This window comes from Anastrepha ludens, chromosome 3 (assembly GCF_028408465.1).
Source record: "Anastrepha ludens isolate Willacy chromosome 3, idAnaLude1.1, whole genome shotgun sequence".
Taxonomy (NCBI): Eukaryota; Metazoa; Arthropoda; class Insecta; order Diptera; family Tephritidae; genus Anastrepha; species Anastrepha ludens.
Genome location: NC_071499.1, coordinates 29,249,054 through 29,373,021, shown reverse-complemented (window position 1 = coordinate 29,373,021; position 123,968 = coordinate 29,249,054). Strand labels below are relative to the sequence as shown.

The 123,968-nt window shown below is 34.6% G+C and overlaps 1 protein-coding gene and 1 long non-coding RNA gene across 4 annotated transcripts; one reads left to right on the top strand and one right to left on the bottom strand.

Moving 5' to 3' along the window:
• Window positions 1–20,519: 20,519 nt before the first annotated feature.
• Window positions 20,520–116,961, bottom strand: LOC128857278 (midnolin homolog). Of its 3 annotated transcripts, none has more exons than XM_054092965.1 (5): window positions 116,826–116,961; window positions 115,411–116,240; window positions 66,415–66,502; window positions 22,185–24,143; window positions 20,520–21,417 (listed from the first exon to the last, which is right to left on the bottom strand). In XM_054092965.1, exons 2-5 carry the CDS (start codon window positions 116,082–116,084, stop codon window positions 20,806–20,808), a joined length of 3,333 nt encoding a protein of 1,110 aa, XP_053948940.1. In that variant the 5' UTR covers window positions 116,085–116,240; window positions 116,826–116,961; the 3' UTR covers window positions 20,520–20,805. The 3 variants fall into 3 exon arrangements, with proteins under 3 accessions (XP_053948940.1, XP_053948938.1, XP_053948939.1); XM_054092963.1 differs by lacking the exon at window positions 116,826–116,961 and adding an exon at window positions 116,546–116,647; XM_054092964.1 differs by lacking the exon at window positions 116,826–116,961 and adding an exon at window positions 116,508–116,596.
• A 119-nt stretch (window positions 116,962–117,080) lies between these two features.
• On the top strand, window positions 117,081–118,278 carry LOC128857279 (uncharacterized). Its single transcript, XR_008453915.1, has 3 exons — window positions 117,081–117,390; window positions 117,732–117,819; window positions 117,887–118,278. It is a non-coding gene; the product is annotated as an uncharacterized LOC128857279 (long non-coding RNA).
• The last annotated feature ends 5,690 nt before the right edge of the window (window positions 118,279–123,968 follow it).

The following is a 123,968-nucleotide window of genomic DNA, read 5'->3' as shown; positions in this document are numbered from 1 at the left end:
TTGTTATACAGGGCCGTGGAGAGAGTTTTCGGGCCCCGGGGGAAACTTGAGATGCGGGCCCCTTCAAAATTTTTTTATTTATCAAAATGCGTATTATGTTATAGTGATATAACATTCAAACATTGAAAAACTCATTGATAAAATTTTTGATAGAATTAATTATAAAATATTGATTAAAATGAATTTTAGAGAACTCTTCAGCAGATCTGAAATAAAAAACGCAGCTGAAAAAAGTTAAAATTTTTTATTCATTTTGTGAGCCTTACAAATATTTGAAAATGACTGCACGATGCTTAGAATTTTGCTTTTCTTGCTTTAGCTGAGGCAAAAGCTCTTATAATATCATCGAAGTCGAGTTTCCTTGCTAACTCAGATTCCAAATACAAAGTTGCCAATCCTGTTACTCGACTCTGAATTGAACAAGAACGATGGTAGTCTTTGATCCTTGATAAAGCGCTGAACGATCTTTCGGCGCCGGCAACCGATACTGGCAGGGTGCAGAATATTCGCAAAGCAATGCAGATGTACGGGAACAGAGTATCCAAGTTTTTAGCTGTGATGGCATTCAACAAGTCGAACGGAGGCATATAACATTCCGAATTTCCAGTAAAATTCGCCTTGTGCACACTCTTTAAGTGACACATCTCAATTGAGATTTCTTCCGACACATCAGAAGGGTATTTTTATCAACGTAAGGACAAATTGCTTTAAAGAATAACTACGTTTCAAAATTGGTCTTCATTTAAAATACAACTATCTAAATTTAATCTAATCATCACTATAATTATAATTACCTTATAAATCAGTAGCATAAAATGTTCCATTTTAATAAGAGCTCAATAATATACACTTTTGTATCACCATATTATATTTATTCTTCGTAATCGTGATCATAACATTCGATATGATGACACCAAAAAAAGTCGGCGGAACTCTGGTAGAAGTAATAATACTCTATTTTTTCAAGCAGGAAATTTCTTGGAATTACCCTCGAGTCCGGGCCCCTCTGAAAGCTCCGGGCCCGGGGGAAAAATATCCGAAACCCTCCCTCTTGTCGGGCCTGTTGTTATAAGAAGAAGTACCGGTATGACAGGGCCAAATAGGACTACAACCTTTTTACTTTTTTTAAAGTTTCTTTCATAGTCAGTTTCGAGGTCGACCCGGTGAATCGATTCAGATGCTGGCTTCTTTAAGGGGTTAAGGGTAGTCAGAATTTTCAAAAAATTGGATTTTTTGTTGAATTTACTTAAAGTATAATATTTTTAAAAATTTCAAAAATTGGGGCCAAATGAGACCTACTAATGTTAAGCACAAATAACTTTTTTGTTTTTTGACATATTTACTTTTCTCTTTTTGTAGGTTATAATTGAATTGTTGGAAATTTATTATGGAAGGGCAACACACCAACATCAGTTGCCCCCATCTAAATGTACTGTTTGGTGCGGTGTTATGGCCGCTAGAGTTATCGGTCCATATTTCTTCGAAAACGAGAATGAAATGCCGGAATCGATTTTAGAAGCTGCTTACAGGACATTGATTGAAAACTTTTTGCGGCCAATGGCGAACCAGTATCCTAATTTGTGGTTTCAACAAGATGGAGCAACTGCGCATACAGCTAGGCAAACTATGACTTGCTGCGGGAAATTTTTGGCGAACGTCTGATTTCCAAAAATTCAGATTTCTCTTGGCCACCTCGTTCGCCAGATTTGACTGCGCCCGACTTCTTTTTATGGGGATATTTAAAATGTCAAAATCTATAACCAAAAATTGAAAATTTAAAGAATATATAGGGGTAAGGCTTTCTCAAGTGGGCATCTGTTTAAGCACAAATATAAAGACGTGTGTTCTCTTCGAAGTTGTACAAGCAATGAACGTTATTGAGCGTCTCATTTTTAAGTACAAAGGAAAATAACTGTTTAAAGCTAACTGTGCATAAATACCATATGTATGTATGTATAGATGAATTCGAAGAAATAATACCAATAATGCTATAAATTAAGGTGGTGCCAGATTGGACGAATTCTGAACAGCATCAAAATTACCAAAGTGAATATTTTGCGATGAAATTCGGCCAGGACTGAGTTCTAGCATCCAGAAGCACACTCAGAAAATTTTGTTGTAAAATTCTAAATAGTTTTTTTTTTATTAACTATCGAAGTTTTTTGCAGCGCTTGAATAATTATCACATTTCTCGTAAAGTAAGTATCCGATTACGATTTTTCAACTGCAGACTGATAAAGGATGATATTTTCCAAAAACGTTATTTTTGTTCCGAAACTTGATGTCTTTTTGTTGTAAATAATTTTTTTTAATAAAGAATTAAAAATTTAACTAATTTCTGCGCCTCTGGGATGAAACTTTTTTAAGGATATTAACGTAATAAACATCTGTGCATTTATGTATGGAAAAAAATGCGTGCAATTCGAAAAGGATTAATTACAATTAATTTTTTTGTGCCAGAATGCGCGCTTCGACTTACGCGGACGCGCACGAACACACAAACGGCGACTCGCGGGCGGCTTGCGAAAAACCGTGTTTCGGACACGTCTCAACCCGATGCTTCCGTAAGATCAGTTTTGCCGACATTGTCATTAGTTGTGTCTAGTCTCCTTCCGACTGCTGTGGTGATGTGTTTCGGTGATAATAAAAACTGTGATATTATATAAATCGCGTACGTTAATGTGTACAAAACTAAGTATAGACTAATATAATGCCACATGCAAATGGTTGTTGCAACCCTTTCGGAAAACAAAACCATAGTCTTGTTTACACAAATCTAATCCGAATAAGTGACCAAAATGCGAAATTTAGTGTCGTGTTCAAAATTCTGTGCAATCAGAATACTGGAACACAACGCAGGCAACAATACATCCTTACGTTGTGCATTACAAAGAAAACTGCGTAGAACAGCATAAGAATTTTGTGATAATTTCTGAAGCATTGGAACATGACAGTTCCGCAGTCAATTTGTTCAATTCTAAATTGATTCATTATTTGATTAAACAGTTTGGTAAACGAAATGTGAAAAAATCTATTATTTTTCCGACGGGGCGGCCTCACAGTACAAAAACAAGTACAATTTTATAAATTTACTATTTCACAAAAAGGATTTTGGCATCGATGCCGAGTGGCACTTTTTTGCCTCTGCACGTGGAAAAGGTACCTGCGATGGTATTGGTGGTGCTATAAAGAGAGATGCTTACCATGAAAGCTTGCGAGATAAAATCCCGGTGAAAATTACGGGACCGAAACAGTTGTATGATTGGGCAAAAGTCAATTCTTAGAAAATAAATTTTGATTACTGTCATAAACAAGAACATGAAAATCACTCTAGTAAGTTGAAAAAGCGCTATTCCAAAGCGCAAACTTTGAAAAATATGAGTCAGTTCCATTCTTTTATTCCAAAAGATAAAATTCCATCGAATGCAAAATATTTTTAGCCCACGATCAATCTAAAAGTATACCCATTAAGTAAAAACAAACTACATGAAAAGTGTAAAAAGCGTGAATGATTTTCATTTTTTCTCGAAATAACAAATGAATATGCGATATCTGTATAATTTTCTATATCTGTTTCACTTTTTGTGTTTTAAGGGCATTTGCTGACTGAACTTACAATGTATAGATCTGATATGTAAACATAAACGTTAGTAATAAAGAAGTATACATATATGAAACCTTGCATGACGGCTTATACATTCCTTTGAATAAATTTGATTTAATTATCATTAAGCATTTCCGCGACAGTCAAAGTGCAAATTCTGTTACACGTAAATTATTTATATGGCCAATCTTTAAAAACAAGTAAACACCAGTAATGGAAAAGTCGACAAAACTGATCTTACGGAAGCATATCGCGTTGAGACGTGTCCGAAACACGGTTTTTCACAAACCGCCCGCGAGTCGCCGTTTGTGTGTTCGTGCGCGTCCGCGTAAGTCGAAGCGCGCATTCTGGCACAAAAAAATTAATTGTAATTAATCCTTTTCGAATTGCACGCATTTTTTTCCATACATAAATGCACAGATGTTTATTACGTTAATATCCTTAAAAAAGTTTCATCCCAGAGGCGCAGAAATTAGTTAAATTTTTAATTCTTTATTAAAAAAAATTATTTGCAACAAAAAGACATCAAGTTTCGGAACAAAAATAACGTTTTTGGAAAATATCATCCTTTATCAGTCTGCAGTTGAAAAATCGTAATCGGATACTTACTTTACGAGAAATGTGATAATTATTCAAGCGCTGCAAAAAACTTCGATAGTTAATAAAAAAAAAACTATTTAGAATTTTACAACAAAATTTTCTGAGTGTGCTTCTGGATGCTAGAACTCAGTCCTGGCTGAATTTCATCGCAAAATATTCACTTTGGTAATTTTGATGCCCACTTGAGAAAGCCTTACCCATAGAGAAAAAAACAACAGCTGCTCTGCTTTGACTCCAATAAAAAAGTTACCTGACAATAAGTCAGAAATTTATGGCGCGTTATTTTGAAAGGTGCTTCCTGACAAATAAAATGTGCAGAGACTCTGTGATATGGGGCAATTTCATCGTTGCAATAAAAGGCGAAATTTATAAATGCGAGAGAAATTAGTTAGTGACCTATATTTTTTTATTAAGCGCGCCAAAAATGCGCTAAAAGAAAAAGTGTTTTTTGAAGGGATAACAATAGAAATAAATATAAAAAAATTGTGTGCATTTTTTATTAGTACTTAAACTTTATGAAACAATTTATTTTAATTTTTCTTTACGAAAATTAGTAACATATATAAAAAAATCACGTGAACAATGAACAACCAAAGAACAATGAAAAATAAGTTGCTCTACGGCCTGCATAATTTCTCCTTGAAATGTTGATGGATTTGTAAAAAGTAAAAAGATGCTTGGAAAATAAAGTTTTAGTTATAGTCTGTTGAGCCGAATTTTTTAATTTCGAAACATTTTGTAATTTACGGCATTTTAAAAAAAGGATGCGTATTACGTCATACCAAATGTTACACTTTAATTATATTTATACAATTTTTAATAAAAATATTAGAAATCCTGCTCGACAGACTATAGATAAAATACCTTCGAATATTTAAAAAACACCACATCAAAAAATATTAAAAACCTTAGGAGTTATAATACAGACCGTGCCGGAAAAAGTACAGGGCCCGCCATCTATCGTTACGGATTTGAACTAGGTATTATTTGAAGAATGCTAACACTTAGCTGTCATCTGATTTTACAGAAAATTAGTTTTATTCTTCCGCTGAACGAAAATGGTTGTGTATACGCTCAAAGAACGCTGGGCAACCTGACCGCCCAATGCGTTTTCGCTTCGCTTCATGGGCTTGGGATCGACTTGAAGAAGATGAAGACTTTTACCGAAAAATCATCTTTTCGGATGAAGCTCATTTCCATCTCGGTGGGTATGTTAACAAGCCAAATTGCCGCATTTGGGGCTCAGAAAACCCGCACGCACTCGAAGAAAAGCCGATGCAATCACAACGCGTCACTGTTTGGTGCGGATTTTGGTCGAGAGGCATCTTTGGTACATTTTTCTTCGAAAATGAGCGAGGAGTGGACGTAACCGTCAATGGAGAGCGTTACCGGGCCATGTTGAACGAATTTTTGTTCCGAGAAATTGAAGAGGAAGATATTGGTGGCATTTGGTTACAACAAGATGGCGCTACTTGCCACACAGCGAATGCTACGATCAGTCTTTTGCGCACTGTCTTCGAAGATCGCATTATCAGCCGAAATTCTGATATCGTTTGGCCGCCTTGGATCTGCGATTTGACGCCGTTGGATTATTATCTTTGGGGTGCCGTCAAAGACCAGTGTTATGCCAACAAACCAGCAACAATTGATGCACTGAAGACCAACATACGCGATGTCATAGCTGTATATAATCGAAAATGTGTTGAAAAATTGGACCGATCGTATGGGATGGTGCATGGCTAGCCGAGGCAGCCATATGAATGAAATTGTGTTCCATCATCAACCGGAAGGATTGTACTTCAAAATAAAAAAAACAGTTTGGAAAAATATTGAGTAGTTTCTTTTTTATACAATAGCATTTTCAATTCCGTAAAGTTATATGGCGGACCCTATAGTTTCGAGAAAAACGAGTTTAAACTTTCAAGTGTCAAACGAAGGACAGCTACCTGTGCACATCAAACTCTCGTCGGGCAGTTACATTTTCTAGCATAACTTTGTATCTGTGGGGACTTTTTACAATCGACTTCCACAGAAATACGCCTAAAACTATAAAAAAAATAATCTGTAAAACAAAGAAAAAACGATTTTTTGAAAATTCTGGACGTAGTAACCCCTTAAGTTTTTATTGCGGCTAGTTATATAATATTTAGAACTAACGAGCAATTTGTAGTGATTTTGTATAAAACAAATTAGTGGTGGAGTACTCTACTTAAAAATTATGGAAATAAATAAGCGAGTTTGGTTTGTGGCTTTAGCGCTTATGTCTTCTTCTCCATTTATTTGAGTCAGCAGAGATGGAGGCCTCTGTGTTTCAGTGTTTATTCAGTCTCTCTTTATGAGAATTGGCGGTCTTCTTTACTGTGTCTGGAACTGAATCAAGAGCAGTGTCACGTTCGAGATCAGAGCTGCGAAAGTACCAAGAAGTACTAACGGCACATTTTAGCACTTCATTTTGGAAACTTTGATTTATGTAGTTGAATATTGTTTTGGCTGGAACCTCATAAGTCCACACAGGCTTAAGTATTTGCTTGTACAAAATTATAGAGGTTATTGTGATTGCTTACGCATAATACGCCGATTATTTACATAAGTGACCTAAATGTATGAGAAAAGGTTAGTCATCCACGACGGTCGATTGTACGTAACCGGAACGACTTGGATTTATATCCGACTAAGGATTGTCACTCCTCGTACATGTATGGGGAATATTTATGTTGCTACAACAACAACAACAGGAAAGGGTAGGCTAGGTAGGGAAATCACTTGAGGGCTTAGAGGTAGCCAGAGGCCCGAAAAAATTATGATTTTCAATCTTTTTTTTTGTTTGCTAGTCAATTGCGTTATTTTACAAAAACAAAAACATTGCATTAATAAATCAGGTTTCGACTTGACTTCAGCAAAATTAAAAAACAAATTAATAATTGTAAAAGTTATCGCTGTTTGTGTGGAGCCCATACCTATCCTTGCGGTCATCAAAACAAGTCCTTGGAGATTCATCTTAAATCAATCGGACAAGAGAAATTAGTTTTATTAATAGATAATCTTGTGCCTGATCGAAGTTTGTTTTCAAAATTAACAATATGGCGGTCTCAGGAAATATTTTTCAGATTTTCGAGAAAAAACCGACAATTGTTAAAAAAAAATTTTGAAAAAAAAATTCCTTCGATCAACGAATTTTTTATGCTTTTCAAAAGCAGTATAAGGCTATGTTCAGAAACGCATTATAATGCGCAATACTTGCAGCGCTGGCAGCACTGTCAATGTGACAATTCATGCAACTGATAGATTTGTTGAAAAATTGCAAATGGATTTGTTGCATTTATGAACGCGCTGTGCAGTAAAATGGAATTGTTAGTAAGTTTGGTCACGATGTATGTGAGGAAAAACCCGATAGTCTTTTATTAAATTTAAGAAAAAAAACCGTGTAAAGCTAAAAAGAAGATCACATATAGTAAGATGTTCATTAAAACGAAAAATTCCCAAAAATAAATTTTTTTTTTCCTAGCCGCTAATGCTTTTCAATTTATTGTCATTGTAATTCATTGCTTTTCCAATTTTCAAAAAAAAAAAAAAAAAAAAAAAATCTTTTTTTGAAACAATTAGAAAATTTTCGTTGCCCGATTTGCCCGTCTATTTTCAAATCTTTATTCACTTTTTTTATTTCTTCCGCGACCTTATTCCACAAAACACTCTTTTTCCTCCTCCCTGAAGCAAATTCACTTTCCATGCTCAGTCGGACTCTGAGAAGCAACTTTACTTCCGATGTACTTAGATAATCGCGAAAATCAAGAAAAATGTGATAAAATATTGTTTTAATAACGTATATTTAATATATCTTTGCATTAAAAGCTAAAAAAAAAACACTTTTCATCAGACATCATATTAGCGTAATCAGCGGCAGTATTAAAATTTTTCCTGCAAATAATGCGTGACGTTTGATACAAAAATGGCGTTTTGAAACGCGATGCATTTGCAGTACTGCCATATTTGCATTTCTGAACGCATTGCCAACACTTCAAAAGTACGTTGCGCATTATAATGCGTTTCTGAATATACCCTATAATAAAATAAAGTTTAAATATCGTATTTTTCATCAATTTTTGTATTAAAAGCTAAAATAAATAATTAAATACCCACTTTTCATCAGACATTGTACTGCGTATTTATTGGCAGTGTGAAAATTTTTGCTGCAAATAATGCACGACTTTTGATACAAAAATGACGTTTAATAACGCGTTGCATTTGCAGTACTGCCATATTTGCATGTTTGAACGCACTGCTCACTCTGAAATGGTATGCTGCGCATTATAATGCATTGTTGAACATACCCTAAGTTTTGAGGAAATCTGCCAAGCGGTTTTTCAGTTACAGTGATCGCCACTTCAAAAAAAAAAATAGTGTTGAGAAAAACGCATTTAAAGTTTTGGTATCGAGTATTGTGTCATCTATTTCTGGGCCATATAATAGTTCTTCAGCCGTCATAGCAGCTTCCAAAATATCGATTTGCTGTTGCCTACCTTCTTGAGTGTTATCGTTCTTGCGCTTATCTGCCACTTTCATCCATTTTTTCAGCATACGAACGCTCCGGAGTGCCCGAGTAGTCGAGCGCCCTTTGTTAATTGTTGAATAACTCGAAAAGTGTTTGTCGGATTCACTTTAAATTTTCACACAATAATTTTAAGATATTATAGTTTAGGAAAATGCAAAAAATCCAATTTTTTGAAAATTACGAAATTAATACGATACGAGTATATCCCATTACATGGTCACCGGTTTCTTGTATACCATTAAATAAAAGAAAACAAATTTAGTTGTACATGCAATTTCATTTATTTGTTGATTAGTTATGTATAATCTGCGAAATATATGTAACTATTTTTTGTTTTGTTTTTGTTTTTAAATATCTGTAATGCATATTAGCCAGGTGTGACATTCGGAAATGAGTGGCCTTTATTATACTTACGATTATACAACTAAGAGGTAATTTACATATTTTAATGATTTCTCATACATGCGTATTTATTTGCCTGTATGTGTGGGTATATATGGCGCACATTCGCATCAGTTTGTTTCAGAATATATGTATGCACGTATGTATGTATGTTTGTGTAATTATTAAATTAATTTACTTTAAATTTTTCTAATTGTGTTTATACAGTTTTCCCCTCGGAGCGCTTAAAGCAGAATAATTATACGGAAAATTACATACATAAATTTAGTAAGAACTGGATAAACCTTATCCCTTTGTACGAGTATGTGTGTATGTATGCCTGTGTTCTCGTGTAGACAATAGTAGTTGCCTGGTTAATTGTGATTTTCATTATTAACATTTTTTTCGCGCATAGTGCATCTTTATGAGAATTCAATTTTAAGACATGATTTCTTATTATTAATATATATGTATGTATGGTTTTCTACACCCATTAGGGTGTGCCATTATTAGTTAGAAAATATTTTTATTTCTTAACAGAATCGACTTACACCGCCGTCAAACACTTTGTACATTATTTACATCTGTATATGTATGGGTACGTATATTTATTTAATTTATATTTTTTATAGTATTTTGTTCTTACATGGGTAGGAAAAACAGTAACGTACTCAGATGCATTTATATGTAGTAGGTGCACGTGTATAGTGAACCAAAAAGAAACTGGGATGCCAATATTCAAAAAATTTAAATTTATATAAAAAAATAAATTATTCACAGATTTTTATTCCGTTGAATATGTCTCATTTTTAAGTATTAAATATGCATAATTGTTGTTTTAATATTAACGGTAACTCCGTTCATTTAAGTAATAGCGGCAATAACATATTTTTTAAAAGTCAAACAAAAGGTGGGACACCCTAATTTTTAAAAATATCTTAGTAAACTATGTGTATTCCGTAATTTTTTTCATAACTGAGCTGCAAAGGTTAGTTTTATTTCTCACAATTTGCCACTGACATTGCAGGTTTTTAAGAGTGAAGAGGAATAAGCAAACAAACAACGAGTAATTTAAGAGGTTAGGGGTAGTTAGAATTTTCAAAAAATTTATTTTTTTGCATTTTCTTAATTTCTAATTTTCTAATATCTTAAAAATATTGTGTGAAAATTTGAAGTGAATCCGGCAAATACTTTTCAAGTTATTCAACAATTAACAAAGGGCACTCGAGCAATCGGGCGCTCTGGAGCGTTCGTATGCTGAAAAAATGGATGAAAGTGGCAGATAAGCGCAAGAACGATAACACTCAAGAAGGTAGGCAACAGCAAATCGATATTTTGGAAGCTGCTATGACGGCTGAAGAACTATTATATGGCAAAGGAATAGATGACACAATACTGGATACCAAAACTTTAAATACGTTTTTCTCAACACTATTTTTTTGAAGTGGTGATCACTGTAACTGAAAAACCGCTTGGCAGATTTCCTCAAAACTTATACTGCTTTTGAAAAGCATAAAAAATTCGTTGATCGAAGGAATTTATTTTTTTCAAAAATTTCGATTTTTTTAACAATTAATTGTCGGTTTTTTTGTCGAAAATCTGAAAAATATTTCCTGAGGCCGCCTTATTGTTAATTTTGAAAATAAAATAATTTCTCTTGTCCGTTTGATTTTAGATGAATCTCGAAGGACTTGTGATGATTACCGCAAGGGACTTCTGGAGAAACGGGCTCCACACAAGCAGCGATAACTTTTACAATTATTAATTTTTTTTTTTTAATTTTGCTAAAGTCAAGTCGAAACATAATGTATTAATTCTATGTTTTTTATTTTTGTAAAATAAAGCAATTGACCAGCAAAAAAAAAATTATTGAAAATCATATTTCATATCATTCGGGCCTTTGACTACCTCTAACCCCTTAAACAATCTGCAAAAAATGTTTTTTCAACGAAATCAAAATAATGAGAATTGTGAAGGTACTTCCAAATCAGTCTGGTTCACACATATGTAAATCTTAATATTTTCCCGATTTTTTTTTTTTGTGGAAGTCTTAACTCTTTACCTCATATAAGTCCATATATGGTATTGCAGTTTTGATTCAATTTTATTTCTAAATTAAGTATTACAATTTAATTCAAATTATTTGAATCCATCAAATATAAATTTAGCGATAATAAAACGTAAAAAAATTATGTATGCTTTTATAACAATTCGACATAACCTCACTTTTGTGCAAGTGGGTGAAAAATTAGAATTGAAGTGCGAGTGATTCATATTCAAAAAACGATAATAGCATAAAACGTTAGTGCTTTTTGACACAAACAAAAATATTTTCATGCAGTTGATATACTCAATTTTTTCGACGGATAATAACTTTGACGCTTTTCAACTGTTTTCTATACTTTACAATAAGTTTTTATATATGGTTCGAAAAAACAAATACATATATATAAAAATTCTTGATTATTTTTCTTTTAATGTCTTTTTGATAATTAATTAAAGCTTTTTCCACCGCGAAACAATTTTTTTCCAACGCTTTAAAAATTCAGGCAGTAAAGGGTTAAAATATATTTCCTTTTTTTAATTCCGATGGAAAAGCGATTATCGATATCTTTTATATGAACAGTGTTGCACCCCCAATGCATATATATGTATGTATGTGTATACGGACGTGTAATATTACCTAGTCAACTATGAATGGTGCGGAATAGTTAAAAATTGCAAAATTTTACTAAAACCAAAATGTAAATGTACTTAAAAATCAATTCAACTACATATGAATCTAGATCCAATTTGTATTCACTAAACCTGTAAATATTTTGTATATACTCAATATTCAACACTAAAAAATTTCCTATAAAGTCCATTGCAAGTGTGTTGACGTATTTGTGGTATGAACTGTTGGTCTGAAGCTATCGATGGCTTATCGTGTCGATCGTTGCTTTTGAATATCACGAAGCCATAGACAGTTTTCAATACTAGTTTTTGTGTCCTGCAATAAGGATAGAACCACGTCGTGATTTGGTTTATAGAGCGCGCGGTCGACGATCCGTTGCTTTGGCAGGCCTTTAAACTGTGCAGCTCCGTGTGGCAAGTCAAAGGTGGCTATTGTGAAAAAAATACATGCTTATATAACTAAATAAAAAAATAATAGAAAAAAAATTAAAAATTAAATATGGCAATAAATAAAATAAATAAATAAAAAATAAAAATAAATAAAAAAAATTAAAAAATTTAAATATGTATTAAATAAATTAATAAATAAGTAAATACAAATTAAATAAATAAAAGATGATAATACAAAATATTAAATAAATAATAAAATGAAAATAAAGAATAATTAAAAAATAATAATAATAACAAAAAATTAAAAAAAAGTTTTATGTGTAAATAAAAAGAATAAAAATAAAATAAAAAAATAAATATGTAAATAAAAAAAAATATTCTAACAAATATTAAAAACTAAAATAAAAAGTAAAAAAGAAAATCAATTAAAGTAAACAAAAAAAAAATGGAAAGAAAAATAACAATAAATAAATATACAAAAAATAAATAAAAAAATTAAATGTGTACTTAACTAAAATAAAAATTATGCTAAAAAAATAAAAAGTAAAAAGAAAAGAAAAAAACAATTAAATTAAAATAAAAACAAAAATGAAAGAATTAAAAAGTAAAAAAAAAAAAAGAAAAAATAAATAAATGAAAGAAAATAAAAAGAAATATACAAAAATAAATAAATAATAATTAACTATATACTATAAGTCAATCAAAAAAAGTATACCAACAAAAATAAAAAAAAAAATAAATAAAAAGTTAAAAGAAAGAAAAAAAACTTAATTAAAAGAATTAAAAAAAAAAAAGAAAATAAAAAATAAATGAATAAATAAAAGGAAAAAATAAGTAAAAAAAAAATAAATATGTTAATAAAAAAAAAAGAATATTAACAAAAAAGAAAAAAAATAAAAATAAAAAAAATTTAATTAAAAAAAAATTTAAAGAAAAAAAGAACGATTTTACAGTCTTGCCCAGCGTTAACAAGTGGCGAATAGGTGAAGAAACGGGTAAGTAAACATATCGCACCCGAAATACAAAAGGGGCACAACTCAAAATTTTCCACACTCGAGCTTGACTTGTTTACAGTAGCCCGGAAAACAAACTATGTGACATATCACGCTGAAATTTGCCATGTAAGCTTATAACAGTCCTACCAAAAAACAAAAAATTTATTTTTGCCATATGTCATCCGCGGACCGTTTAATTGATACGTCTCGCTCATATTTGAGCAGAAGGTACATTTTGAGTTGTGACCCTTTTGTATTTAGGGTGCGATATATTGGCAACGCGGGAATAGAGCTGCCTTAAATTACATGCGCTTGTAAGGTTGTGAGTTGTACCAGTTTAGTGAGGTAGGTATAATCATACTCGCTTGCGGCGAATCTTGCTCGACAACCTTGCTGTTGCTGTCACAAGCAAATTTTTCGTCAAGTGAGCCGAGCAGAGATATAGCGAACAGAGAATTGGCGAATAGAAGAGGTCTTATATCAACGCTGAAGCATAAAAATATGATTATCGGGCGGATTCGGTAATTCACCTTCGAGTGAATTTCAATGCAATGGGCAAAAAATTTCGATGAAAATCGCTGTGAAATGTGACTGTTCGGAGCTGCTTTACGGGTTCCGTTAAAGATTCCGAAAAGCAGATATATGCAGGTTAGCTGCTTTTAGAGCTCTCGATTTTGTTCGCACATTTTCGAACAGACCGGCAAATGAGCAAAGAAGGCTCGCAAAATTATTCGATGCTGCAGCATTTGGAGCTCTATTGTATATCCTTCAATGCACTTTGCCCATTTAATTGCAATAATTGATGCACCTAAACCGAAGGCGAAATTTTCTTTGCAGCCAAAATAGTGAACGAGTGATTTTAATATCAGAAATACTTTCGAATGCTCAATGCTTAACGAATATCCCTTGGTTGACCCCGGACTCGAAATCCATTGTGAGAAATGAGACAATAATTGATGAAAACGGTTTCTTGTAATAGCTATAGCAAACTTCCGAGTGCAGGTCTGTCATGTGGGACATTATCAAGGAGCACAACTCACATTGAAAAAGCCTGACCAAACACCCAACAAATAATCTAAGCGCCAATATAGTCATTCTACAATAAAAACTATAAGTTTCAAACTTTGCGCAAATTGAAAAAAAATCAATAAATTTTCGTAAAAATTTCAAACGTTTTAATCAGAATTTTTAATAAAATTTCGAGTATGCAGTTTTATAGCCCATTGAATTTTGGTGAAAGTTAGATGTGGCTAAAAAGTCGCTTCAATTTTTAAAATTTTGCTTTCCGTCGGCGTTGGGTATCAAACGTACGTTATATGGAGAAAATGCACTAGGCTTATAGTTCGGTGATTGCACATTTTTTTTTTAAATGCGTATAAATTTGCCCATTTAAATATTTATTTCCGTTGATACTGTAGCTAATGTAATTAGCCTAAAAGTATGCCCAAGCTATTGAAGTATTTTTGTAAGAGAGCAACTTGAGTTCGCGAATGCATCACCATCAAGCAAAAATATACTTGTATAGGGGTTTTCAACAGGCAACATCAAATTCTAATTATTACTTGCGACATATAAATCAATAAAGACAAGCCCAAGCACCTTTAATGCTACTTAATTCTCAATGTTTGTGGTATTTAGGACCTGTCATTTAAACTAGGAAAGGTACACATTTCAATAGCATTTAATAACAATTCAGATAATTATCCAGGTAAAGTTTCGTATGCACGTGAATCTATAGATTTTATTCGGTAATGCCACATACTCAGTTTTTAATTTTTTCATTTTTTCATCAGTTCAAGTTTTGAACGGCTTTAAAGGTACAAAGGACGAAATTAAAAAAAAAAATTATAATTTTAAATACTTTTGCCCACTCTATGATTTTAATATAGATATCAAGCGAAAGAGGATGTGTTGAGCTATTGAAAATACTTTCTCGTGTACTTTTCTTTAGTACAAACATAGAGCAAAAAAAAAAAAACAAAAATATATATCCTTAAAAGTCATTGAAATTTCCTAATGAATTACCTTGGACATGGTAAAGGTAAATACGCATACATACGTCGTAATTTTTTTTCCTTGTTCACTCCTCTCGGGAGCACAGGGCCTCGACAAGACTCAGTCTTGCGTTGGTTTCGTTAATCTATTTTGATTTCTGACAGGGTAGGTGATTAGCCTGCCGTTACCAGTTCTAAGTAGTAGGAATGCCCACCTGTCGTTGCTTAGGAATAACGCCATCATACTGCATGGAGCGCCATCTGTGTTTCATATTTTTCTGGCAGAAGGATCGCACAGATGGTTGAGGACTTCGCTAAATTTCGTGTGTCTGCGCTTGCTCTTGCTGGCGCCACTGATGCAATGTGTAACTTTGTGTTTTTGCTTGTTTTAGCAGCCAGAATGCAAATAATGCGCTGACTATTGTGCGGGCCTAAGGATGGAACGTCGTAATACATACCCCAAACTTCGTTTTTCTTGTTGTTGTACAACATTTTTTTTTTTGTTTTCGCGCTTTTATTTAAATGGCGGGATGAAAATCCACAAAACGCCAGCGTATTCCACCATCTCTGAGATCAAACTGTATTTTGACGTAAAACTGTACTTGTCTGTACCGTTATTACGGTAGTTTCTTATTTTCTATGATTTCTATCGGTCTTACATTTTTAAATTATGTTGAATCCTTTTTGTCTTGAATCAGCATCACCGTTCTTTCGTCTCCGTTGCGGAGCATAAGGCCAAAGTCGTCGCCAAGAGCCCCCACAGCAATAATACTCCCCATTCACAAGAAAGGCGATAAATTAAACTGCAAAAACTATCGCGGGATTTCCCTACTCAACACAACGTATAAAATCTTTGCAAGAATTGATAACAAAAGACTTATAGGCCACTCGAAAAGAGTACTTCCAGAGTATCAATGCGGATTTCGACCTGGAAGGTCAACAATAGACCACATTCTTTCTCTCAAACAGTTCATGGAGAAATGATTTGAGCATAACATTGGGCTGCACATGCTGTTTGTTGATTTCAAGCAAGCTTTCGATAGCATTAATAGGGCTATCCCCACAATATTTCATAAATGCAAAATCCCAGACAAACTAATCAGAATAGTGATGATGACTCTGAAAGAAACGGTATTCAAAGTAATAATACAAGATAAAAAATCCGACCCCTTCAGAATTAAAACTGGAGTAAAGCAAGGGGATACGCTCTCATCAACAATCTTCAACCTTATGCTATGCTGTGCCATCGATAAAGTAAGTGACGCAAAAAGGACTGGACATATTTTAAACAGAACTACCCAATTATTCCCATACGCAGATGACATAGTCATTGTCAGCAAAAATATCAACGCCCTAACCAAAACCTTCGCTGATGTTGAAATTGCTGCTAGTAAAATTAGACGAAGATAAGACGAAATATATGATGATGCCCAGACAAAATCAACCAAAGCCTGATGGCAAACTGAAAATAGGCGATTTTTCTTTTGAAATCGTTGAATCCTTTACCTATTTAGGCTTCAAACTGAGTAGAGACAATCCAATGAGCCTCACCATCGATGAGAGAATTCTAGCAGCGAACAGGTCGTATGTGACGTTAACGAAACTCTTCAAATCAAAACTACTAAACAGACAATGCAAATTGATTCTGTATAAAATCATCATTAGACCAGTATTATGCTATGCAGCTGAATCGTGGACGCTAATTGAAGCAGATAAAACAAAACTGCAAGCCTTCGAACGGAAAGTACTCAGACCAATTTTCGGAGCAGTCAAAGTTCACGGCGAGTGGCGGATAAGATGGAACGACGAGCTAGATCAACTGATAAAAAGGGCGAAAATGTTATACGTTTCATCAAAGCGCAGCGGTTAAGATGGATGGGTCACATTACAAGAATGGACGGTACGAGGGCGCAGAAGAAAATCGTAAAAGCCAGAGCGTTCAACACTAGAGCAAGAGGAAGGCCGAGAACAAGATGGACCGACGAACTAGAGGACGACATCAAGAAACTTAGGACAACGAACTAGAAAAAAGTCGCAAGCGTTCGCGACGTATGGAGGTCCGACGTGTAGCAGGCCAAAGCTCACAAAGAGCTGTAGAGCCAAAAGATGATGATGAACCCTTATTTTTCTTTAAGTATTGAACATAAATTGATGAGTCCAGCTTGAAATTCGACATTTTTTTTATTGATGCTGTAATCGTCTGCGCGTTTCTTTTCGCAATATAATACGAAAATGTACTGCAATATTGCCATAAAAAATTCTCACAGAAATTCGCACTATTAAGGGGACAATCGCATATTATTTTTAAATAAAACTAGTTTGCTTTCTTTTTTCTTCAAACTAAATATACCATTTCACTAAGTTTTATTTTTAATTACATAAATTTTAGTTTAGCATACACACATTTATACTTTACTAACGAAAATTTAACATAAATTGCAAATTAAATTAACTAAATTGCAATTCAAAGCCAATGATTTGCAATGGAAAGGCGGCAAAGGTAGGTAGCAAATATACACAAACACATAGAATAAAGATGTGACAAAACAAAAAAATACAAAATAATTGTCCAGATTACTCCACTAATATATAAACTTTGACACATAGCGATTGATTTTCTTTTTTTTTTTTGTTTTTTCTTTTTTTCTAGCTGTAATAGCAAAACGAATAATGTTAGAAATATAACAGGTAGGTTTAACAATAAAAGTAGTGGCTAGAGAACATTAAAAAACTATATATATATACATATATGTATTTATGTGTATGCACGTGTGTAATTTTTAAAATATAATAATTGGTCTTCAAAAAAAGCCCACTCTACTAATATAATCAAACAGTTTTAAGCGCAACATATTCATGTATTAATATGCAAAATATAATTAAGCATTATTTGTAAGACGAATAAGTAGTTAGTTATCGACACTTTGATTATTTTAGTTTTTCTTTAACATAAAATTCATTATGAATTAGTAAGTGTACATACTAAGTTGTATACTAAAACAAAAATATAATTAAAATAACTGATATACCACATTTTCCAAAATTGGCTTGACAGGGAAATGATGAAGAAGAAGTAACTAACATTTTTTTTACTTGTGCAAAAAAAAACAAAAAACACACACAAATTAAGCATAAACGAACAGTTGTTGTACACAGATACGGCAATGATGGCGCGCAATCGTCATTAAGAGGGGCCTCTTATCAGTCGGCTTCAAAAAATCGATTTTTGTTTTTTGACTGCAATCGATAGATATACATATTATAGGAGAATATGCCCACAAAATTTTATAGCGGAATTCAAAGTGATTTCGGAGTTACAGGCCTGTGTACCGTCCCTCGTGTGAGTATACTGTCTACCTTCGGAAAACTTTGAAACACGTTTTCTCAAAACCATGTTTTTGAAAATGGCGTGTAAGATTAAAAAAAAAAAACAACAACGAAAGTTATCGCTTCAAACCGATAATCTATATAAAGGTAATTAAAATGCGCAATTAATTAACTAAAAAATCATATTTTAAAGTTATTTAACACCTTTTAAAAAAAAAAAAAAATAGCGAAAAAAGCACTGTTTTTTAAATATAATTTCATTTTTTCAAATTTTTTATACAAGCGTAGTCTATTATATGCGGGAAAGCCTTCTGACTAAGACAATATTTTTCTTTTGTGTTTCAAGTGAAAACTACGACCGCAATCTTACACGCCGTTTTACTAGCGCGCAACGAAAAGCCGTGCGAGATTCCTCATATGTCCGCCATTTTGTTTTTTTATTTATGTTAAAAAATTGTTTATTACTCTTCAATCATGCCTTCAAATAAATGTAAAAGATTATTCCTCTGTGTCGCTGTTTTCGCCTCAAAAAAAAAAAAATTTAGAAAAAACACCTTCTTTTGAAGCCACTGATAAGAGGTCCCCCTTAAATACCAAGCGCTAATTTAGTTGTATGTATGTATCAATATGTAATTTGTGAGCACATTCAACTCAAACACAGATTTTTCAGAAGCTGGAATAGTTCCGAAACAACTACAGTTTTGTTAAATTTTTTGTTTAGTTCAGAGTTCACTTACGCAAATAAGACACCGCGCGCGCACAAAACTCTGAGCGTCTTAATACGAATTACAAAAATCAAAACGCGATTGGCACAAAGCAAAATTTGTTACGTTTACAATTTTTCCTATTACTACTTTTCCAGTGGATTTTACAAAAACAATATTTAGCGTTGGCCAGATTTTTGGTCCATTGCGGAAAACACAAAATTTCTTGCGCCGCATAGCAAATAGTTTGCGCTTTTGCACGAAAAACCAACAAATATTTCAGATAAAAGTGCAGAAAATGCGGTGACTCCGTTTGGCGACGTGGTTTTTTCTTTTGTTTTTCGTTTTTGTAAATATAAAATTGTATTGAATGCAAGTGGGATAAGTTACGTAAGTAGGGAAACAATTTATTTATTTATTTTTGCAAGCCAAAGTGTAAATTTTTCTTTTACGTTATTGCGTCTAAGCCAGGAAGAAAATTGATGGCGCAGCCAAAAACTTAGTTTGCAAATTTTACTGTCAGCCACCACTAGCATTTACGTATAAATGGTCAATGATTGTCACTCCAGCAGAATTCGCGAAGAATGTTGAGGAGTAATTTATGCTGTGGTACAACAACAACCACTTATAGCGTACATTTTTAAGTTAAGATATAAATAAATACGTAGAATTGCGTGTTAGATTTTTAATTATTTTCCATGCAAATGCCAATGCATTTCCAATCATTCTGAATATTACATTCGATTCCTAAATTTTGCAATTTTTCTGAGCTGCGCCATTCTGAAGCAGCCATAAATTTGGTAGGTCAGACAGTTAGTTATAAGTTACATTTACACTGTCCAAGTTTTTTCAGCGATCATGTGAATACATTTTTTTTTATTAAAAATTTAGCATTAATTTGTTTTATATATTAGTTAATAAGTGATGTGCAGACAATTTTCTTTTACAATTTTGCAATTAACTAAACAATTTTTTCTAGTTCTTAAGTCCGTTTTTGAATTTCGCAAATTATGTGTTTTTTTTTTTGTTTTGTTTTTTTTCTTCAATTTGGTCTACATTTCCAATTTTCACTACTTATAAAGTAAAAACCACTAAATTAACATTTTAATTTAACACTAAAGAAACATTTTTCGTTTTAACTTGAAACTTATTTGCACACATGATCTATGTTATTGTAAATGATGCTTTTGTTTTTGTTTTAGTTTTAGTTTTTGTAAGATTTTTCACTATTACATATGTATATATAAATTCAGTTTAGTTTATTTCTGCCATCGCTCATCATCTATGTTTTTTTGTTTGTTTTGTTTTTTTTCTTTCTTTTTTAATATTTGTAGGCATTAAATTGTTTTTCTATTACTGCAAATGATTTACTCAAAAATGACGAGGATTATTTTGCAAAAATTTTCCCTATTGAATAAACTAATAAATGCTACAAGTTAGGATAAGTAATTGGTTGTGGATATTCCATGATGCCGTGCACACCGGCGCTACACTTTTTACTGCTTACTCTCAATCTATCAAAGATTGTGAATAGCTGCTGCTGAGTGACGTCGTCTCTTTGTTGTATGTTTTTGCTGTCGCATATTTAAGCTGCTGTGTCCACCTCCTCCACAATATGATTTGGCGATACTTCACTTGGCGTGGTTGTGTTGTTGCTATTGCTGGCCAGCTGCTGTGTGCTGGTTGTACTCAACGTGGATGGTACAGTCGTAGACATTGTAGTCGAGGTGCTATTTGCGCACACCGCAACGGTAGTTGTAGCTATTGCCGCCTTGGTGGATGAACCGGCCATACGTGCGCCATAGGGAGCACCCTTCAATTTGCGCGCCTCACGACGCTGCTTGCTCTGCAGCATTACCTGTCGCAGCTGATCGATTTTTGATTTCATTTTCGAGTTCTCCAATTCGGTTGCACATTTTTGGCACATTTCTTCATGTTCCCGTTCGCCGGTCTCGCTATTGTTGCGCCAACGACAACTGCAGACGGATCGTTCATCGGCGTGATTGCTGCCGCCAGTGGTGGCGGTGCCGTCTTTACAACAGCCGTTGCTGTTTCGGGTAGATGAGGTTTTGCTGCCGGCATAGTGACCATTGCATTCGCCGTAAGCGCAGGCGTTATTGCTGCCGTGTTGCTGTTGTGATTTTACACATTTCACGCATGACTGTGAATGCTGGTGATTATGATGCTTACCGGCGAGCTGCAAGTAAAAAAGGAAACAAATTTAATATACAACCATAAATCTATGTAAATAAGCATGCGTCTATTTGTAAAGGTAAAGTACGGTACACTAGACAGGGCTAGTATACTGGCATACTGGCATACTGGTATACTATTTGTCGTTGTTTCTGGTGTTTGTGCAGCCTAAACCTTCCCCATGCATGTACGGTAGGGCGGGTCGATTTAAAAATCGCTCATTGCTCTGTGAAAATCATATTCTAGGGATCAAAATAAGAAACTTTGCCGAAGGAACCATACCTCTAAAACGAATTCTGATGTCCCCCAATTTGGGTCGAACTTTTTAGTTTCTTTTCTCATGTAAAGGCCAAAAATGGTGATATTTTGAAATGATTGTATGGGGAACCCACCAGGGGAGTTCCAGGGGGTGTGCCACTGGCATGGGTGGATCGGCCGTCCAAAGTTAATGGGGGTCGGTCATACATTTGGACTCGATTGGAGCACTCTAAATGGGTCAAAGTGGGATTTTTCGTTCGACCCAAATTGGGGGGCATCAGAAATCGTTTTAGAGGTATGGTTCCTTCGGCAAAGTTTCTTATTTTGATCCCTAGAGTATGATTTTCACAGAGCAATGGGCGATTTTTTTGCTTCCCCACAAATCGACCCGGCTTACATTGTACGGGGAATGCCGCTGGAGTGCTAGTCCTTGACCGGTTATAAATCCAGGTCGTTCCGTTAAGTATGTAGCACCGACTGTCCTGGGAATGATGCGTCTATTTGTTTCCTTACCTGCTTGCTGCGTATTCCATGCACAGCCGTGCCATTGGTGCTTGAACCACCACCTGCCGCAGACGTTGCGGATGGCGCCTCGAAACTTATGCGTGCTCCGCGGCTGTACTGCGGTGTGGCACTCAACAAATCGTTCAAAATATGTATGACCGTAGAAATATCGCGTTTTGGGCGTCCAAAACGATCTTGCAGCGCTGGGTTGAGCGTGCCTGAAAAGGTGCCCGAGTAGATGCCCTTGCCGTGGTTCTTCATGGATTCAATAACTGCGCCCGAATTATTTTTGCGTGGCGTTTCTTCGCCGCCGGTTAAATCTATTTTGTTTGTAAATACATCCTTCGAGAGTTTACGTAACGTCTGCGTTAGATTGCGTGACGCCTCGGCTAGTGTACGTGTATCTGAGACAGCAACGCCTGTATCATTTAATTCGTTGCTGCTACCGCAAGCGTTGGGTGCTGTTGCAGGCAATCTTGCTGGGCCAGCTGGTGATGCGGACGCTGCCAATGGTCGAGCCAATGATCGAGCGTTGTTGGTGCTGTCAGTTGGAGCTTCTCCTTCAGAGCCAATTCCGCTGTCATAACACCTTTGCGCCGCCAATCGAATGGGTCGGGCCAAAGCGTTGGAACTAGGCCTTGGCCGCAAAATCGGTGCAAGCTGCAGCTGCTGTTGCTGCTGCTGCTGGTGATAGTGATGATGATGGTGGTAATGGTGGTGGCTGCGATGTCTCGAGCGCGTGATGGGGTTGTTAGCAGTTTTGTGCAATGAAGCGGCTACAGGCGTGCTGTTGCCGCTAGAGCCACTACCACTGGAAACCGACACAATTTTTGGCAGCGGTGAACTGCTGCGTTGAAATTGTGGTGCCGTGACACTGCCTTTCTCTGTAATCATTGCCTCTGAACGTGAAGGAACCATACTACCTACTTCTGTGCTTTCTATACAAGCAGCTTTAACGGTCGAATCACCATGGAGACGTGTGCAAAGACACGAGGTAAGTTTGGCGGCGATAGGATCTTGACATGCTGTTTCTGCGGCGACGACCTGGGAGGTACTGCTGGAATTTTCGCTGCCGCTAGCGCTGCCGTTTTTCGAGATGGGAATGCTCTTTAAGGCGGCTGTTTTAATGGGACTGGAGACGAGGTTTGACAGCGATTTGATTGGCGACTGTTCCAGTAAAGGAGGAACGCCATCTGTCGTTGTGGAAGCACTTGAGTTCTGGAATTCGGCGGTCGTTGATGCAACCGAGTTGGCCGATATTGAAGTGCCAGCATTGCTCACAGTATTAGCAGCGCCCTGGCGCAATTGTTGTGAGGGATGCGAAGTCAAACGTGTTGGTTGTGACAACGCGATACTCTTAACCAAATTGTGTATGTTTTCATAGTCACGCTTGGTCAGTAACGAGCTGAGGTTCGAGCTTTTCAAAGTGCTACTGCTGCCGGCAGATTTTGTAGCCGCGTGAGAGGTCAAAGTAGTATTGGTAGTATTGAGGGTATTATTCCCAACCGATTGCGATGTTGAGCCCACTGGCATGCGTCCGGCAAGTAAAGCGTTTCCGGTGCAGTTGCGCATTTGATTTTGGATGTTTGATGCCGCTGCTGGACCATCACCCGAGGATGTAGCAGCGCTTACTGCTTCGATTGTTGTCGTCTGATGGTGGTGATGGTGGTGGTGGTGATGATGGTGATGGTGAGTAGGGCTTGCCGCCACAGCGGACCGATTATTGCGCTGGCTAGAACGCGCACGCAACGCTGCGGATCCACTTGAGCAAGTACCACCACTGTTAGTATTAATTGAGTTAGTTATATTTGTTGGATTCACGGTGCTTAGTTGCAATTGAATCAACATCATATGATCACCAAGTCGCATGCTCAGATTTAATGGTGTTTTGCCGCTGAGAAAATCGTTCACTTGAGAATCGTTAAGAGACTCTAGAGCTTGCATTACGGTATTCTCCGGACGTTGAGCCTGCAAGAGAAAAGCGAGAGAATTGAGAATAATTCATAATCCAAATCCAAATGCAAATGCAAATTAATGAGTAAACAAGTCTGTGTTTGTGTGTGTGTGGGGGTAGCTGCGCGTGAAGAAAATAAATCCTATAAGAAATGCATTCGTAAACAGCCGGTGGTCACACGCAGTGAACTGACAGAAATGATGACAACTGAAGGTAGGTATGCAGCAGCCTTTACAGCGCGTGCCGGGCGGCGTTCGTTCCCGATTCACACATCAGACTAGTGGCAATAAAACGACAGATAAAAACAGATATGCAAGTCTTCGTGTTATATAACGGGTAAAGCAACAACAGCAGACAATGCGAAAAATTATTACATATGTACATACGTGCGTGTGTAGGCTGTGTAGTTGGCACTTTTAATTAAAGTGACGGCGCATGAATGATCGTTGCTTGAGAAGAAGAAGAAGCAGCAAGGAGCGAGACGGCAGGCGACAAGCGACGGTGGCGTAGGTGGGTCAATGTCAGTGTCATAAGTAAATAAAGCGAAAACACTCACATATATATACATATATACATCGTAAACATACATATGCAAAAAAGGAAAGCTATTGCGTCGCCACCAAATGATTTCATTCTTGATTGCATGGGCTGTCTCTGCCTGCATTGCAATGCCTAGCGACGTCGCAGCCACACCTCTGCTCTACCTTTTGCCGCCGCCCGATCTTTCGCGCCCGCTGCTAGCCACATTGATTGTTGTACAAATGACACACATACATACATATCTACTTGTGTAGTAGCGTTTATAAAACAAAAACAAATAAATTGCATTGCAATGGCTAAATGAATTGCGGCGACTGTGTGGGCGTGGGCGTACATAAATGGGGCGCATGAATTGCGTGTAAAAAATTCAATGACAGCAAGTACACACACACGCACACAAGCAAATATTTTGGTATACATACATATGTATATTGCATTTAAATAGGCACAAATGTGGATATTCATATACATGTAATATTTAAAATGCTATGAGATGCGATTAATATTGCTTAGTTGACACTTGCAGTCATCAATGAGGAGCTGAGATTGATCTTACAATTAAGTTGGACAGCTTTGAGTTACATGATTTATACTTTATAAAAAACATAAACAGATTTAAAAGAACCTAGTAAAACTTGGTAATTCGTCGCCCTCCTTTTATTTTGAACACAGGTGTAAGTATTCACTGGTGGTGGTGGCCATTGGGCACATACAGATACAAGTATTTTCCCGTGTCTGAAAATGCTAAAATGCCGAAAAAACAATTTTCGAACTACAAGTTCTCTGGTAGTTACCGAAAACATTTCTAGCGTAGTGGTTAGCGAACTTACACAGACGCCGTCAAGAAGAGAAGAAAATCTTCTGGAGGAGAGGGATGATGAGCTTCAAGACCGCTTAACAAACGACAAGCAAATATCAAAACGAGTTACTTGTATTATGCCACGTCTTCTTAGAGCTTGTCATGGCCTGGACTTATAGCCGGCGAAGGACCGCCGCTTCTGCAGCCAATTATAGGACAGCAAAACATTTTCGCTTGAGTGTGTATTGGAGGCGGTTGCGGGAGCAAATTAACCACGCCGAGAAGGCAATGGTAGCGGTGTTAACCGAGCATTGTTCGATACGAATTTATGCGTTGGGACTCGCCATTCTTCGCAATTCCTACATTGCAGTAGATGCTCGGTAATAAAGGTGATGGTTAATAAAATCATTTCGGCATATTTTTCTCAGTCACACATGTATGTAGCTCATATTAAAATACGTACTTAGATATTGACGAAGTTTCATACCAGCACCATTTACGACACACATCTTCTTTCCCTTAATTTATATTTGCCCACCTCTCTCACTGCCTTTCTCAATTTTAATTTAATTTAATTTTTTTACTATTTTTTTATTTGGATTTTAAATTTTTTTGTATTGTGTTTAATTTTTTGTTTTTTAAATTTTTTTTTTGTTTTTTTTTTTAATTTTTTTTTGTTTTATTTTTTTAAATTTTTAATCATGTTTTTTTTAATTATTTGTAATCATGTTTTTTTTTAATTTTATGTTTTTTGTTATTTTTTTATATTTGTTTTTATTTTAAAGTTTTTTTATGTTTTTTGTTATTTTTTTATATTTTTTTTTTATTTTAAAGTTTTTTTATGTTTTTTGTTATTTTTTTTAATTTAATTTAATTAATTTAATATATGGAAAATAACAATAAATTATTATTTTACAATAAAAAAAAAGGAGCACTAGCTGCCAGGGCTTACGGCTCAAATATGAAAATATCACTTGTAATTTACTTGCACACAAATTAATTTACATTTTTACATTCCGCCCCCATCCTCGTAATCCGCAGCATCAGTTGGCTGTATTTTTCGCGATTTTCGTGATGTCACCTCGTCTTCCTCCGAGCTGTACGCGCTCAATTCATCCGACATATCATTGTTAGCATCTAAATCGTTGTAGTTGTGGTTGCTTTTATGAGTATTTGTACTCGTATTGCTTTTCGTCGTTTTACACATTTTTTTTATTTAATTTTAATTCAATTTCCTATATTTGAAAAATTTAATATATTAGATTTTTTTTTTTTTTTTTTTAATATTTTGTATATTTTTATTTTACATCTTTTTAAATTTCTTTGCTCTTAATTTTTATGTTTTTTGTTATTCTTTTAATATTTTTTATATTTTTAAGTTTTTTTTTGTGTTCAATTTTATGTTTTTTGTTTTTTTTAATATTTTTTATTTATTTATTTTTATGTTTTTTTTTAATATTTTTTATTTATTTATTATTTATTTAATCTTATTTTACTTTTTCAATATTTTTTTGTTTTGATTTTAAATTTGTTTCTTTTGTTTTTATTTTTAGTTTTTAATTTTTAATTACAGTAGACGCTCACAAATTAGAACTCTTAGTAATTAGAATTTCCAGAAATTAGAATCAACTTTTTGAATACATTACACGCTCTGAAATTAGAATCGAAAATTCTAATTTCAGAGCGTATTTTGTTTTTTTGTTGCAAAATAGATATAAAAAGGGGAATCCCCAATTTATTCATGTTACGCTCGGTAGTCGTTGGATTTTCGTCGCTATCTGTACAGTTTTTGTTAGTTTTTGTTTGAAATTCGATTCGCGTGCACGTGTTTCGGTATTGTTTGCTTAAAAGTAAAAGTCGTTCGTTGAAATACCAAATAAACGTAAGAAAAATACTTTGTCTTTGGAAACCAAAGTGCAGATCTTGGAAAAGCTTGACCAAGGTATTCAAGGGAAGCGGTTAGCCCTAAAATTTGATGTGGCGCCATCTGCAATCACCTATATCAAATCTATGAAATCATCAATTTTAAGCGCTGTTTCTAATACCTATCATAAGGCTAACAAAAAATCATTGCATATCGCTGAATATCCAAAAATGGAAGCAAGTCTTTATGAGTGGTTTTTAAATAAACGCGAAAAAAAGTGTACATTAACTGGGCCAATACTAAAGGAGAAAGCCACACAAATATTCAAAGTGGAATATCCCGATAAAGATGAAAGTACATTTAGCGCAAGTGATGGATGGTTTAGCAAATTTAAAAAACGACACGGAATACGTTTTTTTTAAATTTGTGGCGAGATTCTTTCTAGTGATGTTGCTTCAGTCACCCCGTTTATTCACAGATTTCGTGCAAAAGTCGATGAGATGGGGCTAAAGGAGTCACAAATATATAATGTAGATGAAACCGGATTATTTTACCGTTGTTTACCTGACAAAACATACGTCTCTCTTTTCGAGAAAACCGCCCCCGGGTATAAAATCCAGAAGGAACGAATGTCAGTGTTACTTGGTGTAAATGCTGATGGATCACATAAATTAATGCCATTAGTAATTGGAAAAGCAAAAAAACCAAGAAGTTTCCAAGGATTCAATAATCCACTCCATTACAACTTTTCAAAAAATGCTTGGATGACATCTCAGATTTTTCATGATTGGTTTCACAAGATATTTATTCATGAGGTAAGAAAAAACTTTATTTTTAGGTTCAGTAATTCCAAAACATTTTCAATTCACAGGTGATTCGTTTCTCTCAGGAAAATAATTTGCCTCCGAAGGCAATTTTGCTAATTGACAACTGCTCTGCTCATGCACCAATTGAGAAACTTCAAAGCAACGATGGAAATATAATTGCATTTTTCTTTCCACCAAATGTGACAGCAACTTTACAACCAATGGATCAGAATCCTATTAAGTTAACCAAGCTAAACTACAGAAGTATGCTTCTTTCTCAATTAATTGCTGAAGGAGGTGACCTCAAGGTTCGCTTGAAATCCTTTTCAATTCGAAATGCAATCATGCTATTAAAGCAAGCTTGGTATGATGTTCCAGAAAGAGTAATAAAAAAGTCCTGGTCAAAGTTGAACAACTGGGACTCTGATCAGTATGAAAGTGATGACGATGATGTGCCACTAGCACTGCTACTGCAAAAAGATCAAGACTGCAATGGAGCTCTCAAGCACTTTTAACAGAAATAGAGCCAACTAATACAATTAGCATACCAGAAATTGAAATATGGAACAATGATGTGCTTGATGACGACCCTGCACATGATCTCAATAGCGATGATGAGTCTTCAGGTAGCAGCGAATTTGATGACCGGGAGGTCTTACCAGTTGTCTCTACTTCTACAGCCATTGAAAGCGTCAATAATTTAATAAAATGGTGTACCTATAGTGAATCGTTTTCCGCAAAGCACACAAGCAATCTGCTAACTCTTCGCAATGAGATTGTTATTGCAGAAACAAATAAAAGGAAGAAGCAAACAGCAATAACAGACTACATGCCTGCAAATTAGTTACGAAGTTTTTGATTAATTTTTGGCTGTTTTAATGTATATTTATCGATCTCTTATGTATTTTTGATAAAAAAAAATATATTTACTGTAATTGGAGTTTTTGTGTTTTGGACCTTTTTTTGACTTAGCGCATATATACATATATGTATATTGGATTGTTACCTTATGTTTTCTCGTTTTTATGAATAAAATTTAGTAAGACAAAATTTCATTGTAGTTTTTCAATGCAAATTGACTTAAATTTTAAGGTTTTATTGAAATAAAAAAACGTCCAGGAATTAGAATTTTTCAGAAATTAGAATCACCCTAATAACAGAGTGATTCTAATTTGTGAGCGTCTACTGTATTATGATTTTTTTATTTTTAAATTTTTGTTTTTGTTTATTTTTTTGTTTTCTGTTATTTTTTTTATATATTTCTTGTTATTTTTTATTTATTTTTTATGTTTTTTGTTATTTTTTTTAATATTTTTTATTTATTTATTTTTTTATTAATTTTTATTTATTTACTAGTTTTTTTGGTTATTTTTTAATATTTTTTATTTCTTTATTATTTATTTAATTTTATTTTATTTTTTCAGTATTGTTTTGTTTTTAATTTTTAATTATTATTTTTTTTTAATTTCTTTGTTTTCAATTTTTATGTTTTTGTTATTTTTTTTTTTAATTTTTTGTTTTCAATTTTTATGTTTTTTGTTATTTTTTAATATTTTGTTATTTATTTTGTTTTTTTTTTGTTGATTTTTATATTATTTGCTTTTTTGTTTTACTTTTTTATGGAATTCATTTTTTTGTTGTTTTTATTTTTTTCCAATTTTGTTCTTAATTTTTATGTTTTTTATTATCTTTTTTCAATTTTTTTTATTAACGGTGAGTCTAGTATAGACAAAAGGATACTAATAAAATGTCGCAAGGCTACGAGATTATTTAACTAGTTATTTCGAGAGGTTGAGACCGAAAGATAAGGTGTGTTCACCGAGAACGCTTAAAAATATAGTTACGTACTGACGTTTCTACCAGGCAGAAACTCCATTTACTTTGTCGTTGTATCAGTCCACTTTCTTTCTTTTCCCTTTCCCCTGTTTGTATTACTTTTCTAGTGTCAGCTTTTTCATTTCTATAACAACTCCACTCTCCTTGTTATTATCCACTAATTTTGTATTCCAGTTTAAAGCTCTTATTGCTGTTACTTTTAATATAGAAAAACTGTGACTTATATTTTTGTTACTTTATTTGAGTTTGAAGCAAAAAACTGAATGAAAATTTAGCCGCAATAGCGTTAAGTTCAGTTAGGACTTTTTTCAATGCTTGTATTACCATTACTTTCGATCGTCGTGCAATAATTTTTTTAGTTGAGGTGTTTTTAGACTGTAAATCAAAATCCAATAAACTATAACTCAAAATCCAATAAAAACTCGATTTGGTAATTATGTATATGAGTTAGGGCTGTTGTATTATATATTACAGTGAGGCTATCAACTTGTGCTCACAGTATTAAGTGGCTTTTTATTATTATTATTTTTTATAGGAGATATATATGTACAATATAACCCTAACTTAATTAGCACACTGGCTACTAGGGCCTTCAGTGCTTGGCTGTTTATATTTTTACAGCATTCGCAATATTTACACGCTAAATTTATAAAAATACAGAATGGAAGAAAAATCTCAACATCGTAGACAAAAAAAAACTGTCAAAAATCAACGCGATTCTTGAGTGATTTCAAACTTACATTTTATTGTTTTAAAATTCGGAATTCAGAGCACGTATGTAGGTTCGAACCTCCGTAAAACACCAAAACGAAGAAAAAAGTTTCTTCTAATAGCGGCCGCCCCTCGGCAGGCAATGGCAAACCTCCGAATGTATTCCTGCCATGAAAAAGCTTCTCATAAAAACCATTTTTGCCGTTCGGAGTCGGCTTAAAACTGTAGACCCCTCCATTTGTGGAACAACAACAAAACGCACTCCACATAATTGTGTGACCACAAGTGTGCTTGTGTTTTATCCGTCTGCGTACAATCGGTATAAACAGGAGTTTCTATCCAGCACTACAATATTAGAGTCGGAATTCCCTCTCTGTAGATCTGTTAAACGCAATCGAGTAATAACAATAAGTATAATATCTTGAAGTAATAGTCCAGATCCAAAGCAAACTTATCGAATCAATTCGTAGATATGTAAGGCGAGGCGGTGGTATCGAAGAGCGACCAAAGGTATACCGGTTACAGCCGGTTTGTAATAATAAATAAACAACACGTGTTTTATTGATAAGCGAAAATTTGTAATTATTTGTAAACGATTTTCAATTTAATTACATGACTGCAATTAGTTGAGCGAAAATTTTTGTTGGACTGTAAACTTGTAAGTACGAATGTGAGGATGTATGCCTGCGAGTAATAGAAAACTATTGTAATTTAATGCATGCATACATACGTACATACATATATAGCTCAGCTTTCACGCTTGTTATCTTTACGAGCAACGAGTGGATGGAGGCAATGCACAGACACACACGCGCACATATGCACGAGTATGTACTTTTGTAAGCACATAAAAGTTGCATGGCGCTAAGCTTTTATTTTTCCCTCGTGTTTGCTTGCGTTACGTTTCACGCTTTTTACGCTGCTTATTTATAGCAGTTTACATAGGTATGCTTGTGCTTATATACATATACATGTGCATGTATGTGTGCATGTATTTGTGCATTTTGTTTAAATATCTCTGTTGCTTATTCAGTTTGTAACTGATGACGCAACTGGTTTCGTTTTGTTGTCAATTTCAACGCTTTTGTTTCGTTTTGGATCTTCGATGCGACCGGGTCGTACAAATTTGTAAATACCCGCATACACATACATAAGCAGGTATGTACATATGTATGTGAAAACGAATTGAAATCGAAAATGCGTGCGCGTCATCGCCGGCGACAGCCGACTGGCACAGGCTGACCTTGGTACACTTTTTTGTAAATATTGACCAAAAAAAATCAAAATTATAATAAAACTGGAAAATAAATTTAACATAACTAAATGAATTCAGCGCAAAACCCAAACCAACTTTCTTCTGACATTGATTGGCCGGCCCGTCTCGGCTAGCTGGTCGGTCAGTCGCCCTTCTACCCCCTGCGCCAAAAGCTAAATCGTTTGCGGTTTACTCACAATACAGCGCGCACGCATGCGTGCATGAAGCAACCGCTTGCTGGTACGATAACGACTACGAATTCAAACACAAATATATGCACATATTTTTGGATACTTAGTTACTCGAATCTTTCGAAAACTTGCGACTAGACAAAAACTTGTGGCCAGCGACATACGCTTAGCAACAGTGGCGTTGGTGGTGAACCAACTACTGATTACTTATGTATATTGTGTGTATGTGTGTGTGTGTGTGTGTGTGTGTGTGCATGTGTATTTTGCGTTTCTTTTTCAAAGATAATATTTAGCTAGCGCAAAATGGATGAAGTTTTTCCCACCATTTTATTGCCACATAAATTCGCGAAATGAGACTTGTGCGAAGCTAATTTGCGTTTCACATTTGTGAATAGTTAGACAGGCTTCAATTTTGTTTGTACAGTGCTTCCTTGATAGGCACGAGTTTTCGTCATAGCGAACCTCTATGAATTGCGTCATAAAATATTATTTTCTGTATTTTGAATCACAACTCAACTGTGATTTTCTATGAATCTCTTTCCTTTGCTCGTTTTAGAGTGCTCGTCTATAGAGTGGGTATTTCGAAAGACTTTTAGATAATGCAGAAATACTAAGCCAATTTTAAAAATTGCACTGAATATAAAATATATAAAGTGAGGCAAACAAATTCTGAGGGAAGTGAGTTTTTGTTTACAATAATCGCAATATTTTTCATGAAAGTTTTTTCGTTAATTTGGTATAAAATTATGTTTCATACTACAACAACAGCAACTTATTTTGATTTCCAAATTTAATTAAAAATAATAATAAATCAAGAAAAAATTTATAAATTAAACAAATTATATATTAAAAATATTAATTAAAAACCAAAAAATCATAAAATAACAAAAAAACTATAAGACATAAATTAAAAAAACATATGGTAAATTAAAAAAAAATAAAAATTAAATATTAAAACAAAAATAAAAAAGAAAAATATATATATATTAAAATTAAAAAAATATAAATTTAAAAAAATATTATTTATATTATTAAAATTTAAGAAATAATAAATATTAAAAAAATATCATAAATTAAAAAAATTATAAATATTCAAAAATATCATAAATTAAAAAAAAAAATCATAAATTGAAAAAAATTCACAAAATAAAAAATATCATAAAACAACAAAAAAAAACATATTCTATCTTAAAAACAAAAATCATTAATTAAAATAAAAAATATGAATGAAAAACAAGTTCACAAAATAAAAAAATAAACAAAGAAAAATAAACAAATAAAACAACTTATAAAATAACAGAATAATTAAATTAAAAAACAAATCATAAAATAAAAAATATCGAAAACTCGTAAATTAAAAAAAAAAAACATCATAAAATAAAAAATATCAAATCAAATTTAAAAAAATCATAAACTTGAAAAAACATAATTAAAAAATATTCATGAATTTAAAAATAAAGTCATAAATTAAAAAATAAAACCATAAACTAAAACAAAGCGTAAATTAAAAGAATATCATAAAAAAACAAAATATTGTAAATTAAAAAAAAAACATCATAAAATAAAAAATATCAAATCAAATTTAAAAAAATCATAAACTTGAAAAAACATAATTAAAAAATATTCATGAATTTAAAAATAAAGTCATAAATTAAAAAATAAAACCATAAACTAAAAAAAAGCGTAAATTAAAAGAATATCATAAAAAAACAAAATATTGTAAATTAAAAAAATATATCATATGTATACTATATATAAACATTAATAAAAAATATCATTATAAATATCGTAAACTAAACAACGTCATAAATTAAAAAAAAAAATCCTATAAAATATATAAGTCCTAATAAAAATTCATACATTTAAAGCAATCATAAATAAAAAAAATCAAATTAATAAAAGTTGGAATTAAAAAAATATATATAACTTAAAACAAAAACATGAAAAAAAACATTTATTAAAAAATTCATTACTTAAAAAAAAATAAACAATTCGTGCATCCATTTTTCTTCCACTTTCGATTACTTCTAATTCTTTAAGGACAATAGTTTCGCAACTTTATATTTATGGAAAAAAAATATATATTGTACATGTACATCAAGGTGGCGCAAAATGAATCACCCTATCGGAAGACTTATAATTTCTGCAAATGGCGTCGTACGTCAATTATATTTGATATTTATGAACCTGGCATCTGCAGAAAAGAAACAGACAATCAATGGAGCGTGAAAAGGTTGAAATAAAGATTTCTATCATTCAAAAGCCATTTGTTTTTGATTTAGGAAAAGTTGTTCAAAAACAAAAGTGGATGATTAATTTTGCGCCACTTTGTACTTGAGGTATAATAAAAGCTACGCAAATAAGGAGTACAATTAAAATAATTACCATTAAAAATGAACGCGCTGAGGCATTATTTTGCATTAGAGGATTAACCAAATTTTTTATTAAAACTATGAAGTTTAAATTTTGTGTACGAATTAAAAGTAAAACAAGTAAGCCGACGTACTTATCAGAAAGCCACTGTAGCTTCTAATGTGCCAAGAGTTTTGGCTAAACTTTGTGTTTTTGTTTCATAGGTAAGCCACGCACTACCAGCTGACGTAATGATTTACTGGTGTACTCGTACATAAATATTATATGTAAAATTTTCCAATTGAATGCAGCCATTTGCATAATGTATGTACTTTGTACGCATGTACATATGTCTGTATGCACTTATAGTTGTATGTACATATGTATGCAGATCTGTTTGAATATGTACTTTTGTGCGTACTCATTTTATGGCGTAAAATCTCTTGCTCTATTCGATTTATAAATGTACAAAATGAAACGAAAATTCATATGCAGAGATATACATACATATAAGTACATACGTACGCACAATGTACATATTCATACAATTTATTTGAAATTTTCATATGCACACATACATATGTACATACACACAAATGGCTACTTTTAATTTTCACCATTTTTCATCGCACTTTACACGAACAAACGAAATGAAAGCAAAAGTACGGCATTTATTACCATTTGTAGTGCATGTACGGACGGACGAGTATGTATGCGTGTACACACACTGAATTACTTTCATTTTTCATAATGACAGCTGCTGAACCGTCCTGATGGAAGAAATACATTATTTCAGTCGAAACAGTGCTAAGAGAGCATTTTTTCATATTTGATGTTGCATTTGCAAAGAGTCTGAGAAGAACTGAGAAATCTTCTTGTATACAGTGGTGTGGTCACAATAACAGCACAGCGACATTTTGCAAGGCTTTGACTATAGGCACGCCAGTGGATTGAGAACACCCTATAACGACTATTGCAGAAGCTGTAACGACATTGGAGAAGAAGATACTAAAGAACACTCTAATGGAGCTCGTTTTTCTCAAGCTAATATTAATATTAGGAGTTGCTGTTGTTGTAGTAGCATACATTTTAACCGAGTTCGTTCCTTGGCAGTTCAAACGGCAATTAATAAGTAACAAAATTAAAATAATTTTCTTATCTCGCGGAAAATTATCCCGAAGTCAGAAGTAGCAACGTTGATTCGACGAAGAAGTACTTAGATACACAAAAAATAGCGGGAGCTCTACAGGGTTAAGAAATTGTAAAAAGTTAGTTTGCACCCCCGGTTTCCCATAACGCCAGGTAAATCCTCCGATCCGCTTCTGCGGTTGTTCCTTTGATGTGGCCACACGTGAATTGATTTTGCGAGCCTGCAACTCGTTTCCATGCGTTGGCTGCTTGCCGTTGTTGTTGTTGTAGCAGCTTACTAAACCCTGTCAGAGATTACTGGGCGTCCTCGTCTAGCTCACCTAACGCAAAGCCCAGGAAACTTGCTGTTTCGGCAGGTTGGATCTAGAGGGAGAGGGATATTAGATGAGTGGGTTTGATGGGTACGGTGGTTAGTATCGTGCTGGGACAGAAATTAGGTATGTCGGGGTCAATTCTAGTATGCCGGGGTCGACTGTCTATATAATATCATCATCTAGTAGCGTGGAGTGGCTGACTGTGTCGAAAGGTTGCTTGCTGTCTCTTGCTGTCTCTGCTGCCACTAGACTGACCCTCTTGATTCTTCAAAAAATTATACTCAAATGTCTTAGCTATTCATATAGCAGACTTTAGCTCTTTACGATACCTTTACAAGCATAGCCTGCAAAACATACACATGCACATGGCATGTATGTATGTATGTACATGCCTTAGAATAAAATTTACAATCTTCTACCCGCTTACGTGCAAAATCGCCACGAAATTAAAGGGTAATCAAGAAAATGCCAACACCTCTGCGCCCATCAATTCTAGCGATTAATCGGGGAGTTAAGGCGTGCGCGTGCTGCTAAGTTATTCTCTGTCATTCTTTTATGCCAGCGAGCGAATACATATTTAGTACAAGGAGTGCTAGCACTTCGATATCTACACACACACACACACACACACACACACGTAAATAATTCCTTTTAATTGCATTTCTATACATTCCAACTGCTAAATAGTATCGATTGTCTAGGCGCCACCGGCTAAGAGCTTATCAGCACAGATGCACCGGCTTGGGGCGAGATATAGTATATATATGTGTGTGTGTGTAATACTGACTACCCCGAAGCAAAAGCAACAACAACAAGCTGCTAGTAATTACTATACGCCACCATCTTATAAAGCGCGCGCGCTTTAATGATATTTGGGCATTTATTTGTCGTAGTTATTGTTGTTGCTATACATTTATTGTTATCGCTTTGGCATTGAAGATTTTTTAGCGTCGACGTCTGACTTTCCATGTGCTTGAGAGCGTGGCGATGTGGCTTGCGTGTGTGTTGTGCTTTTGATTTTCCCCACCAAGCGATCACCAGTCGGTGCCGGTGCCGGTGTCGGTGTGGCGTGACGGCCGTTCATCCGTTCATACGTTTGTATTCGGTTAAATTTTGTTTGCCATTTGTTGTATTTTAGCTGCGCTGCGCTGCGTTGTCTTTGTTTCGAATTTGTCTCCACGTTCGACCCGCGACCGAACTGACTTGACTGACTGATTGGTTGGTTGGTTGGTTGGCTGCCAGCCTTTGTTTGTGGTTACTTGCAAAATTTGTTTGTGTTTGTTGTGTTAATTTTAGCCATTGTGGTTGTTGCTAAGATTTTGCAATAAAAGTATCACATCTTCGTCATTGTGACGATTGTCGTTGTTGTTGTTGTTGTTGTTGCGTTGTTTTAGCCAGTTGTTTCCTTCACATTTTGCGCTCGCACTTTTTAAAGGTCTGGGTTAATTAATCATTTTCATTTCGCTTCGAGTGATATTTTGGAGTAATTATTAATATTTTATTTTGTCTCTTTAAGTTTTATGTATGTGTGTCTGTGGTTTTCTGACATTATGCATACAAATATAAGCTCGCATGTAAGTGTACCAATCACTTTTGTTTTGACGCACTGACGCTACTGATGACCACCACTCTTCGTCATTATCTTAATTTACTTTTATTTTCTCTGCATTCCATTTCATTTTTTAATAAGCTTATTGACACAGTGACCCAATAAAATTCAAATGTGCATGCATATTATACGCTTCATTTACAACTTGCTGCTGCTGACGGCATACACCGCCATATGTGGCTGCAGTAGTAAACAAGCGACCAATGTGGCCGTGTCCCTCCGTCGCTCAGTCGTCCACCCAACAACCAATGTATGTATGCATGTATGTATGTATGTGTATATGTATTTCACAAACTTGATTCCAAAGGCGTGTCGAGTATTAATAGTTTCCAATTTGATTACATTTCAAATAGCTTGTAATGTGATATTCAGCTTTTTTTAATAGGCGTGTCTTTGTAGCGAATTATAGCCTCAGTGTTAAGTGAAATTACCAATCCCAGATTGGATATCGAAATCCTCGTACTAATACCCTTTGCCACGAAAATAGTGTACTAATATTCACAAATATGCTAATATCTGCATCGGGCTTCTGAAATACCGCAAATCTCATGTAAATGCTGAATATCATTAACCATGAAAAGACTCGATACAATAAATATATCGGCATCGCGATCCCGCAATTCTCGATTTCTCATGCAATGGCTGAATAGCTTTAACTACGAAAATATCATAATATGTATACCCTATGATCAGAAAGTACCGGGGGTGTTTAAGGGGTTAGGTGGGTTTGAAAATTTCAAAAAATCGAACGTTTTTTTTGTCTCACTAAAGAGTACAGTATGTTTAAAATACTCTCCTAAAATTTTAAGTCGATCCGAGTAGAATTCTAAGAGATAGAACCTTCAGAAGTTCCGCCCATTAGGCCACATCAGTTGAGCGCTTCGCAGGTATACGTGTTTATCTCAAAACTCCATTTTTTAAGTCAGTGGACACGATATCTCGAAAAGTTATGAATCGATTTAGTTCAAATTTTGTACAAATCTTTGAAATAACATTATCTAGTTATTGAACGAAGGATTTTTTTTTTTAATTACAACTATTTTTTTTGAGCCAATGTATGTCGAAAATTTCACTAAAAAATGTGTTTTTTGGTTCAAAGCCTGTCAAAAATTCAAATTTTGATTTTTTTTTTCCTTCGTACAACAACGAGATTTATCCATGTACTAACGAAATCCGTTTGGTTTTTTGGTTTTAGATGAACCAATAATGAGTTATGCTGTCCACGGCAAGAGCATTTTTTTGAGACGTCAAGGAAGATGAGGTACCAACGGCTGAGTTTTCGAAATTTGTAAATAAAAATTTCACAAAATACTGTTTGTATATGTATCATAGATATAGTGAATTGTTTAAATAAAATATCTGATTTTGTATACTAAAAAAAAAATAGTCAAAATTTTCTTTTTTTCAACCTCTGAAACATACCTAACCCCTTAAATAAACTAAAACAAAGTTAAATATCAGGCGAATTTATTTTATCTCCTTCCAAATATGACCCGTCTGACGCAACACATATGTACCAACGTTTAACCCAGTCCTCCAGTCCTACACCCCTGGTAGGCTGACAAAAGGATGGCCGTCAGCTCGTTCGTCGCTTTCTCTTTGATCTCGTCTATCGACGGAAATCTCCTTCCACGAAGTGGTAACTTCAAATTGGCGAAACCAAAAAGAAATCGAACGGGGCCATATCAGGTGAAAACGGTGCTTGCGCGATGGTATTTACTGGGTGTTTGATCAAATAACCCAGCGCAATTTGGGTTCGGTGCGATGGCGCTTTATCATCATGCGAAGTCGAAAAATTGTTTGCCCACATTTCCGGCCGTTTGAGACGTACAGCATCTTCAAAACGGATGAATAATATTCTCTATAGACTGTCTGGCCCGATGGAAGGTACTCATAGTGCACTACGCCTTGGCAATCGAAGAAAACAGTCAACATCACTTTCTCGGTACTTTTTGATCCTAGGGTACTTGTAGACTTGTAGCTATTGGATTTCGATATCCCGAAATTCGCGATTTCTCATGCATTATAGCTGAATACCCTTAAATATTAAAATATTGTATTGTAAAAAAGTGAAGTTATATTTTTTGCTATCGGGATCCCGTAAGTTGGGATTTGTGTCTCGATATTTACCTGAATAATTTTTTTTTCAACCTTGAGCATGAAAATATCGTAATTTAGTACAAGTCAACAAGTTCTTATCGGGAGCCCGTAAGTTGGTATCCCGAAATGCAGGATTTCTCATACAACCTTAGCTACGAAAATATCGCAAACTAGTACAAGTATACATATGTACATATATATACACATTTATATATACAAATTTTTATTGTGCTTAACCCGAAATTCCGAAATTGCGGAAACTCATCTGAGTAGCAGTCACATTGTGCAGATAAAATAACGTTTTAAGAAGTTTTATTTTCAGAAACTAGATTTATTAAAGGCTTGCACGTCGGCCTCATGGTCGTCTTTGGGGCCCTCTATTCATCACAGTATCTCATCCAAACCCAGTTCTCTTATTAAACTTAAGATAAGCTGGGTTGAACTGAGCGCATGTGCCTTTCTTCCGGCTGCAAATGGCCGAGATGTCTCAACCTTTTCCGCGCTTTAACGGTGTATTCAAGGAGAGAGGCACAAAGAACGACAAGAGTGAATGGATCATATGAAGATGACTACGTAGTCTGCAATAGCTTGTGAGAAAGGCCGTGAGCCGCCTCAGTTTATCCTTGGAGAGAGTCATGAGATATTTAAACCTCCTTTGGTTCTACCTCCCCACAGTAAGAATTTCGCCTGGTGAAGCCTCATGCTTTGGTGCCAATTAACCTCCCTTAGCCTTAGGTCTTCACTCCTATGCTTCTCCTTGATGGTGTATTGTCCCACGGTAATGAAAGCCCGAGTCCTATTAATGACGAGGCCACAGCCCAATGTGTTCACTACTTCGCCCAATGCCCAATGTGTTCACTACAAGTTCTCGATACACTCAAGGACTAGTGGGAACCTTATCTCACAGGATGACAAAGTCTTGAGTGCCGCCTGACTGCCGCTCAGAATGGCAATTCCCTTTTTCCGGAAGTTTCTGTTTACGTTAATCTCTGCACATAAACAGATGGCGTACACCTTCGCTTGGAAAGCTACTCAGCGGCACAGAACGCTTGGCCTTGGGGCTAGACAGGGCTAGTTTACTAGGTCGGCAGCGCTTAGTCGGGAAAAACCCGAGTCATTCCGGTAACATAGAACCGGCTGCCATGGGAATGGTTGGTTTTGGTTTTGGAGCCGTATATTCCAGCGCCTATGCCTTCTGATGTCTTCGAGCCATCTGTGTACCAGTGCAGGGTACACTCCTGGAGTTTCAGAAACTACTTTTAGGCTCTTCACACTGCAATAGCCCACACTTTTACACAGTAATTTTTGAAATTAAATTACGACTGCAATATTGTCTTTAGTAAGGGAGCGAACATTTTAAGCTGATAATTTTTCTTTGGCACCCAATTTTATAGCCCACTTAATTTTAGTATATAAAGTGCAAGTTTGAAGTGGATCGAAATTTTCGTTGATTTTTGATAATTTTTCCCCTGATTGTGTTGGCCCATCTTCTCCGTATAACGAATGCATGGCGATTTTTTCGCGTTTTACAAAAGTTTCAGACATTAAAGACCTTGCACTAAATTTCTATAAAAGTCAAAAAGGCAACATTAAGATTTTACGAATAATACTTCGCTTAAAACACCGGGATGATTACTATTTGCAAAAATGTTTGGCATTAAAGAGTTCAAAGGTCACCTGCAAAATATGTTTTCTCTAAAACCTAAGAATCCCGAATTTACTTCTTCGGGTCGCCATCGACACTGATTCTTGCGGAATGTTGAAATTTTTAAAGAATGAAAAAACAAAGCAAATATCTCAAGCCATACCAACCAATTTCATGCACTTTTCTTGATCACCACAAACAGCAGCCGGACAGCTGAAGTCGCACTTGTTAATTTTCGATGACACCATCTTCAGTTATACAAATTAATAAATTAATTAACTTGTTAGCTAAATGCAACAGTAAACACTGTGTCTGAGCCATCAGGTGCCGTCAGGTAGAAATAAACAAATAAGCAAAAAGAATGCAGCAGAAAAAGAAAATGTGTTAATAACGTGCTTTGGCTACCTGATTTTTGTCTCCTTTGTCTCTTTCTTGCTGGGTGTGGTGCTTATAGTGAGAACAAAAACAAAAGCAAAAAGAACCTAACAAAAAAAGAAATTCGTAAGCTTTTGTGTGTGACAAATTCCCAAATGATGTAATCATTGTTGATAGGCACAGCAAAAAAACTCAAGTAGGTGCATTTTCGTGGTAGTTGTGGGGGAAAAATATTATATATTTTAGAAAAATAAAAATATATACTTGTTCTTAATTTTCGAGAAGCTTTAAGCGAAGCACTTTTTGATTAAGTATTTTTTTCATTTTCCAATTTATTGTAGTAGTGTGGACTGGCGCAAGTAAATATATATTAAAATTAAATCGCTAATATTAAAAAAATTAAAGCTGCCTAGAAATATTGTCGTACACTTCCAGACTCTAAATGTGTTCATTCTAATGACTAAAGGCCGGTTGTGTGACATACAAGAAAGAGGCAGAGACAGAACCGCCTCACTTGCCAACTAAGCCTAAAAACATAGAATTATAGGGCCCAAGTGTTATTTCTCACCTCAGTTCCGGTGTAGTTTTATGCTAAGACAAAACACCTTACAACTTTGAAGCCTTAACTTTTTACTGCTACTCGTACCTTGCTTCAAAGCGTCAAACTGTAGCTCTGGTATGTCGACCATCAAGCCACTGTGATTCATTTCTAGCTGCATGAATTTTTATATCTTCGATTTGCTATGAGAAATATTCTTACCTATTCTAGTTTATGTTAAGCGCTTAATTAAGGGGTTAGGGGTAGTCAGAGGCCCGAAAAAATGATGATTTTCACGAATTTTTTTTTGCTACTTAATTAATTTATTTAACAAAAATAAAAACATAGCATAAAAACATCATGTTTTAACTTGACTTCACCAAAATTTCAAAAAAAAAAATTAATAATTGCAAAAGTTATCGCTGTTTGTGTGAAGCCCGTTTCTCCAGAAGTCCCTTGCGGTGAACATCACAAGTCCTTGCAGATTCATCTAAAACCAATCGGATGAGAAAAATTATTTTTATTGATAGATAATCTCGAGCCGAATCGAAGCTTGTTTTTTTTTTCAAAATGAACAAAATGGCGGCCTCAGGAAATATTTTTCAGATTTTCGGGGAAAAACCAACAGTTAATTGTTAAAAAAAAATCGAAATTTTTGAAAAAAAAAAATCCTTCGATCAGGCACAAGTTTTTTATGTTTTTCAAAAGCTGTATAAATTTTATTGAAATCTACGTAGGGGGTTTTAAGTTACAGTGTTCACCAGTTTGAAAAACATAGTTTTGAGAAAAACGCATTTAAAGTTTTGCTATCGGCTCCGGAGCGGCCGAGCGCCCTTTGTTAATTGTTGAATAACTTGAAAAGTATTTGTCGGATTCACTTCAAATTTTTACACAATATTTTTAAAACATTATACTTTAAGAAAATGCAAAAAAAAAAAATCGATTTTTTGAAAATTCTGACTACCCCTAACCCCTTAAGTAGCGAGCGTACGTATTTGAGCGGCTGTGTCTCGTCTTGTAAGCTATGGGATGAGCTATCTGAAATTCCACTCTATATCTTTGTTATTCCATATAAAATTGATAATAAATGTATTTAGCGAACTTGTTAAGAAATTTGCAGCATATTTTGCTAAAGTTTCCTAAAGACTTAGTAATATTCCAGAAAAATAGTTTTGAGACATCACTAAATTAGTCTATGAGTGGCAATTTGTTCTGCCTGCAATACATCCACAACAAAGATAAAGGGAGTATTAAGAAGCACCGCATTTTGACAAGTTTTGACTAATTATTTGCTTAGTGTTATAATTTCAATTAATTTGTCGTAAAATTATAGTACAAAGACCATCCATATTAACCCAAGTTTCAAAGATTTATAAAAATACGACAAATTTTAAACTTTTAAATCAGAATTAAAACCAAAAGATGAGATTAGATTATTTAAGCGATTTGCACTTCGACTTCATGGTAGATATTTTGTGGCCTCTACTCATTACAGTACCTTATCCAGACCCAGTTCCCTTATTAAACTCAGAATGGATCTGGGTGGGATTGAGCGTATGTGCTGCCTTTCCTCTGGCTGCAGTTGTACAAGATATCTCAACATTCTCCGCGCTATAGCGCTGCATTCCGAGAGAAAATGCATTGGCGTCTAAAAAAAATAAAAACCTTGGTATGCAGTTTTATAGCTCATATAATTTTAGTAGAATGAAGTGGAAGTTTGAAGTCGCTCGAAATTGTAGTTGATTTTTAATAATTTTTCCCCCGAACGGACGGCATTTTTATATGGAGGAAATGTGCAACACTGCCAGGACAAAAATAATGATCCAAAATATGATAATTTTAAACCACTTCAAATTTTCCATTTTACATTTTCTACAATTAAATGGCCTTAAATTGCTTACCCAAAAATTTTCTGAAAATTCTGAATTAAGTGTGAAATTTTGATGAAATTAATGTCTAAAATTAATGTTTAACATTTTGGAAATATTTTAAAAATTTGAAATTTGCCTTTGCGTGTCTTTTGTTCTACAATGAAATATATTTTTATAAAAAGAAAAATTAAAATTAATAACAAAAAAAATTATTAAAAAAAAACTTTAATTAATTAAAAAAAAATTATAAAAAAAAATAAAATTTAATTTAAAAAAAGTAACTAAAAAATAAAATTTAATTAAATTAATATCAAAAAATATAATCGAGCTGCGATTTTGAATTTGACAAGCGCATCTCGTTCGTCTTCTGTACATGTGAATGTTTTTTGTATGTATGTTTATAGGCCTATATAGAGTGTGTGGCCCACCCTGTATTTAAATTTTTCTCAAAGGTCCCTCCAAAAGCCTGCTCACTACTATCAATCAAAAAGTACTTCCTTAAAGAAAAAATTTGACATATTAACCAACAAATGCTATGCTGCGTAGTTTCGGTAGGTATCTACGGATGTGACGGGCATATAAATTTATTATAGTTTGACGATTTAATTTTTACATCATTTCTGCTGGGGCTACGTTGTTGACAACATGAAATATAGCTAATAAAAGTTCTTACAATAAGCTTCCAAGTACCTCCGTACAATTAAAATTCAAAGTTATGCCAACATAAAAATTATAGTGATAGTGCAAAGAAATACAAAGCGCAAAGAACAAACACGTTATCAAAGCTGATTTTATTACTTTAAGATTATATACTTACACATACATACATATGCGCGCATGTGTATGTGTATAAGTATGAAAATAGCGCTTGCATAGCGCCATCAATCCAAATAAATGCCAACAAGAAAAACTACACCACAACTCAAGTAGTGAAATAACTAAAGACTCAAGGTGTGGTTTTTCGTTTATGTCATTAGAGAGCCCGCCATACAATTGCGTACAAATGCCATATTACAAAAAGAGAAAAAAAAGACAACATACATACAAATAAAGTCGAATATACATTTATAAGCACAGCGTAAACAATTGGCTTTGTGCAGGCGTGTGGGTGTTGTTGTTGGCGCGTACGAATATAATTTTTTTTGTTTAGTGTGTAGTGTGTGTGCGTGTAGTTACTGTTGCTGTTGTTGTTGCAGTAGTAGTAGTAGTAGTTGAATTGCTGTTTGCTAATTTTTTGCAATACTACACTATACACCAGTGTTTGTTTTTTATTCTTTAGTTGTTTTCAGCATTTTCGGCCAGTTTTCTTTGTTCAAAAAGTAAACTTCGTATTTGTTCGAAGATCAGTTCTCACACAGGCGAAAAGTATGTAGAAATATGTATTTTGTTAATTATAAACTGTTGAAAGAATATCGATTAGTCGGTTGTGTGTACTCACACGTACGTTTGTATGTATGGATAGATGTATGTATGTATGTAGTTTTTCAGTTGATCTTTTGTGTTTGTGGCTTTTGGCGACTATTGATAAGGTGCAAAGTGACTTTGGGTTGTGTGTTAGTTTTTTGTGACAGTGCCATAAAAATCAAGACAAAGCAAGATAAATATAGGCATTGATTGTCGGCATTGCACCACGTGATTCGTGTGCACTAACGCATATCGTGAGGGACAGTAGAATATGGAATTTTGTGAAAAACCAAAACAAAAAAAATTCTTTTATGGACAAGAAAAATAAAAATTTGATTTTAGCTTTTTAGAGACATTATTTAATTCCAATAATAATAAAAAACAATTTATTTTGATATACCACTTAGTATAGTGGCTTTATTAAAATTAATTAAAAATTAAGTTTTCGTACAAAATAAAATCGGATAATGATTGTGACTGTCTCGGTTGATTTCGCATTATCACGTCCGACACACATGATATGTACCACAGTTCTCTTAAGAGCCCTAATCTTTCTGAAATGTTCGCATAACCACAAACAAATTTGACCAATTTAATAACTGCGAGCAAATTATAAACTCTTCAATAAATACCAGAGCATAAGGAATAATCGAAGCAGTGGACTTCTAGTGGCCAATTGAAGCCGAAAAATGTCACAAGTAACCGGTGAACGCAAAAGGGATTTCATGTGGTGGCATTCTCATCAATTCCTTTGAAAAAGGGGAAACGGTCTTGACTTCTTGATTGGCGCAATAGAAAAAAAAAAAAAAAAAACGATGGGTAAAACGATCAGCGGCGCATATTTTACTAAGCTATTTGATTCAGCCTTGAAATCGAACGTAGAATCTCTCTTGCTAACAAGTGCTACTTTGGACTAAGTAGGCAAATGAGCAGTTAAGTCCTCTCTCGACGAACAAAACTAACACTCTACAAGGCTCTCATCATGCCCGTCCTAACGTATGGCGCAGAAGCTTGGACGATGACAACATCCGATGAAGCGACGCTTCGAGTGTTTGAGAGAAAGATTCTGCGTAAGATTTTTGGACCTTTGCACGTGGGCAACAGCAAATATCGCAGACGATGGAACGATGAGCTGTATGAGCTTTACGACGACATAGACATAGCGCGGCGAATAAAGATCTAGCGGCTACGTTGGCTGGGTCATGTCGTCCGAATGGTTACAAACGCTCTGGCTTTGAAAGTATTCGATGCGGTACCAGCTGGTGATAGCAGAGGAAGAGGAACGCCTCCTCTGCGTTGGAAAGATCAGGCGGAGAAGGACTTGGCTTCACTTGGTGTGTCCAATCGGCGCCGGTTAGCAAGAGAATGAAACGACTGGTGCGCTTTATTACACTCGGCCAAAATCGCGTAAGCGGTTATCGCGCCAATTAAGAAGAAGATTTGATTCATTCCGTTCGAAGCCAAAGCGAACGCATTCGGCAATGAAAAAAGTTATCTTCTGCCAGACGATCTCCTTTACACAGCATATTGGCCAGATCTAACCCCCTGCAACTACTTCCTGTTTCCAAATATGAAGCAATGACGATAAGAGATTATTTCTCGAATGACCTTTTCATTCAACACACGACACATTTTTTGAGAGCCCCCATAAATCGTATTATCTTCAGGGCTTCAAAAATTTTGAGGAACGTAACATGAAGTGTGCCGAAAGAAAAAAAGAAAGAAAATATGTTGAAAAATAAAATATTTTTTGTTTGCCGAATAGTGTTCATTGCTTAAATTTTTAGAGAATTACTGAGCGACCTTCATTGACTTCATGCGATATACTGCGCTTTTTTTGTTTTGATTGAGCAAACCCAGAGGCGGTTGTTGTTGTTGTGACAGTACAAAACATTCCCCAAATATGTAAGGGGAATGCTGCTGGAGTGACAGTCCTTGACCCGATATAAATTCGGGTCATTCTGGTAACGTAGAAGTAATTGTCGTGGGAACGAGCAAGAGGTGGTATTTAACATTTACTTCTCTCTGTAGCTTGTGAACTAATTCATTAAACGTCGAGGGTCTTAGGACAATTTTTGTGGATTTCACAGCTCAACAGCTCATAATTGGCAGGGGAAATGCACTAAAGTGTAAACTGTTAATAGCTTCGGCACCACTTTTACATTGCCGCTCTAATTCGTTCCCGTGATAGTCGGTTTTATGTTACCCGAACGAACATGTATGGGGAATGTCTATGCTGCTGCTGCTGCTGCAACAACAACAACCATTCTAATTCATCGGGAGCTTATATTATATGCTTGCAAGTTATAAGGAGCAGACAGTTCTTGTCGTAGGGCCAGCAAGCATGACGTACACCCATCATAAATGGATAATCTTGTAAGACTTTGGTACTTTATTGTGTATTTGTTGTATCAGTAATTATATTTTAATAATCCTACATACGCAACTCATTTGCCGGCATTTAATGGGACAGGTGAGCGATAAGAATGAACATCGTTACGTTTGTGCATTTATACAACCTTATATGTACATACGTACATATGTGTGTGTATGTATGTATGCATGCATGGTTGGGTGTATGCACAATTGGCACGTTGACAAGAATAATTGCTGTGAAAAATGTGTGCTTATCAGTGGCGCTTATATATGAACATACACAAGTATGCAAAGAGACGCAAATGCATGGACACACACACATATATATATATATATATATGTATATACTTTTGCAACTATTTGCTTTTATGGAAATGTGTGCACATTTAAAAGGGCGACACACGAAGACCACCCACAAAATTCCATATGTATGCATGTACATATGTAAGTATTCGTTTAATTCAAATACCTTTTCAAATGCATACATACATACATACATACTATATACCCATTTGAAAAGAATTGACCGCCATACGCTTATTTCAATATTATTACTATTATGTAAGTATACAATCAATGAAAAATATTTGACAAGTATGCATACATACATACATACATATGTACATCCATACACACACATGCATTAACAGCCATAAGTGTAGGAGAGCTTAGAACAACCACATGCATTCGTGTATTCATATTTGTTTGTATGTATGTACATATGTACGAGTACAGTGTGAACGCAGAACAATATCAACACCGAACTGAACTAAGCCATTGATATTTTGTTTTTGTCGCTACGCTCGTCTGATTGCTGTTGTCAGTGTTGTCGCAGCGCTGGCATTGCTTTTGTTCGATTTGGAATTTGGATTTGGGTTTGGAATTTCTTTGTTCACGTACCCATATCAACAACAAAAACAACATCAAAACTACCAACAAAGCATTATGATGAACCAACAACTACAATGTAAATTACGAAAATAAAATTACAAAAACAAAAAGTCACAAAAATAATAACAATAATATTGTAAATGAGCCAAACAAAAATTGCTGCTTGCTGATACAACAACAACAACAACAACAAGCAGCAACAGTGCCACCAACAAGTGTATGAATAAAGAACAGAACGACACAAAATTGAATATGTAAATATTTGTTGAAGAAGCTTCAAATTGTATGCGAATGTAAATTTGTGAACAAAGCATTACTACAACGTGACAACAACAAAACAAAACAGTAACATTTCAACATTAACGAAAACAACAAACAATGACAGCAAAGGTACAAATGACCAACGCGCAGAGGCAAACAAGATGTTAAATTCGGTTCAAACAACAACTACGAAAACTGTGCAAAAAAAAAAACGACAACCAAACAGCAACAATAATAACAACTGCATACAAACAACTACAAAAACAACAACCGTCAGAAACATGACACTGACACTCGGTGCATAGCTCAGCGCGATGACCAAAACATCATTTATTCGACATTCGCACACGATCAGGCGTCGATAATAGCAACAAAAACAGCAACAGCATTCAGCATTAACCACAAAACAGCAACACAATACAGTAGACAACAAGAGCGCCGAAAATGCTAACCAGCTAGGCAGGCAAGCCAGCCAGCCAGCCATCGCTGAACGCAAACAAAGCAAACAGCAGCGATGAGGCTATAAAAAATCTGTAATGATGCATTAACAAAATATATAAAATAGCAATTAACAATATATGCGTTTTTTCTCGCCTACCACCACTTCACCGCCCTCCCCCTCTCTTTACCCCTTCGCAATGAGACAACTGAATACATTCAACAACTCAAAAATTTAACAGCCGAAATAAAGTCGTGTGTGTTGTCGTCATCGCATTGAATTGGAATAACTCAGCACAGCACAGCAGAGCAGAGCAGACAGTAACAATAATGAAAGGAGATAAAGAAAAAACAATTATATGCAAATTTTCTGACGAGTAGACGGGGAAGTTTTCGTGCAAATACGAGATTGACGAGAAGCACGACTCGAATTGAATTGAGGGAAAATGTGACGTGAATAGAAAAGCCATTATTATTTAGGTTAATTTTAGAGAAAATGTGCAAAAAAAAACAAAAAATGTAGGCTTTCATTATTGGCTTGCGGAATCTCGCATAGCGACAGTAGAGAAATTTTAACTGATTTCTCTACTTTTCCGAAATGATAAATTACATTTTGCCTTTTACATCTGTATGTAGAGGTATTTGGTAATATAGTTTGAGGCAAATAATTATTTTGAGTAATTGAATTATTTATTATTTACAGAATACTTTTTTACAACTATGCAAATTAAAAAAATCTCGAGCTAATATTTTTTCCAATTAATAATAGTTGCTTCTAAAATGGAGCAGTAAGCCCAGCACATAATCCACTCTTTCATGCATTCGATCTTTTGAATGCACTGTGTAAATTTTTTAGACAAAAATTTTAGCACAAGGTTTATTACATCACAAAGTGATGCACAGTTGAATAACTGTTTTACTAAATAAAAAAAATTAGATGGAAAAAAATCTTTATTTTGGTCTTTACGCCATTTGCAAACCCTATACAATTGTTCTTGTTATCGTTGTAGCAACATAAACATTCCCCATATAGATATGTAAGGGGAATGCTATTGGAGCGACAGTCCTTGACCGGTTGTAAATCCGGGTCGTTCCGGTAACGTAGAAATCGGCTGCTGTCGGACAAACAAAAAACTGTAAAATCTTCCAATAGGGTGATGAATTTTGCGCCACCTTGTATATGCTCGAATTTTTTTAAATGGAAGAAAAAGCAAAAAAAAAAATTAAAGTGCGTAGTACACATAACAGAAGTGAAACTTTCAAGGCAGACAAAGAAAGAGGGAGAGACCCGAGAGAGAATGAGAATGAGAGAGAGAGAGAAAAAGAATATATATCTAAATAAATTCACAACAATTGCAGAGAATACAAATAGACGAAATTCACAACATTTGCAGAGAATACAAATAGACAAAATTCACAACATTTGCAGAGAATACAAATAGACAAAATTCACAACATTTGCAGAGAATATAAATAGACAAACCGCACAAATTACCGCTAGGCAATACCAATAAATCCGACGCAAGAATGGATGGCACTTTATAGTACGCACAAGCAATAGCGAGGAAACGTAAATAAGTGCCAAAAAGTAGGCACCAAAAAAAAACAAAACGCCCAAAAATTGGGACCAAAAAAGCGCCCCAAACAGTAGGCATCAAGGAAATATAACACCAAAAAACAGGCACCAAAAATATATTTCCTACAAGTTTGCACCAACAAACAAGCGCCAAAAAATAGGCAGTGTTATTTATTTCTCACTAGAAACTAGCAACCTCAAGGAAAAACTCAGGAAAAGTTGCCTAAAGTGTATCTAAGAGTATAAGGTATAGCTCTCTCTCTCTCCTTTTCCTCTACGTTATATCTATTTTCTCTCTCGCGGAACGAAAATGCCCAAAACGTTGCACGACTTTGAAATTTTACTCTCCATTCTCGCTCGTCCATCGACGCCTAAGAAATTTCACTTAAAAAATTATCAAAAATCGAAGGTTTTTTATAGTCTCTTAAGACTTGCTTGTTATACTAAATTTCAATGGGATTTAAAACGCATACCCAGAAAAAATCCTAAAATTGTGGTTAAGAAGTTGAAATTTTTTATGAAATTTACAAAAATGTTGTACAAAGTGTGAAACTTTGAAAAAAACTCAAAAAAAAAAAAAATTATCAAAAAACAAAAAAAAAAAATATATACAGTGCACTCGCGATAACTCGAACTAATTAAAACAGGCGCTGTTCGATTTATCGAATTTGTTCGACTTATCAATTGAGTGTGCTATGTTAAAAAAACAGTCATCGATATCGATTTTTCGATCGATTGTTGAAAATGGAAGCCAGTAGAAAATTTCTGTAGTATAGTTTCGTTATACGAATCACATTTTGGTCCATTGGCTGGATCAATGGTGTCACATTCGGCGGCATAAACATAGTTAAAATTAAACCATCCTCGGACTTTAATTCGATTTCGTTGGGATGTGATGGGGCATTATCAATTAGAAGAAGAGCCTTCTCAGGTAGTCCCCCATCTTTCAAATTTTTTCTTACCTAATTATTAAAGTCATTTAACTTGGTTAAAAAAATTGTTTTAATGAATCTGGATTTTACCTGCGGCACGAACGAATTATGAAACCAGTCTTTGAAAATCGCCGAAGTCATCCAGGCTGATTTGGAATTTTTGTACTCCACAGTTAAAATTTTTGAAAACACAAGGATTTCTTGCTTTGTCAATAGCGAGAAGTTTAAGCTTATGGTTGCCGGTAGCGTTAGTGCAAGCCATAAATTGCCTTATCTTTCTTTTTTATAAGACTTATGGTGGACTTGGCTACCCCATATTCCTTCGCTAGAGAAGTAACACTACGTCCACGTTTAATTTTGTTAAGGACTTCAGCCCTCTCTTTTAATGTTAAACACTTCAACCTTTTACGATCCATTACTCACGTGCACTGATATACTACAAATGACAAATTTAAAGCAATTTGGTCAATGCAAGAAGTTGTTCCCAGAAAACTAACGGGATATTAACGCCGAAATATTCATATGGACAATACACTAGTATACATATAATTTATATACATATACTATTACATATGTATGTATGTACAAAATGTACATGTTTGAAAAGAATGTGTGTACAAATAAATTTGTTTTTTTGTTCGAGTTATAGCGCTTTTTTATTGTTCGAGTTACAAAGAAGTCAATAGGGGAAAAAATGTGTTCGAGTTAGCACGTCGTTCGACTTAGCGGCTATTCGAGTTACCGCGAGTGCACTGTATTATAAAATAAATATATATTATCAAAAAATAAAAAAATATATATATGTATTATCAAAAAATAAAAAAATATATATATGTATTATCAAAAAACAAAAAAAATATATATTATTATCAAAAAAACAAAAAAAAATGTATTATCAAAAAACAAAAACTTATTTATCAAAAACCAAAAAAAATATATATTATCAAAAAACAAAAAAAAATATATATATTGTATTATAAAAAAATAAATATATGTATTATCAAAAAACAAAAAAAAATATACAGTGCACTCGCGGTAACTCGAATAGCCGCTAAGTCGAACGACGTGCTAACTCGAACACATTTTTTTCCCTATTGACTAGTTTGTAACTCGAACAATATTAAAGCGCTATAACTCGAACAAAAAAACAAATTTATTTGTACACACATTCTTTTCAAACATGTACATTTTGTACATACATACATATGTAATAGTATATGTATATAAATTATATGTATACTAGTGTATTGTCCATATGAATATTTCGGCGTTAATATCCCGTTAGTTTTCTGGGAACAACTTCTTGCATTGACCAAATTGCTTTAAATTTGTCATTTGTAGTGTATCAGTGCATGTGAGTAATGGATCGTAAAAGGTTGAAGTGTTTAACATTAAAAGAGAGGGCTGAAGTCCTTAACAAAATTAAACGTGGACGTAGTGTTACTTCTCTAGCGAAGGAATATGGGGTAGCCAAGTCCACCATAAGTCTTATAAAAAAGAAAGACAAGGCAATTTTAAAAGCAGTAAACAACACGTTTTTGGGTCCTGGGAAGAGGAGAACTTTAAAAGCTTCTGAGTTTCCTAAAATGAAAGCCGCTTTATACAAATGGTTTCTGTCCCAAAGAAAAAAGAATTACCCAATAAATGGACTCATCTTGAAAAACATAATTTACAGGTCGAATTTACGCTTTATGATGTTAACAAATGGTGCCGAATTTACCGACACAGAAGTAATAATTGAATCTAGTGATTCTGAGTCTGAGTTAAACAACACAACTGAGACATGTGAGCGGATATCATCTGAGGAGGCAGTTAGCTCTTTCAATAAGGTAATTCAGTGGGCCACAACTGAACAAGTAAGCCCCGCAAAGGTTAACACTCTTCAATTGCTGCGTGAAAAAGTCATATTCAACATTGCTGCAGGCAAGAAAAGACAAACACACATTACAACTTTCTTTTCGGCCTAACTTTTCTGTTAAAGCTGACTTTTTTTGTGTAACTGACACAAAGACTGCCAAATATTTGTTGAAAAATATTGAAACGAATTAATTATTTTAAACATATTCATGTTCATATCCATATGTAATAAATAAATAAATTTAATTGAAAAAAATCGATATCGATGACTGTTTTTTTAACATAGCACACTCAATTGATAAGTCGAACAAATTCGATAAATCGAACAGCGCCTGTTTTAATTAGTTCGAGTTATCGCGAGTGCACTGTATTACCAAAAAACAAAAAAAAAATATATTATCAAAAAACAAAAACAAAAATATATTATCAAAACATTATCAAAAAAAAAAATATCAAAAAAAAAAAAAATTTATCAAAAACAAAAAAAAAAAGAATATACAGTGAAACCCCCCCTTGCGGACACCTCCAATAAGCGGACACTCCCCATAACCGGACAAAAACTGAGGAACCAAGCTTTATGTTGTGTTTTTAGAACGAATTCCACTCTAATAACCGGACGCGGACACTTTTTCTCTTTTTTTTTTGTTCTAATCACCTCTCGAAAGCGGACGCACACCTCTCGGTAACGGACAAGCAAAATATAACACTGAACAAATGTGTAAAGAAAACAATAAAAACCTCTCATAAGCGGACGTGTTACTCTAATCCACGGACAACAAAGATAGTAGATAGACAATAGTTGAAATAAAAGATATTGAAAGAATATGGATGGGCGGTGATAACGTCAACAAAAAGAAAAAGTTCTTAAACGCGGATGGCTCAAAAATTGATCATTTGAGTTTCGAATGGTTCGTTAAGGCCAGAAGCCAAAATATACCAGTATCGGGTATTATTATAAAGAAAAAAGCAAAAGAAATCGCTGGCCGATTAGGTATTCAAAATTTTTCTGCGTCAAATGGATGGTTGGAGAAATGGCGTAGGCGTCATAATGTGACTTTCAAAAGAATATGTGGGGAATCTTCCGAGGTTAATTTCGAGGATTGTGTGCCAATATGGTTGGAGATAAAGAAAAGCCATTGGTTATCGGAAAAGCAGCATGCCCACGCGCCTTTAAAAGAGGCAATATAGGAAGTTTGCCAGTGGAATGGAAGTCAAACCGGAAAGCTTGGATGTCTCGTGAAATTATGTGTGAGTGGTTAGAAATGCTTGATAAAAAAATGGGCTGCCAGAAGAGAAAAATTTTATTATTTTTGAACAATGCTACAACTCACCCTCGAGATATTAAACTAGATAACATAAAGTTGATCTTTTTACCTGCTAATAAAACATCCGTTCGTCAGCCCCTCGATCAGGGTATAATACAAAATTTTAAGTGTCATTACAGATGCCATATAATCAAACATATTTTGACAAAATTAGGAGACATTCGAATGGACAGACTTTCAAAAACTTTTGACATTTTGGAGGCTGTTTTTTTTATTAAATCTTCATGGGACAACGTAACGGCAGAAACAATTAAGAGACAATATTACTGGATTCCAATACGCCAAGACTTAGAATGTCATCTTGAAAACCTTTTTCTGAAATATAAACAGGAAAATCTACGACAGACTACGGTATATGAATTTTTGAAGCCTAAAATATAAATATGTTCAATCAAATATGTATATTCAAATGTGTAAATATACTCATTGTTCCCAATATAAAAATGTACATACATACATAATATTTTTCAATAAATATGAAAAAAACTGAACGTACCATAAAAGAACATAACAAATTATTTAAAGAGGTGGGATAGTAATTTTAACCTAGAGTTTTTTTTCAACCCCCATAAGCGGACACTCCCCATAAGCGGACGAAAATTGTGGAACCGTGAGTGTCCGCTTGTGGGAGGTTTCACTGTATTATCAAAAAACACATTTGGTCAAAACTCCGCGGTGGTTTTTAATCTCTTAAAACTTGCACTTTGTTATACTACAGTTCAATAGGTTTTGTAGTTAAAAAGTTGAAAGTTTTGATGAAATTTTGAACAAATTCATACAAAGTTTGAAGCTTTTCGTTACATTGTTCTTATTGTATGAACTATTTTTTAGATAGCAAAAAAAGCAGCATCAGCCTCTCTACTACACTACACAGAATATATCAACCTTATCTCTGGAACGAATGTGCATATAAAACATTTTATTTCATATAGTTTTCCTTTTTTCTTTTGACCATTAGACACTTGATACCAAATAATAAAAAATAAGGTATTCCATCAATAAGCGTCAATTTAAAACGGAGTCATGATGAGTGTACAAAAAACTAAATGACACCAACAAAACCTCGAACCATCAAAAAACGAAGATTTACGCAGGCACGCACGCACACATGCATAGTGGTAAGCAAAACAAAGAGCTATTAAAACATGTATTAATATTACATTTTTTGCTGTAATCGTCAATCGACTTCGACCCCGTGCCACAGCGGTTGGTGGACTCCAGCGCCATTTGCCATTTTTGCCAAGTGCATCAACGTCAGTCAGGCAGACGCAAAAGTTGAATGGAGTAGATAAGAGGAGCACCAGCACCAACACCAACACCAGCAGCAGCAGATACGCAACAGCAACAACAAAGAGCGCAAAAGAAGCTGGCTCCCTTTCTTCTTTGTCATCATCAGCTGAAATCTGAAATCTTTGTCTTGGCTCGTGCTGCTGCTGCCATTACACAGATTGCTGCCTGCTGCTGTAGCTGTGGCTGTCCATCGTCATCTGCCCATTACTTTTGATTATTACTGTCCAACTCAAATTCAACTCTGCTGCATTCTTTGTACTTATGTAAATAGGTGTGTATGTATGTGTGTATGAGTAGATAATTGTGCTTTCTTTGTGTCGCAAAAACCTTAACGAAAATTGCCCCCCTTTCACCCCACTACCGTGCCGCACTGCTATTCGAGTAATTTTCATAAATCTATTTGCCCAAAAATTACAAAGCCCAGCCAAAGGCGAGCCCGAAATTTATGTATTTACTACATACGCACACTCACACAAATGCATGTACGAGGCGACAGTCCGATGGACAGTCGCAATTATTGTTGGTGTGTCGCCGATTTTTTTTTATCGCTTTTGCATTTGTCTTTGTTGTTATGAGCGGTTTTGACACTGATATTTTTGTCTTAATTGATTCTTTATTTGTCAGCTGGATGACTCTGACTGGTCAACAGTTGGCAGCTGCCCACCCAATCGTTGTCGTTGTTGTTGTTTGCTGCGATGTTGCTGCAGCAACAGTAAGCGCCCACTAACAACAACTGTGTGTGCATGAATCGATGAACAATAAAAGAAAGCAAAACAATAAACAAGAACTTCAACAATTTGTTGGTCGCCTTTAACGAGCGACGAAAATTACCGCAAGTATTTAAAAGCGAAGTCAATAAATTGGGGCTGGTCCACAACAACGAAAAAATATTACATCTACAAAAAACAAAGAAGTATTTGGAAAGCAATTTCCACCACCTAAATCACACGCCCAAATGAAAATCCATTGAGAAAATATTAACAAAAAAAAAAAAAACAGAAAACGAAAAAATGATTCAACCATCAATCGCTCCGCAGCTACCCCCCCCTGTGGTATGGACGAACGAACGAAAGTGAATGTGAATTTAAATTGTCACCCAAGTCCCATTTTGAGACATTTCGAAATGGTGTCGTTCACATATTTTCTCCAGAAGAATCGAAAAGAAAGGCGAAATTAGCTAGATGACAGCATAATACGCCGGCGTTGATCTCAATATGGTGATGATGATTGGCATCCATATACTGTATGCAAATAATTCGTGGCGAACGCGTATGTGCATATAAATGTATTTATTTTTAGAAATTGCTTAGCTATTTTTATGCGCTTGCAGTATATACAGACATGGTAAACTACTCATTGCACGTAGTGTGGGTTGCATTTGTAGCCCGTTAGGAAAAATCTATATTAATAAAGCAAAAAAGCAAAAAGAAAATTTCCCCTTTCTGCCCACTGCGAAACAATTCGCTACACACCCAACGAGTAGTTGTGAGTTAGTAATAGAAAATATAATATTGAGAAGCAAGCGACTCTCTCATTCATTTGCTGAGAGCATATCCCAGTATGTCGTTTTTGGCCTGATGATGAGAAGATGAGCAGTAGGCGCTCGAAAACTGCGTTACCCCTACTATTGCAGTTTCTTTCTTTTTTACACTGTCTCGTTGGTTAGTTTATACAGAGTAGTGTCTTTGTTGATCGCCCAATCGTATATGCGAGTTGACATGAGTGCAGTGGTGCAACTGCTAACCTCATAGTCCTGATATAGTTGTTTACTACCTTTTCCCAGCATATTTAAAGTAAAGGACGTAAGATATTCCTGCCTTTGGTATAAATACCACTTTTGTTCTCCTCCTCCTTATCTGCTGGCGAACAAGTATTTATGTGGGACAAAGTTCTTTATATGGTCCAAAACGCCAAAACGCGATCTCGGAGCGAGTTCAAATTGTCTCTGTATTTCACTAAAATTGAATCGGTAATAAAACTGCACACCCAGAAGTTTTTTAAATATTATTAATAATAATTTAATTATTTACTAAAGTTGTTACATTTTTGTGAATTTGGTACGAGGTTTGGAACTTTGATACAATGAACTATAAATATTTTTATGAAAAATTAACAGCCAAATTTAGCATGAAAAGTATTGCGAATAATGAAGAAACGTGAAGTGACTTAATTGTATATGCAGGAGTAAGGTTTCATTCTACTACAAAAACCATATAAAATCAAATATCCCATCCTCCATACAAAGCACATGTTCGGAAGTCTTTTACCAGGAAGAAAATGCTCAACATCGCAGCAGAACGGTTAAAAATCAATGCGATTTTTGAGCCACTTCAAACTTACATTTTAAAATTTCAAAACTCAATGGGCTAAAAAACTAAGTACTCGAAATTTTTGCAAAAATTGTGATTAACAAGTGTACGATTTTAATGAAATTCTGTTGATTTATATATTTTTTAATTTTTAATGGGCTTTGTAGAGGACTCTTGAGCTAACTTATAAGACATGTGAAGGTAAAAAGTTATCTTATAAAGCAGCTAATAAAGAAATCTGATGGATGAGATATCTTAATTTTGAGGCACTTCTGGTAGTTTCTAATGCAAAGTATACACGCTCCAACTGTTGTATCAACATGGGCATGTTGGATAAACGGTTGTATCATGTAAAGTATGGTTGTACAACCGATTTCCATTAAAATGTTTTAATTTTTGGTGGGCGGAGTTAGCGGTTGTACAATGAGTTGGAACGGGTATACGCAGATTGTACAACCTGCTCTGTTAAGATTTTTCTTTTTAGTTACTTGCACAGAAAAAAATGGGGAAAAAAATTTCGAAAAAAAAAACAAATAAAAATTTATAAAAAAAAATAAATAAAAATTTATAAAAAACAAACACATAAACAAAAAATGTATAAAAAAAAAACCTAAATAAAAATTTATAAAAAAAAAAAACATAAATAAAAATGTATAAAAAAAAACATAAATAAAAATTTAAAAAAAAAAACCATAAATAAAAAAAAATTAAAAATAAAAAAAAGTAACAAATAAAAAAAAAATTAAAAATTTAAAAAATGTTTAAAAAGAAAACAAAAGTTTTCTTAAAGAAAGAAATTGTTAAAAAAAAAAATTTTTTTAAAAGAATAATTTAAAAAAAAAAATTTTTTTTTAAGGGAAAAAAAATTTTTTTTTTAATTTTACATTTAGAATTTTTTTAATTGTTTTTTTTTTTTTTGCTTTTGAAAAAATAAAAAAAAATTAGAAAATAAAAAAGAAAAAAAAATTAAAAAGGTAAAAAATTTTTTTTTTCTTTTAAAAAAATTTTGTTTTTTTTTTTAAATTTTTTTTAATTTTTTTTTTAATTTTTTTTAATTTTTTTTTTTAATTTTTTTTAATTTTTTTTAATTTTTTTTTTAAATTTTTTTAAATTTTTTTTTTTTAATTTTTTTTTTTATTTTTTTTTTTTAAATTTTTTTTAATTTTTTTTTTTAATTATCTTTTTAATTTTTTTCTTAATTTTTTTTATTTTTAATTTTTTTTTATTTTTAATTTTATTAATAAACGCCAATAGACGTTAAACCCAACGTATACGTAACTGAAACTGTTAATTTCAAAATGTCATAACTTTTTTTTAAAAAATCGTACAATAATTTTAAGAAATGGGTTTTAAAGCTAAAGAGTTGTACTATGCAACCTTTTCGTCGAAAATTGAAAAAAAAAATTTTCTATCCCAAAAAAAATTATCAAAAATGGCTAAAATGGCCATTTTTTGACCTTTTTTTTAGGCTTCATTTACCAAAAATCCTGACGTGATGGAGCATTTTGAAGGTCAGATTCGTTTTCAGCGCATAAAAAACTACAAGAAACAAGTACAGCCATTCTAGAAACTCACCCTCGCAGGACTGTGTTATTGTTATTGTTCAAATTTCACTTAATTCCTGGTATTTTGCGAAATGTTCAACACCACGAAAATGGGAATAATAAAGTTGGACGACAACGCGTTGTAAATCATGTTGGAACGTGCATACTAAACAGCTGTCGAACTCATTCTACAACATGTTGGTACAACGGTTGGAGCGTGTATACTCCACTTAAGAGTATCGTGTCATTTTAGCATCGTTGAATTGCCAGCTCGCCAAGGACATGCAGGAGATCCTTATGAGCTAAACACAGGCATGTATTTGGCTTATTAAATTTCGCATAACTGCTTATTGCGATATTCCTACCTCTGCTAAAACTACTAATAAGCGCTCGTCACCAGTTGCTAGGGCAGTTCGTTACATGACTGTTCACCAATGAGCAACGACGTGACAACCACAGTGTGAAAAAAAAACCAAGAACAAAACATAAAAAATATAGAAAAAATCGCCAAGCCAACGAAATATAAAAGAAACAGTAACAGCTAAAAGTTACCTTTTGCAGAATATAGAATAGAATAAAACAAAAAAAAATTACCAATTTAAATTACATTTTTCAATGCTCAGCTGGTTAAAAAATTCACCACAACCAAGCGCGTACCGTTATTGTCTCCAATAGAAAGCTTGCTTGCCCATGTTGGTAGCATCTTGGAAATTCGGTCAGTGAGACCAAATCAAAAATTACATTACAACAATTCCAGCCAATATGAATGAGCAATACTTACATACACACATACATACATACACACATGCATACATTAAGTACAAACTGATTGCATATACAGTAAATATCAGTTAAAGGAAGTAATGAAAACAGAATGCGGTGACAGCTAAAGAATGCTTGCACGTTAATGGCAGTTCGTCGGCAACAAAAAATACTAACATGAAATTCTAATGTCGTATTTGTTAGTCCAATTCGGTTGGTAACTGTAAGCAGTGAAGATACATAATAAATAGAAATAAAAAATAATAATAAAGCAAATCAGTGTAAATGCACAATCATTTTACTATATTTATTGCTATGAAGCGCTTTTAACCATCGTTGTTGTTTTTCATTTTTTTTTTTTACTTATTTTTTTGTTTGTTTTTTTTTCTTGCTATGCTTTCTGTACTTCTGCAAAATTGCTTCCCATAAACACAAAGACTCCGACTCTGACTCCGGTATACGACGAGATACCACAAGCGCGACCAGTTACTTGTGCCAGAAACATTACGAAACAAACGCGTGTTCCATACTGTAAAAGCAATAACAACAGCAAAACGTATTAGGGGAAATGCGCTGTTAGAGAAACGATGGCAACAAAGTTGGAGAAACCGGCAAACAAAGAATTGGGTAATCACAGCAGCAACAGTTTGCTCCAGTTTATAGCTTGTTTTAGACGAAGACGTGCGCTCCCAATAATACGAGTGGACTACTCATGAATAACGTAAGAATACCAAAGAAGTAGACAAAAATAGAATGAATGGTGTGAATGAAAAACGGTGTAAACGGTTTGAAAGTCGATGGATTTCAAACGGGTTTTCATTTGCTTAGAGAACTGTTGGAATTTTTACCGCGACGAATGAGAGAACAGCTTGCACTTTTTAAAATAAACAACACACCTAAGAAATGCGGTGTGAACGTAAGAAAAGCATAACCTTTGATTCATTTGCGGTGCTTTACTTTACATTTCATTTGACCTTTCCCCATTTCATATTTGATTTAAACTAATTTGCTAAAATGGAGGCAGGCCTAGTTGAAAGAGCTTAGAGATCAAGATTGCCTATGAACCGTTAAGTTAACAGCATGCAAGTTTGTGGATATGTCGTTACGATGCTTCAAAATCATGAAAGAATGAGAGGTGAGAGTTTTGCGTAGAAATGTGAATTAGCCATCAAGATTTAATACAATAAAAGAGTAGCAAGAGAACTAGCGAAGCAAAAGTTGATGAGACTAAATTTTAAGTCGCCTCAGAGCAGCATACTTGTACTTACATGTGACTCGGCGCGTATCGCGCCAGTCAACAAGTCTCCTTGACAAAGTACTACCGCTGCCGCTGATGCTAACGACAAACGCCAAGGCAATTATGTCAGCAACGAGTTGAGCGCGCCGGCTAGCGGTGGATTTCACACTACCATGCAAGGTAATGATGCAGTTACTCACTGATAGCTTAAACCAGTCTGTAATCGCTTGCTAGCAAATAATACTTTTTAAGTATAAGTAAATAAAGTAATTATTTCCTAAATTTAATGAAAAAAAATTCCCAAACTTGTTACTTAGAGAAAAAGGAAAAATTTTCTTTCGGTTAATTTGAATTTCATTCGGAGCAGCTATGAAACCCGATTCTGAATAGAAACTCCCCATTTTTCTCTATTCCCTCTTTCCTCCTATCATGAATAAGAAGTCCTAAGGAATTTTCCCTATTTTCCTTTTCCCCTCATCACAATCGAACTCTGAAAAAGGGAAATTGAGTTTTGGGAAAAAGTGGATATCAAAAATTGAAAATAGGGGAAGGTGATGGCATTTTCAAACCAATTTTCCGCCAGCCAAGTGTGAGGAAGCGAGCAGTACACAAACATTTGAAAATTTAAAGCCTTTAAACTTATAAAGATGACAAAATAATGGGAACTTTAACAAAAGATACTTTTAGTACCAACGAGAATTGCGACAATTTAAGGTAGTAGCCCAGTGTGACGGGTTCAAAAAATCGATTGTTTTTTACATTTTTCGGAAGGAAAAACATCTTAAAAATATACTATAAAATTTTCAGACAGAAATTTTAATTATTTTTAAAGTTATAGCTAAAATAAGAGAGCGCGCGGAAACTCAGTTGTTTCGAAAGCCGCATTTCCTACTCTCAAAATTTTGGGAGTTTAGAATTGAAAGATTTTTTTTTGAGAAAAAATAAATTGGCGAGAATACAACTCCATTTCCTACTCTCAAAATTTTGGGAGTTTAGAGTTGAAAGAGAGTTTTGAGAAAAAATAAATCGGTAAAATACCACTCCCCGGGATAGATATTTCTGATTGGACTGTATATATCTGAAAAGGTACATATTAATTCTTGGCGATCAACGGCTATACTATGCATTTAACGAACAGTAGAGAAAAGTTAGTGAGTTCATATTACAGAAGAGAGCATTTGATTTCTCCGTTATAGCTACGAATATAATTTCTTTGGATTTCTGCTTTCATTACCCCGTCCTGCGTTAGTTTTCGGTATTTGCAGTAAAGGCTAACGCACTGAATCAGTTATTTGGAGCTGCGCACTGCGAGCTCCCCCTCACAATATCGCTCACCACAATGCCGCGTCGTTGTCTCTTTTCGATGATCACTCCTCATTTGAACTCCTCTTATTTTCGTTTTATCCATTTAATATGTATTAACATAAATTTAATACAAATGTGCATACAAACATTGCGATAAATAAATGTTAATGAAGCCTTTTTGTTCGCACACAAAATTAAAGTGGGAAGGCGCATAAAAAGCGAATCGTGCGCACGCGTTGCATTTACTGGGGCTAAGTACGAAGAAATAGATATGGTTAAATTTCGAATTCGAACTTTTTAACTCGCGTTTCACTTATATATGTCGGTGCATGTGTGTGTGTGTATATGTGTGGAATTTTAGTTAATTTACTTCGCATTTTTTGATTGTGATTTCTTTGTGAAGTTTTGTTTTTGTTGTTGTGCAAAGCTATGGCGAGGTCGTCAAGCAGGTCTGACTAAAATAATTTATTGAAATTTCGGATAAAAATTTTGCCATTCCGCGCTTTTCGAGTTTCGCTTTTTGAACAAAGACAGTGTGAAACAAAGCTATGCCACCAACAATGAATGACTAGTTAAGTAAAATGTGTGGAAAGCTGACGGATTTAGCAAGTTTTATGGCAATAGAACTAAATTTCGGTTGAATTTGCTATGAAGAAAATATTGTTCGCTTCAATTTATATAAAAAAAATTCATAGCTGCAATACCAAAGAGTGGCTTCCAAAGTGTGTGAAAATAATCGGGTTGATGCGCGAAGAGTTGTTGTCTTAACGCCTTGCCTTACGAATAAATCTCCAAGACAATAACATTTAACGCAATTCTATGCGTGAGACTCTCATAAAATAAAATTTAAATATATATTTTTTTATTTAATATATTTACATATATAAAAGTAAAGACTCATTTGTAATGCAACAGCTATTTGAAGTAATCTGTCATCACCTTTATTCACGTAATGCGGCAACCTCATTCTACACATTCTTTTCCCTCTCTTCCTCGTTTTTTCTCTAATAAAAGTTAATAGCTGTGAAATCATTGTTCCGTGCTTTTTTTATTGAAATATATGAACAATGACAAATTTAAATAAAAATTCAAACATAAAACCTTTAAGCAACAATGAAGTTAAGATGAAACAAATAAACAATAAAATATACTGCGGGTAACGCCCGTAAAGTTCGAATTAAGTGTAGAAAATCATTTCCCCTCAAGGGGTTAAAGGGTTAAAACGCAGTCAAAAGCGGCTGTTTTTTTTTGCATCTTCTATTACATAATTTTGTCATTTTGCACCCTATAAAACCACATCAAATAAATTATTTTCGGTAAAGTCCGATTATCAGGCCGAAACTTAAGCACTTAAAATCAACCGTAGCTGAAGCTTCTTAACCCTTTCGGTGCCGGGTATATACGGTAGCCATTTTTTGGTCCACAGAGACTGAAGTCGCGAAAACTGGCAAATTATTAAGGATTAAGTTAGGTTAGGTTTTAATTAACCTTAACAAAAATGTCCATATAAAAGTTGGCCAAAATATTAAGTAAATGTTCGAGGAGTGGTACTGGAGTGACAGTCCTTGGCCGAATATATATCGGGGTCGTTCTGGTGACGTAGAACCGACTGTGATGGGAACCACAACGTTTACAAATTGTGTAATTGTGGAATTGTATTACGAAAATCGACGCTCTGTGAAAAGTGTTCATCGTGTGCTCAGACCAACTTATGCGGTACATATGTAACCGTCCTACCGAATGCACTACGAGTATTCGGCAAACCAGCGGCAAAATTGAGAATAATTTTATATTATTGGATGATACTCGACCAATTCCATCACGTTCAGCTCGAAGTGAAGAGAATATTGCCGCTATAAATTAGAGTTTCGACTGACCGCGTATAAAGCGTAATGAATAGTCGTTGCGCTCTTGAAAAACTCGCCAAAGATTCGCATTTTTGGTCCAGAGTTTTGTTCAGCGATGATGCACATTTTTGGCTTAAGGGCTACGTCAATAAACAAAACTGTCGTATTTGGGCTGAAGAACAACCCGAATACACTCAAGAACAGTCATTACATCCATTGAAAACAACCGTTTGGTGCGGTCTATGGGCTAGTGGAATCAGCGGCTCACATTTCTTCAAAGACGACAGTGACAGTGAATGGCGAACGCTATGGACATTGTAAACGACTTTTTTATGCCGGAAATTAAAGAGCTCGTGATCGTAACCGCAACATTTGGTTCTACAAGACGGCGCTATTTACCATACAACCCGTGAATCTGTGGATTTACTGCGTCGTCGTTTCGGTGAGCAATTTATCTCTCATCTCGGACCAGTGGATTGGCCACCAAGATCATGTGATATCTCACCTTTTAACTTTCATTTGTCGAATATATAAAGTCAAAATTATTTGTGGATAAACCAGCTTTGATTGAGGTATTGGAAGACAACATTACTAAAGTTATTCACGAAATACCGACCGAAGTTCTCTAGCGAGTCATTCAAAATTCTTTTTTACGGATGACCAAATTGCGGCGCAGTTGTGGGAAACATTTGAAAGGGATTAACTTTAAAAAATAAATATCACGAATGGCTCTACCCAAAAACAAAGGACTGCCCAATCAATTTGAATTTTCGCTGTTTTATTTAAATTTAAAATCCGATATTTCTACATTTATCACTCTTTACATACACACACCAAAAATACAGAAAATTTAATTTCTGATAACATCATTTTCACGCAAAAAAAAGTCGATTTCGAAAAAAATTTAATTTCGAAACAAAAATTTTAATTTCGAAAAAAAAAATTAATTTCAAAACAAAGTTGAATTTGTACTTACCAGTAAACCAGTCTCCACATTTGGTATCAATATTATTCTGGAGCCATCCATGAGATTATTATCCTTTAGGGTGCCTTCTTGAAGTTCTCTGCAAGGAGAAAAAAATAAATTAAATTTTTATTTGAAGAAAAATTAAGCATTCAAAAGAAAAAATGTTAAGAAAGACATTTTAAATATCTACGATTTTTACTAGATTTTCTGATTTTACTAAAAAACAACGAACACTTCCAAAGTTTTCAAAAAATTTTGCTAGAACAAGCCCAATATAGTTAAAATTAGTTGTTTAAGGGGTTAGGGGTAGTCAGAATTTAAAAAATTTGATTTTTTTGCATTTTCTTAAAGTCTATTATCTTAGAAAAATTGTGTGAAAATTTGAAGTTAATCCGAAAAATACTTTTCGAGTTATTCAACAATTAACAAAGGGCGCTCGGGCGCTGCGGATCTCGATAGCAAAACTTTAAATGCGTTTTTCTCAAAACTATGGTTTTTGAACTGGTATTCACTGTATTTTGAAATACAATAAAATGTATACTGCTTTTGAAAAACATAAAAAACTCGTACCTGATTGAAGGATAATTTTTTCAAAAATTTCGTTTTTGCTTTAACAATTAATTGATGGTTTTTTTCTCGAAAATCAGAAAAATATTTCTTCAGGCCGCCATATTGTTAATTTTGAAAGAAATATATGTATATAAAAGCTTCGATCAGGCACACGATTATCTGTTAATAAAACTAACTCCTAACTCCTATCCGATTGATTTTAGATGAATCTCCAAGGACTCATAATAAATATCCCCGCAAGGGGATTTTGGAGAAATGGGCTCCACACAAACAGCGATAGCTTTTACAATTGTTTATTTATTTATTTTATTTTTTTTAATTTTGCTTAAGTCAAGTCGAAACATGGTGTATTAATGTTGTGTTTTTATTTTTGGTAAATAAAGCAATTGACTAGCAAAAAAAAATTATTGAGAATCATCATTTTTTCGGGCCTTCGACTACCCCTAACCCTTTAACCTTTACTGCCTAACGGGCCTATTCACAATCGCTCCCACCACAGTCGGTGCTACGTAACCGGAACGACCCGACTTTATATCCGGCCAGGAACAGTCACTTCAGCAGCTTTCCCCTTATGTGTATGGGGAATGTTTATGTTGCTACTACAACAACAATTGTACTAATATAATATAGAATAATATAGCAGTTAATTGGCTTCAAGCAATTATTTGTTTTGTTTTTATAAGAAAATCTATTAGAAATTAAATAAGAATAAAATTCCCCAATTTCGTCAAAAGGAGAAATAGACTTCCCAAATATTACAATTCATTTTTTTTTCTAGCATTCCAATTAACGTTGCGTTTATAAGTAAATACTATAATTTCAAAAGCTGCTCTCTCTCTTTATATTAAATTTCTTAAAAATTGTCGTAAATGCGTCTTTAGTAAATATCTCTGCTTAGTAAAATAATGTTAACAACAAAAAGTGAATGCACTGACTTTAGACTCCAAAGGTCTTACATTAGCGATATTGTTTTTTGTGAATCTTATTTTGAAGCGAATGTTTCTTTTTCTGTTTGCTCTTTTTTGCGTAAATATATTTGCATGAATTAAGCATTTCAGATTAAGATTTCAAACAAATTGGTGTTGCATTAAATTTCAAAACCAGAAAGACGCGCGTGTGTGTGTGTGTGTGAGTCAATAAGAAAGAAAAATTAAATCTTCTCAGTTCAAGCACTCAACCGACTCGTGCGACAACTTCGTCCAAGTGTCAAAAGTCGAGAGTTGTTCGATTAACTCGCGTATAGTAGGTACATATATATGCAAATATACATGTACACATATGTATGTATGTATGTACGTACATACTAAAAAAGAACATGCGTGATTCTCCATGTTATTTCGGAGTTTTCTTATTTGCATTCGTATTTACTTGAGTTGAACTGCTGCTTCTTTGTTTAATTTCCGCCCGCCGCTTCCCTCTCGCCCTACGATAACTGCATTTTACTTACATATGTATGTACATGTTGTGTGTTGTTTCTTTGTGCAATGAGTTGTAAAAAACAGGTGTTAAATTGACAAAATGCTAAATTAAATTCAACAATTGGTTGCTTAATTAGTAGTAAACAGTGGCGAGCGACGAGGGCATAAGACAAAAGTTGCAAAACTAGAACGAGATCTTTAAACAATGCCTAGAGACGCACCTACATACATACTAACACACGCACAAGTATGCAACAACTGGTCGCTAAATTCAACGCACTCGAGTTTTTTTTCTTTCAATATTTTTCACTTATAAAACACAGCAGAAAATATGTGGTAGCAAAAGCTTCAACTGTTTAAAAAAAATGTTCAACTACTTTTTTGCAATTGTTTCTACATGAAATCGCTGGTGTAAGTAATGACGATCATTTTGAACCCAAAATTATTAAAATCGGTTCATTTTGACTAAGTTATGAGCATTTAAAAATTTAAATAGCAAAACATTTTTTAGTACTGGTATTCATACCAGTCACTAAATTATAATAATAATAAAAAAAAGTTTTCTTATATAGGGTTTTTCAGTAAGAGCGCTTCAAATTTTGAACTGTTTTGAATAAAACACAAACGGTTTGACTTTTTTAACTAATTTTTTTTTTTATTATCGAGTTTGAACATATACATTTAAGTATGAAATTCGATTTCTTTTGCATGACCACCGCGTGCACGTTTTACGAAGTCCAATCGTTGAGCCCAATTTTCGACCACTCTTTTGCATAAATCGGCCGAAATTCCAGCAATTTCGCGTTCAATATTGGCTCTGAGCTCACAAATCGTCGCCGGCTTGTTACTGTAGACCAATGACTTCACATAACCCCAAAACGGGACGGCTTGTTAAATGGACCGTAAAATGGCCGTAATGCTCTTAAAGTAGCAGCAACAGAACGATTATTTTCATAAAAAATTTGCACGATTTGCAATCGTTACTCAAGTGTGTAGCGTTCCATGATGAAATGTATACTAATGAAGTTTACAAATGACAAGCGAAAAATAAAAAATATTGCGTCGTTCGCCCGGAAAAAAGTTGAAGCGCACCTATTGAATAACCCTATATAATTAAAAAAATCGATTTTGAGCCGAAAAACAAAATTGCCGATAAATCTTGAAAAAAAATTTTTTTCGGGCGAACAAAAAAAATACGTGTCTCATTATTTTGACCAGAGAGCAACATATTTCGGTTACATCGAAATCGAAGAGCATAACCCGAATAGCCCGGTTGAATTGAAATGGAAAGCATCAGGAGCTTATTTTTTTTGTTCCCATGTCAATCGGTTCGACGTTACCCGAACGACCCGGATTTATATCCGGCCAAGGACTGCCACTCTTGCAGCATTTCCCGTACATGGAAGGAGAATGTTTCTGTTTCTACTACAACAACAACAACAGTGACCTATTTTGAATTTTACTAGCAAATATGATTGCGTAAACAGTTAGTTGAGTTTCTAGGAAACTATGTAAGCCAAACAGCTTCCCCTTCTGTAAATTTGCCTTTCTGAGCAGGGAAACGCTGCCCACAGGCGGTCTGATGCAATACGTTCGTTCTATAAAAAATAATTTCTACTTATTTCCGATCTATAGTGTTGAAAGAAACATATTTCAATGAATTTCTATTTCAAGGAATTTCTTTGATTTTCCTAATGATTCAGAAATGAGAAAAATTAAATACAGTAGGTTCTGTTTTCATGCGGCTTTTTTTTATGCGGTTTTGAAATAGTGCGGTTTTTTTTTAATTAAAAAATGCATTTTGACCTATCGGGAATTGTACATATAAACAAGATTCTAAACCAGCTAAGCAAAAACTCATCACAGATTACATCAGAAATGCTAACCCTACAAGTATGGAACCGCCTGCATAACCAGGCGTGTACATTTCCTCAAGTGACGAAAGTGATTTTACGCCGAATGCGCAACATGTGGGTATTGTCTGATTCTATTTCTGACGTAAATTTATTTTTCGATTCTGACGTTTCTTAAATAAAGATATAATTTTCAAAAATACAATATTTTGTTTGTGCGATTTTATTTAATTATTTCAGATTCATGCGGTCTATGGAACGTATCTATAGTAATAATATGGGACTATTGCCCTTTTTTATGCGATTTTATTACATTTTTTCAGATTTATGCGGTTCTTAGCACTTTTGAAACGTATCTATAGTTTTACTATAGAACTGGTACCTTTTTTTATGCTGTTTCTTGCGGAACGTATCTACCGCATAAAAACAGAATCTACTGTATTTATAATTGGCGCTTACACTCTTTATTCGATGTTTGGCCGATCTCCCCCTCCTAATTGAGGTTTGCGTGTTGAATATTTTCTCACAAATGAAGGAGACCTACAGTTTACTGTCGCTTCTGAAGGCAGATGGTTTATTATAAGGGGATTTTTAATGACAGTAATACACTTCGAAGGGCGACCGCTATTAGAAAACTCTTTTAATTTATTTCTTTTGTTAAATGAAAAAAAAAACAACAAAATTGTTATTTTACAATGAAAAGGGCACACTCGCTATCGGAGTTTGCTTTTCCCGAAAATACTATTTTTTTCAGTCGAAGCGTTTTTTAAAACCTTTTCCTTTCAAATTAAATTTAAACTCAGCATAAATGCGGCGATAGTCCTTATTTTTTTGAACACGTGTGTATATTGCAATGTAAGTACTTATTTAAAATCTCTTTTGAATTTGGGAGATTTTTATTTTTTTTAACTTTTGTCAGCTTTCTGCAGTTTTTGCTGTTGTTCAACTTTTTGCAGCACTTCAGGTAATTCTTTTATTTATGTACATTTTATATACTCGTACTATATGCATGTGTGCGTATATAGTATATTATTATAGGTAGGCACAGGCACTGCTTGTGCTGCTTTTACAATTATTTGCACCACAAATAAAGAATTGCAACACAAAAATGCAAATAAAAGGTTAATCAAATTCCAGCTTTATCAGCTAAATTTTCTTTTTTGCATTGTTTGCTGTTCGTCGTGTTCTCTTTTACATTTCGGGTATTATTTCTTTCAATTGTTGTTGCCTTTATTCTTCGGTTTGTAATGCTGTTTTGCAAGTAAAGTGCAAAATCTTCAAAAAAATACATAAAGCATACAAGTCGAAAAAAAGTGTCAACTGTACATTTTATTTATATATTTTATTTTATTCCTCTTGATAGCGCTCGTTTTTTTTATTTTTGTGGTTTTCGCTCTTCGTTGTATACTATTTTTACACTCTGCAACAGTGCATTTTGATATCAGCATATGTTCGTTTATCAACTTTTGTTACTTTACAGTGGGTGTTGCAGAAATTCGGAAACATTAAAAATTTTAAAATATTTTCGTTACATTTGACATATCCAATTTTTCTACAAACACAATTAGTGCGAAATTTGCAAAAAGTTCAATTCAAAGTGGAATTGAAAATCGAAATCGACCAGTTCTTTTGTTCCCACGACAGTCCATTTTTTCTAGGTACCGGAACGACACGAATTTATAGCCGGCTAAGGACAACAACAACCGACCGGACCTTTCCCCTCAAAAAATGTATGAACTACACAAGGATGATAGATACCAGGTTTGCGGTTGTTATTGTTGTAGCAGCATAAACATTCCGGTAACGTAGAACCGACTGTCGTGAGAACGAACAGATTTGCTGTTGTTGTTGTTGTAGCAGCATAAACATTACCCATATTCTTGGCCCGATATTCGGGTCATTCCGGTAACGTAGAACCGACTGTAGTGAGAACGAACTGATTTGCTGTTGTTGTTGTTGTAGCAGTACCTTTGCCCTGCCAGTGTATCGTAATCACCGGTCGTCTTCGTCTAGTTCATCTAACGGTAGGCCCAGGAAACTAGCTGTTTCGACGGGTTGGGTCCAGAGGGAGAGGGGTGTTAGATGAGTAGGTTTAATGGGTCCGCCGGCTCTACGTTACCGGAATGGCTTGGATTTTTCACGACCAAGGGCTGCCGCCCCAGTAAACTAGCCGTCTAGTGTACCGTACCCAACAGATTTGCTCGTTAGGTATGGTGAACAAAAAAATAAAAAATTGAAGGGAACTTGTCGGCATATCTGTCAAATTCGCTCAGAGCCTAGCAGTCTGCTAGGTAGTACATCTCTAAAAATCGTTTCACAAATTTACAAAATCGATTATTATATAGGGAATGTGGTTGTTGTTGTGACATTATAACACTCTACATGTGAAAAATATCACCATAACATTTTGAAGGTTTGTTGCTGAAGTGACAGCCCTTGGACCTGATATAAAACTCCGTGTTGCTCCATTTAAACGATGCTGCTTCTTAAGAAAAAGTGCCTATGCTTGAAGAGCTAAAGAGAATGCAAAGGATTGTCATAATCCTAGAGTCTGCAATGCTCTCCGAATCACCGCAAACTATCGAACTTACAGCACAACGGAGCAAATTAATAACCATTAAAAACCTTAACCTCCGCAAGATGGATCGCTGTGGTTCTGTGACGGCTTCAAGTAGAACTTTAACGCACCTCATAGATACGATTGAAACCGAACGGAATAATTGGAGGTGTATATTTCCATCAACTTTGTACGAGCTGATGCTTCCAAGCCAAGCGCAGAGCAGTTCAGGGTAGTCACATATCATCTTAGGCCAAGTCTCCTTGAGAGATCTTAGTTGTTTATGGACGTTCGGTCGATCAATTTCATTCATTTCACTCATTCTTCCGAAAATCTTGGCATGCAAATGTCTATACCAAACTCGACTTCGTCAAGTTGTTACACACAACCAGTACCAATTTATAATACCTTGCCGATATGGATACGAAAAAGGAGAAGCATAAACCTTTAAATTATGCAAAGTATTGCAATTTGTTTTCTAAGCAAGGACATCTCCTAGGATTCTTTAAAGTCGCTTGGAGACCAATCATTATATTGTTGCTATTTTTAGGTGGTGCTTGGTACGTGTTGTAGTGTTGCTGTGGTTATACTCGTTGTTTTGGTCGATTTTGCGTTTGTTGATCCATTTCATTACTGTTTGGATATTCGTTATGAGTTTATAAAGTTTATCCTAGCAACCGAATATTAATTCGATGTTAAAGTGCACTAAACAGAAAAACTTAACCCAGTTGGTGGTTACTGCTGACTGGTGACTGGTTGCTGGCTGCTGTTCAATTACAAATGCAACACAAACACATCAACACACATACATATATGCACACATACAAGTGTATGCGTGCACCTACAAACGATTGGATGGATGGATGGCTTTGTTTGCCCATTTCACACTTTATTTGAAAAAAAAAAAAAAAAAAAAATGTTGCTTTAGAAATGTCTGTTAATAGAAAAGCACAACAAATGCATACATAAATGTGGAGGGGAAGTCAGCTGAGGGCTGTGCATACATATGTGTAGGTATGTATGTATGTAGGTGAGTATGTTGAGTTGTTTCTGTTTTAGTGAAAGGTGTACGGCGTTTCCTTGCAACAGATGTTTTGCCATTCGTAACTATTTATTAAAGTTTTTGTTTTGGTCTTTCGATTTGTGTTCCAAACAAAGCGAAGAAAGGCGCCACAACGCTTGGTTGGTATGCAGTGTGCGCAAAACGTTCAAGGATAAAGGCTTAGACATACTAATGCTTATGAGAAAGTGCACGGAAGGAGTTTGCTTTGGCGCACATGATAACGTATAAATTAAAGAAAGAGATGAAAAAAAAATTTTAAATATAAAATAAAATTAAAAACTATAAAAAAACATATATAAAACAATCAAAAAAAGTAAATTGAAAAACAAAAGTTTTAAAATATAAAAATTAAAAAATAAAATTAAAAAATATACAAAATAAAATTAACAAATATAAAAAATAACATATATAAAACAATTAAAAAAAATTAATTGAAAAAACTAAATTTTAAAACTAAAAAAATTTAAAAATATATTGTATAAAATAAAATCAAAAAATATCAAACATTGTTTATAAACAGAATAAAAAAAACCAAGCAATTAAAAAATAAATAAAAAAATTAAAAACTATAAAAATTAAACTAAAAAATATAAAAATTAATAAAACAAAATTAAAAAAAAAAAAATAATAAACTAAAAAAATAAATTAAAAAGACATAAATTGAAAAAAAAATGTTAAAAAAAAAATTATAAAATATAAAAATGAATAAAACAAAAATTTCAAAAATAAATAAATTAAAAAAAAAATACATTAAAACAAAATAGTGAAAAAAAATTAAAAAAGAATACATTAAAACAAAATAATCAAAAAAAAAAATCTTTTTAAAATTTGAAAAACAAAATAAATTAATAAATAAAAAAAATGAAAAAGGTTATGCACTTATATTTATTTATTTATTTTTTTATATAAGCACATATCTTTGAACTCCACTCTAGCGGCTGAAAAATACCTAAATTTAAATTTTTTACGGAAAAATATTTGGATTTCCTTTTTTAAGTTTATTGAATACATATTCACGTACGTAAAAACAAATTCTCAAGCTGTTTACAACGTTTTCGATTAAAAATGCGGGTGTGCAAAAGTGATTTCAAACCCGCGCTTACTTACGAGCAGCTTAGAGGCGTTGCAACACAAAAATTCCAATTCCAATGAATCCCTACTACTATTTTTTATCTTTTTCTCCCACCTTTTGGTTTTGGGGTGAGTGTTAGGGGCTAGCTGATAGGATTGCATGAATTGTTCAGCGCCTAACTTCAACTTCTTTACTACTAACCGTAATTTAAATTTACATTTTATCGCTCATTCTTTTATCTGGCAGGCTATTGTTAAGATCAATCGTTGTAAAAATAGTCCATGGTTGTATGTTTGATTCTAATAAATTAATAAAAATAAATAAAAAAATAAAATTAATAAAATAAAAAAATAAATAAAATAAAAACAAAATAAAAGAATAAAATAAATAAAAACAAAATAAAATTAAAAAATAAATAAAAAATTTAAATTAAAAAAAAATAAATTAATTTAAAAAAAAATTTAAAAAAAATAAATTAACAAAACAAATAAAAAATGCAAATAAATAAAATAAAGAATTAATTCTAGTAAATGCCACTATTGCTGAAAGTATTCTTCTGTTTTCGCAACCCGCAAATAGTTTAACATAATATGGCTGTATATGTATCTATGTACATATGTATGTATAATAATTTAATAATGTTTATAATAATTTTAAAAATTAAATTTTCATAAACCCAAAATTCATTTGCAAAAGAAAAGTAAAAAGCGATTTTTTCACCTTGTAAAAGCACTTTCTTGACAAACTGTATTTTAATCTTAACCATGGTGAAAAAATTCAAAAGGTGTGATCAATATCAGACCGTTAATCGGCTTTCACCGATTTTGATATAATCATGACAGCGATTTTTTTATGAAACAACTGAGATTGAGTTGGTGATTTACCGTAAATATCAACACAGTTTTCACTTATGTAACTTCGGTGCCTGAACAACGACTGATTGGACGAGTGTGTGAATACTTGTGAAATGAGCGGACAGAATTCTGCTGCCTAGTAGCCAAGATTTAAATATGTAAATATATTTTTAATTTTATTTTTATTTTATTTTTTAGTTTTATTTTTTTTGTATGTTTTTATAAAGATATAACGCAACATTCTACCACCAAAATAGATGTAGAAAATTAAAAACAAAATGTACAAAAAATAAATAAAAAAGATTAAAAAAAAAAATAAATAAAAAAAGGTTAAAAAAGAAATAAATAAAAAAAGATTAAAAAAAAATAAAAAAAGATTTAAAAAAAGATAAAAAAAATAGAAAAAAATTAAAAAAAAAAACAGAAAAACATAAAAAAAAAATAAATAAAAAATTTTTTTTAAAATAAGACAAAAAAATATTAAAAAATAAAAATAAAAAAATTAAAAAAAAACAAAAAAAAATTAAATGAAAATGTAAATAAAAAAATTAAATTAAAAAAAAAAGATTAAAAAATTCAAAACAATAAATTAAAAAAAAAAAACAATAAAAAAGATTAATAAAAACAATAACAGAAAAAATTAAATAATAAACAAATTAAAATGAAAATAAAATATTTAAATAATATAAAACTACATCGAAACTTCCAGCTTTTTAATATACTCCGAATTATTAAAAAAATCTATGTAGCTATTCAATTGTATGACTAACAAAGCGAAAGTTTCAAGTGGCTCAAAATTCTTTTTTAACAATTTTTTTCCCAGAGGTTTTCTTAATTTTCTTCCATATAAAAGACTTCCGAACGTCTGCTTTATGGCAGAAAATTCTCAATATCGTATTAAAAAAAAAACAAATTCGCAAAAATAAACGCAATTTTTACGTGACTTCAAATGTTCACTTTATTCATTAACTTTTATTCTGTGTCAAGATTCTCATTAAAATTATTAAATATTTTTAAATGAACATTTTGATAATTTTTGGAATAAATTTGGAGCTTTAATTTACGCGATTTTTGTTATACAATGAACTTACACAAAAAAAATTTGTAAAAAATTAACGAAAAAAATTTACCATGAAAAATTTGGCGAATTTTGTAAAACGATAAAGTGTCTTATGTATATAAAAAACACTATCTAATAAAAAGTAACTAATACGCATTATGACCATAATGTGGGTAGGCAAATTTCGCTCACTGTTCCAACAGCAACTGAAAATGTCGTCAAGCATTTTACGTCAAAAACATTTGGTAAGGAATTTGCAGTCGCAATCGCCGTCGTAGTCGCTGAGGCAATGGCAGCACAGACTAAATCCATACAAAACCAAAAACAGCAAAGAAGTGCAAACATATCTACATATTTATGTATGTATGTGCAACTATTTTGTTGTGTTGCTGCGCCTCGCCTGGTGTTGGCTTCGGTGCAATGAAATGTTTCAGTGTTCCAGCGTTGTCCTGTTGCCATTGATACGGTTGTTATACAATTTTTAGGCGCGTAAACAAACTAGCAAATGCTTCAAATAATGGCCTTTTATGGATAAACAAAGTGCAGTTAATTGATTTCACATGCATATCTATAGTATATGAAAATTAAATTGTAGTTGCCTTAGAGATTTATAATATGTAGGTGGCACGAGAAAGGGCTTACATAACTTTAAGGCATTAAAAGAGCTTTTTTCTTAATAATTTTATTTTAAGTAGTAATAAGTAAATAATTAAGCGCCAGGAACCTCATTCTTAATCGTGATTTTATATTACAAGTAAAATACTTGGACAGGAAAAAACGTTTGGGTGATCCCTCTAGGGAAGAGGGGATGATGTGTTAGCAGCATTAACATTCTCACTGCATGCGTGGGGGATGCTGCTGGCGTGACAGCCCTTGGCCGTATAAAAATCCGAGTCATTCCGATAATGTAGAATCGACTGTCGTAGGGAAGCGTCGTTATTGTTATATTAGCTTCCATCGAGAAGCGTCTTACAGTTTGATTATCAAGCCGCCAACAATCGAATCCGTTTCCTCTTGCAGTGATTATTCCCCTCAAGATAACCGTACTTTTTTATTATGAAAAATCGATGCCTCAAGTTAGAGAAATGGTTAAGGAAATTTTCCATTGGGCTGTGTAATCGTTAGCAATCGACGCTGTCCCCCTTCATTTTAGAATTATCACTGCACCAGCATTCTCAACAATTTGTATGGTACAAACAACAAAAACTACCTTCGCTTCTATCGGTTGAGATGACAATTTATGATCTGATCTAGCCTCTCGAAAAGTGAAATCTTTGAAGCAACTCCGCTATAACAGTTGGAAATTTGGAACTATTAGGCTTAGAAGGCCTTTACGGGGTATATGGTATCATTAAGAAGAAACATTTGCATAATTGTTGATCATGACTGCCAGGAGGCTAGAAGCATTTGAAAAAAAAAATAATAATAATAATAAAAAAAACTACAAAATATTAAAAAAAAAAAAATAAACAAAAAAATTAATAAAAAATTTTAAAATTAAAATTCAAAAAATTATAAAAAAATGTAAAACAAATTTAAATAATATAAAAAAATTAAAAACAAAAATATTTCAAATATAAAAAAAAAAGTACACATATATAGTAAAAAATAATAAAAAAAATTAATAAAATAATAATAAAAATAACAAAAAAATAATAAAAAAATGAATAAAAAAAAAATAATAAAAACAAAAAATAAAAGATAAAGCAATAAATTAAAAAATAAATAATAAAAGATGAAATAATAAATAAAAAATAGTAAAAACTAATAAAAAATTTATGAAAGAACAATAAAAAAATAAAAAAACAAAAATTATCAAAAAAAATTATAAAAAAATATTAAATTATAAAATAATAAATTAAAAAAAAAGTTAATAAAAAAATGTAAAACAACGTTTAAAAAATTAAAAAAAAATAAAATAAGATAAAAAAAGTAAAAAATAATAAAAAATTAATAAAAAAAAATAAGAAAAAAGAAATTAATAATCAAAAAAATAATAAATGATAAAAAAATTTAAAAGTTAAATTTAAAAAAATTAAAAAAAAAAAAAATTAATAAAGAACAATAAAAATTAATTAAAAAATTAATAAAAAAAATAATAAAAAAAATAATAAAAAAAATAATAAAAAAAAATTAATTAAAAAATTAATAAAAAAAATAATAAAAAAATAATAAAAAATTAATAAAAAAAAAAAAATTATAAAATAATAAATAAAAAAAAATATAAAACATCATTTAAAAAATTGAAAAAATAAAAAATAAAAAAATTAAAAAATAATTAAAAAAATAATAATTAAAAAATTAATAAAAAATTAAAAAAAATAAAAATAATAAAAAAAGTAACAAAGAAGGCACCTGTCGCACCCCAGTTTAAATTCGACTTACCACGGCATAGGGCTCTGCCGTGGCGAACCCCATTATTTCCCTACGAATATCTCTGGTTACGACTGCTGACTCGTCAGCTGAGTGACCGCCCCGCAAAAATGAACAAAACTAACATAAAACAAACAACACAACAAAAAATTCCTTCCCGACGCGGAAGACCCGTTGGCTCCACCAAACTTATGGCGGGGTCAAAAACCACCCCTTCGGTGGCTAAAGTGCTCACTAAGAGCAAGACCGTCAAGGAGACACCACCGCACTCCCAGGTGGCTTCTACTTCCTCCAAAACCGACTCGGGTGCGGAGAACCCATTGATCACCAAATCTGTTTTGCCAGAAACTGGGAAAACAAGTCGGACAGAAGTCTCCAGAAAACCTATCCCTCCTCATCTCCGTCGATACAGAGATCGAAGACGCGCCACTTTCCTTACGGAAAAGTTCGGCAAAACCCCTGAGGAGGAGCTGTCCGACCAACAAAAGTCAACTCTCGGTTGGGCCCGGGAATTTCTTCGGAAGTATGAGGCGTCCAAAGAGAAACCGAGTGCAGCTAAGCGGCAGCGGTCTTCAGAGGATCCTTCTAGCTCCAACGACCCCAAGAAGCATAAAGCTTCCTCTGAGGTCAAATTACGCAAGTTCTGCGAAGTTGCCAGAGATAGTCTGGTCATGGCGGTGGTGGATAAGAGCCACCCTGACGGTTTCATCTCTCCATCAAACTGGAAGATTGTGGAGAGAAAACTCCAGTTGGGATACCTGGACGTTCTGAAGCAGAACCCAGGGCCTCCTCCTTTCTGCTCTGACGCGGGATGGTTCCAGGCAAGGGTCAAGTTGATCGCGTGCTCGGATCAACGTTCGGTCAGCCTGTACGGCAAGGCCCTCGACCGACTCGGCGAGGTATGGCCCGGAGCGAATCTCCAACTCATCAAAAAGAGTGAAATTCCCAACAAACCCCGCGGCAGAGCAAGAATACCTGTAGAGCCATCCGATCCGGAAACCATCCTGGAGCTACTGAAGATCGGAAACCCGAACCTACCCACCGAAAACTGGAGGGTAGTTAAGGTGGAAGAGCCTTCAGGAAACTCCAGACATGTCACGCTGCTCCTGGACCAGGAAAGCGTTCAAGCACTGGACGACCGCAAGGGGATTGTGGCATTCGGGTTCACTACCACTACCATTTGGACCTATCAGCCGAAAAATCTCCTCGCACCCAGCGAAGAGAGTACGGCGGCCCCCGAGATGGATGTCGATAAGCCTCTCTCACAAGATTCGACGATTGAGTCCGACTCGGAATCAAACAGCGAACTTGTGGGAAACTTATTTAACATTCAACTCGGGGACGAGGATAGTCTTTTAGATAGCGGTGATGACGCGAACGCCACAGTCATCGAATGTCCGTCTAAAAGTGCTGCAGATTAATCTGCACCACTCTAAGGCTGCCTCGGCAGCCCTCATTCTTCGTCTCTCTGACCTCAGAGAAGACATCATTCTCATCCAAGAACCTTGGATATCAAACAACAAGATATGCGGCCTGAAAGATAGGCACTACACCTTGTTTCAAGGTGAGGCTAACGTTAGATCGCGCTCTTGTATTCTCATTCGAAAACATATTAATGCTTTTCTTCTTCCCTTTAGCAATGCTGACACCACTGCCATAGAGGTTGAAGCTGTCCACGGCCCGATTTGGATTGTGTCGGCTTACATGCCTTACGACGCAGCGGAGGCGCCTCCTCCTGAAGCAGTGAGAAGGCTCGTCAATACGGCGCATCTGATCCAGAAACGCGTCATTATTGGAGCAGACGCTAATGCACATAATACTGTTTGGGGCAGTACAAACAACAACACACGAGGTGAGCAACTTTTTGATTATATTCTAGCGAATAAGCTTGATATATGTAATAGAGGTGATGTCCCTACGTTTCTTAACTCGTCTAGAAGAGAGGTACTCGATATTACTCTTGCTAGCGAATCATGTACACAACTGGTGCAGGACTGGAGCGTTGATAAACAGCACTCTTTTTCCGACCACCAATATATAACATTCACTTTAAAAGCCGAAACGGCAAAACCCATGAAGTACCTTAACAAAAAGCGTATGAATTGGATCAAATATAAAGAACATCTTGCCAATGGACTTCCTGATATCAGGCAGTTTGAAATGGCAAATAAAAACGATATCGAAAACGCTGTCAACATGATAACGAAGACGTGTCAAAGCGCAGCACGACAATCTTGTCCCCTGACAAAAACAGGAGGTAAGCATAAACCTTTTTGGTGGACTCCAGAAATCTCAGAACTTCGCAATCGAACTCGGAAACTCTTTAACCAATCTAAAATAACAGACGAATGGGAAGAATATCGACAATGTCTCAAAGACTTTAAGAAAGCTGTCAGAAGTGCAAAACGCACATCCTGGCGATCATACACTCAAGAATTAGAAAACACCTCAGAAGTAAGCAGACTACGCAAGATTCTTGCTTCAAACCCAGTCTCTCCCAGTTTTATCATGACTCAAGATGGAACTTGGACTACTTCAACTGACCACACTCTTAGAATACTTCTAGAATCTCACTTTCCAGGCTGTGTTGCCAACTTACCTGCACTTCCCAGCACTTTTCAGAGTAATTATGGGAATAGATCAGATCTAATCAGCTCTAATAGCATCTCTACAGCAATACTAAGCTTTAAAAAATTTAAATCACCAGGTCCTGACAACATCATTCCAGCAGAACTTCAAGAAGGACTAGAAATTCTACTGCCTTGGTTAACCAGGATCTTTAACAAGTGTTTAAATCTGTCTTATCTTCCGACAATTTGGAAGAAATCGAAGGTAGTATTCATTCCGAAAACGGGGAAGCCTTCACACTGTAAACCAAACGACTTCAGGCCCATTAGCCTAACCTCTTTTTGCTTAAAGGCTTTTGAAAAAGTCTTAGATGAGCAAATCAAAACCCAACTTGATACTAAGTTGATCTCAGAGGCACAACATGCCTACACTAAAGGGAAATCGACTGAAACGGCACTTCATTCACTGGTGCAAACAGTGGAAACTTCCCTTCACAATAAGGAGTACTCTCTTGTCGCATTTATGGACATAGAAGGTGCTTTTAATAATATTGAACCCAACGCTATTTTGTCTGAAATTGCCAAATTGGGTATTAATTACTCCATCCGTAAGATGATCGAACAAATGCTCCAAAGTAGAATAATCACTTCAGAGCTTGGGTTAAGCCGCATGAGAATGTACGCCGTCAAAGGCACTCCTCAAGGCGGAGTACTTTCACCCCTTCTCTGGAATCTCGCTGTAAACAGTTTGCTCCGAAATCTCGAAAAAGCAGGCTGCAAGGTTGTAGCCTATGCAGATGATATTGCTCTCTGCGTGTCAGGCAAACACCTGAATACTCTTACTGAGCTCATGCAACGCTCAATCAATATTCTGTCAAAATGGTGCACCGAGTGCGGACTAAATGCGAATCCAGCAAAGACAGATCTTGTTCTCTTCAATAGGAAACAACAATCTCCTCCACTGCAAACAATAACCTTAAAAGGGGAATCATTACTCCTATCTGATTCAGCTAAATATCTAGGAGTTATTCTAGATAGGAAGTTGAGTTGGAAATTGAACATCGAAAACAGATGCAAAAAAGCTTTCATAGCTCTTTATACTTGCAAGAAAGCTATAGGCAAAACCTGGGGTTTTTCACCTCGGATCATTTATTGGATATATACCTCGATCATCAAACCGATACTCTTCTACGGTGTGGTTGTATGGTGGACAGCACTCGAAAAACGGTGTAGAGTAGCCACAATTGATCGAGTTCAAAGAACAGCCTGCCTCCTGATAACAGGATGCTTAAGTACAACACCTACTAAGGCTCTAAATACGTTGCTTCACTTGTTCCCTATCGATCTGGCTGGCAAAGCGATTGCAGCGAAAGCAGCGACACGCATGAATGCTATATCGAAATGGAATAAGTATCTTGGCCATTCGGCCATACTGAACAGGAACACTGTTATCTCTTCTGACACAGACTATCATGTAAGTCTTCCATCACCACCCTTGCTATTCTCCTGTTCACTCCCAACTAGGGAAGAATGGAAGACAAATCTAACCGAAATCAATGGCCCTCTGACTATATATACAGATGGTTCAAAACAAGACGGCAAAGTGGGATTTGGAATCTTTTCCAATTCCCCTCACATCAATCTATCATTTAGATTACCCGACTACTGTAGCGTATTCCAAGCGGAAGTATGCGCTATCTGGTATGCTGCGAAAACTCTCTTAGAAAATAGAATATCACTAGAGGATATCCGCTTTTTCACCGACAGTCAAGCGGCCGTTCGAGCACTCAGCTCCTCTTATACCCACTCAGATGTGGTTCGATCCTGTCTCTTATCTCTTAACGAGATAAGTGTTCAGAATTCTGTCCAAGTTATCTGGATACCGGGTCACAGTGGATTCGAAGGTAACTGCAAAGCTGATGAGCTCGCAAGAGCCGGAGCTGCGCAATCAAATGTTAGTAACTTACCCACAATCCACATTCCGCTCTCAACATGTAAATTGCTCATTGATCGAGAATTTCACATCATTGCTGATCGGAGGTGGAGAGTGGAAACTACTTGCGTTACGACCAGACAAATCTGGCCATCCTACAATCTGAAACAGACGAAAACCCTTATAAGTCTTTCGAAGCACGAACTAAGGCATATAATATCTCTTATCACCGGCCACTGCCTGTTGGGCACTCACGCACGTCGGCTCGGGGTTCCTCAGAACGACCTGTGCAGATACTGCGAGGACGAAGATGAAGAAGTATCGAGTAGACATTTGCTGTGCAGTTGTCCCGGTCTAGCCAGAAGTCGCCTCGCTCTTCTTGGCTCTCCAACAATTGACAATCTTTCAGTACTCTCGAGCCTGAAAATCGAATCTCTCATCAAATTCTCGAAACGAATTAATATCTTTGACCAAAATCCACAATAAAAAATCTCGGTTAGGTGGGGAAATCATGTAACATAATGAGCTCTAGGGCAACACAACGGACCCAACTTGCGGTCTATGTGGCACTCCGATGCGGGGTCACCCTTAAACCAACCAACCAACCAACAAAGAAATTAATAAAAATTACAATAAAAAAATTAAAAAAAAAAAAAAATTATTAAAAAAATTTATAATATATTAAAAAAAATATATTAATAAAACAAAAAAAATATATATACAGAATAAAAACAAAATATAAATAAAAAAAAAAAAATAATAGAAATTTTGTAAAAAAAAAAATATCTGCCGTCCGGAGTCGGCTTAAAACTATAGGTCCCTCCATTTGTGGAACAACATCAAGACGCACGCCACAAATAGGAGGAGCTCGGCCACACACCTAACAGAAGTGTACGCACCAATTATTAATTTTGTTGTTTTTTTTTAGTTCCACTCTCTCATACCCAGCTCAGTATGACCATACATATATTGGCTTTAAGAATAGTGAACTGCCGAGATACATATGCCTCTGGCATACTGCTCCTAACACTGCCTTCAAGTCTTAAATGCAATTTTAAGAAGCTATATTTAGATTCACACTCTTAGTTTTTAAGTTACATTCGCATTGTACTAAATTAAATATTATTAAATTTTTAAATCTTGCAACTCTCATTCTGTAGATGCATCAAAACAGGCTAAATAAAAGTCTTACATACTCGTGTACACACGAAATATCTTAGATAAGTGACTTAAAAGGGGTCTCACCAACAATTTTTGAATCGAACCGCAGAGCATTTATTGTACGTACCAACAAAATTATTTACAAAATGGACATAGCGTTCCCTTCACTTTTCGCCCATATGGCAGAAAATTAAAACGCTTTCAAAAGTTTATATACTCACACACAGACGCGCTTATTTCACACACCCACCTACCTACCCAGACAGCTTCCTTCAACTCTTGTCAACCCAACTGCTGTCCCTAACACTTTTCAAAGCTTTCAGTAATCAAAGCATACGCGCGGTGTTGCTCTCGCCTTGTCTGCCTGCCTCACTCCGCCCACATACTCGTACATAGGTATATACATGCACTGGTGTACATACATACATATGCACGTAAATATATTTTCATTAGTATGGGCACATAGTATAGATACACAATGTGCGCGATGCCATAATCTTCGAAGCTTGTGGGCTGGCTGGCGCTAGTAAGTTTGAGGAGGGTGGACAAACAAGAGCATGCAGTTGCGTTAAATTTTTGGGCTATCAGTGGAACTGGGATGTGGCTGCGCCTGTGTCAGTGGTTGGGTTGACTAACGGGCTGGGCTTGGCTTTGACATCAGTTCGGTGCGTGAGGATGTGTGCGTCCGTTATGTCATTGGATTTGTACACTTCTAATGCGTATTTGCGTGTGTGTGTGTACATGTGGTGCGAAAGTGACACGTTCATGGAAAATAGTATAAACTTTGGCAATTTATGACTTACATATATACGATTTTCTATTTTATTTATTTGGTATGTACATATGTATATATATGTACATATGTATGTTTGTATGTATATTTTTGAACAAACCAGCTTAAAAGTTTACAACATTAAAAGTATTTTAGCCCGAAAAAGGGACTACCTGTATGATACGCCAATGCTCGATTGTAGGTAGCGCTGCGTTAGAGCAAAACTACTTCTGCCACGCGTAAATATCATTTTTTGAACTTAACCTGGTTCAAATTAGCGTAAAAGGGCGCGACGAGTCAACTGTCAGCCGATATGCAGCGGGTATAATGAAATTTCCTATAAAATCGCCATATGAAACCAGACAACTGGTTATGCATGTATGTACGTAAATATGTTTATGTATGGAAAATATATTAGAAGGAGTGCGACTTAGCATTCAAAATTCAGAAGAGGTTCACCAGCTCGCACTTCGTTGTTTTCCCTACAGGGATACTGCGTGAGCACACACATTCAGAGTTTACACCGCCAACAGCATGCGGTTTGTCTCTCAAATGAAATTCCAACACTCACTCCCCCTTACCAATGCTACAAGAACTACCTACTCACCCTTATAAGCAACCAGAACAACCCGTCTACACAACTTAACAAAACACTATGTACGCTTTTTAATGCCCTATGTATTTAGATAAGTGAACACATAGCTACACACTCACCACTTACCACCCACCCACTTACCCATCGAAGCACGCAGAGCAGACCAACCAACAATAAAAGCAGACTCAGTTCCAGACACAGATTCACAGATTTCCATTGAGTCTGAGAGTTTTTTTTTCTCGTTTTTGGCCAAGTAAATTCAACACGATTGCATCAGAGGGCAGAAGCGTCAGCTGCGCTGTCTACGACGCCGTCAACGCCAGTATACGTCAGCAGCGCAAGCAACAGTGCCCGCAACCAGCAGATGCCAATATTAATGCAGGCGTAACAGTGCCCGCAACCAGTAGATGCTAACGTTAATGCAGAGCATATCATAGCATAGCAGAGCCCAGAGAGTACTTGCGCAGAGCATCGAAATGTTAACAGTAGCAACATCAACATTAACAGAGGAGAGCCGTTGCTAAGCCACCACACAAACTCACAGCTGAATTCATCGTAACTAGCGTGTGGGGTGATGTTAATTGACGCAGAGATAGGAGTAACCGCATTTTTTATAAAATGGCTTTTTGACTTTTCTTCACGAATGTGTGATAACATTAAAAAAAAATGTACAAACTGCATATGTACATATTTATGCACACACATACATAAATAGCGACGAGTTTAAGGGCACGCACATAATATGTATGTACGTGACTGCGTATATACATACATTAGTACTGTGTAAGTTGTATGTATGTAAATGAAGAGTGGTAAATACAGCAAATGGCGAGAAGATTGATAACTCGTAGTTAGATAGTAGCGGGAGGGAAAGTTCTGTTGGTAGGGGATCAAGTGATATATAAAACATGTTATGCGATAGAGTTGCCGCCATCATCCGATAGAGATATATGTATTTCAAGAATATTCATGATAAACTTCAAGCAAATCGGTTAATTAGAACTTGAGATATCGTGCCGATCGTATCGAAGAAGTAGTTTCGAGAAAAACACGTCGCGTCACTAAAATAATTCTAACTTCGAAAATAATTCGAATTTTGAAAAATCCTTTTAGGGAGATATTTTTGAATACTTAAACTATCGAATTTTGGAAAAAAAAAAAATTTTCAATTTTTTCAAATTTCTAAATTTCAAATTTTCCTTAATATGCTTTTCAATTATTCGGATGCATTCTAAAGCTAGTAGGGCTTCAATCTTCCAAGCCACACACAACCAGCAAACCAACAACAAACCCTTTTCGAATCGGTGGTTGGGGTTGCTTTGCAGGTATATTCACAAGTCATTTAAATTTTGCCAAAGGTGCTAACACCACCAACCAACAGTTGCAAACAAAGGAAACAACAAGGAAGTGCTGCTTAGCATCATCACGAGGAAGGGTAATTCGGCCGCTGCTGATGCTTTGTATCCTTTTTTATGGATTCTCTCAATATCTACTCTTCCAACACTCAGGCTTGTTTTTTTTTTTTTGACAAAAAAAGAAATCTGGCTTTGCAGCGTAGGTAGGAATGACAACAAAGAAACGGTGTAACATAAATAAAACAGCCACCATTTACAAGAAAAGAGAACAAAGAAACACACAATCTACACTTTTTAAAGACGCTGAAGGTTTAGGCACGGCTTAAAAATCAAACAAGGGTAGAAAAAGAAAAGTGAATTAAAAGCAAAAGTGAATAAATCGAATAAAAGAAAAACAGAGTATATAGTTTTTAGTCGTACACTGGTAGCAATAAGTTTTATACTAGACTAGGAACCAACTAACAACACACCGCAAGAGTTCGTTCTTTGGCCGTTTTTCAGCTACAAATAAGTTTCGAAGCACGGCGCACTTCCTTGCATTTTAAAAAGTGTTCTATTTTTCAGCAATTTTTTGGCTGTGGCCCGACAGGCCACAAACCTTTGGCTATCTATAAAAAAAAAGATGTTTTTCCATTTTTATCGGCTTCATTGCTTCACAACCACCCTCACACTCAGATCTGCCATTTTCGTACCTTCACTTTTTTGTTCTATTCTCTCATTCTGCGATTACTGGCTTAATTCTTTTACTTTCAAAATGGCAACCAGGCACATTATCTCGTAGCTAAAGCCAAGAAGGCGAATTGCCAACAACTGAGAGATAGCAGAGTTCACATTAAGAACCGTTCATGTTAAGCCGTTCTTAACAGATGTATGTAGCATATTTTCGCTAGAACAGAGATGCCTTAACAGTCAGAACTCGCGTACGCTATCCGACTCTCTGTTTGGTTTTTTAGGAATTTCTAAGGAAGATGCGGATTTACGTAAAAATCCACTTAATTTGCGAATTTCTTAAATCTATTTGAGATACATATGTATGCTTGGAAGCAGGTTACATTACATTTATTCGCTTCATTCGACGATTTTGTGCATCCGTTTCCTGAGAAACATGTATCCATGGAAGAAGTCGTGGCAACAATTCCCACCCGCTGCGTTATAAAACGCACAATATAACCATAAGGAACATTTTTTGAACGAACTGTTTGTTTTTTATTCAGTTCTACGCACATTTCTTCATACATATGTCCGCGGGGTATACTCACATTTACCGAGGAATGCAAACCGATTGTTGTAATCAAACATAAAACCGAGATTAATGCATGAAAAGAAGCAAAAAAAAAAAAAACGGAACGTGTGTGTAAGTAATGACGTGGTTTTCAAGAAACAACGTGGAAAAGCAAGCAACAGCAGCGAGCAGCGTAATATAGAAAATTTACGACAATGATAATGGCATTTCGGGATAAATTTCAAATTCCACCACCGTCAGCACCATACCATACCATATACGAGAGTATGGCATGCAACATAAGTAGAAGAAGAAGAAGACATGCAACAAAGAAAACACCACCATCAACCAGCCAGCAGGCATCATCATTGACAACATCAACCGTCATTTTGCTCAATGTGAAAAGCAGCACAAAAGGAACGAAGAAGAAAAATGAAGAAAACACAACAAACTACACTTGGACGAATAAGATAATCTAAGTAAGTACACAAATATCCAAGTATCTACGCGAATAACGAATTGAACTACATACAAATAAATGTACAAGTAAACTCATAAGTGCAGAGAACATGGAAGATTCTTGGCAAGACAAAGCGCGTGCATGAACAAACAAAAGAACCAGCAGAAGCATAAATCGAAGGAAGGTCCGACCGAGAGTTAAGGGAAGTTGCAGCACAAGCTATTCACCTTCACGTATGTATGTATATATGTATGAACATACATACATATGTATGTACAATAAACTTTGAAGGTGTAGAAGATGACTGTTCAGGAGAGCACAGGTGAGACGAGGTAGGTGAGGTGAAGTGAGGTTGAAGAAATGTTGGCATGCGGCGTTAAATGCCACCATTTTGATGTTTGCCAGCATAGATTTGGAAGATGATTACAATGCAAAGTTTGTATATTGCGCAGCTTTTGTGTTGTGAGTAAATCAGCTGCACACCTTTATGTAAATACATAATAGGTGCGATCTATGAACTCTTCGATAAATGAAGTTCTTATTTTAGGAATTTCTCGAACGCGCGCTGGAGAGCTTTAACTAAGAAAATTTAGAAATTTGTTTATTATTTATTATTTCAATTGAGCAACTATCACATATTAAGCGCTCTTTGCGATCTCTCTCCCTCACTCTCTCTCTCTCCCAGTCTCTTTTTTAATTTTCCTTATCACTAAAGCACATTGCATGGACTGTTTGCTTGTTCGTGAGTGTTGAAAGGTAGCAGGGACTGAGCACAAAAGCAACTCGTAGAGTTCAGCACAGCGCTGTCAAACGGTAGGTACTACTGCTGGCACTCATTCATAATGTAACTAAACATTTTCAGCTCCAGCGCTATGTTGTGGTGGTAGCCTCTTTTACTCAGTAGCCAACTTATGTGCAGTATGTACGTAGGTATGTAAGTATGTGGCAGCAAAAACAATGATAAAAAAGCAAACCGGCTCAACGAGCTAACTAAATAAACAAATGATTTTTTCCCCCCATTCAGGTTCTGCTGACTACCCACTGCCTGACTCTCTACAGCGCCGACTGCTAAAACGAAATCATCATTTCGCTCAAAGCTCCCACAATGAGAACAAATAATTAATTGACAATTGTGCGCACGAAACGGTACAGCAGATGGAATAAGCGAGGTGAGGTAGGGGGTAGCGTGCTTTTATTAATTTGCATTAGAATAAGCAGAATTTAGTATTTTTACAATTTAAAGTCGTATTGAATAGCAGTAGTATCCACTTAAGTAATTTAATTAGAAAACTTATGACGGAGATTCTCACACAAACACACATTTGTGCCATTTCACATTTTACCATTGAGAATTTCATGTTGCGAGGCTTACGATTTAGTACAACGTGACAGCGGTCGCTTTTGTTTCTTTGATTTTGAATTGATCAAGAAAAGGAACTTAAAGACTGTTTTGTTAACTAACCAGTAAAGTGAACTTTACTAACCGAGCAGATAACTTTTTTTGTAGGTATCTTTTCTGCTACTAAACTGTCTAACAAAGATAAAACTTTCTAGTTCCGATACTACGACGCGGCTCGAGTGGAAATAAGCTATTTGGTTCAACTATTTTCAAAGCAGAAACATCCTAGGCAAGAATGATAGAAACAAGATTGCGCCCATCAGAGAGTGCGTGACGACACGTTTGCCAAGTTGTGCAGTGTTGCCAACCATTTGCTCTTCACAATAAATTTAGTGCTTTTTTATACCCAAAATGCGAAAATTTTTTAGTTTGGTGTTTGTTTCTTTTTGTTTTTAATTCAAAGCTACCGAAACTAAAAGTTAAAGAAAACTGTATTATTAAACAAAAGAAGGTTAAAAAAGGGCACTCTGAGAAGATTTTAGTGCTAATGAAAATTTTTTGATTCTTATAAAATTTCATATTTTGAAAGTGCAAAATTAATTTTTTGCTCCTTTTAAGTTAATGCAAGAATATAAAATGTCCTTCTCTGAACTCTTCTTACGATTGAAATCCTTTTTACACATTTTAAAAAGCGTTTGAATTTACTGAATGCGAATTAAAACCATAGAGGTGTAATCGTTTCGTACGGTCCTCAATCCTTAGTGAGGCATAGGGCATCAAGAGGTGTATTCATAGTAAAAATAAGCAAAAAAATACTAGAAAATACTGAAAAAATCATCACAACATTTTTACAAAACATTTTTATTTTGTTACATAACCTCAAATATAGACAAAATGTCGTTCTCTTAACAAAAGAGTTTCTTTTAACAAAAAAAAAAACTCGTAAATTAAATTGCACATATCCATAACACATTTATTTAAAAAAAAAACGCACATTTTAAAGACAATTTTTTCTCGCATACAAAGTACTTTAAGTATTTCAATTAAAATTTGGTATTTTATTCTCTTTTAATGGGCATTTTAGTGCGTTTTTACATCCAAGGCTAGGTAACACTGCAGTAGCGAGAGACAGATTTGACCGCTGAAAGCAGAAGAACCCCAACAACAACTGCAATCGCGGGCAATTCGACCAGATGTAACAAAAAATTTAAGCTAAATAAAACCGAGTGAATTATTCAATTAATTTAAAAAAAAAATATATTTTACAAAATTATAAACATTACTTTTAATTAGAACAGGCTAGAAAAATGTCTTGAAGAAAGAACTAAAACTCCGATACTAAATAACAAAAAACAAGGCAAAAAATGTTAAATCAAGTTACGAAAATGGAAATCTGGCCATACTGGTGCTAAAACCACGTAACTCATTGTCAAATTCGCTGAGAGCAAAGACACGGTACCACGATAGGCGCCATCTCATTATGCTTTCCATCATGTGTCCTAGGCGTATAGATTGAAAATACCTTCCATATATTTTTAGGGGGAAATTTTTATAAAAATAAACATTTGTTGCCTGCACTCCCTTTGTCCAGCCTTTGTCTTCACTTACGAGAACATTAGAATTACTCACAACTGATAAACTCTCCTTATCGTTTCGACGATTCGTCAGAGTGATTCGAAGTGACCATAACAAAGATTCAAGGGAAAACTTATTGCTAACTATACATTTATTTATATTTACTAGAACAAAGAAAGGCGCTAGAATTAAGCAGAAATAACTTAGTCAATTATATAAATATTTACTTGAAGTGACAGTTACGCGGATTTCACACTGTTAATACGCTTAAGTTGAGAAGTAAATAATTATGAATAATAATAAAGAAATATTTCAGTGAATAGCAAATGCAAGTGTTTAAGCAAAAACATATTAATAATAATAACACAATAACTATTGTAAATTATATAACAAATAAAAAAAACATCATGAAATATAATAAATGAAAAAAAAAAAAACACAAAAACACCAGTTATTTTTATAGGGGCAGATCAACTTGGGATCGCTGGGATCAAACTATCAAACTTTGGTGTTCATCTATTCGAAAAACTTGCAAAATAGGGGAAAGTGAGAGAGCAAAAAAGAGAGTGAGAGTGAAAAGATTTTTAGAGGTGTACTAGGTCTGCTAGCCGTTATTCGGCTCGGAGCGATATACCGACGTCATTCGTTTTGTGTTACACAAAATTTAGGTTTAGCTTAGTGAATCCAAAGTTCCCCTCAAACAATTTTTTTTCACCATACCTAACGAGCAAACTTGGTATTTACCATCCTTGGAGCAAAACGACATTTCATATTGAGGGGAGTTGCAAGTTTTTACTGGTTTTATTTTTACTTGTAAGAATGAGTGCAAATGAAAAAAACAGCTGATCACAAAGTAAAAATAAACACAAACTAAAATTTGCAAATTGGGTCAAAGTTGTAAATTTAAATAAAAATGGTGACTAAAATGGGGAAATATAAGAATATATATATTTTAGATAAAATTTAAAAAGTTCATTTGAAGTCATACAAGGTGAAGTCCAAACTAAACAAGACTGGCGTCATAAAAATGTTGTTGGTGGCGCCGCCATCTTTTTAATGAGTTAGTGCGTTGGAAGATACATCACTAGCTGACTTCCAGTGAAAACTTGGTGACATTCGGTTCAGTGGCTTAGGCCCCAGACGAGCCACGCGTTTGGAGAAGTCAAAAATCAAGTGGATGCTAATTTGTTTTTACGATTCCAAGGGAATTGTCCACAAGGAGTTCGTGCCAATGGATCAAATTGTCCATGCAATTTTCTATATTGGCCTTTGAAGCGTTTGTTGCATCGTATTCGTCAAATTTGCCCTGAATACCGTGAAAAAGGAAGCTGGCGCTTATTGCATGACAATGCACCATCTCATCGATCGACTTTTGTGACTGATTTTTTGACTAGAAATCGCATTTTAACCATCAATGAAAATTGCATTTGGTCACGAAAGGAAAACGTTTTGAGTCCGTAAAGGCCATCCTGAAGAACATTCCGGTCAATAACCTGAAACACTCTTTCGAAAAGCTTTCAGCTCGCGCAAAACAGTGTATCGAGGCAAAAGGGGACTATTTTTAATAAATAAACTCGAAGTTTTCAGAGCAAAGCTCCTGTCGTTTCTATTTTGGCTCAGTCTTGTTTATTTTGGACTTCACCTTGTATATTAGGTAGGAATCGGCCAATGCTACAGAGGTATGTACTACTGAACCACAGCCTCCAGTGAGCGTTGCTGCAGCTTCCGAAGTTACTGGATAGCTTTTACATGAACATACAGATCTATCTTTTATGGAGATGCGCTTTGTGCTGTACTTTTGTCTTGATCGACATACCTAATTAGTTTAAGGGGGTATTCTAGTGTAGAAATTAAAAAAAATCGTTTTTTTTGTTTGATATCTCAAAGCTTAACCTTTCAAGAACATGTCCTTAAAATGATTTGTTAAAATTTTAATTATTTCCAGAGATATAGCTATTTTAGTGTCACTAACTTCTAAACTGGCTCGGCTGGAACGCCACAGGGCGTAATTGCACCCAAAACTTTAAACGCGTTTTTCTCGAAACTATTTCAAAATGTTTACCTCGATTTCTCAGGTTCTACTTAACCGATTTACTTGAAATTTGGTGTGAGCCTTCTCAATATAGATATTATATATCTATCGTACTTACTATTATTAAAAACAAAATAAAATTTTTTACTATTTTTAAAAAATTCCGAAAAGTAACACAAAGTAGTAAATATATTTATCATTTTTTCGGGCAGCCGTAACTTGGCCAAAAAAATAGTTTTTCGACTTTTTTGTAGTAAGTACGATAGCAGCATTCATCAAGATCAATAATCTTTTTTATGTTTTTGTTTCAGATTATTAGAACGCTAGCAATCGTGGTGGTAGGTGTCGCGCGTCACTTCCACAACATTTAACTTTTTGAGTTTTTCGTTTTTTGAGATTTTTAATTTTTTTATATATTTTTAAAACATTAATAAATATCTTATTAAAAAATGGATACTAAAAATATTTTTTATTTTTTATTAAAAGCACCCGAAAAAACACCTCAAATTCATGCCTCTACACTAGAATACCCCATTAAAGATTTGAAGTAACGGCTGCTAGGAACTTCAGCTAATACTAATTTGTAGCACTTAGGTTCCTGCTACAAAAATATTTTGAAAAAAAAAGAAAAATTTATTCCAAATAAATATTTTTTTGAAAAGTTATGAAGTGTAGCTAATTTACGGTGCCTAGCGGGTGAGCAGCTCATTAATGAAAGCATTTAAAAATATAACACACCAACAACATTTCTGTATAATAGAATAAAAAAAAGTTTGAAATAAAAAAACCGCTTATGTTTTGTGTTGGTGATAATCGCTAAATAAAGAAACACACAACCACTACATAAATTTGCAACAAAAGAATAAACAATGAGCAACACCGGTTAACTGCTAATACATACAAAACATTTCAAAACACATTCAAAATATTTATTCTCATAAAGCAGTGAGAACAAAGAAACGCGCGCGCTGGGAAGACAAACAAGTTCTAATTTCGAACTATCGATTCATAACAAAAACAAAACACAAAAGAAACGAAAAAAAACGAAAAAATTAAAAAAAGAAACGAAAAAATTAAAAAAAAGAAACGAAAAAAAGACAAAAAAAAAAGAAACGAAAAAATGAAAAAAAGAAACGAAAGAATTAAAAAAAAAAAAACGAAAAAAGAAAAAACAAAACTTATAAAATCGCAGAAGTCTAAGCAAAAAAGGCCAAAAGGGAAGTTTTGCTAAAATTCGAGTAGGTGGAAGAAAATAAACTTTTCGCTACTCACACCATTAGACCTTGTGAAATTGTATAGTGATTCCCATTTTCAAACATTTACAGCGCGAACAAAGAAAAATTACATAGAAAAGTACAAAGGGCACAACAACAACAAGTGGGGAAATTTCCGTGTATCGCTAATTTTTTGCGGTCACTAATCGCCACTGCACAGCAAATTTGCATTCAAAGTGCTGCAATTCGGAGCAGATCACAGTCGATCGCTTTAGCATTTCATACACAACAAATTTGCATTCCACAATCACTTCAGCGTAAGCGTTCTAAAGAAATAAACACCGAGAGAGTGGAACGTCATTCATTAATTTAACTGTGCTTTACATTTGAACTGCACAAATAGTTCATAGAACAGTTTTTTACTCGTCACGCTTGAATGACAAATATGTGTTAGAAAATTAAATAGAACTGTAGTGTGATATTGAGCAGGATAAGAGCGAAGAAGAAGAAAAGTTGAAGTACAAAGACTCTTCGAATTATCAGATTTAGCTGTAAAACTTATTTAAATATAACAGTAGGGTTAATTTATTATCCATATGAATACCTTTTTTGAATAGAGATGAGAGAGATAAGCGGGGAAAGAAGCTAAAACTGATTGTGATTCGTTGCAAATATGGAAAAATTATAAGGAATTCTCACAATTATGGAAATGTTTGAAGAAGTAGTTCTGCTTTGGAAGGTTAAAGAATTATCTAATTTGCTTAAATATTGTCGAAGATACAATTCCGAGCGCGGCTTGACATCAATCAATTCGTTGAACAGTGCATCGTCGTAGAGAGAAAGGGGAAATTTATTTTGAAAAAATAACAAAACGGTGGACTTATGAAAATAAAGGTATGTTTTTCGGGTGGAAATCAGACTGTAGTATGCAAAGTTAGGACTGAAAAGAAACGCAAGTAGCACCTGCCAGAATGAGAAGCCTACAGAATAATAATCAGTTTAACTTTTTCGTTTCAGATGTCCTGAAGAGCCAAAATCCTGCTGACAAGCCACCTATCTGTTTTTTTAAGACGCTTACTTTGGTGCCACACTACTACAAAAGAATATGTCAAAAAAAGAAAAATTGTTTTTATATATTATACTATTTGATGTTAGTAATAACATACTATAAAATCAAAATGATCGCATTTTATTTTCTTAAAAAAAAAAAATCCTAAAAAATATCTATAAAAAATGAGTATTTGACCAGAGCAAAGAAATAACTTGGCTTATTTTGCGTTTGACACCTGAGTTAGGTTAGTGAATAGTTTTTCTATTTTCAAAACAGGTGAAAATTATATTTTGATATTCTTTGCTCCGACAGCGTTTTCTGTGCCAAGTTTTATAGCTATCTTTTCTAAACTTAAGTAAGTAACGTTTGCCTCGTACCTGTGTTAGGTTTGTCCTACCTGAATTGGTACCTGTTTTGTTGTTAGTTGGCTGTACCTATGGATGCTTAGCTAGGCAGAAGAAGCCAGTATTTTGGGCGTAGGGGTTATTTTTGCTTGACACTGTTTTTCGCTTGTAATTCGCTTGTTTTCCCAATTGGCCTCTGGTGACGCTCCAGCATGCTTGTCCAGCAGGCTTATATGTGTGCGTGTCGGGTGCTTGACGCTAATATCTAAAATTTTTGATTTTCATAATTCAAAAGCCGACAACAAGTATGTGTGACACGAAGCAAGTACGAATGTCACCCGACACGCACACATATAAGCCTGCTGGACAAGCATGCTGGAGCGTCACCAGAGGCCAAATCGTAACTCGCTTTCTCATTCGTAATTCGCGCTCTCATTCGAAATTCCCTTTTGTCATTCGAAAATCGCTTTCGCATTTGTAAATCGCGCTCTCATTTATAATTCGCACTCCATTCGCAATTCTCTCTCCCATTAGTAATTCGCCGTACAAAATTTTGTGTGCAAAATATCGCATTTGTAAGTATTCAGACTCAATTACTTTGCGAATTGCAAACCAATCGTTATCTTCCCCAATTTTTTTGAAAATTTATCGAAATTAGTTGTGAAATCAAACGCAAAAGTAGACTAAACTAATAACCAGAAAAAGTTAAATTTTAAAAATGGGATCGAAAAAGTAGTTGTGAAAAAAAGTATGTTGTTGTTGTTGTAGCATCATAACTATTCTCCATACATATACGGGGAGTACTGCTGGAGTGATAGTCCATTACTCGTTTAGCCAAGAATGGCTAAAAAAAAACTTTCCGAACTTGATTGATTATTCTCTTTGAGCCATTTTGAAGAGCCAAGTCGGAGCTAAAAGATTCACCAGTCTCGAGACGCTGCAAAAAGTCATTGTCCGCGAGTGGACCAAAATACCCGCAAGTCACATTCGGGTAGCTTGCGATTCGTTTCTGGACCGTCTCAAGGTAAAAGGTGGTCATATCGAGCAAGAGCAAATTGAGTTTTAATTTTGTATTATTTTCACACATTTTTTTAACTTTGAATTGAATAAAAGTAATTTTCCAAACTAAATTTATGGCGCTTTTAATTGGTTACACTTCGAGTGCCGGACCCTGTACTCCACTCCATGCTTTATTTGCATGCGACGAGGCTCTCGAATGTCGTCATTTCAAAGATACGAACGTTCATGGAGAGCATCAGTGCCTAGCAATTAAGAAAAAATATGTATCTAACAATTGAAAGTACAATTTTTGTGTAGTTGGCAAATAATAGATTCACAAATGTATTTGCATATGTGCGCACACATACATACATTTTAAATAGGCTATTTGTTAATCAATAAAATGCATTTTTTTATGGGCATTGATATGCATACGTAAAAATATCTTCCCACATACATACATACATACATATTTGGGAACCCTGCAAGAAAAATTTGCAGTGGTAAAGAAAATCTCAATTTTGGAATGACTGGAATGATTATTTGGTACTAGCGCTGCTACATACATTGTGGCACAAAATTAATCATTCACTTTTGTTTTTGAATAACTATTTTACTAGATAAAAAAAATGTTGAGTGATGGAAATTATTATTATTATTTTTACTTATACATATACAGTGAAATTCCCCATTACGGACAGTCCTTATAACCGGACAGCTCCAATAACCGGACAAATTTTGGGCACACAGGTTTTTCATTCATTTTTTCATACAAATATCATCCTAATAAACGGACACTCTAATAACCGGACGCGGACAAAGTATTTCAAACCATTTTCATAAAAAAATTTCTCATAAACGGACAAAATTCAAAAATATCACAAGCAAGCTTTGTTGTTCATTATAAAAATGAAATAGGTGATTCCCCTTTTAACATGTATGCACACATTCAAGTCCTGTGTTTTAAATTAAGAGTAGTTTTCCATTCAGTTTGTTAAGTCAGTTGCATGCGAATGGTTGCGTTCAAAGATTTTCTCTAAATGGATCAAAATGTTTTCACTGAGGACAACAATATAGAAGTTCAATTTGACCAACAAGATGATACTATGGACATAAGTGATTCAGAAAATGGATTTTCAGAAGAAATAAGTGAGCCTATAACATCATATGATGAGGCTTTAAAACTTGTTGCGGGCTTGAAACAATATGCAAAAAATGACTATGTAGCTTTTCAGCGCATTAATAATATCGAGAGTCTCTTTGAAAATGAACATTTTAAATTAAAGCAATCAAGCATTACCTAATTTTTTCAATCAAGCTAGTATTGAAATGTAAAGACTTGTACAATGTACTTAATCGCTATATGTACATATATGTATTTACATGTAATACTAAAGTATGCAAATATTCTTTACTTCCAAAAATTTCTTAAATAAACTATGTACAATACAATTTATATGTGTGGTATATATTTTGTGACTTCATCCCTTATAAGCGGACATCTCCCATAGCCGGACAAAAACATTGCGACGGTGAGTGTCCGGTTATAAGGAATTTCACTGTATATACATATTATCGTTTTATTTTTACTTTTACGCGCTCCAAGTGACAAGTGTCAAAAGTAATTGGCGCACGACGCCATTTCCAGAAACTATAAATATTTCGATAAGGTGATTAATTTTGTGCCACCTAGTATAATACAGTCTTCACACATGGGTTGACAGAACCGGCTCTGCCTTACTTGAAGAAAGGACATGATATTACTTTTTAACCATCGAAAAATGGATTCAGAGATCAAACTAGATTTTAACTATTGAATTAAGACTAGTCTTTGCGATTTATAAAATATTTTTATTTTATTTTATTTATTAAACAAACGCCAATCGGCAATATACATACACATATAAAAGAGAGTACAGAATCAGAATTTATAGAGGACTGGTACACAATGATAGCGAATATGGGACAGAAGGTTCTTGAGAAAAATCAGTGTAGTACTATAGGATGATATTTTTGACATTTCGCAGAAAAGTATCGTAGGTTCCACCATAGAAATCGAGAACACCATGAAGTTTGTTGACGCTGATGGCTATTCTATTGCACGGGCCGTGATAGACGTAGCTTTTGTAAGTAGCGACTGTTTTCAGTAGACGACTATTCCTAAGAGTGAGACCAGCCGGGGCAAGCTCGAAGGAGCTGCGTACTTCCGGGGCATCAATAATACCACTTACTACTTTATAGAAGAACGCCAGATCAGTTATGCGACGGCGAGCCCGCAAACTGTTGATGTTGTACCGACTGTAGATATCTTCTGTGGCTGAAACGGTTGATGATGAATACCGGAAGGCTAAGGTCTTGCAGAGCTTACGCTGCACTCTTTCAATTCTAGTAATGCCTGCTTCAGTGTATGGAGACCAGACTAGAAGTGTTCTATGTAACGGTCACTGTTATCAAAATCGACTGTCTTTGCGTTCAGCAGCAGCAGCGCACCTTTGTTCGATCCCACTGCGAATATGAAAAAAATCAAAATGACGGAAATGTTATTTCTAACAGCATTTGCCCTGAATTGTCATAGAAAAGGTTCTCACAAAACCGACTACATTTCGGAGATGACATAAAATCTGCTACATACAAAAGTATTTATACATCCCCTATATATGTATGTATTACACTACAAATCGCAGCAGAAGGCCTATACCTAAACACCTGCCGATATGTACATACATACATATGTATGTATACAGGTGTGTATGTTGCATTGCAAAACTTGACGCTTGACGCTCGCCGCCGCTCTCCAAATCTGCAACCGACATCTTCCCAATCACCGTTAAGAAATAACGCTGACGCTGCTGCCATGGATTGCTGGCGATATTGTTGTAATTGCTCCACGTTTTGCAAGTAGAGGCTGCCTGGCAGCGAGTGTACGACGTACATATACGTCAGATAGAGGGGAAACCATTGTCGATCGACCGACAACATTAACATCAAACAGCAACAAAGCAATCTCTACTACAGCAGCTTGTAGTAGGTGTGTTGCTCTATTCGTTACTTTGCCGGTTAGCGCGTTGATGAAATAAGAAACCGTTGTTAGATGCGAGAAACTGGCGGAACGAGAAAGAGCGCACATACACAGTTAACTTCATTTGCTGCTAACTATAAATCCGTGCATGTAGTATGTATGTATGTATGTATTTGCTTGACGCTGTTCAGAATGGCAGCAATAGCAACAATGAATTCATTAGAAATATTATTAATACCATAAAAACAAAGCGAAGCACAATAGATGAGCGCAAAAATACAACCTACATCAGCAACAAAAATTACAAAAACAACTGAAAATGTATTGTGTAACATAAGCAATCTTAAAATGGCGAAAAAATATTATAAATAGACTGTTAATGAAAGCTTTGTCTTGCGATGTTGATGAAAGGGATTTAATTTTAAAGATGTACGAAATTTTGAAAAATACTGTACAACTATAGATAGTTGTATGTAATTTTGAAGCGTGTTGCATGCCCTTGAAAATAGTTTTAATTAGTACAGAAATTATAGTTAGTCCGCCGCAGGAGCAGAACAACTTATTGCAATTAATTAACAGTTCAAAAATATTATTTCGTAAAAACTCCAGTCAGTGAACATTTTGCTGCATTTTGGACTTTTTTTTTTAACTTATAACCACCAAAGCGATAAATATACATAAATCGAGTTCTCATCATTACGCGCCATAGGTTCATCACTCTTATGAAAACGCTGTGTTTATGCTAATAAAAATTGGGTAGATTTAATTAACGGCAGTTAAGGAATTTTGTTGACGATAAAATGCACATAAATGCAAGCTAATAAAAAGAAATGCACATATTGTATTTTCCACACATACATATGTATGTTTATATAGACACACACACACACAGCTGCAAGTGCCACGCACAAGAGCACCTAAATTCGTCAAATGGCACAAAAATAGCCAAGGCAGATTTTTTTGTTTTTTGGAAATTTTGCGCAAAATGTAAATAAAAGAAACGATTATGATCGGCATTAAAAATGTAAATAAATTTGAATTTGTGAAAGCGGAAAGCAAGCGAGAGTCTATGAGCGCTGTATGTCCACATTTATGTATAAGATGATGCAGAGAGAGTGAACGAGAGAGAGAGAGAGAGAGCCAAGTAAGGAGCAGACCATAAGATTCAAATTGTTTACATTTTTAAGGTAAAATTGTGATTATTAATAAAACTGAATAACAAATTCAGGTAGAAGAAACTACATTCCGTATGGCCAAATTGAAAGGTGACTTTGTGAGGCAAGTAGCAGTAGAACAGCTGGTTTATTTTTTTTTGTAAATTTGTGTGTTCGCTAAACTGTCCAACTTTGTTTACCTTTTACTTTGTTGCTGGCTAGGAAATTCAACAATAACAACAACAATAAACGAATACGATCCGACGAATTTCACATTCTAGAAAATTTAAGCAGCAACAAAATATACGCCATTATTGTTTTTGCTCTGGTACGCTGCTACCTGATTGATATGCCTTTTCCCATAGCAATTGTGTGAATGAATGAAAAGGAGGTGCGCACTTCCACCTTAATAAGACTAAGACCTTTTGTGCCCTTTACTTATCACAGCATCTCGGTTAACAATTACATGAAACAAATGCGCCACTTAGGGAGAGCAAAACAAAATTGACCTTCTAGCAGATGACAAAAGCGATTATGCGCATGGAAGAGTAAGAGTAAGCGTACCTGTAAGGTGTTTTAAAAATGCCTAAAGATTAAAGTTAAATGCATTCTAAGCGCCATACTTGAAAAATATTTCATTGTTGTAGTGAAAATAGTGATTTAAATTTATTAAACTATTTAAGTGCTTTTAATGTAATTTTTGCAAATATATTTGGCGGGTTTCTCGTTACAGCAAGGATTTTTAACATACGAAGCAGAATAGGGATGCCCACTTATTGTTGTTTTCTCGAGAATGTAAACATTTTTGAAATCTTCGGGAACTTATCGTTTGCTCTTTTTTTGAGTATCGGCGATATGCTGGATTGAGAGTACTGCAAGCGCGCCACAGTTAATTCCTTTCTTGTTTCCGTTTTCCACCTGGAAGGCTTTGCCACCTACTTCACTTAGACGAAGTTATAATCAATTTCGCACAAATGGGCAGTGGCACGCCCCATACAAGAAAGTATTCAATTGACAATGACAATAAATAAATCAGAGACAGCTACGTTCCCACGACAGTCGGTACTACGTAATCGGAACGATCCGGATTTATATCCGGCCAAGCACTGTCACTTCAGCAGCATTCCTCGTTAATACATGCGGAATGTTTATGCTGCTACAACAACAACAACATACACTAAATGTTTGTGGATTCAGTCTCAAGCATCCGCATTTTTCCCAAGGTTAATTGCGTGTGGCATGTTCTCGAGTGGAAAATCTGAAAAATTTATTTATTTTTAAAGAAGATGGAAAAACAAAAAATATTGTACACCCAAAAGGCACGCATTGGGATAAAGTATCTTTAAAAGCAAGTTTTTATATTTAAGCGGCAATGCAAGCACGGCACGCAGAATAGCGGTTGCCAGTACGGGCATGAAACAGCAGATGATAAAAAAAAGTTTTTCCTAATAGCGGTCAGCTAAAGGTGAAAGTGGATGACACACCACTCCGTTAATAACTCCAAAATTTTGGGTATCACCATCGACAGTTTGCTCTGTTTCTTGGCGCATATAACCGGAACTGACATTAAGATCCAAAACCGCAACAAGATCCTCAAATCACTAGCTGGCAGCTCTTGGGACAAAGAAATTTTGCTAGCGACATTCAAAGCAATTAACCTGCCGGTCCTAAATTACGCTGTGCCCATCTGGTCGCCTGGCGACTTGTAGTGGGCAAAGCTCAAAGACTGTCAAAATACTGCTATCAGAGCAGCCACTGGATGCTTCCTGATATCTCATCTGCAACACCTTCACAACGAGGCTTCCGCACTCCCGGTCAAGTAAGCACAATAAAATGCTCAGCAAGCAATCTCTGACAATTGCTAGAGCCTGAATCACCTTCCTAAACTCCTGACCCCCTAATGCAGTTATATTAGTCTAATAACCACCTATTGCTGCTGAAGATACTCAGCTGCCTAGCGAGACCCGCGTAACGGGCCTACCGTTAGATGAGTGAGACGATGACGATCGGTGACTACACCGCACAGGCAGGGTCTAGTAAACTGCTATAACAACAACAAAAGCAGCAGCAGCAACACCTATACTATCGACAACAACAACAATACCGTCGGCAACAACAACAGTCAAGAACAACACCACTATCAACAACAACAACAACGACGGCAACGACGAAAGCAACAACAATAACAACTACAACATTATCAACAATAACAACAACAACTACTACAACACTATCAAAAACAACGCCACTATCATCAACACCAACAACAACGACGACGACGAAAACAACAACTGCAACACCAACAACCACAACTACAACACCAACAACCACAACCACAACACTATCGACAACATCAAAACACCACTAAGAACAACAACAATAAACCAGTAATATTAACAACAACAAATTTTTTTTGCCTATTTTTTTTAAAGAAAATTATGATAACATAAAAAATTAAATGTACATATCATTTGTGGCACAAAACTCGATTAACGGCTAATCCCACAACGAATTATTAAAATTGTCATTTACAGAAAAATAACTTAATTTCTATACTCAAGTACGCTACTACCAGCTAGGTTATTTTAATTTTAGCTTAGGTATATAGAGGCACTTGAAAATTTCGCTCTCCAAAATGAAGTCAGTTCATGTTGGAGAGTTTCGACAGCATTCAATGCGTAAATGTTTCAATTTTAAAAGTTAAATTTTTCAATGACACATAAGCATCTCTCATGCATACATCCATACGTTCATATGTGCATACAAGAATAAATAAATATATTTACATTTATGTATGTATGTAGTACAAACAACTACAAAAGTATACGCGCTTTCGTACATAAGCATAATCCAATGCTAATACACGCATTCACTTTTTAAGGGTAACTAAATAAAATGTGTAAATAAGCAACGCTTTAATAATGGGTTAAGCGAAATGAAATGGAGTGTCATAAGAGACTGGAAAACAAAGTAGGCAAGGAGAAAAAGGTAACAATTGATATCATTTTAGGTGTGTAGTTATGTATAAGTAAGTGCATACATAAGTACATACATACATATGGATGTACGAAAATGAAAAGGGGCAGCTAAAAAAGGGAAGCTAATGTGGGTAAGCTTGAAAAACTTTTAAAATTTTTAGCCAAAGCAGAAAGCAAAGTATTGTATGTGCTTACATACATAAACAAATATACATACATATGTATTATATATACAAATCTATGCGCTTAGTGTGGACAGACAATACACTCAATTTATTGCAAGTTGTGTAATTTTATGACGCTGGTCTTAAGATATCAAAAAAGAAAACGGGAACTTCAAAAATGCTGGTTGTGCAATTATGTACGTACATACATACATACATACATACGTACGGTATGCTCAAAGAAATAATAGTTTATAACAATTACCGATGCCAGAGAGAGCAGTGACGTGCTGCAGGAATGCGGAGAAAAGCACAAGAATGTTGGGCAGGAAAACAGTATGCCGTTGGAGAGCGGCAGATGAGCATGAATGAGTACGTACATACCTATGTATGTACATACATACATGCATATGTATGTATATTCAACACTCGGTTAGGTGTTTGTACATCATTATGTGCATGTGTATGCATGTTTACGTTTACCTCTAAGTGCTATACACACCAAAGCAGATTCTCAGATGCCCACCAGAGCAAACAAACTAAATATTCAGTGTGTGTTTGAGAGTTTGCCTATGCGCGTGCTTGTCCACCTGACTTACTGACTATCGAATTGACGCTATTGACAAAGCGTGTGTGTGATTGCGTGTAGTTTAGTAAAAACAGATTTTCGTACAAAATACATAGCTATTCTTGGACCATAAATCTACACATACATGTGTGCTCTGCATATTTACACCTATCCATGTGTGTATGTATGTATGTTGTATGTACGCTTGTATGACTACTGCGCAAACGGAAGCATTTGCTGCGTACATACATACCATATATCGCAAATGCCCACAATGATAGATGTTGATATCAATAGTGAAAGAGATAAGGGTCGCTCGCTGCTTGGTTACTATTCTTTCTGTTACCGCCGATGGAAACAAAGGAAATCGCTTGCGTGCCTACAGAGCCGCATAAATACTCATACGTATGCATGTATGTATGTATGTATCTTTATTTGAAAGTTCATATATGGCTGGTTGGCTGGCACAACTGCATGTGGCTGGCGAATTGACGATAACAGCAACACCAACAGTAATTGCAACGGCAGAAGCAGTGCCAGTGGCAGCATATGCTAGTGTATACGAACACGTACACACGCACACACACACATGCAAATTGGTGGCACAGCCACCATTCATCAGAAAAACAAAGAAGCTCACTAAAAAAGAAATTGCAAAAATATCTTGAGGCCCACTATTATCAGCTGCAAAGCAAAGCGAACTAACTCAATAACAAAGAAATAGCAGAGTAGCGAATAGTATAAAATAGAGAACGAAATAAAATATGAAATCTACCAGCAGAAGCTCAAAAATATACCTAACAAAATTACCGGTGAGCAGCCACCAAAAATGAGCAGCTGCTCTACCGCACGCAGCGAAAGATTTGTGAAAAAGCAGAAATGTATGTAGCAGCGTATAAGTGCGCCGCCCTGCTTACCCCAACACCATACCTCCTTATCATCTCCAAAAACACTAAGAAAAGCCTTTCGGCAGTTGAAATTCGAGCGCTTCGGAGAGCGCCGGCGTGAGAATGCCAGAGAGCCATGTAATATGAGCGTGAGTATGCATGGATGTAAGTCATTGAGATAGAGAGAAAAAACTATGTATTCTTATCACTCGAAGCTGTCGCTGTTGACGCCCTGCCGCTTTGATGCTTGCAAGGCACACGCAGGGTGAGATACGGAATCATAGCAATGGAGGTCAATCACAAGGGAAGCAGAATGCATGATGCGAGGACGCTGCAACAAATATTGTAAACAGGAAGAAAATATCGCAACTACAAGCGATATTTGAAATTAACATTAAAGAGGGAGATGCAGCAGCAAAGCTTTTTAAAAACAACAAACTCCAAACTTTTGAAATGTGAAATATAGCAGAAGGCGTTTCTGAAGTTGTAGCGCTTTGACAACTAATAATGGGAAGGAAACCCCAAAATGACCTAATTCCTTGAATACGCCTAATTTCGTCATCGGCTCTACGTCACCGGAACGACTTCGATTCCTATCCGGCCAAGGACCGTCACTTCAACAGCATTCCACGCACATGTTTGGGGAATGCTTATGCTGCTATAACAACAACAACAACATACTATAAAACTCTTCAAACCACGAATTATAAAAGAGGATTAGCATTCTTTTAAATCTGAGTCCTTTATTATGTGGCCTAAAGCGATGAAACAAATGGAGGGACCTACAGTTTTAAGTTGTCTCCTTAAGTTTGCCATTGTCTGCCGAGGGGTGACCGACCACGATTAGAAAAAACTTTTTTTATAATCTTCCAGCTACATGCAGGGAGATTCGAACCTACGCACTAAATGGTAGTCACGCACCAATCCATTCCATTCGGCTACGGCGACCGCCATCCATTTGTCGACCAACACTTCAAGATGCACGCCATAAATAGAAGGCGGCGCTCGGCCAAAGACCTAACAGAAGTGTACGCGCCAATTACTAATTTATTTTTTCCAGTTATGAAACACTTTTTAGCATTATTTGCGCTTAACTTGCTTGCTATATATTTTTTATAAATTCCATTTCTAAATTTAGCATAAATTTCTGCTTGATACCCATCACGTGACTTACATCGATCCGTTAATCGGCGAATGTAAAGAAATCAGCTGATTTGCTGACGTAATAAGGGATAAGATAGCGTTGTGTTTCCACCAGATTTCGGCAAACAACTGAGATTGTGTTGGTGATATACGAAGCAAGCAACGTAACATTTGCGCGTGCCAATTCGCTGCCGTCTGAAGAACAGCTCATTAGAAGAGCGTAAGAATGCGTGTGAAATGAGCGGGCACAATTGTGCTGGCAAGTCCCTTATGATGTAGCAGCCAGCCTAAGCTACTCTCACACCTCATTCAATCATTCTTGCTTGATTGCAAAGTGTCATCTTAAAATTACTGATGTAAACCGAAAATTTCAACGCAAATACTTTCATAAAGACACTATAAAAACCAAACTTTGTATCTGAAAAACATTTCAGTATTTATAGGTAGAATAATATGTAATATTGTTAGATAAACTGGGCGCTGCTGTAACTGAAAGCTGTCTCTGTTATAAAGAATATGAAGTGTACTCGTAGTTGTGGTCATAATTTGAGACTTCACAAAAAACTTCCATAGCTCGAACTTCTTTAGAATCCAGTATTCCACAACAACAGCTGTTACTTTTATTATTTGTGATGATCATTTTCGCTGTTGTTGATTGCGATTCGCTTGCTATTTATTATATATGTATGTATGCATGTGTGTATGTATGGGTCTATGTATATTTCTTCACATTGTTGCTTGACTTGAACTTGCGCGACCGAGATTGAATTTCAATGCAATGGACAAATATTGCAAATGAACAATCAACAACAATAGAAAGCAAAAAAAAAACGCAAGAGTCTACAACAACAGAACAATAGCGCATGCAATACGTAGAAGCATAAACAGAATAAGAAAACACAAATTGCAAAAAAGCCTATCAAAACCCAATATAAAGAATGAATGAATAAAAAACAAACAAAAAAACGCGCGAGAAGACAGAACTTTAGCCTCATTTGCCGGTCCGGCAAGAGGCAGCATGACGTGAGCCGTGGTGTAATGGGAGGTGTATCGCAGTCCAAAAGGTGGTGCAGGGGAGCTGGGAGGTACGCTGTTGCAGTTAAATGCAATGTAATTACAGCTGCAATTGCTAATGTTCTCTATTGAATAACTCGTTGAGTAGACGCGCTATGACGCCAGCGAAGAGAGCTGTGGTGGGCGTGGGGGATCGAGTTGACAGCGAAAGCGAAACGAACAAAGCAAAGCATGTATGCACAAGTGTGTGTGCGTGTGTGTATACCTAACAGTCGACAATAACAATTCGGATAGACGAAGCCGCAAATAGATACACATACTAGTTCAAATAACACGAACACACACACACACACACATAAACGTTCGAGTGCACACAAACCTAAATGTATGTATGTACAAGCAACTCCCAGCGCCATATCTACCTACAAACACTCAAACGCCAGCCAGCTTTGCCAATTTGCCTATTCGACGACCACCCGTTTGTGCAGCAGCCGATATCCTCTTTATCCCACCGTCGCCGCCGCCACCTCTGCTGCTGTTGCTCAACGCAACCTACAACTTTTTGCCGGCACTTGCTGTGCTGCTGCTGACGTCGTTGCGTCGAACAACCATTGTCATTTTCATTTATTTTCACATCGTTGCTGCTGCTGTTGCTATTGTTGTTGTGCACTTAGTTTACTTTGAAATTTTTATATTGATAATGATGATAATAATGCAGTGGTCTACAGTTGGTGTTGTTGCAATTCCTGTTGTTTTAGAATTGAAGTTATGCAATACTGAATTTTGATTTCTCTTTATTTTCTTGCTTTTTATTTGGACTTGAGAATATTTAACAAAGATTATATGAATGTGAAAACCAAATATCCTATCCTACATACATACATACATACATACATACACACATATGTATGTATGCACCTAAGCATGTATTCATTTTAAGTTAAATTTGTGAGTGGGCAAAATGTAGCAAAATGAAACTTGTGCACAGTATTTGTAATGGAATGCGCTTGGCACGCGTTCACATTCACGCCCATAACTGCGAATGTGTGCGTGTAAATTCAGTTATGTATTTGGTGTTTCGTTCAATTGCAATTGAGAGAAATAGCCAAAATTAGAAAAAATTACAAATATATTAGGTGGCAAGTGAATTTTCGCAAATTGTGAATGTGTAAAAATACTTGAAAATCTTCAAAAACAAAAAAAATAAATATTTGAAAATATTGAATCGAAATATATCGCGTGAATTAAATTTTTTTTTTTTCAAATTAATCTTTTTTTTTCAAATTTTATTTTTTTATACTAATTTTAATTAGCTTACAGGGGACACATTTTCAGCACAGTAAAAATTAAAATATGAGCGATTGACAATTTTTTTTCAAATTAATTAAATTTTTTTTTTTCAAATTTATATAGTTGTTTTTCCAAATTTATTTTTATACTTTTTTTCAAATTTAGTTTTATTTTTCTTTCCAAATAACTTTTTTTTGTTCCAAATTATTTTTTATTTTTTTCTCCCATTTAATTTTAATTAGATTACAGGGGCAAATTTTTCACAGAGTAAAAATTCAAAGTAATTTAAATTTTTTTTCAAATTTTATTTCTTTATACTAATTTTAATTAGATTACAGGGGACAAATTTTCAGAAGAATAAAAATTAAAATATGAGTGATTGCCAATTTTTTTCCAATTAATTTTGATTTTTTTTTTCAAATTAATTTTAATTAGATTACAGGGGACAAATTTTCAACAGAGCAAAAATTAAAATATGAGCGATTAACAATTTTTTTTTTAATTTATATATTTTTTCAAATTAATTTAAATTTTTTTCTCAAATTTTATTTTTTATACTAATTTTAATTACATTACAGGGGACAATTTTTCCACAGAATAAAAATTAAAATATGAGCGATTGACAATTTTTTTCAAAATACATAATTTAAATTTTTTTCAAATTTAATTGTTTTTTTTTTACATATTAATTTTTATTTTCCAAATTAATTTTCAGCATATTTATTTTTGTTTTTAATTAATTTTAACCTTTTTGCATCATTCGACGGAATAATTTTCGAAAAAGCTCTGTCTTATCACCAGGACTGGAATAATCCGCAATTAATTATTTTGTTGTAAAATTTTGAGGAAAATGAATAATTTTGGTCACCCTGTAACATTCTTCTTTATTAGAAGAGACAGTAAAAGTCTTGCCACCGACGGAAGATATTATGGGACGCAAGGCATTTTGAGTACATAGTGCATTTGGAGCGGTGATGCAAGTGTTAATTATTTATATATATTATATTTTTTTAAATTAGACATTAAACATTTTTTTAAATTAAATTTAATTACATATACATATATATTTTTTTCGAATTAACTTAAATTTTTTTTTTCGAATTAATTTTGATTTTTGTTTTCAAATTAATTTTAATTTTTTTTTGTTTTCAAATTAATTTTAATTTTTCTTTTTAAATTAATTCTAATTTTTTTTTTAATTAATTAAAACTTTTTTTCTAATTAGTTTTAATTTTTTTTATTAATTTAAATTTTTTTTAAATTAATTTTAGTTTTTTTTTCGAATTAATTGTGATTTTTGTTTTCAAATTCATTAAAATTTTTTTTTATTAATTTTAATGTTTTTTTTATTAATTTTAAATTGTTTTTTATTAATTTTAATTTTTTTTTATTAATTTTAATTTTTTTTTATTAATTTTAATTGTAGTCAAATGAAATTTAAACTTTTGAAAAGCAAAAAAAATGCCATAATAGCTATGTACAACAACACATTTGTATTTAACATATTTGCAACCTGGTAAGTTGGTTTAAATTTGTACATACGCATAAGTTTGTCAAGGTCTTTAACGTAGCTATGCCTACATGCATATGTATGTATGTATGTATGTGTGCACATATATTGGATTAGTAAGTACAGTTATTTGCTAGACATTACAGTTTCTCCAAGCATATCGAAATGATAGCTCGGGATATATGCGATAATTTAAATATACGAAAAGGTTTGCCACTTAATGTTGAATTCAAGAAATTGCCGATTTCTATTCTAAGTCTTAAACCGATCCTCAAGATTTCTTTTTTTCTCTCAGTACTTTTTGGTTTCATATATGTACATATGTAATTCGTTAAAAGCGGCCAAACTTGAACCAAGTGTTTTGTAGGGTTGAGTTATTATATAATAATTTATGTAGCACCCCTAAAATTCACCTTTGCATTGCGAATAAAATTTACTGCCCAACAGTTTGCATTCACGTCAATGCCATTTTGCCACCATTAAAACACTTTGCAACTTCTTCCACATCTTCCCTTATTCTCAAAAATTCTATACTTTTTAAATAGTCTTACTGGTATCAGATATCAGCGATACCAGATTGTCGAAAATTTCGCTATTTGTGCGATATTTTTCAAAAAAAAAAAATAAAAATTATTAAAATGGGCAAAAATGCATTTTCACGGTTAAAGGGATTTTTGTAGCTCAATTATCGATGCACAATTGATCAGAATTCACCTAAGAAAAATCCTTCCTCTGGCATAATTACTCGCTCATTACGCTCACTCGTACTGTACTATCAATCAATATTTTCATTCGCAGTGTAATTGGATGAAAATGACTAGTGTGCAGATCAATAAAAAATGCATTTGGAAAATTTCTTAGAGTCCGATTTTTTTACTTTCGCGGAAGCACGTTCACACGGCAGTCGCCTCAGTGTAACCGGAACGACTCGAACGACTTATATCCAGCTAAGGAGAGGAACATACCCCGAATAAATATGGGGAATGTTTATGCTGCTACAACAACAACAACGCCTTCATATACAGTTATTTTATTTATTTTTATGGCGCAATGTTTGTTTATTCGCAGCAGTGACGTCATGACGAATAGGGAAGGCGCAAGCTTTTATCCTTCTCATATCTTCTATGCTTATAAGCTTTTATATGTTGTAGTATATACAACTTTGTTCATAATAAATAAATTTTGACTATTTATGTTTTATTTAGTTTTTTTTTTGCACAAATATATTTTGTGCTAAAAATTTACACAAAAATGAAAAAAATATCAAAAAAATTGTACAAAATTAAAAAGAAAAAATTCTAAATATTTTATAAAAGTTTGAACAAAACAAACAAATTTTTATAAAAATTTGTACAGAATTAAAAAAACAAGAAATTTTTATAAAAATTTGTACAAAATTAAAAAAATTTTACATAAAAAAATTATTATGTAAATTAAAAAAAAAATCAAAAAATTTGTACAAAATTAAAAAAAGAAAAAATCAAAAAAATTGTATAAAAATTTGTACAAAATTAAAAAAAAACCAAGAAATTTAATAAAAATTTGCACAAAAAAGGAAAAAAAATTGTACAAAATTAAAAAAAAACAAGAAATTTTTATAAAAATTTGCAGAAAAATGAAGAAAAAAAATGAAAATTACACAAAATTAAAAAAAAATCAAAAAATTTGTATAAAATTAAAAATAAACATCAAAAAATGTGTATACAAATTTGCACAAAATTAAAAAAAAAAAAAAAAAATTTTTATCAAAATTTGTACAAATTTAAAAAAACAAAATCAAAAAATTTGTACAAAATTACAAAAAAAAAAAATTAAAAAATTTGTATGAAAATTTGTACAAAATTAAAAAGAAAAAATCAAAAAGTTTTTATAAACAATTGTACAAAATTAAAAAAAAAACATACAAAACAAAAAACAACAAATTTGTATAGGTAAAATAAAAAAAAACCGAGAAATTTTTATAAAAGTTTCAAATTATTCTTTATTCAGTTTTTGTTTTGTCGAAATATATTTTGTGCTACAATACAAACCATATAACTTTAAGTCAAAAAATTTGTATAAAATTAAAAAAAAAAAACCAAAAAAATTTTATGAGAATTTCAAATCTTTTATTCAGAACTTTTAGAAAAATCTGGTTATGTAGTTTTGAGGCAAATTAAATTTTGCGTCTGTTTAACGTAGCTCAAAATTCGCGTTGATTTTTAATATTTTTTTTGTTGACAATGCGGAAAATTTGTTGACTTTTTTGAAATTTGGTTCAAATCTTTAAGCTCCAAGTCACGTACATATATAGATTTTCTTGGGGTGTGAACTACATTTTTATGTAAAAAAAAAAAATAAAAAACAAAATTAATAAACAAAAAAAAAAATAAAAAAAATCAATAAAAAAAAATAAAAAAAAAAAATAAAAAAAAATTTAAAAAAAAAAAAATAAAAATTAAATAAATAATTTAAATTGAAAAAAATTAAAAAAAAAATTTAAATAAAAAACAATTAAAAAAAAAATATTAAAACAGAAACAGAACTAACAAGTCAAAACTTTGCACTTTGTTGCGCTGCTATTATTGTGAACGCAGGTGTATATACACACAACTGAAGGATGAGTGTAAATACATTCAAGAGCCAAGCTGCATGGAAGAAGAATTCAGTGTAGTGTCATAAAAAAACACTGTATTGCCGCATCATATTGCATAGTTACTTGCTACAGCAATATTGCTGAGTACTTTGGAGAGGCAGCAAACCATAACAGCGGCAGTAGCATACAAATGAACATGGCAAACAAGTACGCGAAGACACAAATGCGTACAAACAAACATAAGTGTGTGTGGCAACGACTATCACACAAAGCATAATGAAGAGCTGGCTGGCACAAACAGGCCAGGCCGTCAGGCAGGCAGGCTGACTGGTCGGTCGGGAGCTACTATTACGACGAAAAAACGGATGTACATAGAAACGCAAAAAGTATGCTGCTGAGGTTGCCGTGGCAGTGGCTGTTGCTGTTGCAGCCTGCTTCAATTGTCAAAATGGAATCATGTTTTTTGTATAGTAGGTATGTATTCGTAAGTATAAGCTTTGCCGTGGTGAACCAGCGCTACCACGGGCAAAGAGAGAATAATGGCCAACAGCGCGGCCATTTCGTTTTCCATGCCAGAGCTTGCTGTCGCCACCGTGTGTTGGTTGGTTGTTGGTTGATGTTTGTTCAGGCTTTGTATAGAATCAATATCATTCATTTGGCTGAGGCTCATGCAGTAATCAACGTTGAATTAAAGCCTGGAAAGTGTCTAGATATTTGCACAGAAAGGCATTAAACGGTATTTCCCTCGAAAAAACTCTTTTCTCACAATTTCTGCTCGGCTATACCGAAATAAGTGCAGCTCCACTAAAACAATTAGAGTATTAAATAAAAATATGCGATTTTATAGCTATTCCAAAAAAAAAAAAAACCGAAACATAAGGAACACACATACGTACGTACATATAAATGCATGGATAAATTTGCAGGTAGGTACGCGCACCTACCCGCACATGCATTTATACGAATTTTGTGGTTCACAGCGCAGGTAGGTAAAGTAATTATGTTCAAATATTTTCCTTAGAAGACAAATTAATGCTCCCATATTTCAAATCACAATTCACTACTTTTCTCTTGATAAAAGTACAGTGTATGTATGTATGTATATCTAAATAAAAAATATTAAGACACGCCTCTACTATTAAACTTGCGTCTTGCACCTCTCTATGCACAATACACGTCGCCACTTTATAGCCCCCTATCAATTGGAAATTACACACATATTTACATTTAGGCAAAAAAGTTTCAAATATTTCCAGCTACTCACTTTTCACGATGCAGCAAACAAATTCGATCCTTGGCCACCTTTAGCTTCTTAGCAATTATCTTCTTTAAGTTCTCCACCGAGATTTGAGGGTCCACTGTCACACCAAAATTACCACCAGTCGTGGTGTTAATATTTAAGTTGATGTGGGGTAGTTGTACAGCATGTGGCGACGTTGTGTGCTGTAATGTTGTAGCTGCCAGTGAGCCGCTCACTGGCATCGTGCGTGGGGGTGGTATGAAGGCGCCATGTCTAACCGTGGCAGTATTTGTTAAAGATGACGAAGCATTACTGTTTGCGGTGAGGGATGGGGATATCGGCGAACAAGAGGAGGGGCAGGAGGCATTACTAGTGGAAGTGGTAGCGGAAGTAACAGCATTCGCAGTCCCAGCTCTGCTCTCGGCCTCCTGCCTAGGTAGTCTTGATGCTGACATTATTGATAATAGTGATGGTTTACACTCTATATTCGATTTACCGGTAATATTTGCTGGTCTATAGGACATTTTAGGGGGAGGTGGGGACATTCTATAACTACTCACTGACGTACTACCGTTTTCACATGGATTCACGACGTTTTCATTGTTTGTCGACTTCGACGTCGATGATGCTCCGCCAACGTGAGCACTTGACGACGACGTCGACGGCGGGGTAGTCGCTGAATCGGAAGATTTTTCCATACCGTAATAAAACTGTTTCTATGTATTACGAATAACGTAATTTTCAGTTTTATTTGCGTTTTCACGCTTTTTTTTAATATCTTTATTTAGTTTTCAATTCTTTTAGTTTTACCACTTCCACATTAAGTTTTTTTGAAGCCAGTTAGATATATAAACCTAATAGGTAAATAAAAAATAATTTCCTTCAAATCACTTTAATATATATATACACACACACACACACGTTGAAATACGCGATGCTACGTAATCGATCGATTTCCCCACACCTTGCGGTAGAGCGGAATGACTTCGATTGCGCGGCGTGAATATTTCCACAGTAAAACTCAAATGACTTGATAGGCTTCGAAAGTCAGTGCGGCGGCATCAACTACGGCACCAATTGCGAAACCATACAAAAGTTTTGAGGAAAAAAGGCAGTCTTACACAAATTACTGCGCTACGAACGGCAACTCTATACTCACAGTACTGAATTCAAATTAATTTGATACTGTCGCTGCTTTATGGCGACTAGGTTATATTTTATAACTTTATATATTTCTGTATATGCACATGTATATACATATAATGTACGCCTTACTCTGCGGCGAGAGGTATTCGATGCTGCACAGCTCAATCCACAAATAAACACAATGATGATGGCTACGTTGCCAACGACGTTGATTTCTTCTGCTGTTGCTGCTGCTGCTAACTAGCTTTCAAAAAACTTCGAGGGCACACGAATGCTGAATGCAACCCACTTACAATAACAAAATATACAAGCACTGCAGCTGCGACGCTCACAGAAATCCAAAGAGCGAAGGAACGACAGACGGCAAACGACGTTTCAACAAACAAAGTCAAAACGAACTAAACGACCAAATGCCCAGTTGGACTAACGTACTCATTGAAAGCCGAAAACTAACTGAAAATAACTGAAATTATCTGCTGCCTTGCAGGGAACCAGCGCACAGCAAGCACAGAGTCATGAATTTGATATGTTGCTATGTGATAGCAGAGCGTCAACAGCAGAGGAGAAAGAAATAACAGCAAACTGCGAACAGAGAACAGCGAACAGCGATGCCGACTGCACGTCATGTACATATACATATTTGACCAACAGCGCAACGGCAGCGTAAACTAGTCGGTTATAACAGATCCGCGAAAAAAGAGTGTGTAAAGTGAGAGCGCTCATGGGATGTCGGAATCTCAGTGCAAACAACGTCAGCAATGAACAAAAACCAATCCGAATAAACAGTGGAGCGAAGTGTTGGATTGAGCAATTGGATTGTCTTTTTGATCATTTGCTCAAGGCAAGCTTTGTACATGTGTATGTACATTTTTTTATTATTAAAGCTGCATTTAAAAGTGTGTGAAAATTATGAAATATAAGTACGCATGTTATGCATGTTTTTACTGAAATAAATTTTTGGGTTGAATACTGCTTGCTGCATAGCCATCTGTATGCCACATGTATTTAGTCTCCATTATAACTAAATATAGGATTTAAAAGTATATTTATTGAAATGTTCATTTTTTAAATGATAAACAGTTTTCTATTAAAAGAAGCCCCTTCATATTGTATATAAAAATGTATACATTTAGTTTTGTACATAAACATATAAATTTATTATGTAATTGCATTAATTAATTGGAGCTTTTTCATGGCAGAAATACACTCGGGGGTTTGTCATTGCCTCACTAGAAATTAGCAACCACAAGGAAAAACTCAGGAAAAATACCCTAAAGTGTATCTAAGGTATAAGTTATAGCTCTCTCTCTCTCTCTCATTTTCCTCTACATTATATCTTTTTTCTCTCTCGCAGAACGAAAATGCCGAAAACGTTGCATGGCCTTGAAATTTTACTCTCCATTCTCGCTCGTCCATCGACGCCTAATGGCCTCTGGTGACGCTCCATCATGCTGTCCAGCAGGCTTATTTGTGTGCGTGTCGGGTGCTTGACGCTAATATCTAAAATTTTTGATTTTCATCAAGCAAAAGCCGACAACAAGTATGTGTGACACGAAGCAAGTACGAGTGTCACCCGACACGCACACATATAAGCCTGCTGGACAAGCATGCTGGATCGTCACCAGAGGCCATAAGAAGTTTTACTTCAAAAACTTTTTCTTCATTTTGGTGTTTCACCGAGACTCGAACCTACGTACTCTCTGAATTCCGAATGGTAGTCACGCACCAACCCATTCGGATGCGGCGGCCGTGTCATATGATATTAATAACAATTTATAAAAACTAAAATTTATATTTTTATTTGTTTTAATTTTATTTATTGTATAATAAAAAAATATATACTTTTGAATGATTAAAATAGCAGTTCATGTGTGGGAGTTAGCAGCAACTATTCAAACGATTAAATCTTCAATATAAAAATTACCTACTGTTTGTACCACGTTGGGGAGAATTCAGAAGCTATAAATAACGTCAGACTGTTAACCGGCGCTTAGCGATTTTGAAGGAAACAGCGGATATGCCGACGTAACAAGGAAGTGACAGCGGCTTTCTTACTACAAAATTGAGATTTTGTTCCTGATATAAGAAAAAATTATCGCAGCTCCTGCTCATTATTCAATAATAAAAAATTTCCCGCGAACTCTTGAAAAATCGGCTACCTTAGCAGGAAACTGCGGTTCTAGAAATGTTGAGTTAAAGAAATATGTGCTTATGAGCAACAACTTGCTCAAGGGTTTTTAATCGGTATATTTAGGATCAATATGGCATGAAATACAGCTTGACAAACCGCTTAAATCCGGAAATTGTAAACTTTTTCACCATCCAACCTCGACGCATTTCAAATATACTTGGGTTGTGAAAGTAATTTCTAGGTTGCTTTAAAACTCTTAAGTTGCCAACAAGAGGTCACTTAGCAACATGTAATTAAACATAGCGCGCAACACCCGTGGTAACGTGCAACTAATGAAGCGGAGTAGCCTGAGTCGCCTAACTGACACATCAGTGGAGAATTTAAAAAACTTTCTTTCTAATGGTGATGAAATGATTTCAAAAGAACTCACGTTTTGCCACGACCTAGCATTTCTTAACCAGCTACGACAGGGAGAAGAGTTGGATAGTCGCCACGAGGACGTAATCGAATACATTCTAGGCTTCATTATAAGAAAGTTGAGATTCACGGAAAATGTCGCCAATGAGCTTACCTTTGCATGGGAGGATGAAGTGTCCGGAGGAGGCTTAACAAAGCCCAGCACCAGCTTTCTGAGTACTGCCAAAAATTTCAATATACTGTTAGTATTCAACAGTTTTAACCGTAAGTTTAACGATTCGACACTGTGACAGCTGCATGGAAAGACTTATGTTTTGAGTGTGGGTTCCATGACAGTGGATTCCATGTTACCGGAACGACCCGGATTTACATTCGGCCAAGGATTATCACTCCACCAGCATTCCCTGTGGATGTATGGGGCATGTTTAGACTGCTACAACAACAACAACAACACCTTTTTGAGTGTTCGGAGCACGTAAATGCGTTTTTTTTGTTTAAATATATCCATTAATTAAAACTTTACACAAATCAGTTCGATATAAAGAATTACTAAAAAAGCCCTTTAAATATAATAATAAAAGAAAATCCTTTCTTTCATCGTTAGATGCTTGTAGTGATCGGTATTTCGTAAAGTATCGAGCAAATAATTTAAAGTTTATGCTCGTTGTCAAGGTGACATTTCGCACTAAACAAATTCGTTCGCTATTTTTTTGTTTGTGCCTGTGAGTTACAGGGTGTTAACAATGGAAGTAAACAAAGATGAAATTCGGTGCATTTTACAGTTTTTCTTTGATAAAGACGAAAATGTGCAAGCCAGGCCGATCTTTTCACCCCAAACAAATAAAAATAATAAAATAAAATAAATTATAAATAAATAAAATTATTTAAAAAATAGGAAGAAATTAAAAAAATAGTTTAATTTATATAAGTACAGGTAGTTTGTCATATAGTTGATGGTGTAGGAAAAATCTTGACTTAGGGTTCAAAACACCAAAGTTACGTACACTTCTTCTCTGATAGAATTCATCAAGTCCCTACTTCGCAACAGCAGGCCGCATAGTTTTAAATTAAATTCAAAATGAATTCTCAAAATATCTCTCTTGGATAAAGTTAATGCATTTTTTGCTTTAAAATCACACTTGGCGATTTCTGCTAATAACTTTTATTTATTTGTTTTTTTTAATTGCATTTGTTGTTTAAACAGTAATAAAAGCCCCGTAAGTATAGGGTATATCACCGGTCGTCTTCGTCTGGCTCTTCTAAAAGGTAGGCCCAGGAAACATGCTGTTTCGACGGGTTGGGACCAGAAGGAGAGGGGTGTTAGATGAGTAGGTTTCGTTGCATTTGTATTTTATTTTATTTGTATTCATTTACATTGATCCTAAAATATGTTGTTTGCTTTCAAATATTAATGTAAATTTATTTTTTAAACCGTTCGCATTTTGTTTCCATTTAAGTAGGTAGGTAGGTGAAATGGTTGAAGTACACCTGGCACTCTTCAAGTAGCACTAAAGCGCCGTTTTGATACCATTATAAGACCTCCAACAGGCAGATATCTACAGCCAACTAGAGCTGTTGTCATAATAATATAGAATATTTATTGATATAAAATAAGCTAGATGACTAAGGTCACTGGGAGCTCCTTTCTTCGACAGCCTGGGGCAGTGCGCCAATCTAAAACCAATCAATCTTCCATTTAAGTAAAATAAACACTTTTTTGCTACTAATTTGGGACTTCATTTTCGCCACTTTCACCATCCTTCTTATAATAGGTTCACATATAAGTAGATTATCTGCTTTTTCGAGCTTAACTCCCAATCGGTTATTAAAAAGCGAGATTACCCATACAAAATTTCACTTCCAAAATCCAAAATTATAAAATAATCCTAGATTATAAAGGTATTTTTCCGTACAACCCTGTGTTTTCTTTGTTATCGATAATTATATAACGAATGTAAGGAGAGCCGTCAAAGTAAAAACTAAAAAAAATGGACGCCAGCAAAGAAAAGTAGTTTGTGGACATAATTCTAATACAAATTTTGTTAGATATTATTATTTATGCATTCATATTACAGAAAAAAGCGTGTGTCCATAGACACTTTGGCTTTTATAAAATGTAATATCGAATTTCGCATGCGTAGTGCTGTCACAATTTTTTGCAACCTCAGTTTACGATTTTCCTCGAGCTGCCTATTACTACAGGGTGGGCCATATAGCGTTTGCTTTTTGAACCACCAATTTTTTTGGGAATGGTAACACAAATGGCATGTCAAATGTGTTCATAATTCACTTAAAAGTTCGACATTTACGAAATGGGACGCTATACGCTTGAACAAAATTGGGAAATATTGAAAACCTATTTCCAAAGTGGTGAGTCTTCTTCTTCTTTTCTGATTTTCACAACGGAGGCTCCGTCAATAAGCAAAATTGTCGGATTTGGAGCTCAGAAAATCCACACGTTACTGTAGAGAAGCAAATGCATCCACAACGAGTCACTGTTTGTTGCGGTTTTTGGTCTGGCGGCATCATCGGGCCATTTTTTTCGAAAATGAGCGAGGAGCCGCGGTTACAGTAAATGGTGAGCGTCACCGTAACATGCTCAACGAGTTGTTTCCAAAAATTTAAAAGGATGACATGGACGACATTTGGTTTCAACAGGACGGTGCAACTTGTCACACTGCCAAAGTTACACTCGAACTTTTGGCTACCGTTTTTAAAAACCGAATAATCAGCCGAAATTCCGATATCAATTGGCTGCTTCGTAGCTGTGATTTAAGCCCATTGGACTATTTTTTGTGGGGAGCCGTTAAGGACAAATGCTATGCGAACCATCCAGAGACGATTGATGCCTTAAAACACGAAATCGAAGTTGCCATTCATGAAATTGGAGCCCGAACAATCGAAAATGTGCTAAAAAACTGGGTTTATCGAATGGCCTACTGTAAAGCCAGTCGAAGCAGTCATTTGAACGATATTATTTTTTATTCATAAATGACAATGTTCAATCTTCAAAATAAAAAAAAGTTTGAAAAAATATTGATTAGTTTACATGGTCCACCCTGTAGCAGCAAATCGCACGATTTTATTAACTATTGGTTTACTTTGCCTTTTCTTCATGTCGATAATAATTAAATTTAACAAATCAAAAACACTAAAGTATTCCACCAAACCAATTTCTTTCAACCCAGTCTTGACAGCTGATAGTTAATTTTGCCGTTAATCTGCCATACATATGTGAACGGGTACATTAATTTTTCTGGATTTATTGCCCAACGTCGCATCAATTTTAGACTGCCGCATAAAAATCTGTAGAAAGCATTTGCATATCTCTTATTACCTGGAAATTAGCAAAACTTACGAAAAATTACCAGTCTGTTGAATTAAAATTTTTCTGAAAGTTTTTTTAAAATCATTTCAGTGATAACAATAGCAATATTTTTACAGTTTAGTTGGAAAAGCATTATTATATTATTGAATGAATTAATATAAGGAAGTTTAATAATTGAATCATAACCAAGCAACTCTTACCACTGTCGCTTGTACATCGCATAACAGCGCAACCGGTATTTCTGTTATCACCGCTGTTATGAGTTGAGCGGTGCTCGCGTAACCGGCAAAGCCAAAACGGTGACGTCAGCCAATCAAATAACGAAGCAACCAAGAAAAACGTGCAAATTGGAAAACAGTGACGTTGTACAAAGCAGATTACATTTACCAAGCAGAGGAGTTATGAAAAAGCAACATATGGAAAACGTCAAGTGGTATGCACACTTGTAAAATGCCAGGTCTGGACTCTCTGTGCAACAACTGCACCACTGATTTTTAATGCTATGCTAGATATGCTAGAGATCCACGTGTCCCCTACCACGTTTTACCGCGAGATGGACGCATGTGTGATTCAGTGTATGTATGTATATATGTGTGTATGTGGGTTTTTGAAAAACAACTTATGTGACTTTAAGGGGTTTTGCTTTGAAGTCAATAAATTCTGATTTAACCATAGTAAAATACGGTTTTTATTGTACTTTATTAAGATGCTTTCTGAAGCTGTGGCTATAAATGTTGAAGTGAATGCGTATTTCGAAAAAGGCAAGCCATTTAGTTCCCAATAGAGAAAAAGTGATAAGTCAACTTAGGTTGTTTTATTAAAAGTACACAGCTATATATGTATATGTGTAAGTATGTTAAAATGTACATATGATGCGCACATATTAGTGGCCGACCGAAGCTGAAATTTAGGTCGAAATCGAAACCGAATATTCGTTGTCACTAAATATTCGGCCGAACACCGAAGCTGAATCCGAACATTGAAATTAAGTTTTAATTTTAAGAATTAAAATTAAGAATTGAATTTTTATTTCACAACAAATTGTTTTTATAGGCTTTTTTTTAAGAAAATATCCCTGTAAACTAAGTTGTAAGCAAAGCCAATCAATCAAAGCTCTAAGCTTGGTTGCACTAATTTGTTAGAGATACACATTTCTACAGATGTATTCCCAGTTTTTTGATCTTGAGCCATTTTTTTTGCCGCCACTAAGTTGGAATTGTGCAGAATGTGACTGCATATGCTTCTTCAAATTTTTGGTTCCTTCTCTTTGGGCTCTTCACTTCCCAGCGAAAGTTCTTTCTGACTGGCATTGGAAATCGCAGTTGACTTTTCTTGTTGGAAAACTTTCAAATAGCCCTCATGCCTCGAAAGAATCACTGCACAATGGAAGTAAAGTAATACATTATTCAATTTCTAAGCGAGCAGAGGTCGCGGTCGACCAAAAAACACTTGGGTCGGGAAGGTCGATGCTGCGCTAACTCGCAGATGCCGACATCTCATGGGACGGTGCAAAGACAACAGCACAGAATCGTGTACGATGGAAGTGTCTTGTCGAGGGCT

Coding starts and splice junctions, on each gene's coding strand:
- LOC128857278 (XM_054092965.1), bottom strand. CDS start 116,084: ATGGAAAAATCTTCCGATTCAGCGACTACCCCGCCGTCGACGTCGTCG. Junction 66,503..115,410: donor TGTTTGCTGCATCGTGAAAA/GTGAGTAGCTGG, acceptor TTCTCCTTGCAG/AGAACTTCAAGAAGGCACCC. Junction 21,418..22,184: donor ATGGAATACGCAGCAAGCAG/GTAAGGAAACAA, acceptor TTTTACTTGCAG/CTCGCCGGTAAGCATCATAA.